Here is a 144,179-nt window from a genome sequence, read left to right as displayed (position 1 = left end):
GCCGGAAGTTGCGTCATTTTTGACGTTCTTTTGCGCCAAAAGTGTCGGCGTTCCGGATGTGGCGTCATTTTTGGCGCCAAAAGCATTTAGGCGCCAAATAATGTGGGCGTCATTATTGTCTCCACATTATTTAAGTCTCATTTATTGCTTCTGGTTGCTAGAAGCTTGTTCACTGGCATTTTTTCCCATTCCTGAAACTGTCATTTAAGGAATTTGATCAATTTTTGCTTTATATGTTGTTTTTTCTATTACATATTGCAAGATGTCCCACGTTGAAACTGAGTCAGAAGATACTTCTGGAAAATCGCTGCCTGGTGCTGGAGCTACCAAAGCTAAGTGTATCTGCTGTAAACTTATGGTATCTGTTCCTCCAGCTGTTGTTTGTACTGATTGTCATGACAAACTTGTTAATGCAGATAATATTTCCTTTAGTACTGTTCCATTACCTGTTGCTGTTCCGTCAACATCTAATACTCAGAGTGTTCCTGATAACATAAGAGATTTTGTTTCTAAATCCATTAAGAAGGCTATGTCTGTTATTCCTCCTTCTAGTAAACTTAAAAAGTCTTTTAAAACTTCTCATTTTTCAGATGAATTTTTAAATGAACATCATCATTCTGATTCTGATAATGGTTCTTCTGGTTCAGAGGATTCTGTCTCAGAGGTTGATGCTGATAAATCTTCATATTTATTTAAAATGGAATTTATTCGTTCTTTACTTAAAGAAGTCCTAATTGCATTAGAAATAGAGGATTCTAGTCCTCTTGATACTAAATCTAAACGTTTAGATAAGGTTTTTAAATCTCCTGTAGTTATTCCAGAAGTTTTTCCTGTCCCTGATGCTATTTCTGAAGTAATTTCCAGGGAATGGAATAATTTGGGTAATTCATTTTCTCCTTCTAAACGTTTTAAGCAATTATATCCTGTGCCATCTGACAGATTAGAGTTTTGGGACAAAATCCCTAAGGTTGATGGGGCTGTCTCTACTCTTGCTAAGCGTACTACTATTCCTACGGCAGATGGTACTTCCTTTAAGGATCCTTTAGATAGGAAAATTGAATCCTTTCTAAGAAAAGCTTACTTGTGTTCAGGTAATCTTCTTAGACCTGCTATATCTTTAGCGGATGTTGCTGCAGCTTCAACTTTTTGGTTAGAAGCTTTAGCGCAACAAGTAACAGATCATAATTCTCATAGCATTATTAATCTTCTTCAACATGCTAATAATTTTATTTGTGATGCCATTTTTGATATCATTAGAGTTGATGTCAGGTATATGTCTCTAGCTATTTTAGCTAGAAGAGCTTTATGGCTTAAAACTTGGAATGCTGATATGTCTTCCAAGTCTACTCTGCTTTCCCTTTCTTTCCAGGGTAATAAATTATTTGGTTCTCAGTTGGATTCTATTATCTCAACTGTTACTGGAGGGAAAGGAACTTTTTTACCACAGGATTAAAGATCTAAAGGTAAATTTAGATCTAATAATCATTTTCGTTCCTTTCGTCACAACAAGGAACAAAAGCCTGATCCTTCATCCTCAGGAGCAGTATCAGTTTGGAAACCATCTCCAGTCTGGAATAAATCCAAGCCTTTTAGAAAACCTAAGCCAGCTCCTAAGTCCACATGAAGGTGCGGCCCTCATTCCAGCTCAGCTGGTAGGGGGCAGATTACGTTTTTTCAAAGAAATTTGGATCAATTCCGTTCACAATCTTTGGATTCAGAACATTGTTTCAGAAGGGTACAGAATTGGCTTCAAGATAAGGCCTCCTGCAAAGAGATTTTTTCTTTCCCGTGTCCCAGTAAACCCAGCGAAGGCTCAAGCATTTCTGAAATGTGTTTCAGATCTAGAGTTGGCTGGAGTAATTATGCCAGTTCCAGTTCTGGAACAGGGGCTGGGGTTTTATTCAAATCTCTTCATTGTACCAAAGAAGGAGAATTCCTTCAGACCAGTTCTGGATCTAAAAATATTGAATCGTTATGTAAGGATACCAACATTCAAAATGGTAACTGTAAGGACTATTCTGCCTTTTGTTCAGCAAGGGCATTATATGTCTACAATAGATTTACAGGATGCATATCTGCATATTCCGATTCATCCAGATCACTATCAGTTTCTGAGATTCTCTTTCCTAGACAAGCATTACCAGTTTGTGGCTCTACCGTTTGGCCTAGCAACAGCTCCAAGAATTTTTACAAAGGTTCTCAGTGCCCTTCTGTCTGTAATCAGAGAACAGGGTATTGTGGTATTTCCTTATTTGGACGATATCTTGGTACTTGCTCAGTCTTCACATTTAGCAGAATCTCATACGAATCGACTTGTGTTGTTTCTTCAAGATCATGGTTGGAGGATCAATTTACCAAAAAGTTCATTGATTCCTCAGACAAGGGTAACCTTTTTAGGTTTCCAGATAGATTCAGTGTCCATGACTCTGTCTTTGACAGACAAGAGACGTCTAAAATTGATATCAGCTTGTCGAAACCTTCAGTCACAATCATTCCCTTCGGTAGCCTTATGCATGGAAATTCTAGGTCTTATGACTGCTGCATCGGACGCGATCCCCTTTGCTCGTTTTCACATGCGACCTCTTCAGCTCTGTATGCTGAACCAATGGTGCAGGGATTACACAAAGATATCTCAATATCTTTAAAACCGATTGTACGACACTCTCTGTCATGGTGGACAGATCACCATCGTTTAGTTCAGGGGGCTTCTTTTGTTCTTCCGACCTGGACTGTAATTTCAACAGATGCAAGTCTTACAGGTTGGGGAGCTGTGTGGGGGTCTCTGACAGCACAAGGGGTTTGGGAATCTCAGGAGGTGAGATTACCGATCAATATTTTGGAACTCCGTGCAATTTTCAGAGCTCTTCAGTCATGGCCTCTTCTAAAGAGAGAATCGTTCATTTGTTTTCAGACAGACAATGTCACATCTGTGGCATACATCAATCATCAAGGAGGGACTCACAGTCCTCTGGCTATGAAAGAAGTATCTCGAATTCTGGTTTGGGCGGAATCCAGCTCCTGTCTAGTTTCTGCGGTTCATATCCCAGGTATAGACAATTGGGAAGCGGATTATCTCAGTCGCCAAACGTTACATCCGGGCGAATGGTCTCTTCACCCAGAGGTATTTCTTCAGATTGTTCAAATGTGGGGACTTCCAGAAATAGATCTGATGGCCTCTCATCTAAACAAGAAACTTCCCAGGTATCTGTCCAGATCCAGGGATCCTCAAGCGGAAGCAGTGGATGCATTGTCACTTCCTTGGAAGTATCATCCTGCCTATATCTTTCCGCCTCTAGTTCTTCTTCCAAGAGTAATCTCCAAGATTCTGAAGGAATGCTCGTTTGTTCTGCTGGTGGCTCCAGCATGGCCTCACAGGTTTTGGTATGCGGATCTTGTCCGGATGGCCTCTTGCCAACCGTGGACTTCCGTTAAGACCAGACCTTCTGTCGCAAGGTCCTTTTTTCCATCAGGATCTCAAATCCTTAAATTTAAAGGTATGGAGATTGAACGCTTGATTCTTAGTCAAAGAGGTTTCTCTGACTCTGTGATTACTACTATGTTACAGGCTCGTAAATCCGTATCTAGGGAGATATGTTATAGAGTCTGGAAGACTTATATTTCTTGGTGTCTTTCTCATCATTTTTCCTGGCATTCTTTTAGAATTCCGAGAATTTTACAGTTTCTTCAGGATGGTTTGGATAAAGGTTTGTCTGCAAGTTCCTTGAAAGGACAAATCTCTGCTCTTTCTGTTCTTTTTCACAGAAAGATTGCTAATCTTCCTGATATTCATTGTTTTGTACAAGCTTTGGTTCGTATAAAACCTGTCATTAAGTCAATTTCTCCTCCTTGGAGTTTGAATTTGGTTCTGGGGGCTCTTCAAGCTCCTCCATTTGAACCTATGCATTCATTGGACATTAAATTACTTTCTTGGAAAGTTTTGTTCCTTTTGGCCATCTCTTCTGCCAGAAGAGTTTCTGAATTATCTGCTCTTTCTTGTGAGTCTCCTTTTCTGATTTTTCATCAGGATAAGGCGGTGTTGCGAACTTCTTTTAAATTTTTACCTAAGGTTGTGAATTCTAACATTAGTAGAGAAATTGTGGTTCCTTCATTATGTCCTAATCCTAAGAATTCTAAGGAGAAATCATTGCATTCTTTGGATGTAGTTAGAGCTTTGAAATATTATGTTGAAGCTACTAAAAATTTCCGAAAGACTTCTAGTCTATTTGTTATCTTTTCCGGTTCTAGGAAAGGTCAGAAGGCCTCTGCCATTTCTTTGGCATCTTGGTTGAAATCTTTAATTCATCATGCTTATGTCGAGTCGGGTAAAACTCCGCCTCAAAGGATTACAGCTCATTCTACTAGGTCAGTTTCTACTTCCTGGGCGTTTAGGAATAAAGCTTCGGTTGATCAGATTTGCAAAGCAGCAACTTGGTCTTCTTTGCATACTTTTACTAAATTCTACCATTTTGATGTGTTTTCTTCTTCTGAAGCAGTTTTTGGTAGAAAAGTACTTCAGGCAGCTATTTCAGTTTGAATCTTCTGCTTAGATTTTCAGTTTTTTTCTTTATAAGATTTAAACTTTATTTTTGGGTGTGGATTTTTTTCAGCGGAATTGGCTGTCTTTATTTTATCCCTCCCTCTCTAGTGACTCTTGCGTGGAAGATCCACATCTTGGGTAGTCATTATCCCATACGTCACTAGCTCATGGACTCTTGCTAATTACATGAAAGAAAACATAATTTATGTAAGAACTTACCTGATAAATTAATTTCTTTCATATTAGCAAGAGTCCATGAGGCCCACCCTTTTTTGTGGTGGTTATGATTTTTTTGTATAAAGCACAATTATTCCAATTCCTTATATTTATGCTTCGCACTTTTTTTCTTATCACCCCACTTCTTGGCTATTCGTTAAACTGATTTGTGGGTGTGGTGAGGGGTGTATTTGTAGGCATTTTGAGGTTTGGGAAACTTTGCCCCTCCTGGTAGGAATGTATATCCCATACGTCACTAGCTCATTGACTCTTGCTAATATGAAAGAAATGAATTTATCAGGTAAGTTCTTACATAAATTATGTTTTTTCCCTAAGGGCTGTTAGGCTCGCGGGGGCTGAAAATGCTTAATTTTATTGCGTCATTCTTGGCGCTGACTTTTTTGGCGCAAAAAAAAAATTTTCTGTTTCCGGCGTCATACGTGTCGCCAGAAGTTGCGTCATTTTTTACGTTCTTTTGCGCCAAAAGTGTCGGCGTTCCGGATGTGGCGTCATTTTTGGCGCCAAAAGCATTTAGGAGCCAAATAATGTGGGCGTCATTTTTGGCGCTAAAAAAATATGGGCGTTACTATTGTCTCCACATTATTTAAGTCTCATTTTTTATTGCTTCTGGTTGCTAGAAGCTTGTTCACTGGCATTTTTTCCCATTCCTGAAACTGTCATTTAAGGAATTTGATCAATTTTGCTTTATATGTTGTTTTTTCTATTACATATTGCAAGATGTCCCACGTTGAAACTGAGTCAGAAGATACTTCTGGAAATCGCTGCCTGGGGCTGGAGCTACCAAAGCTAAGTGTATCTACTGTAAACTTATGGTATCTGTTCCTCCAGCTGTTGTTTGTACTGTTTTGTCATGACAAACTGTTAAATGCAGATATTATTTCCTTTAGTACTGTTACATTACCTGTTGCTGTTCTGTCAACATCTAATACTCAGAGTGTTCCTGATAACATAAGAGATTTTGTTTCTAATCCATTAAGAAGGCTATGTCTGTTATTCCTCCTTCTAGTAAACGTAAAAAGTCTTTTAAAACTTCTCATTTTTCAGATGAATTTTTAAATGAACATCATCATTCTGATTCTGATAATGGTTCTTATGATTCAGAGGATTCTGTCTCAGAGGTTGATGCTGATAAATCTTCATATTTATTTAAAATGAAATTTATTCGTTCTTTACTTAAAGAAGTCCTAATTGCATTAGAAATAGAGGATTCTACTCCTCTTGTTACTAAATCTAAACGTTTAAATAAGGTTTTTAAATCTCCTATAGTTATTCCAGAAGTTTTTTCCTGTCCCTAGTGCTATTTCTGAAGTAATTTCCAGGGAATGGAATAATTTGGGTAATTCATTTACTCCTTCTAAACGTTTTAAGCAATTATATCCTGTGCCATCTGACAGATTAGAGTTTTGGGACAAAATCCCTAAGGTTGATGGGGCTGTCTCTACTCTTGCTAAGCGTACTACTATTCCTACGGCAGATGGTACTTTCTTAAGGATCCTTTAGATAGGAAAATTGAATCCTTTCTAAGAAAAGCTTACTTGTGTTCAGATAATCTTCTTAGACCTGCTATATCTTTAGCGGATGTTGCTGCAGCTTCATCTTTTGGTTAGAAGCTTTAGCGCAACAAGTAACAGATCATAATTCTCATAGCATTTTTTCTTCAACATGCTAATAATTTTATTTGTAATGCCATCTTTGATATCATTAGAGTTGATGTCAGGTATATGTCTCTAGCTATTTTAGCTAGAAGAGCTTTATGGCTTAAGTCTTGGAAAGCTGATATGTCTTCTAAATCTACGCTGCTTTCCCTTTCTTTCCAGGGTAATAATCGTTTTTCGTTCCTTTCGTCACAACAATTAACAAAAACCTGATCCTTCATCCTCAGGAGCGGTATCAGTTTGGAAACCATCTCCAGTCTGGAATAAATCCAAGCCTTTTAGAAAATCAAAGCCAGCTCCTAAATCCACATGAAGGTGCGGCCCTCATTCCAGCTCAGCTGGTAGGGGGCAGATTACGTTTTTTCTAAGAAATTTAGATCAATTCCGTTCACAATCTTTGGATTTAGAACATTGTTTCAGAAGGGTACAGAATTGGCTTCAAGATAAGGCCTCCTGCTAAGAGATTTTTTCTTTCCCGTGTCCCAGTAAACCCAGCGAAGGCTCAAGCATTTCTGAAATGTGTTTCAGATCTAGAGTTGACTGGAGTAATTTTGCCAGTTCCAGTTCTGGAACAGGGACTAGGGTTTTATTCAAATCTCTTCATTGTACCAAAGAAGGAAAATTCCTTCAGATCAGTTCTGGATCTAAAAATATTGAATCGTTATGTAAGGATTCCAACATTCAAAATGGTAACTGTAAGGACTATCCTGCCTTTTGTTCAACAAGGGCATTATATGTCTACTATAGATTTACAGGATGCATATCTGCATATTCCGATTCATCCAGATCACTATCAGTTTCTGAGATTCTCTTTCCTAGACAATCATTACCAGTTTGTGGCTCTGCTGTTTGGCCTAGCTACAGCTCCAAGAATTTTTACGAAGGTTCTCGGTGCCCTTCTGTCTGTAATCAGAGAACAGGGTATTGTGGTATTCCTTATTTGGACGATATCTTGGTACTTGCTCAGTCTTCACATTTAGCAGAATCTCATTCGAATCGACTTGTGTTGTTTCTTCAACTTCATGGTTGGAGGATCAATTTACCAAAAAGTTCATTGATTCCTCAGACTTAGGTAACCTTTTTAGGTTTTCAGATAGATTCAGTATCCATAACTCTATCTTTGATAGACATGAGATGTCTAAAGTTGATATCAGCTTGTCGAAACCTTCAGTCACAATTTTTCCCTTCGGTAGCCTTATGCATAGAAATTCTAGGTCTTATGACTGCGGCATCGGACGCGATCCCCTTTGCTCGTTTTCACATGCGGCCTCTTCAGCTCTGTATGCTGAACCAGTGGTGCAGGGATTACACAAAGATATCTCAATTATTATCTTTAAAACCGATTGTACGACACTCTCTGACGTGGTGGACAGATCACCATCGTTTAGTTCAGGGGGCTTCTTTTGTTCTTCCGACCTGGACTGTAATTTCAACAGATGCAAGTGCTACAGGTTAGGGAGCTGTGTGGGGGTCTCTGACAGCACAAGGGGTTTGGGAATCTCAGGTGAGATTACCGATCAATATTTTGGAACTCCGTGCAATTTTCAGAGCTCTTCAGTCTTGGCCTCTTCTAAAGAGAGAATCATTCATTTGTTTTCAGACAGACAATGTCACAACTGTGGCATACATCAATCATCAAGGAGGGACTCACAGTCCTCTGGCTATGAAAGAAGTATCTCGAATTCCGGTATGGGCGGAATCCAGCTCCTGTCTAGTTTCTGCGGTTCATATCCCAGGTATAGACAATTGGGAAGCGGATTATCTCAGTCGCCACACGTTTCATCTGGGCGAATGGTCTCTTCTCCCAGAGGTATTTCTTCAGATTGTTCAAATATGGGGTCTTCCAGAAATAGATCTGATGGCTTCTCATCTAAACAAGAAACTTCCCAGGTATCTGTCCAGATCCAGGGATCCTCAAGCGGAAGCAGTGGATGCATTGTCACTTCCTTGGAAGTATCATCCTGCCTATATCTTTCCGCCTCTAGTTCTTCTTCCAAGAGTGATCTCCAAGATTCTGAAGGAATGCTCATTTGTTCTGCTGGTGGCTCCAGCATGGCCTCACAGGTTTTTGGTATGCGGATCCTGTCCGGATGGCCTCTTGCCAACCGTGGACTCTTCCGTTAAGACCAGACCTTCTGTCACAAGGTCCTTTTTTTCCATCAGGATCTCAAATCCTTAAATTTAAAGGTATGGAGATTGAACGCTTGATTCTTGGTCAAAGAGGTTTCTCTGACTCTGTGATTTTTACTATGTTACAGGCTCGTAAATCCGTATCTAGGGAGATATATTATAGTCTGGAAGACTTATATTTCTTGGTGTCTTTCTCATCTTTTTTCCTGGCATTCTTTTAGAATTCCGAGAATTTTACAGTTTCTTCAGGATGGTTTGGATAAAGGTTTGTCTGCAAGTTCCTTGAAAAGACAAATCTCTGCTCTTTCTGTTCTTTTTCACAGAAAGATTGTTAATCTTCCTGATATTCATTGTTTTGTACAAGCTTTGGTTCGTATAAAACCTGTCATTAAGTCAATTTCTCCTCCTTGGAGTTTGAATTTGGTTCTGGGGGCTCTTCAAGCTCCTCTGTTTGAACCTATGCATTCTTTGGTCATTTAATTACTTTCTTGAAAAGTTTTGTTCCTTTTGGCCATCTCTTCTGCCAGAAGAGTTTCTGAATTATCTGCTCTTTCTTGTGAGTCTCCTTTTCTGATTTTTCATCAGGATAAGGCGGTGTTGCGAACTTCTTTTAAATTTTTTACCTAAGGTTGTGAATTCTAACAACATTAGTAGAGAAATTGTGGTTCCTTCATTATGTCCTAATCCTAAGAATTCTTAGGAGAAATCATTGCTTTCTTTGGATGTAGTTAGAGCTTTGAAATATTATGTTGAAGCTACTAAGAATTTTCAAAAGACTTCTAGTCTATTTGTTATCTTTTCCGGTTCTAGGAAAGGTCAGAAGGCTTCTGCCATTTCTTTGGCATCTTGGTTGAAATCTTTATTTCATCATGCTTATGTCGAGTTGGGTAAAACTCCGCCTCAAAGGATTACAGCTCATTCTACTAGGTCAGTTTCTACTTCCTGGGCGTTTTGGAATGAAGCTTTGGTTGTTCAGATTTGCAAAGCAGCAACTTGGTCTTCTTTGCATACTTTTACTAAATTCTACCATTTTGATGTGTTTTCTTCTTCTGAAGCAGTTTTTGGTAGAAAAGTACTTCAGGCAGCTGTTTCAGTTTGATTCTTCTGCTTATAATTTCAGTTTTTTTCATTATAAGTTTTAAACTTTGTTTGGGTGTGGATTATTTTCAGCGGAATTGGCTGTCTTTATTTTATCCCTCCCTCTCTAGTGACTCTTGCGTGGAAGATCCACATCTTGGGTAGTCATTATCCCATACGTCACTAGCTCATGGACTCTTGCTAATTACATGAAAGAAAACATAATTTATGTAAGAACTTACCTGATAAATTCATTTCTTTCATATTAGCAAGAGTCCATGAGGCCCACCTTTTTTTGTGGTGGTTATGATTTTTTTGTATAAAGCACAATTATTCCAATTCCTTATATTTATGCTTCACACTTTTTTCTTATCACCCCACTTCTTGGCTATTCGTTAAACTGATTTGTGGGTGTGGTGAGGGGTGTATTTATAGGCATTTTGAGGTTTGGGAAACTTTGCCCCTCCTGGTAGGAATGTATATCCCATACGTCACTAGCTCATGGACTCTTGCTAATATGAAAGAAATGAATTTATCAGTTAAGTTCTTACATAAATTATGTTATTTGAACCGGGCATCAGAATAGGGAGGAAAAGGGATTTAAGTGACGTTGAACGTGGCATGGTTGTTGGTGCCAGACAACCTGGTCTGAGTATTTCAAAAACTGTTGATCTACTGTGATTTTCATGCACAACCATCTCTAGGGTTTACAGAGAATGGTCCGAAAAAGAGAAAATATCCAGTAAGAGGCAATTGTGTGGACAACTATTTTTTTGTTGATGTCAGAGGAGAATGGGCAGACTGGTTCAAGATGATAGAATGGCAACAGTAACTCAAACGTTACAAAAAAGGTATGCAGACTACCATCTCTGAACGCACACAACACCTCGAACCTTGAAGCAGATGGGCTACAGAAGACCACAACTGGTGCCACTCCTGTCAAATAAGAACAGGAAACTGAGGCTACAATTCGCACAGGCTCACCAAAATTGGACAATAGTATATTGGAAAAGCGTTGCCTGGTCTGATGAGTCTCTCTATTTCAGCTGCGACATTCAAATGGTAGGGTCAGAATTTGGTGTAAACATGAAAGCATGGATCCATCCTGCCTTGTATCAACGGTTCAGGCTGGTGGCGTAATGGTGTGGGGGATATTTTCTTGGCACACTTTGGGCCCCTTAGTACCAATTGAGCATTGTTTAAATGCCACGGTCTACCTGAGTATTGTTGCTGACCATGTCCATCCCTTTATGACTATTGTTTACCCATCTGCTGATGGCTACTTCCAGCAGGATAATGCACCATGTCACAAAGCTCAAATCATCTCAAACTGGTTTCTTGAACATAAGTTCTCTGTACTCCAATGGCCTCCACAGTCACTAGATCATAATCCAATAGAGTACCTTTGGGATGTTGTGGAACAGGAGATTTGCATCATGGATGTGCGGCCGACAAATCTGCAGCAACTGTGCAATGCTATCATTTCAATATGGACCAAAATGTTTAAGGAATGTTTACAACACCTTGTTGAATCTATGCCACAAAGAATTAAGGCAGTTCTGAAGGCAAAAGGGGGTCCAACCCGGTACTTGCAAGGTGTACCTAATAAAGTGGCCGGTGAGTGTATATCTCATCCTATCTGCATTCAAGTAAATGAAGTCACTCTTGATATACATTGCGCTCTTATGCTCAAGTAGAGAAATGTTTTTTTATATTTGATTTGCCAATAACTAGCTATCGTACATGACCCTAGCGTGCTTAACAACAAACTTGTTTAACTTTAGAGGGAATTGACAGAGACCTAAGCCCATTATTTTTTTCCTTTTCTTGCCTTCTAGATAGGGTGCTCTGCTGTGTACATTGCAGCAGGATAATATACATTGTTGTATGCGAGATGGTCACAGTGCCATTGTCTGTTTAATGCACCAGATCATTTGATGTTCTGTCCAGAGTAGGATGTTGTTATTATTTTGCCAGTATTACTGGTTTATACCTCCCATTTAGCATTTTCACCTTCCTTTTATTATGTCAGAGGTTGATCAGCTGTACAGGAGCAAAATGATGATTACTTTAATAGTAACAATTTAGTTTTATTTAACTAAAGAAAAATAACCATTATCATATACAATTAAATAGTTTTATTTAATTAAAGGGACATAATATTCATATGCTAAATCACTTGAAACTGATGCAGTATAGCTGTAAAAAGCTGAATGAAAAATATCACCTGAGCATCTCTATGTAAAAAAAAGATATTTTATCTCACAATTTCCTCAGCTCAGCAGAGTAAGTTCTGTGTAAAAAGTTATACTTCAGCTGTTGCTCAGCTGCAGGTAAAATAAAAATGAAGAAATGAACAGCAGCCAATTAGCATCAGCAGTGCTGAGGTCATTAACTCTTTTTTTACTCTGATATCATGAGATTTCACTTAAAGGGACACTGAACCCAAATTTTTTCTTTCATGATTCAAATAGAGCATGCAATTTTAAGCAACTTTCTAATTTACTCCTATTATCAAATGTTCTTCATTCTCTTGGTATCTTTATTTGAAATGCAAGACTATACGTTTAGATGCCGGCCCATTTTTGGTAAACAACCAGGGTTGTTCTTGCTGATTGGTGGATAAATTAATCCACCAATAACAAAGTGCTGTCCATGGGACTGAACTAATAAAAAAGCTTAGATGCCTTCTTTTTAAAATAAAGATAGTAAGAGAATGAATAAAAATTTATAATAGGAGTAAATTAAAAAGTTGCTTAAAATTGCATGCTCTATCTGAATCGCGAAAGAAAAAAATTGGGTTCAGTGTCCCTTTAACTCTCATGAGATTTCATAGTAAACTTCCCTAAACTGAATAGGGAAATAAGATGAGTGCACAAGGCTCATCCCTTCGGCTGTCCCGGGACAGACATACTAATTTGCTGCTTAGAAGTCCTTTACAATGGGATGTGGCTACTGAGGATTTTTTGAGGTAAAATATCTTTCTTTTTTTATATAGAGATGTTCAGGTGATATTTTCTAGTCCGCTTTTTACAGCTATGCTGCATCACTTTCAAGTGTTTCAACATTTGGGTATCATGGCCCTTTAAAACAAAGATATTTAATTTTTACTGTTGGACCTAAGTGTGAGGAGGGAAGGGCAATGTGCAGATTTATTCCACTCCAAACCATCTTCTATTCAGTGAGCTTCTTGAAACTTACTATGGGTTAATTCTGTATACATAGATTTGCAGGGGAGCAATGACATTAAAGAGACAGTAAAGTCAAAATTAAACTTTCAGGATACATAAAAAATATGGGATTTTTAACAATTTTCCAATTTAATTCTTATCTAATTTGCTTCGTTCTCTTGGTATCCATAGTTGCAAAGCATACATAGGTAGTCTCAGAAGCAATGCACTGCTGTGAGCTAGCTGCTTGTCAGTCTCGCCCAATATGTTCAGCGATGCCCCAGTAGAGCATTGCTCTCCTTCAACAAAGGTTACCAAGAAAATGAATCAAATTTGTTAATACAATTTTCAGTTTTACAGGTGAGCAAAACTTGTAAGACCTAATTTTAAGAAAGCTGGACTTTCTCCTTTTTATTATTTTTTGATCTCCAACTATGGCACATATTTAGTCCAGTCTTAAATAGTTAATGCCTCTCTGAGATTTACCTTTGTGTTTGAAGCTGTAATGGCCTTTTCCTTTGAAACTTTGCAGGTGGCATTCCTAATATTGACTTCTTTTTTTTCTGTTTACTATTTGCCTTAGGTGAGCTATAAATCCCCCTTGCACTTGCAGATGCCTAATTTGGTGTCAGGGTTCTGAAGGCTTTTCAGTTAATTTTCCTTAGTTTAATTGTTTTTTAATTTTGCCTGCGTTTGCTTCTTCATTTGTGAGTGCCACTGAGCAAAGATAAATGGAAATTAAATCCTGAAGTAGCACTCGCCCGTCCCTTACCATTTGTATGAAAAATAAATGTATCCGGCAGAAAAAGAGAACTGAAAAGTAACCGCTTAGTAGGGACCATAATTTCTATATCTTGTCTATTGATTTTTCACCTTAAATAAGGGAATTATCCTATGTCCTACTATGGCTAATATTTTCCTCCAGGGAATTTTCTGAGCCTGTGTAAATACATTTACTATGGGACAATGCATGATCTGGTGTTTCTGCATGACTTTATTCTGTATTATCTGGATAAGGACTCTAGTCTGCTATTGCTTTTACTTATAGCTTTCACGAACATTGTAAAAATGAACATTATCTTACTTTAAAGACATATTGAAGTATTGTTGTGCCATTGTTTAGTCTTTACACTTTCTGACATTATTTATCTCTCATCAGCTTAAAGGATGCTTGTGATCAACCAATCCAGTGTGAAATATCTCCTCTCATTTCCTATGCTGGTGAGGTAATAACATGTAATCTCTTCTAAATATAGCTAACCAACCCTAAACCCTACAGTTTACCATTCCCTTCTATACTCCCCAGTTATATGAATGTATATGTTGTTGTCCTTGCATTGATTTATATATTGATTCTCTCTCCACTCTTGCCTCAGGGGTTGGAGCCATTTGTCCAGAATGAGGCATTCCAAACACCACTAACCATCGATGAGAATGGCGTTCACCAGCAGCTAATCAATGGCTTCTGACTACAGAATTTGCTCTATAATTGAAGGATAAAAGCACTTTTAATCAGAGGTTTTAGGAGGTGTGGGAATAAAAGGTACTAAGGTGATCAATCCAAATAATTTCTTTGGTCAGTATCAGCATGTATAGATGTAACTTGTTAATTGAATATTTAACTTGATGGCTCTTTTATGGAAACTCTATTTTATGTGATGAAAAACTCAGATTCTGGTTTTATTTTTAATACTGTGTATAAAAACGGTTGTACAATAAAAAATGCATTTTATTTAGAATACAGTCTGAATTTTTTCTGCACATATGACATTTTCATCACTATTTTTAAGGTGATATAAATTATTCTACATAGTAGATGAGGTTAAAAGAAGATATGTCGATCAAATTATACAGATCCTACTCCATTTTCAATAAAGAAGCTCCAATTGCGCTTAAAGTAATACAATTTAAAAGCTGATCCATTTAAAACACAAGCAATCGTATCCCTGAATTCTGTTTCTAGCCAGAAATGTATCTAAGCGCTTTTTAAATGTATCTAAGGTATAGGCATTTACTACCTCCTTAGGTAATGACTTTCACAATTTGATTGCTCTTACAATGAAAACAATTGTACGTTCCTAGAGATTAAAGCTACTTTCCTCAAAATTCCTTAAATTGTGACAAAAGTGCTTGTTTCCATTGAGCCGTTATAAATGGAGCCGTAAGCTACCAAAGCGGCCGACAGCGAAAAGTAATTTATGGCTCCATTCTAGTACCAGGTTTCCATTAAAATAGTTTGCGGATTGCATGCAGTCGCCCTTTTCGTGTATGTATAACTTAGCGTTGTGTTAACGCTTCCACCCAATACCAAATTTCTTGAAAATGAATCTGATAAAGCCTAGATACAAGGCGAAACGCGTCGACAACTGTTTGAGGTACCTGGTCAACTATAGAACATTACAGGACAAATACTTGTTGAAGATTGGCAGTGCCAAATATTGCAACACAGAGACGTAAGTTTACGACCAATCAAAAAGCTGCAAGAGGGTCAAGTGATATACATGGAAGTTGACAGCCAAACGCACATGCCGAGGAACAGTACACTGAAGATTTGGGAGGAGATAATTGCAGTGATGAACGGTAAAAAGAGCCTTCTCTGTATCAGGTGATACTCCCGGTGGTAAGTCAATTCAACCAATTACCCGAAGGTATTGTGTCATTGACAGCTCTGTTGTTTTTTCAAAGCACATCATTTCTCAAAGCACATCATTTTATATGATACCGTTTCCTAACATTCTGGACACAAATGACTTTTAAAGGAGTTTTAAGGAACTTTTTAACCATTATCAAGCATAAGGTGGTATTTTGAAAACTGATATTTATGGTGCATGCATATTAACGTTTTGAAGGGAGACGCCCCTGAAATATTAGATTTTTAAGGTAATATATATGTTTTAACATATTTGCATATTAGCTCTTTGGCTTATCTCTATATTAAATATGTTCATCTTTGTATTTTGATCTTCTCTTTGTTATTTTAGAGGTTTTAAGTCCGATATAGGAGTTATTTAGCGAGTTGCAGTATTCATCTAAAGGTATTAACCTGAATTTTACACAGCATTTGTTATTTCTTGCTAGATGAGGTTATCCTAATACTTGGTGTTTAAAGGGACACTGAACCCAAATTTTTTCTTTCGTGATTCAGATAGCACATGCAATTTTAAGAAACTTTTTAATTTACTCCTATTATCAAATTTTCTTCATTCTATTGGTATCTTTATTTGAAAAGCAAGAATGTAAGTTTAGATGCCGGCCCATTTTTTGTGAACAACCTGGGTTGTTCTTGCTGATTGGTGGATAAATTCAACAACCAATAAACAAGTGCTGTCCAGAGTACTAAACCAAAAAAATTTGCTTAGATGCCTTTTTCAAATAAAGATAGCTTATTAGTGCCCTCTCACACACATCCTTTTATTTAATAATTTTGTAGCAATTTTTTGAGGAAGTTTCCTAGAGAGGCCTACAACTCATCCACTTCCAACCCCTTATATACTATGGTAACCCGACCTTACACTACACTTACTCGATCACATATATGTATATTTTGCCCGTTGCTCACTGTTATAATAAAAACAAACACAACACATCTATCAACCGCCATCCCCCCACCGCAATAACTAAGAAATGTATTAACCCCTAATCTGCCTACCCCCATTTCGCAAAAGTAACTATTAAAATTATTAACCCCTAGCTGCCATCCCCCCACAATGCAAAGTACCTATTTAAACTATTAACCCCTAATCCCCCATCCCCCTCACAACGCAAAGTATTCATCTAATTACTAAGCCCCCTAACCTAACACCCCCTAAGTTAACCCCCATTACATAAAATAAAAGACTATTAAACTAATAAATTAAACTACCAAAATTAAAAATCATAATCTAAAATTTAAATTAAAAATCCTAACATTACATAAAAAATAAAACCTACAATTTAATTTAAATACAAAAGCTAAGATTACATAAAATAAAAAAAAATCTAAGATTACATAAAAAAATAAACAAAATAATAAAATGTAAACCTAATCTAATACACCTATAAAATATAAAAAAAGCCTCCCCAAAATAAAAACACTCCCTAATCTAATACTAAATTACCAATAGCCCTTAAAAGGGCCTTTAATAGGGCATTGCCCTAAAGCGATCAGCTCTTTTACCTAAAAAATAAATTACAAAGTACCCCCTAACAGTAACCCCCCCACCCAACCAACCTCCCAAAATAAAAAACCTAAGCTACCCATTGCCCCTAAAGGGGCATTTGTATCAGCATTCCCCTTAAAAGGACAATCCGCTCTTTTGCTGCCCATTAAAAAAAACAAAACAAATCTCATCCTATTGGCTGGTTTGAAAATTTCAGTCAATAGGAATGCAAGATACCCCAATATAAAACGTGTACCTTGCATTCAAGCTTCAGTGTGAGGCGGATGATCGCATGAAGAGAAGGATCTATGTCGGATGAATGTTCTGGGTTATCCCTGGCTCCAAAAGCACAATCCCAGTCTCGACTGGCGCAGGTCCGAAATTTTGTCATGGTCTCCGCAATGTATTTCCACTTGTCTTCGGAAACCAGTTAAAGTCTTGTGCACTTCTTCGGTATCTCAATTACCAGAGGATTACCGAGAGTTCCTAGACGTTTTTGACGAGGTGCGTGCCGGTACGTTGCCTCCTCACTGGTCTTACGATTGTGCCATAGACCTGCAACCGAGAGCCATTCCTCCTTGGGGCCAGGTTTACCCTCTGTCTGTTGCAGAGAATTGTGCTATGGAGGAGTATGTTGCCGATGCTCTGTCGCGGGGGCTCATCTGCAAATCCTGCTCTCCTGCAGGGGCTGGCTTCTTTGTGAAGAAAAAGGGTGGCGAGTTAAGACCATGCATCGATTATAGGGGTCTTAATCGTCTTACCATTAAGAATGCTTACCCTATTCCACTCATTACGGAACTCTTTGACCGCCTCAATGGAGCTACGGTCTTTACTAAACCTGATTTGAGAGGAGTGTACAATCTCGTTAGGATCAAGGAGGGCCACGAATGGAAAACAGCATTTAACACCAGCGGCAGGCATTATGAGTATCTTGTAATGCCCTTTGGCCTATGTAATGCTCCTGCTGTTTTCCAGGAATTTATTAATGATGTCCTACAAGATATGTTGCAACAGTGTGTTGTGGTGTACTTAGACGACATCCTCATACACTCACCCACACTTGAGGCTCATCGTTCTTATGTTACATGGGTTCTTCAGAGACTACGTGAGAATGGCCTGTTTTGTAAACTCGAGAAATGTGAGTTCCATCAGACTCAAGTAACCTCCCTAGGTTATGTTATCTCCGTTGCAGGGTTCTCCATGGATCCTGACAAGTTATCTGCAGTTCTGCAGTGGCCTCACCCAGTTGCTCTTCGGTCTATTCAATGTTTTTTTGGGGTTCGCCAATTACTATAGAAAGTTTATTAAAAACTTTTCTTCCTTGGTCAAACCTATGATAGACATGAACCCGTAAAGAGAATGATCCACTCAATTGGTCACCTACTGCTATTAAGGCCTTTGATAGTCTTAAGACTGCCTTTGCTGCCACTCCAGTTCTGGCTCATCCTAACCCTGTCCTGCCTTTCGTTCTTGAGGTCGATGCGTTTGAGACTGGAATAGGTGCCCTCTTGTCTCAACGCCCTACGCCTGACAATTCCTTGCATCCGTGTGGTTTCTTCTCTAAGAAATTGTCTCCAGTGGAGTGCAATTATGAAGTTGGCGACAGGGAATTACTGGCCATAATTTTGGCACTCAAGGAATGGAGGTATCTACTCGAGGGTGCTAGCGTGCCAGTGCTCATTCTTACTGACCGCAAGAATTTAACTTCTCTATCTGAAGCAAAACGTTTGTCGCCCCAACAGGCCAGATGGGCGTTATTTTTGTCTCGGTTTAATTATTTGGTCTCCTACCTGCCTGGTAGTAAGAATGTTAGGGCTGATGCCCTCTCTCGACAATTTTCCCCTCTGTCCAAGGAGGAGTCTGTACCTACTCCAGTTATACCTCCTGACCATATTTTGGCTACCATACTAATTTGACTTCTCCCTTGGGGGAGGAGATCCTGGCTGCACAAACCAATGCACCTCCTGAGAAACCTAGTGGTAAGTGTTTTGTTCCTGAAAATCTTCGAACTAAACTTTTGCACACTTACCACTATCCTAAAGCCGCAGGTCACCAAGGCAAGAACCAGAAATGATTTGGTCTGTCGCTTGACAATTCTGGTGGCCAGGTCTTCGTTCTGATGTTGCCTCCTGCTCAGTTTGTGCACAGAATGAGTCCTCGACGTCTTCCTGTGGGTCTTCTTCAACCTATTGCTAATGGTGAGTGTCCTTGGACACATCTTTCCATGGACTTCATTGTGGAGCTCCCTGTTTCCAATGGCAATACTGTTATCCTTATGGTGGTTGACTGTTTTTCTAAAAGTTGCCTACCGCTCAGGAGCTTGCTTCAATTTTTGCCCGGGAGGTCTTCCGTTTACATGGGTTACCCAAGGAGATAGTGTCTGACCGGGGTAGCCAGTTTGTCTCCAGATTTTGGCATTCCTTTTGTGCTCAAATGGGGATCCAGCTTTCCTTCTCCTCGGCATATCACCCTCAATTCAATGGGGCTGCGTAATGGTCTAATCAAGCTCTGGAACAGTTCCTCCGTTGCTATGTATCAGATCACCACAATAATTGGTCTGAACGGTTACCTTGGGCAGAGTTTGCTCGTAATAGTGCTATTAATGCTTCCTCCCAAGTTATCCCCGTTCATGGCGAATTATGGGTTTCAACCATCCTTGTTGCCCGATTCATTCATGTCTCAGGGTATTCCGGCTTTGGAGGAGCATCTCTGGCAACTCCGTTCCACGTGGGTGCAGATTCAGGATTGCCTTCATCGTTCTATGCAGCGCCAAAAGTTCCAGGCTAATCGTAGGCGCATGCCCGCACCTTCCTACCAGGTTGGTGAGAGTTTGGCTGTCCTCCCGCAACTTGAACCTTTGTGTGTCTTCCAATAAAGTGGCTCCCCATTATGTTGGTCCTTTTCGAATACTCTGACGGGTCAATCCTGTGGCCTATGCTCTTGACCTTCCTCCTTCAATGCACATCTCCAATGTTTTTAATGTCTCCCTCTTGAATCCATTGGTTTGCAATCGGTCTACCACTGTGTTGCCTCGTTCCCATCCTATCTTTTTTTGACAATCATGAGGAGTATGAGGTCAGCAGCATTATTGACTCTTGTATTTCCAGGGGCCGCGTACAGTATTTGGTTCACTGGAGGGGCCACAGTCCGGAGGAGCGTTTATGGGTTCCCTCCTCTTATGTTCATGCTCCCACCCTCCGTGCCTTCCATGCCCATTTCCCCAATAAGCCTTTTGTCCTCCCGCGGGGGAGGGGTCGTTGAGGGGAGGGTACTGTCAGGGTTTTTTCTCTGCTTTGTTTGCCATGTGCTGCTGGCAGCCATTTTACTCGCCTCTCTTGCTGACTCTGGTGCATACTGTGTGATGCTGCTCATTTCCTGCACTTCCTTTTATGGCCAGACTGGTGTACATCATCCGTGAGACAGGATGCAGTCTCAGAATTGTGATGTCATCACTTATTATTTAAAGGGCCTCTGTTCAGTATGCTTTGCCCTTGCGTTGTCTCAGACCTATTTGTGAGAGCTCCTGTGTATTACCTGGCTGTCTGATGTCCCTCCTGGTTCCTGATCCCTGGCTTGTTCCTGACTCTGCTGTTCTCCTTGTTCCTGATTCCGGCTTGTCTGACTACTCGCTTTGGCTCCTGACTCGACTCGTCTGACTACCAGTTCTGGTTTTGATTCCTGGCTTATTTGACTTGTGGACTTTTTATTATTTTTTGCTATTAATAAAGGTGTGATTATTTTTGCACTTCTCGTCTGTCTGATTTCTTCTGGTTTCTATGATACTGTAGGCTGGAGTGTGTTACCTGGTTTAATCTCTCTGCAGGATAGTCTTGTTAGTAAATTGTTTTCTATGATACAGTAGGCTGGAGCATATTACGGGATTTCATCTCTCTGCAGGATGGTCTTGTTAGTAAACTGTTTTCTATTATACGGTAGGCTGCAGTGTGTTACCAGGTTTCATCTCTCTGCAGGATGGTCTTGTTAGTAAATTGTTTTCTATGATACGGTAGGCTGCAGCTTGTTAATTGGTTTCATCTCTCTGCAGAAGGATGATCCTGTTGGTAAACTGTGTTCTATAATACGGTAGGCTGGAGTGTATTACCTGGTTTCATCTATCTGCAGAAGGATGGTCTTGTCAGTGAATTGCTTTCTATGATGCAGTAGGCTGGAGTGCGTTACTTGGTTTTATCTCTCTGTAGAAGGATGGTCTTGTCAGTGATTTTTTTCTATGATATGGTAGACTGGAGTGTGTTACCGGGTGGTTTCAGCTCTTTGCAGAAGGATGATCTTGTTAGTAAACTGTTTTCTATGATACAGTGTGCTGGAGCGTGTTACCTGGTTTCTTTGCAGAAGGATGGTTTTGTCAGTGAATTATTTGCTATAATACGGTAGGCTGGAGCGTGTTACCTGATTTCATTTCTCTGCAGAAGGATGGTGTTGTTAGATGAAACCAGGTAACACACTCCAGCCTACCGTATCATAGAAACCAGTTCACTCTTTGCAGAAGGATGGTCTTAGTTAACTGGTTTCTAGGATGCAGTGGACTGGAGCGGGTGTTACATGGTTTTATCTCCCTGCAGAAGGATGGTCTTGTTAGTGAACTGGTTTGTATGATGTGATGGGCTGGAGCGAGTATTACCTGGTTTAATCTTTTTGTAGAAGGATGGTCTTGTTAGTGAACTGGTTTATTTGATGCAGTGTGCTGCAGCAGGTGTTACATGGTTTCATCTATCTGCAGAAGGATGGTCTTGTTAGTTAACTGGTTTCTAGGATGCAGTGGGCTGGAGAGTGTTATCTAGTTTCATCTTTTTGCAGTAGGATGGTCTTGTTAGTGAACTGGTTTATTTGATGCAGTGTGCTGCAGCAGATGTTACATGGTTTCATCTTTCTGCAAGGGGATGGTCTTGTTAGTAAACTGTTTTCTATAATGCGGTAGGCTGGAGTGTGTTAATTGGTTTCATCTCTCTGCAGAAGGATGGTCTTGTCAGTGAATTGTTTTCTATGATGCGGTAGGCTGGAGTGAGTGTTACCTGGTTTCATCTCTCTGCAGGATGGTCTTGTCAGTGAAATGTTTTCTATTATACGGTAGGCTGGAGCATGCTACCTGGTTTCATCTCTTTGCAGAAGGATGGTCTTGTTAGTAAACTGTTTTCTATGATACGGTAGGCTGGAGTGTGTTACCTGGTTTCAGCTCTTTGCAGAAGGATGATCTTGTTAGTAAATTGTTTTCTATGATACAGTGTGCTGGAGCGTGTTACCTGGTTTCTTTGCAGAAGGATGGTGTTGTCAGTGAATTATTTGCTATAATAAGGTAGGCTGGAGCGTGTTACCTGATTTCATTTCTCTGCAGAAGGATGGTCTTGTTTTTAAAATGTTTTCTATGATACGGTAGGCTGGAGTGTGTTACCTGGTTTCATCTCTCTGCAGAAGGATGGTCTTGTCAGTGAATTGTCTTCTATGATACGGTATGCTGCAGCGTGTTAATTGGTTTAATCTTTCTGCAGAAGGATGGTCTTGTTAGTAAATTGTTTTTTATTATACGGTAGGCTGCAGCGTGTTAATTGGTTTCATCTCTATGCAGAAGGATGGTCTTGTCAATGAACTGTTTTCTATGAAATGGTAGGCTGGAGTGTGTTACCTGGTTTCGTCTCTCTGCAGAAGGATGGTCTTTTCAGTGAATTGTTTGCTATAATATGTTAGGCTGCAGCATGTTAATTGATTTCATCTCTATGCAGAAGTATAATCTTGTCAGTGAATTATTTTCTATGATATGGTAGGCTGGAGTGTTTAAATTGGTTTCATCTCTAAGCAGAAGGATGGTCTTGTCAGTGAATTGTTTTTTATGATATGGTAGGCCAGAGTGTGTTACCTGGTTTCATCTCTCTGTAGGATGGTCTTGTTAAGTAAACTGTTTTCTATGATGCAGTAGGCTGCAGCGTGTTAATTGGTTTAATCTCTCTGCAGAAGGATGGTCTTGTTAGTGAATTGTTTGCTATAATACGGTAGGCTGGAGTGTTTTAATTGGTTTCATTTCTTTGCAGAAGGGATTGTCTTCTGAGTAAACTGTTTTCTATGATACGGTAGGCTGCAACGTGTTAGTTGGTTTCATCTCTATGCAGAAGGATGGTCTTGTTAGTGAATTGTATTTCTTCTGTTAAGTGTGATCAGTCCACGGGTCATCATTACTTCTGGGATATTACTCCTCCCCAACAGGAAGTGCAAGAGGATTCACCCAGCAGAGCTGCATATAGCTCCTCCCCTCTACGTCACTCCCAGTCATTCTCTTGCACCCAACGACTAGATAGGATGTGTGAGAGGACTATGGTGATTATACTTAGTTTTATATCTTCAATCAAAAGTTTGTTATTTTAAAATAGCACCGGAGTGTGTTATTATCTCTCTGGCAGAGTTTGAAGAAGAATCTACCAGAGTTTTTGTTATGATTTTAGCCGGAGTAGTTAAGATCATATTGCTGTTTCTCGGCCATCTGAGGAGAGGTAAACTTCAGATCAGGGGACAGCGGGCAGATGAATCTGCATAGAGGTATGTAGCAGTTTTTATTTTCTGACAATGGAATTGATGAGAAAATCCTGCCATACCGATATAATGTCATGTATGTATACTTTACACTTCAGTATTCTGGGGAATGGTACTTCACTAGAATTACACTGTATGAAATACATAAAGCTGTTTAATAACTAGAGATTATGTTTAACGTTTTTGCTGGAATGTAAAATCGTTTTCATTTGCTGAGGTACTGAGTGAATAAATGTTTGGGCACTATTTTTCCACTTGGCAGTTGCTTAATCTGTTTTCTGACAGTTTCTGTTCTCCCTCACTGCTGTGTGTGAGGGGGAGGGGCCGTTTTTTGGCGCTTTTACTAAGCATCAAATATTTCAGTCAGCAACTCATTGTATTCCCTGCATGATCCGGTTCATCTCTACAGAGCTCAGGGGTCTTCAAAACTTATTTTGAGGGAGGTAATTTCTCTCAGCAGAGCTGTGAGAATTATAGTTTGACTGAGATAAAAAACGTTTATTCTGTAATTTGTTTCCTGCTTTCAGAATTTGTTATCTTTGCTAATGGGATTAAACCTTTGCTAAAGTTGTGTTGTTTACAAGGATTGAGGCTATAACTGTTTCAATTTATTAATTTTCAACTGTCATAAATCTTCTGTGCTTCTTAAAGGCACAGTACGTTTTAATATTATTCTAATTGAATTGTATTTCCAAGTTGCAAGTTTATTTGCTAGTGTGTTAAACATGTCTGATTCAGAGGATGATACCTGTGTCATTTGTTGCAATGCCAAAGTGGAGCCCAATAGAAATTTATGTACTAACTGTATTGATGCTACTTTAAATAAAAGTCAATCTGTACAAATTGAACAAATTTCACCAAACAACGAGGGGAGAGTTATGCCGACTAACTCGCCTCACGTGTCAGTACCTACATCTCCCGCTCAGAGGGAGGTGCGTGATATTGTAGCGCCGAGTACATCTGGGCGGCCATTACAAATCACATTACAGGATATGGCTACTGTTATGACTGAGGTTTTGGCTAAATTACCAGAACTAAGAGGTAAGCGTGATCACTCTGGGGTGAGAACAGAGTGCGCTGATAATATTAGGGCCATGTCAGACACTGCGTCACAGGTGGCAGAACATGAGGACGGAGAACTTCATTCTGTGGGTGACGGTTCTGATCCAAACAGACTGGATTCAGATATTTCAAATTTTAAATTTAAACTGGAAAACCTCCGTGTATTACTAGGGGAGGTGTTAGCGGCTCTGAATGATTGTAACACAGTTGCAATACCAGAGAAAATGTGTAGGTTGGATAAATATTTTGCGGTACCGACGAGTACTGAGGTTTTTCCTATACCTAAGAGACTTACTGAAATTGTTACTAAGGAGTGGGATAGACCCGGTGTGCCGTTCTCACCCCCTCCGATATTTAGAAAAATGTTTCCAATAGACGCCACCACAAGGGACTTATGGCAAACGGTCCCTAAGGTGGAGGGAGCAGTTTCTACCTTAGCTAAGCGTACCACTATCCCGGTGGAGGATAGCTGTGCTTTTTCAGATCCAATGGATAAAAAGTTAGAGGGTTACCTTAAGAAAATGTTTGTTCAACAAGGTTTTATATTGCAACCCCTTGCATGCATTGCGCCGATCACGGCTGCAGCGGCATTCTGGATTGAGTCTCTGGAAGAGAACATTGGTTCAGCTACTCTGGACGACCTTACCGACAGGCTTAGAGTCCTTAAACTAGCTAATTCTTTCATTTCGGAGGCTGTAGTACATCTTACTAAACTTACGGCGAAAAATTCAGGATTCGCCATTCAGGCACGCAGGGCGCTGTGGCTAAAATCCTGGTCAGCTGATGTTACTTCTAAGTCTAAATTGCTTAATATACCTTTCAAAGGGCAGACCTTATTCGGGCCCGGGTTGAAAGAGATTATCGCTGACATTACAGGAGGTAAAGGCCATGCCCTGCCTCAGGACAAAGCCAAAGCCAAGACTAGACAGTCTAATTTTCGTTCCTTTCGTAATTTCAAAGCAGGAGCAGCATCAACTTCCTCTGCACCAAAACAGGAAGGAGCTGTTGCTCGCTACAGACAAGGCTGGAAACCTAACCAGTCCTGGAACAAGGGCAAGCAGACTAGGAAACCTGCTGCTGCCCCTAAAACAGCATGAATTGAGGGCCCCCGATCCGGGATCGGATCTAGTGGGGGGCAGACTTTCTCTCTTCGCCCAGGCTTGGGCAAGAGATGTTCAGGATCCCTGGGCGCTAGAGATAATATCTCAGGGATACCTACTGGACTTCAAATACTCTCCTCCAAGAGAGAGATTTCATCTGTCAAGATTGTCAACAATCCAGACAAAGAAAGAGGCGTTTCTATGCTGCGTACAAGAGCTCTTGTTAATGGGAGTAATCCATCCAGTTCCACGATCGGAACAGGGACAGGGGTTTTACTCAAATCTGTTTGTGGTTCCCAAAAAAGAGGGAACTTTCAGACCAATCCTGGACTTAAAGATCCTAAACAAGTTCCTAAGAGTTCCATCGTTTAAGATGGAGACTATTCGGACAATTTTACCTATGATCCAAGAGGGTCAGTACATGACCACTGTAGATTTAAAAGATGCTTACCTTCACATACCGATTCACAAAGATCATTATCGGTACCTAAGGTTTGCCTTCCTAGACAGGCATTACCAGTTTGTGGCTCTTCCATTCGGATTGGCTACAGCTCCAAGAATCTTCACAAAGGTTCTGGGTGCTCTTCTGGCGGTACTAAGACCGCTGGGAATCTCGGTAGCTCCTTACCTAGACGACATTCTGATACAAGCTTCAAGCTTTCAAACTGCCAAGTCTCATACAGAGTTAGTGCTGGCATTTCTAAGGTCACATGGATGGAAGGTGAACGAAAAGAAAAGTTCACTCGTTCCACTCACAAGAGTTCCCTTCCTGGGGACTCTTATAGATTCTGTAGAAATGAAGATTTACCTGACAGAGGACAGGCTAACAAGACTTCAAAGTGCTTGCCGCACCCTTCATTCCTTTCAACACCCGTCAGTGGCTCAATGCATGGAGGTAATCGGCTTAATGGTAGCGGCAATGGACATAGTACCCTTTGCACGCTTACACCTCAGACCACTGCAACTGTGCATGCTAAGTCAGTGGAATGGGGATTACTCAGACTTATCCCCTTCTCTGAATCTGGATCAAGAGACCAGAAATTCTCTTCTATGGTGGCTTTCTCGGCCACATCTGTCCAGGGGGATGCCATTCAGCAGACCAGACTGGACAATTGTAACAACAGACGCCAGCCTTCTAGGTTGGGGTGCCGTCTGGAATTCTCTGAAGGCTCAGGGACAATGGAGTCAGGAGGAGAGTCTCCTGCCAATAAACATTCTGGAATTGAGAGCAGTTCTCAATGCCCTCCTGGCTTGGCCCCAGTTGACAACTCGGGGGTTCATCAGGTTTCAGTCGGACAACATCACGACTGTAGCTTACATCAACCATCAGGGAGGGACAAGAAGCTCCCTAGCTATGATGGAAGTATCAAAGATAATTCGCTGGGCAGAGTCTCACTCTTGCCACCTGTCAGCAATCCACATCCCGGGAGTGGAGAACTGGGAGGCGGATTTCTTAAGTCGTCAGACTTTTCATCCGGGGGAGTGGGAACTTCATCCGGAGGTCTTTGCCCAAATACTTCGACGTTGGGGCAAACCAGAGATAGATCTCATGGCGTCTCGACAGAACGCCAAGCTTCCTCGTTACGGGTCCAGATCCAGGGATCCAGGAGCAGTCCTGATAGATGCTCTGACAGCACCTTGGGACTTCAGGATGGCTTACGTGTTTCCACCCTTCCCGTTGCTTCCTCGATTGATTGCCAGAATCAAACAAGAGAGAGCATCAGTGATTCTAATAGCACCTGCGTGGCCACGCAGGACTTGGTATGCAGACCTGGTGGACATGTCATTCTGTCCACCTTGGTCTCTACCTCTGAAACAGGACCTTCTGATACAGGGTCCCTTCAAACATCAAAATCTAACTTCTCTGAAGCTGACTGCTTGGAAATTGAACGCTTGATTTTATCAAGACGTGGGTTTTCTGAGTCAGTTATTAATACCTTAATACAGGCTAGGAAACCTGTTACCAGAAAGATTTACCATAAGATATGGCGTAAATACCTATATTGGTGTGAATCCAAAGGTTACTCTTGGAGTAAGGTTAGGATTCCTAGGATATTGTCTTTTCTACAAGAAGGTTTAGAAAAGGGTTTATCTGCTAGTTCATTAAAGGGACAGATCTCAGCTCTGTCCATTCTGTTACACAAACGTCTGTCAGAAGTTCCTGACGTCCAGGCTTTTTGTCAGGCTTTGGCCAGGATTAAGCCTGTGTTTAAAACTGTTGCTCCACCATGGAGTTTAAACCTTGTTCTTAATGTTTTACAGGGCGTTCCGTTTGAACCCCTTCATTCCATTGATATAAAGTTGTTATCTTGGAAAGTTCTATTTTTAATGGCTATTTCCTCGGCTCGAAGAGTCTCTGAATTATCAGCCTTACATTGTGATTCTCCTTATTTGATTTTTCATTCGGATAAGGTTGTCCTGCGTACTAAACCTGGGTTCTTACCTAAGGTAGTTACTAACAGGAATATCAATCAAGAGATTGTTGTTCCTTCTTTATGCCCAAATCCTTCTTCAAAGAAGGAACGTCTACTGCACAACCTGGATGTAGTCCGTGCTCTAAAATTTTACTTACAGGCAACTAAGGAATTTCGACAAACGTCTTCTCTGTTTGTCATTTACTCTGGGCAGAGGAGAGGTCAAAAAGCTTCCGCTACCTCTCTTTCTTTTTGGCTTCGTAGCATAATTCGTTTAGCTTATGAGACTGCTGGACAGCAGCCTCCTGAAAGAATTACAGCTCATTCTACTAGAGCTGTGGCTTCCACTTGGGCCTTCAAGAATGAGGCCTCTGTTGAACAGATTTGCAAGGCTGCAACTTGGTCTTCGCTTCATACTTTTTCCAAATTTTACAAATTTGACACTTTTGCTTCATCGGAGGCTATTTTTGGGAGAAAGGTTCTTCAGGCAGTGGTTCCTTCTGTATAAAGAGCCTGCCTATCCCTCCCGTCATCCGTGTACTTTTGCTTTGGTATTGGTATCCCAGAAGTAATGATGACCCGTGGACTGATCACACTTAACAGAAGAAAACATAATTTATGCTTACCTGATAAATTCCTTTCTTCTGTAGTGTGATCAGTCCACGGCCCGCCCTGTTTTTAAGGCAGGTAAATATTTTTTAATTTATACTCCAGTCACCACTTCACCCTTGGCTTTTCCTTTCTCGTTGGTCCTTGGTCGAATGACTGGGAGTGACGTAGAGGGGAGGAGCTATATGCAGCTCTGCTGGGTGAATCCTCTTGCACTTCCTGTTGGGGAGGAGTAATATCCCAGAAGTAATGATGACCCGTGGACTGATCACACTACAGAAGAAAGGAATTTATCAGGTAAGCATAAATTATGTTTTTATGATACGGTAGGCTGCAGCGTGTTAATTAGTTTCGTCTCTAGGCAGAAGCATGGTCTTGTCAGTGAATTGTTTTCTATGATACAGTAGGCCAGAGTGTGTTACCTGGTTTCATCTCTCTGCAGGATGGTCTTGTTAGTAAACTGTTTTCTATGATACGGTAGGCTGGAGTGTGTTAATTGGTTTCATCTCTCTGCAGAAGGATGGTCTTGTAAGTGAACTGTTTTCTATGATACGGTAGGCTGGAGTGTGTTAATTGGTTTAATGTCTTTGCAGAAGGATGGTCTTATCAGTGAACTGTTTTCTATGATACAGTGTGCTGGAGTGTGTTACCTAGTTTCATCTCTCTGCAGAAGGATGGTCATGTCAGTGATTTATTTCTATGATACAGTGTGCTGGAGCGTGTTACCGGGTTTCATCTCTCTGCTGGATGGTCTTGTTAGTGAACTGATTTCTATGATACGGTAGACTGGAGTGTGTTATCTGGTTTCATCTCTTTGCAGAAGGATGGTCTTGTCAGTGAACTGTTTTCTATGATGTGATGGGCTGGAGTGGGTGTTACCTTGTTTCATCTCTCTGCAGAAGGATGGTGTTGTTAGATGAAACCAGGTAACACACTCCAGCCTACCGTATCATAGAAACCAGTTCACTAACAAGACCATCCTTCTGCAAAGAGATGAAACCAGGTAACACACTCCAGTTTACCGTATAATAGAAACCAGTTCACTCTTTGCAGAAGGATGGTCTTGTTAGTTAACTGGTTTCTAGGATGCAGTGGGCTGGAGCGGGTGTTATATGGTTTCATCTCCCTGCAGAAGGATGGTCTTGTTAGTGAACTGGTTTGTATGATGTGATGGGCTGGAGCGAGTGTTACCTGGTTTTATCTCTTTGCAGAAGGATGGTCTTGTTAGTCAACTGGTTTCTATGATGTGATGGGCTGGAGCGAGTATTACCTGGTTTAATCTTTTTGTAGAAGGATGGTCTTGTTAGTGAACTGGTTTATTTGATGCAGTGTGCTGCAGCAGGTGTAACATGGTTTCATCTATCTGCAGAAGGATGGTCTTGTTAGTTAACTGGTTTCTAGGATGCAGTGGGCTGGAGAGTGTTATCTGGTTTCATCTTTTTGCAGAAGGATGGTCTTGTTAGTGAACTAGTTTATTTGATGCAGTGTGCTGCAGCAGGTGTTACATGGTTTCATGTATCTGCAGAAGGATGGTCTTGTTAGTTAACTGGTTTCTAGGATGCAGTGGGCTGGAGAGTGTTATCTGGTTTCATCTTTTTGCAGACGGATGGTCTTGTTAGTGCATTGGTTTATATTTGCGGTCGGCTATAGTGGGTGTTTCTTGCTTTCTCACCATCTGTCTGCAGGAGGGTGATCTTGTTAGTGAACTGGCTTCTATCATGTAGAGGGCTCTATCAGAAATTACCTGGTTTCATCTCTCTGCAGGAGGATGGTCTTGTCAGTGAACTGGTTTCTATGATGTGGAGGGCACTATCAGAAATTACCTGGTTTCATCTCTTTGCAGGAGGATGGTCTTGTTAGTGAACTGGTTTATATTTGCGGTGGGCTGTAGCGGATGTTTCTTGGTTTCTCACCACCTCTCTTCAGGAGGATGATCTTGTCAGTTAACTGGTTTATATGATGCGATGGGCTGGATGCAAGTTAGGTAGGGTGCCCTGTGTGCCTAACTTATGGGGTATATGGGTTAAGTAGTGTGCCTAACCTGTGAAGTACATGTGGGCCAGGTAGTGTGCCCTGCGTGCCTAACCTGCGGGGTATATGCGGGCCAGGTAGTGTGCCCTGATTGCCTAACCTGCGGGATACATGCGGGCTAGGTTGTGTGCCCTGTGTGCCTAACCTATGGGGTACATTCCAGGCAGGTAGTGTTCCCTGCTCGCCTTTCCTGCAGGGTACATGCAGGTCAGATAGTGTATGTCTATGATTAAGGCATTAATAGCCAAAACACATAAGACAGATTGTGCAACAGCTAGACGTGTATTTCTTCTACAAGATACGACGAGTCCACGGATTTCATCCTTACTTGTGGGATATTATCCTCCTGCTAACAGGAAGTGGCAAAGAGCACCACAGCCGAGCTGTATATATAGCTCCTCCCTTCCCCTCCACCTCCAGTCATTCGCTTTGCCTGTGTTATACTACGAAGAGGTAAAGTGAGGTGCTAGTTTTAGTTTCTTCAATCAAGAAATTTATTTTAAATGGTACCGGTGAGTACTATTTCTCTTGTAAGGTGTATCCAGTCCACGGATCATCCATTACTTGTGGGATATTCTCATTCCCAACAGGAAGTTGCAAGAGGATCACCCACAGCAGAGCTGTCTATATAGCTCCTCCCCTAACTGCCACCCCCAGTCATTCTCTTGCAACTCTCGACAAGCATGGAAGCAGTAAGAGAGATGTGGTGAAATGTAGTTGTTTTTTCTTCAATTCAAAAGTTTATTTTTAAATGGTACCGGAGTTGTACTATTTTGGTCCCAGGCAGAAAATAGAAGATGAATCTGCCTGTGGTGTCTAATGATCTTAGCAGGTTGTAACTAAGATCCATTGCTGTTCTAACACATAACTGAAGAGAGAGGTAACTTCAGCTGGGGAATGGCGTGCAGGTTATCCTGCTATGAGGTATGTGCAGTTTAAATTTTTTCTAGAAGACTGTAAATGCTAGAAAATGCTGCTGATACCAGATTTATTTAAGGTAAGCCTGATTACAGTGATTTAATAGCGACTAGTATCATGCTTACTGTTAGAGGTAATACTCTTATTATTTTTCAATTCCTGTCATATAAAACGTTTGCTTGGAGTGCTTAAACGTTTTTATATATTTTTTGGTGATAAAACTTTATTGGGGCCTAGTTTTTTCCACATGTCTGGCTTAAAATTGCCTAGAAATAGTTCCCTTAGGCCTCTCACTGTGTAGACATGAGTGGGAGGGGCCTAATTTCGCGCCTAAGTGCGCAGTAACTTTTGCAGACTGAGACATCCAGTTTCCCTGAAGGAGTCCCCTGAATGCTATAGGACCTCTCTAAAGGGTTTTTAGGCTTTCCAAAGTCGTTTGTATGGCAAGGTAGGGCCACAGCAGAGCTGTGGCAGTTTGTTGTGACTGTTAAAAAAACGTCTATCGTTTTTTTGATCCGTTTTTTAAACTAAGGGGTTAATCATCCATTTGCAAGTGGGTGCAATACTCTGTTAGCTTATTATACACACTGTAAACATTTCGTTTGATTTACTGCTTTTTTTCACTGTTTTTCAAATTCTGACCTTTTTTATTTTTCTTAAAGGCACAGTACCGTTTTTATTTTTTGCTTGTTAACTTGCTTTAAAGTGTTTTCCAAGCTTGCTGGTCTCATTGCTAGTCTGTTTAAACATGTCTGACATAGAGGAAACTCCTTGTTCATTATGTTTAGAAGCCATGGTGGAACCCCCTCTTAGAATGTGTACCAAATGTACTGATTTTACTTTAAGTAATAAAGACCATATTCTGTCTTTAAAAAATTTATCACCAGAGGAATCTGACGAGGGGGAAGTTATGCCGACTAACTCGCTCCACGTGTCAGAACCTTTAAATCCCGCTCAAGGGACTCACGCTCAAGAGGCGCCAAGTACATCTAGCGCGCCCATGGCGTTTACTTTACAAGACATGGCGGCAGTCATGGATAATACACTGTCAGCGGTATTATCCAGACTACCTGGGTTACGAGGAAAGCGAGACAGCTCTGGAGTTAGAAGAAAACAGAATTTATGTTTACCTGATAAATTTCTTTCTCCAACGGTGTGTCCGGTCCACGGCGTCATCCTTACTTGTGGGACATTCCCCTCCCCAACAGGAAATGGCAAAGAGCCCAGCAAAGCCGGTCACATGATCCCTCCTAGGCTCCGCCCACCCCAGTCATTCGACCGACGTTAAGGAGGAATATTAGCATAGGAGAAACCATATGGTACCGTGGTGACTGTAGTTAAAGAAAATAAATTATCAGACCTGATTAAAAAAACCAGGGCGGGCCGTGGACCGGACACACCGTTGGAGAAAGAAATTTATCAGGTAAACATAAATTCTGTTTTCTCCAACATAGGTGTGTCCGGTCCACGGCGTCATCCTTACTTGTGGGAACCAATACCAAAGCTTTAGGACACGGATGAAGGGAGGGAGCAAATCAGGTCACCTAAATGGAAGGCACCACGGCTTGCAAAACCTTTCTCCCAAAAATAGCCTCAGAAGAAGCAAAAGTATCAAACTTGTAAAATTTGGTAAAAGTGTGCAGTGAAGACCAAGTCGCTGCCCTACATATCTGATCAACAGAAGCCTCGTTCTTGAAGGCCCATGTGGAAGCCACAGCCCTAGTGGAATGAGCTGTGATTCTTTCGGGAGGCTGCCGTCCGGCAGTCTCGTAAGCCAATCTGATGATGCTTTTAATCCAAAAAGAGAGAGAGGTAGAAGTTGCTTTTTGACCTCTCCTTTTACCTGAATAAACAACAAACAAGGAAGATGTTTGTCTAAAATCCTTTGTAGCATCTAAATAGAATTTTAGAGCGCGAACAACATCCAAATTGTGCAACAAACGTTCCTTCTTTGAAACTGGTTTCGGACACAGAGAAGGCACGATAATCTCCTGGTTAATGTTTTTGTTAGAAACAACTTTCGGAAGAAAACCAGGTTTAGTACGTAAAACCACCTTATCTGCATGGAACACCAGATAAGGAGGGGAACACTGCAGAGCAGATAATTCTGAAACTCTTCTAGCAGAAGAAATTGCAACTAAAAACAAAACTTTCCAAGATAATAACTTAATATCAACGGAATGTAAGGGTTCAAACGGAACCCCCTGAAGAACTGAAAGAACTAAATTGAGACTCCAAGGAGGAGTCAAAGGTTTGTAAACAGGCTTAATTCTAACCAAAGCCTGAACAAAGGCTTGAACATCTGGCACAGCTGCCAGCTTTTTGTGAAGTAACACCGACAAGGCAGAAATCTGTCCCTTCAGGGAACTTGCCGATAATCCTTTTTCCAATCCTTCTTGAAGGAAGGATAGAATCCTAGGAATCTTAACCTTGTCCCAAGGGAATCCTTTAGATTCACACCAACAGATATATTTTTTCCAAATTTTGTGGTAAATCTTTCTAGTTACAGGCTTTCTGGCCTGAACAAGAGTATCGATAACAGAATCTGAGAAACCTCGCTTCGATAAAATCAAGCGTTCAATCTCCAGGCAGTCAGCTGGAGTGAAACCAGATTCGGATGCTCGAACGGACCCTGAACAAGAAGGTCTCGTCTCAAAGGTAGCTTCCAAGGTGGAGCCGATGACATATTCACCAGATCTGCATACCAAGTCCTGCGTGGCCACGCAGGAGCTATCAAGATCACCGACGCCCTCTCCTGATTGATCCTGGCTACCAGCCTGGGAATGAGAGGAAACGGCGGAAACACATAAGCTAGTTTGAAGGTCCAAGGTGCTACTAGTGCATCCACTAGAGCCGCCTTGGGATCCCTGGATCTGGACCCGTAACAGGGAACTTTGAAGTTCTGACGAGAGGCCATTAGATCCATGTCTGGAATGCCCCACAGCTGAGTGACTAGGGCAAAGATTTCCGGATGGAGTTCCCACTCCCCCGGATGCAATGTCTGACGACTCAGAAAATCCGCTTCCCAATTTTCCACTCCCGGGATGTGGATAGCAGACAGGTGGCAGGAGTGAGACTCCGCCCATAGAATAATCTTGGTCACTTCCTCCATCGCTAGGGAACTCCTTGTTCCCCCCTGATGGTTGATGTACGCAACAGTCGTCATGTTGTCTGATTGAAACCGTATGAACCTGGTCCTCGCTAGCTGAGGCCAAGCCTTGAGAGCATTGAATATCGCTCTCAGTTCCAGAATATTTATCGGTAGAAGAGATTCTTCCCGAGACCAAAGACCCTGAGCTTTCAGGGATCCCCAGACCGCGCCCCAGCCCGTCAGACTGGCGTCGGTCGTGACAATGACCCACTCTGGTCTGCGGAATGTCATCCCTTGTGACAGGTTGTCCAGGGACAGCCACCAACGGAGTGAGTCTCTGGTCCTCTGATTTACTTGTATCTTTGGAGACAAGTCTGTATAGTCCCCATTCCACTGACTGAGCATGCACAGTTGTAATGGTCTTAGATGAATGCGCGCAAAAGGAACTATGTCCATTGCCGCTACCATCAACCCGATCACTTCCATGCACTGAGCTACGGAAGGAAGAGGAACGGAATGAAGTATCCGACAAGAGTCCAGAAGCTTTGTTATTCTGGCCTCTGTTAGAAAAATCCTCATTTCTGAGGAATCTATAATTGTTCCCAAGAAGGGAACCCTTGTTGACGGGGATAGAGAACTCTTTTCCACGTTCACTTTCCAGCCGTGAGATCTGAGAAAGGCCAGGACGATGTCCGTGTGAGCCTTTGCTCGAGGGAGGGACGACGCTTGAATCAGAATGTCGTCCAGGTAGGGTACTACTGCAATGCCCCTTGGTCTTAGCACCGCTAGAAGGGACCCTAGTACCTTTGTGAAAATCCTTGGAGCAGTGGCTAATCCGAAAGGAAGCGCCACGAACTGGTAATGTTTGTCCAGGAATGCAAACCTTAGGAACCGATGATGTTCCTTGTGGATAGGAATATGTAGATACGCATCCTTTAAATCCACCGTGGTCATGAATTGACCTTCCTGGATGGAAGGAAGGATAGTTCGAATGGTTTCCATCTTGAACGATGGGACCTTGAGAAATTTGTTTAAGATCTTGAGATCTAGGATTGGTCTGAACGTTCCCTCTTTTTTGGGAACTATGAACAGATTGGAGTAGAACCCCATCCCTTGTTCTCTTAATGGAACAGGATGAATCACTCCCATTTTTAACAGGTCTTCTACACAATGTAAGAACGCCTGTCTTTTTATGTGGTCTGAAGACAACTGAGACCTGTGGAACCTCCCCCTTGGGGGAAGTCCCTTGAATTCCAGAAGATAACCCTGGGAGACTATTTCTAGTGCCCAAGGATCCAGAACATCTCTTGCCCAAGCCTGAGCGAAGAGAGAGAGTCTGCCCCCCACCAGATCCGGTCCCGGATCGGGGGCCAATATTTCATGCTGTCTTGGTAGCAGTGGCAGGTTTCTTGGCCTGCTTTCCCTTGTTCCAGCCTTGCATTGGTCTCCAAGCTGGCTTGGCCTGAGAAGTATTACCCTCTTGCTTAGAGGACGTAGCACCTTGGGCTGGTCCGTTTTTACGAAAGGGACGAAAATTAGGTCTATTTTTTGCCTTGAAAGGCCGATCCTGAGGAAGGGCGTGGCCCTTACCCCCAGTGATATCAGAGATAATCTCTTTCAAGTCAGGACCAAACAGCGTTTTCCCCTTGAAAGGAATGTTTAGTAGCTTGTTCTTGGAAGACGCATCAGCCGACCAAGATTTCAACCAAAGCGCTCTGCGCGCCACAATAGCAAACCCAGAATTCTTAGCCGCTAACTTAGCCAATTGCAAAGAGGCGTCTAGAGTGAAAGAATTAGCCAATTTGAGAGCATTGATTCTGTCCATAATCTCCTCATAAGGAGGAGAGTCACTATCGAGCACCTTAATCAGTTCATCAAACCAGAAATATGCGGCTGTAGTGACAGGGACAATGCATGAAATGGGTTGTAGAAGGTAACCCTGCTGAACAAACATCTTTTTAAGCAAACCTTCTAATTTTTTATCCATAGGATCTTTGAAAGCACAACTATCCTCTATGGGAATAGTGGTGCGTTTGTTTAAAGTAGAAACCGCTCCCTCGACCTTGGGGACTGACTGCCATAAGTCCTTTCTGGGGTCGACCATAGGAAACAATTTTTTAAATATGGGGGGAGGGACGAAAGGAATACCGGGCCTTTCCCATTCTTTATTAACAATGTCCGCCACCCGCTTGGGTATAGGAAAAGCTTCTGGGAGCCCCGGCACCTCTAGGAACTTGTCCATTTTACATAGTTTCTCTGGGATGACCAAATTTTCACAATCATCCAGAGTGGATAATACCTCCTTAAGCAAAATGCGGAGATGTTCCAATTTAAATTTAAATGTAATCACATCAGATTCAGCCTGCTGAGAAATGTTCCCTAAATCAGTAATTTCTCCCTCAGACAAAACCTCCCTGGCCCCCTCAGATTGGGTTAGGGGCCCTTCAGAGATATTAATATCAGCGTCGTCATGCTCTTCAGTAACTAAAACAGAGCATCCACGCTTACGCTGACAAGGGTTCATTTTGGCTAAAATGTTTTTGACAGAATTATCCATTACAGCCGTTAATTGTTGCATAGTAAGGAGTATTGGCGCGCTAGATGTACTAGGGGCCTCCTGAGTGGGCAAGACTCGTGTAGACGAAGGAGGGAATGATGCAGTACCATGCTTACTCCCCTCACTTGAGGAATCATCTTGGGCATCATTGTCATTATCACATAAATCACATTTATTTAAATGAGTAGGAATTCTGGCTTCCCCACATTCAGAACACAGTCTATCTGGTAGTTCAGACATGTTAAACAGGCATAAACTTGATAAGAAAGTACAAAAAACGTTTTAAAATAAAACCGTTACTGTCACTTTAAATTTTAAACTGAACACACTTTATTACTGCAATTGCGAAAAAATATGAAGGAATTGTTCAAAATTCACCAAACTTTCACCACAGTGTCTTAAAGCCTTGAAAATATTGCACACCAATTTTGGAAGCTTTAACCCTTAAAATAACGGAACCGGAGCCGTTTTAAGCTTTAACCCCTTTACAGTCCCTGGTATCTGCTTTGCTGAGACCCAACCAAACCCAAAGGGGAATACGATACCAAATGACGCCTTCAGAAGTCCTTTATAAGTATCAGAGCTCCTCTCACATGCGACTGCATGCCATGCCTCTCAAAAACAAGTGCGCAACACCGGCGCGAAAATGAGACTCTGCCTATGCTTTGGGAAAGCCCCTAAAGAATAAGGTGTCTAAAACAGTGCCTGCCGATATTATTATATCAAAATACCCAGAATAAATGATTCCTCAAGGCTAAATAAGTGTTAATATCAATCGATTTAGCCCAAAAAAAGTCTACAGTCTAAATAAGCCCTTGTGAAGCCCTTATTTACAATCGTAATAAACATGGCTTACCGGATCCCATAGGGAAAATGACAGCTTCCAGCATTACATCGTCTTGTTAGAATGTGTCATACCTCAAGCAGCAAAGGACTGCAAACTGTTCCCCCAACTGAAGTTAATTGCTCTCAACAGTCCTGTGTGGAACAGCCATGGATTTTAGTTACGGTTGCTAAAATCATTTTCCTCATACAAACAGAATTCTTCATCTCTTTTCTGTTTCTGAGTAAATAGTACGTACCAGCACTATTTGAAAATAACAAACTCTTGATTGAATAATGAAAAACTACAGTTAAACACTAAAAAACTCTAAGCCATCTCCGTGGAGATGTTGCCTGTACAACGGCAAAGAGAATGACTGGGGTGGGCGGAGCCTAGGAGGGATCATGTGACCGGCTTTGCTGGGCTCTTTGCCATTTCCTGTTGGGGAGGGGAATGTCCCACAAGTAAGGATGACGCCGTGGACCGGACACACCTATGTTGGAGAAATACAGAGCATACTGACGCTTTAGTAGCTATGTCTGATACCCCCTCACAATATGCAGAAGCTGAGGAAGGAGAGCTTCTTTCTGTGGGTGATTTTTCTGACTCAGGGAAGAGGATTCAACCTGATTCTGATATGTCAACATTTAAATTTAAGCTTGAACACCTCCGCGTGTTGCTCAGGGAGGTTTTAGCTGCTCTGAATGTCTGTGATACAATTGCAGTGCCAGAGAAATTGTGCAGATTGGATAAATACTATGCAGTGCCTGTTTACACTGATGTTTTTCCAATACCTAAAAGGTTTACAGAAATTATTTCTAAGGAATGGGATAGACCAGGTGTGCCGTTCTCTCCCCCTCCTATTTTTAAGAAAATGTTTCCAATAGATGCCGCCACACGGGACATATGGCAAACGGTCCCTAAGGTGGAGGGAGCAGTTTCTACCCTAGCTAAGCGTACTACTATCCCTGTCGAGGACAGTTGTGCTTTCTTAGATCCAATGGATAAAAAGTTAGAGGGTTACCTTAAGAAAATGTTTATTCAACAAGGTTTTATTCTACAGCCCCTTGCATGCATTGCCCAGTCACTGCTGCTGCGGCCTTCTGGTTTGAGTCTCTGGAAGAGGCTTTACAGGTAGAGACCCCATTGGATGATATACTTGACAAGCTTAGAGCACTTAAGCTAGCCAATTCTTTTGTTTCTGATGCCATTGTTCATTTGACTAAACTAACGGCTAAGAATTCTGGTTTTGCTATTCAGGCGCGTAGGGCGCTATGGTAAGCTGACGTTACTTCAAAGTCTAAGCTGCTTAATATTCCCTTCAAGGGGCAGACCCTATTCGGGCCTGGTTTGAAGGAGATCATTTCTGATATCACTGGAGGAAAAGGTCATGCCCTTCCTCAGGATAGGTCCAAATCAAGGGCCAAACAGACTAATTTTCGTGCCTTTCGAAACTTCAAGGCGAGTGCGGCATCAACTTCTTCTAATACAAAACAAGAGGGAACTTTTGCCCAGTCCAAGTCAGTCTGGAGACCCAATTAGACTTGGAACAAAGGTAAGCAGGCCAAAAAGCCTGCTGCTGCCTCTAAGACAGCATGAAGGATTGGCCCCCGATCCGGTAACGGATCTAGTAGGGGGCAGACTTTCACTCTTTGCCCAGGCTTGGGCAAGAGATGTCCAGGATCCCTGGGCGTTGGAAATTGTATCCCAGGGATATCTTCTGGACTTCAGAGCTTCTCCTCCAAAAGGGAGATTTCACCTTTCACAATTATCTGCAAACCAGATAAAGAGAGAGGCATTTTACACTGTGTTCAAGACCTCCTAGTTATGGGAGTGATCCACCCAGTTCCAAAGGAGGAACAGGGACAAGGATTCTATTCAAATCTGTTTGTGATTCCCAAAAAAAGAGGGAACCTTCAGACCAATCTTAGATCTCAAGATCTTAAACAAATTTCTCAGGGTCCCATCATTCAAGATGGAGACTATTCGAACCATCCTACTTAAAGGATGCTTATCTTCACATTCCGATACACAAAGATCATCATCAGTTTCTCAAGTTTGCCTTCCTAGACAGGCATTACCAGTTTGTAGCTCTTCCCTTTGGGTTAGCTACAGCCCCAAGAATCTTTACGAAGGTTCTGGGGTCACTTCTGGCGGTCCTAAGGCCGCAGGGCATAGCAGTGGCCCGTTATTTAGACGACATTCTGATACAGGCGTCAAATTTCCAAATTGCCAAGTCTCATACGGACATAGTTCTGGCATTTCTGAGGTCGCATTGGTGGAAAGTGAACGAAGAAAAGAGTTCTCTATCCCCTCTCACAAGAGTTTCCTTTCTGGGAAGTCTAATAGATTCTGTAGAAATGAGGATTTACCTGACAGAGACCAGGTTATCAAAACTTCTAAATTCCTGCCGTGTTCTTTATTCCACTTCTCGCCCTTCGGTGGCTGTGTATGGAAGTAATCGGCTTAATGGTAGCAGCAATGGACATAGTACCGTTTGCCCGTCTACATCTCAGACTGCTGCAACTCTGCATGCTCAGTCAGTGGAATGGGGATTACACAGATTTGTCCCCTCTACTAAATCTGGATCAAGAGACCAGGGATTCTCTTCTCTGGTGGCTATCTCTGGTCCATCTGTCCAAAGGTATGACCTTTCGCAGGCCAGATTGGACAATTGTAACGACAGATGCCAGCCTTTTAGGCTGGGGGGCAGTCTGGAACTCCCTGAAGGCTCTGGGATCGTGGACTCAGGGGGAGACACTCCTTCCGATAAACATTTTGGAACTAAGAGCAATATTCAATGCTCTTCAGGCTTGGCCTCAGCTAGAGACAATGAGGTTTATCAGATTTCAGTCGGACAACATCACGACTGTGGCTTACATCAACCATCAAGGGGGAACAAGGAGTTCCCTAGCGATGTTGGAAGTTTCAAAGATAATTCATTGGGCAGAGATTCACTCTTGCCACCTATCAGCTATCCATATCCCAGGAGTAGAGAACTGGGAGGCGGATTGTCTAAGTCGACAGACTTTCCATCCGGAGGTGTTTGCACAATTGATTCATCATTGGGGCAAACCAGAACTGGATCTCATGGCGTCTCGCCAGAACGCCAAACTTCCTTGTTACGGATCCAGGTCCAGGGATCCCAAGGCGACACTGATAGATGCTCTAGCAGCGCCTTGGTCCTTCAACCTGGCTTATGTGTTTCCACCGTTTCCTCTGCTCCCTCGTCTGATTGCCAAAATCAAGCAGGAGAGAGCTTCGGTGATCTTGATAGCGCCTGCGTGGCCACGCAGGACTTGGTATGCAGATCTGGTGGACATGTCATCCTTTCCACCATGGACTCTGCCTCTGAGACAGGACCTTCTACTTCAGGGTCCTTTCAACCATCCAAATCTAATTTCTCTGAGACTGACTGCCTGGCTTCTCCGAGTCAGTCATTGATACCTTAATTCAGGCAAGAAAGCCTGTCACCAGGAAGATCTATCATAATATATGGCGTAAATATCTTTATTGGTGTGAATCCAAGGGTTACTCATGGAGTAAAGTCAGGATTCCCAGGATATTATCTTTTCTCCAAGGATTGGAAAAAGGATTGTCAGCTAGTTCCTTAAAGGGACAGATTTCTGCTCTGTCTATTCTTTTGCACAAGTGTTTGGCGGATGTTCCAGACGTTCAGGCATTTTGTCAGGCTTTAGTTAGAATCAAGCCTGTGTTTAAACCTGTTGCTCCTCTTCATTCCATAGATATCAAGCTTTTATCTTGGAAAGTTCTTTTTTTTTGGTAGCTATTTCCTCGGCTCGTAGAGCTTGAGTTATCTGCCTTACAATGTGATTCCCCTTATCTGATCTTCCATGCAGATAAGGTAGTTTTGCGTACCAAACCTGGGTTTTTACCTAAGGTGGTATCTAATAAGAATATCAATCAGGAGATTGTTGTTCCGTCATTGTGCCCTAATCCTTCTTCAAAGAAGGAACATCTATAACACAATCTTGACGTGGTTCGTGCTTCAAAGTATTATTTACAAGCTACTAAAGATTTTCGTCAAGCATCTGCTTTGTTTGTTGTCTACTCTGGACAGAGGAAAGGCCAAAAGGCCTCGGCAACTTCTCTTTCGCTTTGGCTAAGAAGTATAATACGCTTAGCTTATGAGACTGCTGGCCAGCAGCCTCCTGAAAGGATTACAGCTCATTCTACTAGAGCTGTGGCTTCCACATGGGCCTTTAAAAATGAGGCTTCTGTTGAACAGATTTGCAAGGCGGCGACTTGGTCTTCGCTTTATACTTTTTCAAAATTCTATAAATTTGATACTTTTGCTTCTTCGGAGGCTATTTTTGGGAGAAAGGTTTTACAGGCAGTGGTACCTTCCGTTTAAGTACCTGTCTTGTCCCTCCCTTCATCCCTGTAATTTAGCTTTGGTATTGGTATCCCACAAGTAATGGATGATCCGTGGACTGGATACACCTTACAAGAGAAAACATAATTTATGCTTACCTGATAAATTTATTTCTCTTGTGGTGTATCCAGTCCACGGCCCGCCCTGTCATTTTAAGGCAGGTGTTTTTTTAACTTTAAACTACAGTCACCACTGCACCCTATAGTTTCTCCTTTCTCTTGCTTGTCTTCGGTCGAATGACTGGAGGTGGCAGTTAGGGGAGGAGCTATATAGACAGCTCTGCTGTGGGTGATCCTTTTGCAACTTCCTGTTGGGAATGAGAATATCCCACAAGTAATGGATGATCCGTGGACTGGATACACCACAAGAGAAATAAATTTATCAGGTAAGCATAAATTATGTTTTTCCTCAAGGGGTTATAGAAGAAGATTTCTGCCCTGAGGTTAATGATCTTAGCAGTTGTAACTAAGATCCACTCTGGTTCCCACAAGACTTCTGAAGGTAACCATGAGACATCTTCAGTGTGGAGACCGGTTTCATGCTACAAGCAGCATTAAGCTATGTGTAGCCTTTTATTTCTGAGGAGACTTGATATATCAGAACTAGCTGGCATTTATTTCCCTGTATGGGAATGGGGTAAGCACTAATCCTATTTTACAGAAGGGTGTTACTGGAGTCCCTGGATTTTATTTATAAATAGTTGACATTAGGGCATTATGTGACACTATGGGAGAGACAAAGAAAAAACGGTGCATAACGTTTTTATTTTTTGGCAATAACCTGTTTGATTACTGGTGTGTTTGAGGGGTTATACTGTGTCGTGATAACTTAGGTGTAAAACCGCTTCCTCATGCGGTTGTGTTTGGGCCTACTCCGGCATCGACCTTAAGGGGCGGGGCTTATTTTTAGGCGCTCATATGCGCACTTCCTTCAGACTAGGCAGCAGCAAGCAGTAACTCCGGTGGCTCCTGGACTGTGCAATCTGGTCTGAAGTGTTGGAAAGTTGTGTCGAAGTACCCTGGGGGCAGGTAGGCACCACAGCAGAGCTGTAGCGAGGTGCAGAGGGTATTTTTGACTGTAAATTGACAAGTTGTTGATCTAAGTATTTTAGAGCCTTATTTCTCCCCTTACTACTGGGGTGCAGTAATTTTTGGATAAACCAACGATTTTAAGTTAAAATTGGAGATAATTTAACGTTATTTAAGCAGTTTGGAAAAATTGTTCACTTTTTCTTTTCTTAAAGGCGCAGTACACGTTTTTTCAAAAGTTTATTTTAAGTAATAAATAAGTGTTTAAATGACTTTTGTGGTTACTAGTTTGTTCAAACATGTCTGACATTGAGGAATCTGAATCTCATTGTTCTATGTGTTTTTAGAAGCTATTGTGCAACCCCTCTCTAACATTGTGTAACTCTGAAAAGCCTTACATTGTAAAGACCATATATTAGGTCAAGAAAGTGTGCCTAAGGATAATACTCTGCAGGAGATGGCTGCAGTTATGTCAACTACCCTTACTGAGGTATTATCTAAATTACTAGTGTTGCAGGGTAAACGCAGTAGGTCAGGTATTAATGCAAATACTGAATCCTCTGATGCTTTATTGCTATTTCCGATATACCCTCACAGTGTTCTGAGTTGGGGGTCAGGGAATTACTGTCTGAGGGTGAAATTTCAGATTCATGGAATGTTTTACCTCAGACAGATTTGGACGCTATGTCCTTTAAATTTAAGCTTGAACACCTCAGCCTGTTACTTCGGGAGGTTTTAGCGACTCTGGATGATTGTGACCCTATTGTAATTCCACCAGAGAAATTGTGTAAGATGGATAAATATCTAGAAGTACATACTTACACTGATGTTTTTCCGGTTCCTAAGAGAATTTCGGAAATTATAAGAAAGGAATGGGATAGACCAGGTATACTGTTTTCTCCCCCTCTCATGGCAAACGGTCCCTAAGGTAGAGGGAGCTATATCTACCCTAGCTAAGCGTACAACTATACCCATTGAGGACAGTTGTGCTTTCAAATACCCTATGGATAAGAAATTAGAGGGTCTACTAAAGAAATTATTTATTAATCAGGGGATTCTTTTACAACCTATGGCTTGCATTGTTCCAGTAACTACTGCAGCAGCTTTTTGGTTTGAGGCTCTAGAAGAGTCTCTTAAGGTTGAGACTCCATTAGATGACATCTTAGATAGAATTAAGGCTCTCAAGCTAGCTAATTCTTTTATTACTGATGCCGCTTTTCAAATTGCTAAATTAGCGGTAAAGAATGCAGGCTTTGCTATTCTAGCACGTAGAGTGTTGTGGCTCAAATCTTGGTCTGCTGATGTCTCATCAAAAACTAAGCTTTTAGCTATTCCTTTTAAAGGTAAGACCCTTTTTGGGCCTGAATTGAAGGAAATAATTTCTGACATTACAGGAGGTAAAGGCCATGCCCTACCTCAGGATAAGTCTGTTAAGATGAGGGGTAAACAAAATAATTTTCGTTCCTTTCGGAACTTTAAAGGAGGACCCTCAGCTTCCTCTTCTTCTACAAAGCAGGAAGGGAATTTTACCCAATCTAAGTCTGGAGACCCAACCAGAACTGGAATAAAGGTAAACAATCCAAAAAGCCCGCTGCTGCTACTAAGACAGCATGAAGGGGCGGCCCCCAATCCGGGACCGGATCTAGTAGGGGGCATACTCTCTTTCTTTGCCCTGGCTTGGGCAAGAGATGTTCAGGACCCCTGGGCACTAGAAATAGTGACCCACGGTTATCAATTGGAATTCAAGGACTTTCTCCCAAGAGAGAGATTTCATCTTTCAAAATTATCTGCAAACCAGATAAAAAGAGAGGTGTTCTTACGCTGTGTAAAAGACCTTTTTACCATGGGAGTAATTTGTCCCGTTCCAAAATTGGAACAGGGACAGGGGTTTTACTCAAACCTATTTGTGGTTCCCAAAAAAGAGAGAACATTCAGACCCATCTTAGACCTGAAGTGTCTAAACAAGTTTCTCAGAGTTCCATCATTCAAGATGGAGACAATACGAACAATTTTACCAATGATCCAGGAGGGTCAATATATGACTACCGTGGACTTGAAGGATGCTTACCTTCATATTCCTATCCACAAGGATCATTATCAGTTTCTAAGGTCTGCCTTCTTGGACAAACATTATCAGTTTGTGGCTCTTCCCTTCGGGTTGGCCACAGCACCCAGATTCTTCACAAAGGTTCTAGGGTCTCTTTTGGCGGTTCTCAGACCGCGAGGCATAGCAGTGGCGCCTTATCTGGATGATATTCTGATCCAGGCGTCAACATATCATCTGACAAAATCTCACATGGACACAGTGCTGTCTTTTCTGAGAACTCACGGCTGGAAGGTGAACATAGAGAAAAGTTCACTTGTCCCACAGACAAGGGTTCCTTTCTTGGGAACTCTGATAGACTCGGTAGCCATGAAAATATTTTTGGCGGCGGTCAGAAAATCAAAGATTCTAAATACTTGCAAGCACTTCAGTCCATTCCTCAGCCATCAGTGGCTCAGTGTATGGAGGTAATTGGATTAATGGTAGCGGCAATGGACATCATTCCATTTGCTCGCTTTCATCTCAGACCACTGCAGCTGTGCATGCTCGGACAGTGGAATGGGGATTATGCGGATTTATCTCCTCAGATAAATCTAGATCAAGAAACCAGAGACTCTCTTCTTTGGTGGTTGTCGCTGGATCATCTGTCCCAGGGGACTTGCTTCTGCAGACCCTCGTGGGTGATAGTGACAACGGACGCCAGCCTTCTGGCTCAGGGTGTTTGGAAGTAGAGACTCCACCTGAGTCCAATCAATATTCTGGAACTGAGAGCAATATTCAATACGCTTCAGGCATGGCCTCAGTTGGCTTCGGACAAATTCATCAGATTCCAGTCGGACAACATCACGACTGTGGTCTATATCAATCATCAGGGGGGAACAAGGAGTTCCTTAGCGATGAGAGAGGTATCCAAGATAATCAGTTGGGTGGAGGCCCACTCTTGTCATCTGTCAGCAATCCACATCCCAGGAGTAGAGAACTGGGAAGCGGATTTTCTAAGCCGACAGACTTTTCATCCGGGGGAGTGGGAACTCCACCCGGAGGTATTTGCCTCATTGATTCTCCGATGGGGCAAACCGGAATTGGATCTGATGGCATCTCGACAGAATGCCAAGCTTCCAAGATACGGATCCAGGTTGAGGGATCCCCAGGCCGAACTGATAGATGCCTTGGTCGTTCAGCCTAGCTTATGTGTTTCCACCGTTTCCTCTCCTTCCACGCGTGATTGCTCGAATCAAACAGAAGAGAGCTTCAGTGATCCTGATAGCGCCTGCGTGGCCACGCAGGACTTGGTATGCGGATCTAGTGGACATGGCTTCGCTACCACCGTGGAAACTTCCTTTCAGACAGGACCTTCTCATTCAAGGTCCTTTCCAACATCCAAATCTAACTTCTCTGCAGCTGACTGCGTGGAGATTGAAATCCTTGATTTTATCAAAGAGAGGATTCTCTGATTCTGTTATCAGTACTTTGATCCAGGCTAGAAAGCCTATCACTAGAAAAATCTATCATAAGATATGGCGTAAATATCTTTATTGGTGTGAATCCAAGGGCTACTCATGGAGTAAAGTTAGGATTCCTAGGATTCTGTCTTTTCTCCAAGAAGGATTGGAGAAAGGCTTATCAGCTAGTTCCTTAAAGGGACAAATTTCTGCGTTGTCAATTTTGTTTCACAAACGTTTGGCAGATGTGCTAGATGTTCAGTCTTTTTCTCAGGCTCTAACCAGAATCAAGCCTGTGTTTAGACCAATTACTCCTCCCTGGAGTTTTAATTTAGGTCTTCGAGTTCTTCAAGGGGTTCTGTTTGAACCTTTGCATTCCATAGATATAAAATGATTATCTTGGAAAGTTATGTGTTTGGTTGCTATTTCTTCTGCTCAAAGAGTTTCTGAGCTTTCAGCGTTACAGTGTGATTCGCCTTATCTCATATTTCATTCTGATAAGGTGGTTTTACGTACCAAACCTGGTTTTCTTCCTAAGGTTGTTTCGAATAAGAATATTAATCAGGAAATTATTGTTCCTTCATTGTGTCCTAATCCTTCTTCCAAGAAGGAGCGTCTGTTACATAACTTGGGACGTGGGTCCGTGCCTTAAAGTTTTACTTACAGGCAACTAAGGATTTCCGTCAATCATCTTCATTGTTTATTCTGGAAAGTGTAGGGGTCAGAAAGCTATGGCTACCTCTTTCTGGCTGAGAAGTATCATACGCCTGGCATATGAGACTGCTGGACAGCAGCCTCCTGAAAGAATTACAGCTCATTCTACTAGGGCTGTGGCTTCCACATGGGCTTTTAAAAACGATGCATCTGTTGTACAGATTTGTAAGGCTGCGACTTGGTCGTCCCTTCATACTTTTTCCAAATTTGATACTTTTGCTTCTTCTGAGGCTGTTTTGGGGAGAAAAGTTCTTCAAGCAGTGGTGCCTTCCGTTTAGGTTCCTGTCTTGTCCCTCCCTTTCATCCGTGTCCTGTTGCTTTGGTATTGTATCCCACAAGTAAGGATGAAATCTGTGGACTCGTATCTTGTAGAAGAAAAGGAAATTTATGCTTACCTGATAAATTGATTTCTTCTACGATACGACGAGTCCACGGCCCTCCCTGTCAATTTAAGACAGAGTATGTTTTTTATTATTTACAACTTCAGTCACCTCTGCACCTTTTAGCTTTTCCTTTCTCTTCCTATAACCTTCGGTCGAATGACTGGAGGGGAAGGGAGGAGCTATATATACAGCTCTGCTGTGGTGCTCTTTGCCACTTCCTGTTAGCAGGAGGATAATATCCCATAAGTAAGGATGAAATTTGTGGACTCGTCGTATCGTAGAAGAAATCAATTTATCAGGTAAGCATAAATTTCCTTTTTTCCTGTTTTTTCAATACTAAATAAATGAGCATTTATTTCTAGAAGTTTGCTGGTGTATCTGTTCATTCAAGGTTTATCTACTAACCAGCTTGAGCTTCAGCGCTACAACTTTTAAAAGCCGGCATATCACCTGATGAACAGCCTGCATCTGGTTGGATGAAGCAGGGGGCGTTTGAAGTTCGCAGCACGCTCTGAGTGGGAGAGTGATCAGAGCGAAAGGAGCTAGCCATTTGTTTAACACGGCAACACACAGTGCTTAGAGAGAAAGAAAGGGACACATAGCAGAGTGATTACAGACCGTTAAAAAGGATGCTTGTGAGTAGCTATCTCCACGGATAAGAGGCTATAAAACTGGTCCACACCTTTATACAGGTTTATTGTTTGTTTCCCTAACCTCATGAACTGCATATGCTTTTGTGTGTTAATATCCAGAGCACTATTCTCAGTGTGTCTGCCCTCGGGCATTAGTAACTGCCATATTTTGGCTCAAGAGCCTAAAGTGGGTCCATAGTCAGATAGTGTACCCTGATATCACACTGTGTATAATTACACCTGTATCTAAGGTACTGTTATTCACTACCTCCTTAAACAATGAGTTCCAGAATTGGATTGCTCTTACAGTGAAGAAACATTTACGTTGCTAGAGATTACATCGCCTTTCCAAACAATTGCCTTAGAATAAAAATAGAGACCTGCCAAATCTGTGTATAAGACTTGAATATATTTACATAACGTAATCATATCACCTCTCAAGTGCCATTTTTCTAGAGAGAAAAGACAGTTTGGCCATCCTCTCCTCATACTCTAAATTCTCCATTCCACATGTTAAATTTGTGACCCTTCTCTGAACTTTTCTGCGCTAGGCCTGCTCAACCATGGGACCAAGGCATCACTTGACAATGGGCAGCACTTCAGCTACTGAGTCAGTCACTCGACATTCAAGGTGGGACAAGTGTATCTCTTCCCTAACTACTTATTGCACAACTGTGCATAAGCATTGGTTGCATGCAGATAGGCAGGCTTAGTAAGGTCAGTGGCCAGGCTAGTACTTTCATCCTTCCTCCAAGTCATTAATAAAAAAATATTAAAACAAACAGGATCCAGTACTGATCCCTGGGGGACTCCACTAATTACCTTTGTCCAATCTGAGTATGCTCCATTTACTACTACACGTTTCTTCCTGTTTTTTATCCAGTTATTTATCCTTAAGTTAATATTTTCAGCTATTCCCAGTCCCTTCATTTTGTACAATAATCTCTGATGTGGCACTGTATATCACATCAACTGATTCACCTTTCTCCTACATTGGTGTGTCCGGTCCACGGCTTCATCCTTACTTGTGGGATATTCTCATTCCCTACAGGAAGTGGCAAAGAGAGCACAACAGCAGAGCTGTCCATATAGCTCCCCCTCTAGCTCCGCCCCCAGTCATTCTCTTTGCCGCTCTGAACAAGTAGCATCTACACGGGGGTGGTAAAGAGTATGTGGTGTTAGTTGTAGTTTTTTATTTCTTCTATCAAGAGTTTGTTATTTTAAAATAGTGCCGGTTTGTACTATTTACTCTGCAGCAGAAAGTGAAGAAGATTTCTGTTGAGAGGAGTATGATTTTAGCACCAGTAACTAAAATCCATTGCTGTTCCCACGCAGGACTGTTGAAACCAGAGAACATCAGTTGGGGGGAACAGTTTGCAGGCTTAACTGCTTCAGGTATGATCAGTCATTTTTCTAACAAGACCATGTAATGCTAGAAGACTGTCAGAAATTCCCTCTGGGATAGGTAAGCCATTTTTTCTTAGACTCTGTATAAAATGATGGCTTATATTTAGGGCTCTATGCTGGTTGACACTATTGTGGGCTTTAAAATCGACTGCTTTTTAGCATGTTTTTCACTATAAATAAGGTGTTTTTGCAGACTTTAAAACACTTTTGGGGTTTAATTTCGGCCTGGCACTTATTTGGACACCTAAATCTAGTCAGAAAGGCCCCTCCACTCTGGAATGAAGAGGGAGGAGGCCTCATTTTCAGGCCTCAATTGCGCAGTTGATTTTGCCTAGGCAGTCCATGCAGCTTCATGTGGGGCATCAGAAAGGACTCCAGGGAGGCTTATTTCCTACTAAAATAATCCCTAACAAAGGTAAAGGCTCCAGGGGAAGCTGGGGCTAGTACTGTAGTGTGTTAACCGGTTAATAACTGTTATTAGCTCCGGTTTGGGCATTAAGGGGTTAATTGGTCTGAAAATTTGTGTGCAATATTTTCAAAGCATTAAGGCTCTGTGGTGAAAATTTCATTAAAATCAGATGTTTATTTCATGGTTTTTTGATGTTTCAGTAATAATGTGTGCTCTTTTATTATTTAAAGAGACAGTAACGTTTTTGTCAAAAATAATTTTTATTGCATTGTAGTTCTGTTTAAGCCTGTCAAACATGTCTGAATCTTCAGATAGACTATGTTCTGTATGTCCAAAGGCCAAGGTGGTTCCCCCATTAAATTTATGTGTGCAGTGTGCCATAGCGTCCAACTAGCTTAAGGACAGTACAATCACACTTAAAAATATAGCCCAAGATGATTCTTTAGCTGAAGGTAGTGAAGATAGCTTGCTTTTCTCTCCTGTGTCAACACCAGCTATGCCCGCGCAGGCGATGCCCAGTACATCTAGTGCACCAATTGCGATTACTATGCAACAATTAGCATTTTTTATCCAAACTGCCAGCCTTTCCTAGGAAGCGTGATTGCTCAGTTTTAAACACAGACAATGAGCAAGCAGACGCAGAGGATAATTTATCTGTAGTGCCCTCACATCAAGCTGAATTGGCGGTGAGGGAGGGCCTGTCTGAGGGAGAAATTTCTGACAGGAAAAGTTTCTCAGCAGGCAGAGCCTGATACCATAACATTTAAATTTAAGCTAGAACACCTCCGCGCCCTACTTAAGGAGGTCCTAGCTGCACTTGATGATTGTGATCCTTTGGTGATCCCAGAAAAATTGTGTAAAATGGACAATTTCCTAGAGGTCCCAGTACACACTGATGCGTTTGCGATACCTAAGATGGCGGATATAGTGACTAAGGAGTGGGAGAAGCCAGGTGTTCCTTTTATTCCCCCTCCTATATTTAAGAAAATGTTCCCCATTGTTGACCCCAGAAGGGACGCATGGCAGACGGTCCCTAAGGTAGAGGGGGGCAGTTTCAACGTTAGCTAAGCGCACAACTATTCCAATAGTGGACAGTTGCGCTTTTAAAGATCCTATGGATAAAAAATTAGAAGGATTGCTTAATAAAATTTTTGTTCAGCAAGGTTTCCTTCTTCAACCAATTTCGTGCATTATTCCTGTCACCACGGTGGCGTCTTTTTGGTTCGATGAACTAGAAAATTCGCTCCAGAAGGAGACTCCATATGATGAAGTCATGGACAGAATTCACGCACTGAAGTTGGCTAATTCCTTTATTTTAGATGTCGCTTTTCATTAGCTAAATTAGCGGCGAAAAATTCAGGTTTTGCAATAGTGGCGCGCAGGGCGCTTTGGCTAAAATCTTGGTCGGCGGATGTGTCGTCCAAAACAAAATTGCTTACTATTCCTTTCAAGGGTAAGACCCTATTCGGGCCAGAATTGAAAGAGATTATTTCAGACATCACTGGGGGAAAGGGCCATGCCCTTCCACAGGATAGACCTTTCAAAGCAAAAAATAAGTCTAATTTTCGTTCGCAATTTCAGGAACGGACCGGCTCCTAGCTCTACAGCCCCTAGACAAGAGGGTAACCCTTCCCAGCCCAAACCAGCATGGAAACCATTGCAAGGCTGGAACAAGGGGAAACAGGCCAAGAAGCCTGCTGCTGCTACCAAATCAGCATGAAAGGATAGCCCCCGATCCAGGACCGGATCTGGTAGGGGGCAGACTCTCTCTCTTTGCTCAGGCTTGGGCAAGAGATGTCCTAGACCCCTGGGCTTTAGAGATTGTCTCTCAGGGGTATCTCCTAGAATTCAAGGACCTTCCTCCAAAGGGAAGGTTTCACGTGTCTCGCTTGTCTTTAGACCAGACAAAGAGACAGGCATTCTTACATTGCGTAGAAGACCTTTTAAAAATGGGAGTGATACACCAAGTTCCGAAAGCAGAACAAGGACTGGGTTTTTACTCAAACCTGTTTGTAGTTCCCAAAAAGGATGGAACGTTCAGGCCAATTCTGGACTTAAAGATCCTAAACAAATTCCTCAGAGTTCCATCATTCAAAATGGAAACAATTCGAACAATTTTACCAATGATCCAGGAGGGTCAATACATGACTACCGTGGACCTAAATGATGCATACCTGCATATTCCGATCCACAAAGTTCACCATCAGTTCCTAAGGTTCGCCTTCCTGGACAAGCATTATCAGTTTGTGGCTCTTCCCTTCGGATTGGCCACTGCTCCAAGAATTTTTACAAAGGTGTTAGGATCCCTTCTAGCAGTGCTAAGGCCAAGGGGCATTGCGGTAGCACCTTACCTAGACGACATCTTAATTCAGGCGTCGTCCTTCCACAAAGCGAAGGCTCATACGGATATTGTTCTAGCCTTTCTAAGGTCTCACGGGTGGAAGGTGAACGTAGAAAAAAGTTCTCTGTCCCCGGTCACAAGGGTTCCCTTCCTGGGAACAATAATAGTCTGGGTAGAAATGAAAATATTTCTGACAGAAGTCAGGAAGTCAAAACTTTCAAATGCTTGTCGAGTTCTTCATGCCATTCCTCAGCCTTCTGTGGCTCAGTGCATGGAGGTAATCGGTCTAATGGTTGCGGCAATGGACATAGTCCCTTTTGCCAGAATTCATCTAAGACCATTGCAACTGTGCATGCTCAAGCAGTGGAATGGGGATTATGCAGATTTGTCTCCCCAGATACAAATGGACCAGAAAACCAGAGACTCGCTCCTCTGGTGGTTGTCTCAGGATCACCTGTCCCAGGGAATGAGTTTCCGCAGACCAGAGTGGATCATTGTCACGACCGACGCCAGTCTCTTAGGATGGGGCACGGTCTGGGACTCCCTGAAAGCTCAGGGTCTATGGTCTCGGGAAGAATCTATTCTCCCGATAAACATTTTGGAATTGAGAGCGATATTCAATGCGCTCCTGGCTTGGCCTCAACTAGCGGAGGCCAAATTCATAAGATTTCAGTCGGACATCATGACGACTGTAGCGTACATCAATCATCAGGGAGGAACAAAGAGTTCCCTGGCGATGAGAGAAGTATCCAAGATCATCAAATGGGCGGAGGATCACTCCTGCCATCTATCTGCAATTCACATCCCAGGAGTAGACAACTGGGAGGTGGATTATTTGAGTCGTCAGACTTTCCATCCGGGGGAGTGGGAACTTCACCCGGAGGTCTTTGCCCAGTTAACCAACTATGGGGCATTCCAGATCTGGATCTGATGGCGTCTCGTCAGAACTCCAAGGTTCCACGCTACGGGTCCAGGTCCAGGGATCCCAAGGCGACATTGGTAGATGCATTAGTGGCGTCTTGGTCATTCAATCTAGCGTATGTCTTTCCGACGTTTCCTCTACTCCCCAGGCTAGTAGCCAGGATCAAACAGGAGAAGGCTTCGGTGATTCTAATAGCTCCTGCGTGGCCACGCAGGACTTGGTATGCAGACCTGGTGAATATGTTATCGGCTCCACCATGGAAGCTACCATTGAGACAGGACCTTCTAGTGCAAGGTCCATTCGAACATCCAAACCTAGTTTCTCTGCAGCTGACTGCTTGGAGATTGAACGCTTGATTCTATCTAAGCGTGGGTTTTCGGAATCAGTTATACATACTCTGGTTCAGGCTAGAAAGCCTGTAACCAGGAGAATTTACCATAAGATATGGCAGAAACATCTCTATTGGTGCGAATCCAAGGGTTACTCATGGAGTAAAGTTAGAATTCCAAGGATTCTTTCCTTTTCTCCAAGAAGGTTTGGAGAAAGGTCCGTCAGCTAGTTCCTTAAAGGGACAGATATCTGCTCTGTCTGTCTTGTTACACAAACGTCTGGCAGCCGTGCCAGATGTTCAGGCGTTCGTACAGGCGTTGGTCAGAATTAAGACTGTCTACAGACCTGTGACTCATCCATGGAGTCTAAATTTAGTTCTTTCAGTTCTTCAAGGGGTTCCGTTTGAACCTTTACATTCCATAGATATTAAGTTACTATCTTGGAAAGTTTTGTTTTTGGTTGCTATTTCTTCTGCTAGAAGAGTTTCTGAATTGTCTGCTTTGCAGTGTAATTCACCCTATCTGGTGTTCCATACAGATAAGATCGTTTTACGTACCAAACCTGGTTTTTCTTCCAAAGGTGGTTTCCAATAGGAATATTAACCAGGAAATAGTTGTTCCTTCTCTGTGTCCTAATCCAGTTTCTAAAAAACAGAATTTATGTTTACCTGATAAATTACTTTCTCCAACGGTGTGTCCGGTCCACGGCGTCATCCTTACTTGTGGGATATTCTCTTCCCCAACAGGAAATGGCAAAGAGCCCAGCAAAGCTGGTCACATGATCCCTCCTAGGCTCCGCCTACCCCAGTCATTCGACCGACGTTAAGGAGGAATATTTGCATAGGAGAAACCATATGGTACCGTGGTGACTGTAGTTAAAGAAAATAAAATATCAGACCTGATTAAAAAAACCAGGGCGGGCCGTGGACCGGACCACACCGTTGGAGAAAGTAATTTATCAGGTAAACATAAATTCTGTTTTCCTCCAACATAGGTGTGTCCGGTCCACGGCGTCATCCTTACTTGTGGGAACCAATACCAAAGCTTTAGGACACGGATGAAGGGAGGGAGCAAATCAGGTCACCTAAATGGAAGGCACCACGGCTTGCAAAACCTTTCTCCCAAAAATAGCCTCAGAAGAAGCAAAAGTATCAAACTTGTAAAATTTGGTAAAAGTGTGCAGTGAAGACCAAGTCGCTGCCCTACATATCTGATCAACAGAAGCCTCGTTCTTGAAGGCCCATGTGGAAGCCACAGCCCTAGTGGAATGAGCTGTGATTCTTTCGGGAGGCTGCCGTCCGGCAGTCTCGTAAGCCAATCTGATGATGCTTTTAATCCAAAAAGAGAGAGAGGTAGAAGTTGCTTTTTGACCTCTCCTTTTACCGGAATAAACAACAAACAAGGAAGATGTTTGTCTAAAATTCTTTGTAGCATCTAAATAGAATTTTAGAGCGCGAACAACATCCAAATTGTGCAACAAACGTTCCTTCTTTGAAACTGGTTTCGGACACAGAGAAGGTACGATAATCTCCTGGTTAATGTTTTTGTTAGAAACAACTTTTGGAAGAAAACCAGGTTTAGTACGTAAAACCACCTTATCTGCGTGGAACACCAGATAAGGAGGAGAACACTGCAGAGCAGATAATTCTGAAACTCTTCTAGCAGAAGAAATTGCAACTAAAAAACAAAACTTTCCCAAGATAATAACTTAATATCAACGGAATGTAAGGGTTCAAACGGAACCCCCTGAAGAACTGAAAGCACTAAATTGAGACTCCAAGGAGGAGTCAAAGGTTTGTAAACAGGCTTAATTCTAACCAGAGCCTGAACAAAGGCTTGAACATCTGGCACAGCAGCCAGCTTTTTGTGAAGTAACACCGACAAGGCAGAAATCTGTCCCTTCAGGGAACTTGCAGATAATCCTTTTTCCAATCCTTCTTGAAGGAAGGATAGAGTCCTAGGAATCTTAACCTTGTCCCAAGGGAATCCTTTAGATTCACACCAACAGATATATTTTTTCCAAATTTTGTGGTAAATCTTTCTAGTTACAGGCTTTCTGGCCTGAACAAGAGTATCGATAACAGAATCTGAGAACCCTCGCTTCGATAAAATCAAGCGTTCAATCTCCAAGCAGTCAGCTGGAGTGAAACCAGATTCGGATGTTCGAACGGACCCTGAACAAGAAGGTCTCGTCTCAAAGGTAGCTTCCAAGGTGGAGCCGATGACATATTCACCAGATCTGCATACCAAGTCCTGCGTGGCCACGCAGGAGCTATCAAGATCACCGACGCCCTCTCCTGATTGATCCTGGCTACCAGCCTGGGGATGAGAGGAAACGGCGGGAACACATAAGCTAGTTTGAAGGTCCAAGGTGCTACTAGTGCATCCACTAGAGCCGCCTTGGGATCCCTGGATCTGGACCCGTAGCAAGGAACTTTGAAGTTCTGACGAGAGGCCATCAGATCCATGTCTGGAATGCCCCACAGCTGAGTGACTTGGGCAAAGATTTCCGGATGGAGTTCCCACTCCCCCGGATGCAATGTCTGACGACTCAGAAAATCCGCTTCCCAATTTTCCACTCCTGGGATGTAGATAGCAGACAGGTGGCAGGAGTGAGACTCCGCCCATAGAATGATTTTGGTCACTTCTTCCATCGCTAGGGAACTCCTTGTTCCCCCCTGATGGTTGATGTACGCAACAGTTGTCATGTTGTCTGATTGAAACCGTATGAACTTGGCTCTCGCCAGCTGAGGCCAAGCCTTGAGAGCATTGAAAATCGCTCTCAGTTCCAGAATATTTATCGGTAGAAGAGATTCTTCCCGAGACCAAGACCCTGAGCTTTCAGGGATCCCCAGACCGCGCCCCAGCCCATCAGACTGGCGTCGGTCGTGACAATGACCCACTCTGGTCTGCGGAATGTCATCCCTCGTGACAGGTTGTCCAGGGACAGCCACCAACGGAGTGAGTCTCTGGTCCTCTGATTTACTTGTATCTTCGGAGACATGTCTGTATAGTCCCCATTCCACTGACTGAGCATGCACAGTTGTAATGGTCTTAGATGAATGCGCGCAAAAGGAACTATGTCCATTGCCGCTACCATCAACCCGATCACTTCCATGCACTGAGCTATGGAAGGGAGAGGAACGGAATGAAGTATCCGACAAGAGTCTAGAAGTTTTGTTTTTCTGGCCTCTGTCAGAAAAATCCTCATTTCTAAGGAGTCTATTATTGTTCCCAAGAAGGGAACCCTTGTTGACGGAGATAGCGAACTCTTTTCCACGTTCACTTTCCATCCGTGAGATCTGAGAAAGGCCAGGACGATGTCCGTGTGAGCCTTTGCTTGAGGAAGGGACGACGCTTGAATCAGAATGTCGTCCAAGTAAGGTACTACAGCAATGCCCCTTGGTCTTAGCACAGCTAGAAGGGACCCTAGTACCTTTGTGAAAATCCTTGGAGCAGTGGCTAATCCGAAAGGAAGCGCCACGAACTGGTAGTGTTTGTCCAGGAATGCGAACCTTAGGAACCGATGATGTTCCTTGTGAATAGGAATATGTAGATACGCATCCTTTAAATCCACCGTGGTCATGAATTGACCTTCCTGGATGGAAGGAAGAATAGTTCGAATGGTTTCCATCTTGAACGATGGAACCTTGAGAAACTTGTTTAAGATCTTGAGATCTAAGATTGGTCTGAACGTTCCCTCTTTTTTGGGAACTATGAACAGATTGGAGTAGAACCCCATCCCTTGTTCTCTTAATGGAACAGGATGAATCACTCCCATTTTTAACAGGTCTTCTACACAATGTAAGAATGCCTGTCTTTTTATGTGGTCTGAAGACAACTGAGACCTGTGGAACCTCCCCCTTGGGGGAAGTCCCTTGAATTCCAGAAGATAACCTTGGGAGACTATTTCTAGCGCCCAAGGATCCAGAACATCTCTTGCCCAAGCCTGAGCGAAGAGAGAGAGTCTGCCCCCCACCAGATCCGGTCCCGGATCGGGGGCCAACATTTCATGCTGTCTTGGTAGCAGTGGCAGGTTTCTTGGCCTGCTTTCCCTTGTTCCAGCCTTGCATTGGTCTCCAAGCTGGTTTGGCTTGAGAAGTATTACCCTCTTGCTTAGAGGACGTAGCACCTTGGGCTGGTCCGTTTCTACGAAAGGGACGAAAATTAGGTTTATTTTTTGCCTTGAAAGGCCGATCCTGAGGAAGGGCGTGGCCCTTACCCCCAGTGATATCAGAGATAATCTCTTTCAAGTCAGGGCCAAACAGCGTTTTCCCCTTGAAAGGAATGTTAAGTAGCTTGTTCTTGGAAGACGCATCAGCCGACCAAGATTTCAACCAAAGCGCTCTGCGCGCCACAATAGCAAACCCAGAATTCTTAGCCGCTAACCTAGCCAATTGCAAAGTGGCGTCTAGGGTGAAAGAATTAGCCAATTTGAGAGCATTGATTCTGTCCATAATCTCCTCAAAAGGAGGAGAATCACTATCGACCGCCTTTATCAGCTCATCGAACCAGAAACATGCGGCTGTAGCGACAGGGACAATGCATGAAATTGGTTGTAGAAGGTAACCTTGCTGAACAAACATCTTTTTAAGCAAACCTTCTAATTTTTTATCCATAGGATCTTTGAAAGCACAACTATCCTCTATGGGTATAGTGGTGCGTTTGTTTAAAGTGGAAACCGCTCCCTCGACCTTGGGGACTGTCTGCCATAAGTCCTTTCTGGGGTCGACCATAGGAAACAATTTTTTAAATATGGGGGGGGGACGAAAGGAATACCGGGCCTTTCCCATTCTTTATTAACAATGTCCGCCACCCGCTTGGGTATAGGAAAAGCTTCTGGGAGCCCCGGCACCTCTAGGAACTTGTCCATTTTACATAGTTTCTCTGGGATGACCAACTTGTCACAATCATCCAGAGTGGATAATACCTCCTTAAGCAGAATGCGGAGATGTTCCAACTTAAATTTAAATGCAATCACATCAGGTTCAGCTTGTTGAGAAATGTTCCCTGAATCAGTCATTTCTCCCTCAGACAAAACCTCCCTGGCCCCATCAGACTGGGTTAGGGGCCCTTCAGAAATATTATTATCGGCGTCGTCATGCTCTTCAGTATCTAAAACAGAGCAGTCGCGCTTACGCTGATAAGTGTTCATTTTGGCTAAAATGTTTTTGACAGAATTATCCATTACAGCCGTTAATTGTTGCATAGTAAGGAGTATTGGCGCGCTAGATGTACTAGGGGCCTCCTGAGTGGGCAAGACTCGTGTAGACGAAGGAGGGAATGATGCAGTACCATGCTTACTCCCCTCACTTGAGGAATCATCTTGGGCATCATTATCATTGTCACATAAATCACATTTATTTAAATGAATAGGAATTCTGGCTTCCCCACAATCAGAACACAGTCTATCTGGTAGTTCAGACATGTTAAACAGGCATAAACTTGATAACAAAGTACAAAAAAACGTTTTAAAATAAAACCGTTACTGTCACTTTAAATTTTAAACTGAACACACTTTATTACTGCAATTGCGAAAAAATATGAAGGAATTGTTCAAAATTCACCAAATTTTCACCACAGTGTCTTAAAGCCTTAAAAGTATTGCACACCAAATTTGGAAGCTTTAACCCTTAAAATAACGGAACCGGAGCCGTTTTGAACTTTAACCACTTTACAGTCCCTGGTATCTGCTTTGCTGAGACCCAACCAAGCCCAAAGGGGAATACGATACCAAATGACGCCTTCAGAAAGTCTTTTCTAAGTATCAGAGCTCCTCTCACATGCGACTGCATGCCATGCCTCTCAAAAACAAGTGCGCAACACCGGCGCGAAAATGAGGCTCTGCCTATGCTTGGGGAAAGCCCCTAAAGAATAAGGTGTCTAAAACAGTGCCTGCCGATATTATTATATCAAAATACCCAGATAAAATGATTCCTCAAGGCTAAATATGTGTTAATAATGAATCGATTTAGCCCAGAAAAAGTCTACAGTCTTAATAAGCCCTTGTGAAGCCCTTATTTATGATCGTAATAAACATGGCTTACCGGATCCCATAGGGAAAATGACAGCTTCCAGCATTACATCGTCTTGTTAGAATGTGTCATACCTCAAGCAGCAAGAGACTGCTCACTGTTCCCCCAACTGAAGTTAATTGCTCTCAACAGTCCTGTGTGGAACAGCCATGGATTTTAGTGACGGTTGCTAAAATCATTTTCCTCATACAAACAGAAATCTTCATCTCTTTTCTGTTTCTGAGTAAATAGTACATACCAGCACTATTTCAAAATAACAAACTCTTGATTGAATAATAAAACTACAGTTAAACACTAAAAAACTCTAAGCCATCTCCGTGGAGATGTTGCCTGTACAACGGCAAAGAGAATGACTGGGGTAGGCGGAGCCTAGGAGGGATCATGTGACCAGCTTTGCTGGGCTCTTTGCCATTTCCTGTTGGGGAAGAGAATATCCCACAAGTAAGGATGACGCCGTGGACCGGACACACCTATGTTGGAGAAAGGAACGTTTGTTACACAATCTAGATGTGGTTCGTGATTTAAAATTCTTTCTAGACGCAACAAAGGATTTCAGACAGACATCTTCATTGTTTGTCGTCTATTCTGGTAAGAGGAGAGGTCAGAAAGCTACTGCTACCTCTCTTTCCTTCTGGTTAAAAAGCATCATCCGATTGGCTTATGAGACTGCAGGACGGCAGCCTCCTGAACGAATTACTACTCATTCTACTAGAGCTGTGGCTTCCACATGGGCCTTCAAGAATGAGGCTTCTGTTGAACAGATCTGTAAGGCAGCGACGTGGTCTTCTCTGCATACTTTTGCCAAATTTTACAAATTCGATACTTATGCTTCTTCGGAGGCTATTTTTGGGAGAAAGGTTTTACAAGCAGTTGTGCCTTCCGTTTAGGTTACCTGACTTGCTCCCTCCCTTCATCCATGTCCTAAAGCTTTGGTATTGGTTCCCACAAGTAAGGATGAAGCCGTAGACCGGACACACCAATGTAGGAGAAAACAGAATTTATGTTTACCTGATAAATTTCTTTCTCCTACGGTGTGTCCGGTCCACGGCCCGCCCTGGCTTTTAGTCAGGTTTAAAATTTTTGTTTTTGTACACTACAGTCACCACTGCACCCTATGGTTCTCCTTTTTCTCCTGACCGTCGGTCGAATGACTGGGGGGGGGGGAGCTATATGGACAGCTCTGCTGTTGTGCTCTCTTTGCCACTTCCTGTAGGGAATGAGAATATCCCACAAGTAAGGATGAAGCCGTGGACCGGACACACCGTAGGAGAAAGAAATTTATCAGGTAAACATAAATTCTGTTTTTTCTATATTCTTTCTTACTTCCTCATATAATCTAACTAGATTAGATTTTCATGATCTATTTCTAAAAAAAAAATGCTGATTTAAACTTCATAATCTTGTTTACATGAATATACAGCTTTATAATCCCTTCCAATATCTTCCCCACTACTAGTGTAAGACTTACTGGTCTATAGAATCCTGGATCAGTCCTGCTTCCGTTTTTAAAAAGTGGCACCACCAGTCCTGAGGTACTATGCCTGAGGATAACAAGTCTTGAACTATTAAGAGCAGAGGTCTGGCTATAACAGTGCTGAATTCCCTTAAAACCTTTGGGTGTATGCCATCTGGACCTGGTGTTTAATTTACCTTGAAATAACACTGTGGCTTGTCAGCTTATATCTGCATATTGTCTGTCCTTTAATATATACTTGCATACTGCACCCTTTGTGTTTTTTCCTTGTGTCTTTCTTTTATCTGCTATCTATTATTTGGGGTTTTGTTGCTTAATTGAGACTGGGCCCAAAAGTCTAGGGGCCACTTCTGTTCCTCCAGTCAATTGAGGCATTCCTAAAAGGGGAGATTCTGTGGTGCCTGGGCTCCATCTGCATCATGTCTGGATCCTCTATTTGCCCTTGACCTGCAAAACAGGGCTCACAGTATATGGGAAGTGTATTCATTTGCCTTTATGGAGGGATGGTTTCTAATATGTCTGCCACAGTGTTGTCAACATATTTGTACAGGAAGGCTGCACAAGTGCATGTTCTGGTGTGGGCAAAGCAAGGGGGAAGGGTGACCCTAACGAAGAACCTCCTCTTCATGGATACTGATCTTCTATGATTGTGGATGTCTGGGATGTACTTGTGGGTGCTTGTGGGTTCATGTGGGTACTTGTGTGTGCATGTGGGTGCCTGTCGATGTATGTATTATTTGTCTCTAATTTACAAAATACAGTGACAGAAGGGTGTTACAAACTTTAAATGTTTTTGTAAATCAAACTGGTACATAATACTTTTCCCTGCCATGAGAGATATGCCCTCTACCCACCTAGGTATCTCTTCATGAAAAAATACCCTGAGAATGAAGCACATTTTAACATTTATAAAATTGTATGCTCTCTCTGAATCATAAACAAAAAATAATTGGGTTTCATGTCCCTTTAAAATGCCCAGTGCTATTTTTTTTATCCCAGTCCGGCCCTGCTGCTGTATATCTTTACACCTGGCCATCCTGATTTCACACAGTGGGGTCTATTTATATATGTGCGGACAGACATGATCCGCTATATCGAACCATGTCTGCCGCACATCGATAAATGCCCACAGCATACGCTGTCGGCATTTATCATTACACCAGCAATTCTTGTGAACTGCTTTTGTAATACCACCGCCTGCAGGGGGTGTCAATCAGCCCGATCGTACATGACCGGGCGGATTGCTATATGCCGCCTCAGAGGCGGTCTATGAGTTTAGGAGCAGCGGTCTTAAGACCGCTGCTTCTTAACTCCTGTTCCCGGCGAGCCTGAAACAAGGGGAACAGGGGCCATTTAACCCTTGTTAAATAGACCCCAGTGTGTAAATAAATACAACCACCCCAATGTCACACTGTATATAAATACATATGATCACACTGATTTCACACTGTATATAAATACATATGACCACCATGATATCACACACTGTGTAAATACAAACCACCCCAATGTCACACTGTATATAAATACATATGCTCACACTGATTTCACACTGTATATAAATACATATGATCACACTGATTTCACACTGTATATAAATACATATAAATACTCTGATATAACACTGTATATAAATACATATGACCACCCTGACTTCAAACAGTACTGTATATCACACTGTATATAAATACATATAAGTACCTTGATATCACATCTTATACACTGTATAAATGCATGCCACTATTCTAAAAATGACACAGACAAATTAGAAAATAAAGCATTTATCCTCTCCAATCAGACAGCAATCTCATCTTCCAGACTGTCCCCCAGCATGTCCCGATGTAGAACGTGTGCAAGTCGCCCACCATCTTCCTGAAACACGGAATCTCTCTCTTCACTTTCATTTGTATTGGATTCATATTCCGACACTATACCAGACTCTTGGAACCTGTATAGTTCTAGGCTTCCCAGCAGTTCCCCTGCCTCCTGCCCCTGGCTTGGTAGAAAACGGTAACACTGTATCTTTACTAGACAGTCTTTCCTACCTAAGGGGCTGCCAAGCCGATAGGATGAATCTGGTATATTCAGCAGGACCCCGTCTTCTGGCTGCAGAGTGCAAGAGTCATAAAGACTTGGAAGGCCAGTGGAGCGGAAGATCATTTTCAAAAGACTGTCCTGAGATCCAGCTGCAAATGACAGAGTGTCAATACTACCACCAAGGACATTGACTTCTTTCATTGAGAAAATAATTGGTACTGTCTAAAAATGCAATAATTGCTATATAGCCACACTGGCACTGTACTTGTATTACATCTACCTGAATACACATTTTAGGTGACGTAAACCCCTTTGTCACCGAAAATTTCAGAGAAAAACGTACCCAAATAATTTCTTCTACAAGATACGACGAGTCCACAGATTTCATCCTTACTTGTGGGATATTAACCTCCTGCTAACAGGAAGTGGCAAAGAGCACCACAGCAGAGCTGTATATATATAGCTCCTCCCTTCCCTCCACCCCCAGTCATTCTTTTTGCCTGTGTTAGTAATAGGAAGAGGTAAAGTGAGGTGTTAGTTTTAGTTTCTTCAATCAAGAAGTTTTTTATTTTCTTCTATAAAGGTAAGACGAGTCCACGGATTCATCCTTTACTTGTGGGATATTATCCTCCTGCTAACAGGAAGTGGCAAAGAGCACCACAGCAGAGCTGTCTATATAGCTCCTCCCTTAGCTCCACCTCCCAGTCATTCTCTTTGCCTACTCTAAGTACTAGGAAGAGTAAAGCGAAAGAGGTGATAAAATATTAGTTTTTAATTTCAAGCAAGAGTTTGTTATTTTAAATGGTACCGGTGTGTACTATTTACTCTCAGGCAGCAGATGGATGAAGACTGATGCCTGGAGGATGATGATCTTAGCATTTGTAACTAAGATCCATTGCTGTTCCCACAGAGGCTGAGGAGTACAGGAAACTTCAGTGTGAGGAACGGTTTCATGCTATGCAGCAATGAGGTATGTTCAGTCATATTTTTCTGGAGAGACTGTGTATTTCAGAAAGGCTGACATTATACCCAGGAGGGTAAGCAGTAATCCTAGAGCTAAAAGAAGGGCATTACTTAGCTTGCATATGGGGCCAATTACAAATATGGTTGACACTGAATTACAAATGTTTGGGAGCAAACGTTTTTTGACTTGGGAGTGCTTAACGTTTTTGTGGGCAATAATGTTTTGGGCAGCTTTATTAAGGGCACACATGGCTTAACTTTGGGTCTCAGAACCCACATGGCTAGTTATAACCGCTCTGGTGCGGTTCTGTAAGGCTATGGAGACATTGAGTGAGGTGGGCGGGGCCTATTTTCGCGCCTCAGATGCGCAGTTAGTTTGATCAGCAAACAGCAAGCTCTAACTCCTGAGGGCCCTGGTGTATGTTTTGGGCCAAATCGAAGCTTTTACCCCACATTTTCGATCCCTGAGGGCAGGTAGGGCCACAGCAGGGCTGTGGCAAGGCGCTGAGAGTTTTTTTTTTTTCCAGATCTGGGCCTATTTTCAATCCGGTTTTTGAAAAATTTGGTGCATGTTTAGGCTGTTTTGCAGAACGTGTATGCTTTTTTTCTCTCTTAAAGGCGCAGTACCGTTTTTTTAAGATTATTTTTTTTCACTAAATAAAGTGTTTTCATGCTTGTTTGTAGTCATTACTAGCCTGTTCAACATGTCTGACATTGAGGAAAGTCAATGTTCAATATGTTTAGAAGCCATTGTGGAACCTCCACTTAGAATGTGTCCCTCATGCACTGAAAGGTCAATAAATTGTAAAGAACATATTTTAGCTACTAAAAGTATGTCGCAGGATGATTCTCAGTCAGAAGAGAATCAGGTTTTGCCATCTAATTCTCCCCAAGTGTCACAACCATTAACGCCCCGCACAAGTGACGCCAAGGTACTTCTAGTGCGTCTAATTCTTTCACCCTGCAAGATATGGCCGCAGTTATGAATACTACCCTCACAGAGGTTTTATCTAAGCTGCCTGGGTTGCAGGGGAAGCGCAGTAGGTCTGGTGTGAGAACAAACGCTGATCCCTCTGACGCTTTATTAGCCATATCCGATGTACCCTCACAATGTTCTGAAGTGAGGGATTTGCTGTCTGAGGGAGAGATTTCTGATTCAGGAAATATGTTCCCTCAGACAGATTCAGATATGACGGCTTTTAAATTTAAACTAGAACACCTCCGCTTATTGCTCAGGGAGGTTTTAGCAACTCTGGATGATTGTGACCCTATTGTAGTTCCAGAGAAATTGTGTAAAATGGACAGATTCCTAGAGGTTCCTACCTACACTGATGTTTTTCCGGTCCCTAAGAGGATTTCGGAAATTGTTACTAAGGAGTGGGATAGACCAGGTATTCCGTTCGCTCCCCCTCCTACTTTTAAGAAAATGTTTCCCATATCAGACGCCGTGCGGGACTCGTGGCAGACGGTCCCTAAGGTGGAGGGAGCTATTTCTACCCTGGCTAAGCGTACAACTATACCTATCGAGGACAGTTGTGCTTTCAAAGATCCTATGGATAAAAAATTAGAGGGTCTTCTGAAGAAAATATTTGTTCACCAAGGTTTTCTTCTCCAACCTATAGCGTGCATTGTTCCTGTAACTACTGCAGCGTCCTTTTGGTTCGAGGCTCTGGAAGAGGCTCTTCAGGTTGAGACCCCATTAGATGATATTCTGGATAGAATTAGGGCTCTCAAGCTAGCTAATTCTTTCATTACAGATGCCGCTTTTCAATTGGCTAAATTAGCGGTGAAGAATTCAGGTTTTGCCATTTTAGCGCGTAGAGCGTTATGGCTTAAGTCCTGGTCTGCTGATGTGTCATCAAAAGCTAAGCTTTTAGCCATCCCTTTCAAGGGTAAGACCCTATTCGGGCCTGAATTGAAAGAGATCATTTCAGACATCACTGGAGGGAAAGGCCATGCCCTTCCTCAGGATAAGGCGAATTAGATGAGGACCAAACACAATAATTTTCGTTCCGTTCGGAACTTCAAAGGTGGTCCCTCTACCTCTTCCCCTGCCGCAAAGCAAGAGGGGAATTTTGCTCAGTCCAAGTCAGTATGGAGACCGAACCAGACTTGGAACAAGGGTAAACAGGCCAAGAAGCCTGCTGCTGCCACCAAGACAGCATGAAGGGGTAGCCCCCGATCCGGGACCGGATCTAGTAGGGGGCAGACTTTCTCTCTTCGCTCAGGCAAGATAAGTTCAGGACTCCTGGGCTTTAGAAATTGTAACCCAGGGGTATCTTCTGGATTTCAAAGATTCTCCCCCAAGGGGGAGATTCCATCTTTCTCAATTGTCTGTAAACCAGACAAAAAGAGAGGCATTCTTACGCTGTGTAGAAGACCTATATACCATGGGTGTAATCTGCCCAGTTCCAAAAACAGAATAGGGGCAAGGGTTCTACTCCAATCTGTTTGTGGTTCCCAAAAAAGAGGGAACCTTCAGACCAATTTTGGATCTCAAGATCCTAAACAAATTCCTCAGGGTCCCATCCTTCAAGATGGAGACCATTCGGACTATTTTGCCAATGATCCAGGAGGGTCAATATATGTCCACCGTGGACTTAAAGGATGCGTATCTACACATTCCTATCCACAAAGATCATCACCAGTTCCTCAGGTTCGCCTTTCTGGACAAGCATTACCAGTTTGTGGCTCTTCCCTTCGGGTTGGCCACAGCTCCCAGAATTTTCACAAAGGTGCTAGGGTCCCTTCTGGCGGTTCTAAGGCCGCGGGGCATAGCTGTGGCGCCTTATCTGGACAATATCTTAATCCAGGCGTCAACTTTCCAACTAGCCAAGTCTCACACGGACATCGTGGTGGCTTTTCTAAGATCTCACGGGTGGAAGGTGAACGTACAAAAGAGTTCACTTATCCCTCTCACAAGAGTTCCTTTCCTGGGAACTCTGATAGATTCGGTGGACAGGGGTTATTTTTTAAAATCAAACATATTTTTTGCTATAAATATCTTTTAGAGGTTAATTTCACCCCTTAGGGTGCAATCATTTTTGGCACTATTGATTATGTGTAGCTAATTATAAAGCATTAATTAACGTTTTTAGGCAGTTTGGGAAACATTGTGCGCTTTTTTTTTATCTCTTAAAGGCGCAGTACATGTTTTTTTAAAAATTGTTTAAATCAGTAAATAAAGTGTTTAACTACTATTGTGGTTATTGCTAGTCTGTTCAACATGTCTGACATTGAGGATACTAATTGCTCTATGTGTTTAGAAGTCATTGTGGAACCCCCTCTTATGTTGTGTACCTCTTGTACTGAAAGGGCCTTACAATGTAAAAAGCATATTTTAAATAAAGAAAGTGTGCCTAAGGATGATTCTCAGTCGGGGAGAATTGGATGGCAGATCCTGATTCTCTTCAAAGTGTCACAACCTTTAACGCCCACACAAGCGACTCCAAGTACCTCTAGTGCGTCTAATTCTTTTACTCTGCAGGAGATGGCTGCAGTTATGTCAGCTACCCTTAAAGAGGTATTAATCTAAATTACCAGTGTTACAGGAGGGTAAACGCAGTAGGTCAGGTATTAATGTGAATACTGAATCCTCTGATGCTTTATTGGCTATTTCCGACGTACCCTGACAGTGCTCTGAGTTGGGGGTCAGGGAATTGCTGTCTGAGGGAGAACTTTCAGATTCAGGAAAGATATTATCTCAGACAGATTCGGACGTCATGTCCTTTAAATTTAAGCTGGAACACCTCTGCCTGCTACTTCGGGAGGATTTAGCGACTCTGGATGATTGCGACCATATTGTGATACCACCAGAGAAATTGTGTAAGATGGACAAATATCTAGAGGTGCCTACTTACACTGATGTTTTTCCGGTTCCTAAAAGAATTTCGGAAATTGTAAAAAAAAGGAATGGGATAGACCAGGTATACCGTTCTCTCCTCCTCTTAATTTTAAGAAAATGTTTCCCATATCAGACACCATTCGGGACTCTTGGCAGTCCGTTCCTAAGGTGGAAGGAGCTATATCTACCCTGGCTAAACGTACAACTATACCTATTGAGGACAGTTGTGCTTTCAAGGACCCTATGTATAAGAAGTTAGAGGGTCTTCTAAAGAAATTTATTCATCAGGGTTTTCTTTTACAACCTACAGCCTGCATTGTTCCAGTGACTACTGCAGCAGCTTTTTGGTTTGATGCTCTAGAAGAGTCTCTGAAGGTTGAGACCCCATTAGAGGATATTTTGGATAGGATTAAAGCTATCAAGCTAGCTAATTCTTTTATTGAGATGCCGCTTTTCAAATTGCTAAATTAGCGGGGAAAAATGCAGGATTTGCCATTTTAGCGCGTAGAGCGTTATGGCTCAAATCGTGGTCTGCTGATGTGTCAAAGTCTAAGCTCTTAGCTATCCCCTTCAAGGGTAAGACCCTATTCGGGCCTGAACTGAAGGAAATTATTTCTGACATTACTGGAGGTAAAGGCCACGCCCTACCTCAGGATAAATTTGCTCAATCCAAGTCTGTCTGGAGACCCAACCAGGCTTGGAATAAAGGTAAACAATCAAAAAAGCCGGACGGCCCCCGATCCGGGACTGGATCTGGTAGGGGCAGACTTTCTTTCTTTGCCCAGGCTTGGGCAAGAGATGTTCAGGATCCATGGGCATTGGAAATCGTGACCCACGGGTATCAACTGGAATTCAAAGATTTTCTCCCAAGAGGGAGATTTCATCTTTCTCGATTGTCTGTAGACCAGATAAAAAGAGAGGCGTTCTTACGCTGTGTAGAAGACCTCTCTACCATGGGAGTAATTTGTCCCGTTCCAAAACTGGGACAGGGGATTTACTCAAATCTTTTCGTGGTTCCCAAAAAGAGGGAACTTTCAGACCCATCTTAGATCTCAAGTGTCTAAACAAGTTTCTCAGAGTCCCATCGTTCAAGATGGAGACTATACGAACAATCTTACCAACGATCCAGGAGGGTAAATATATGACTACCGTGGACCTGAAGGATGCATACCTTCATATCCCTATTCACAAGGATCATCATCAGTTCCTAAGGTTTGCCTTCCTGGACAAACATTATCAGTTTGTGGCTCTTCCCTTCGGGTTGGCCACAGCACCCAGAATCTTCACAAAGGTTCTAGGGTCTCTTGTAGCAGTTCTCAGACCGCGGGGCATAGCAGTGGTGCCTTATCTGGATGATATTCTGATTCAGGCGTCAACTTATCTGACAAAATCTCACACAGACACAGTGTTGTCTTTCCTGAGAACTCACGGTTGGAAGGTGAAAAGAGTTCACTAGTTCCACGGACAAGGGTTCCCTCCTTGGGAACTCTGATAGACTCGGTAGACATGAAAATATTTCTGACGGAAGTCAGAAAATCAAAAATTCTAAATACTTGCCGAGCACTTCAGTCCATTCCTCGTCCATCAGTGGCTCAGTGTATGGAGGTCATTGGATTAATGGTAGCGGCAATGGACATCATTCCGTTTGCTCGCTTTCATCTCAGACCACTGCAGCTATGCATGCTCGGACAGTGGAATGGGGACTATGTGAATTTATCTTCTCAGATAAATCTGTATCAAGAGACCAGAGACTCTCTTCTTTGGTGGTTGTCGCCGGATCATCTGTCCCAGGGGACATGTTTCCGCAGACCCTCGTGGGTGATAGTGACAACGGATGCCAGTCTTCTGGTCTGGGGTGCAGTCTGGAATTCCCTGAAGGCTCAGGGTGTTTGGACTCAGGTGGAGTCTCTACTTCCAATCAATATTCTGGAACTGAGAGCAATATTCAATGCGCTTCAGGTGTAGCCTCAGTTGGCTTCGGCCAAATTCATCAGATTCCAGTCGGACAATATAACGACTGTGTCGTACATCAATCATCAGGGGGGAACAAGGAGTTCCTTAGCGATGATAGAAGTATCAAAGATAATCCGATGGGCGGAGGTCCACTCTTGCTATCTATCGGCAATCTACATCCAAGGAGTAGAGAACTGGGAAGCGGATTTTCTAAGTCGTCAGACTTTTCATCCGGGGGAATGGGAACTCCATCCGGAGGTGTCTGCCTCATTGATTCGCCAATGGGGCAGACCGGAATTGGATCTGATGGCATCTCGTCAGAATGCCAAGCTTCCACGTTACGGATCCAGGTTGAGGGATCCTCAGGCCGAACTGATAGATGCCTTGGCAGTGCCTTGGTCGTTCAGCCTAACTTATGTGTTTCCACCGTTTCCTCTCCTTCCACACGTGATTGCTCGGATCAAACAGGAGAGAGCTTCAGTAATCCTGATAGCGCCTGCGTGGCCACGCAGGACCTGGTATGCGGATCTAGTGGACATGTCCTCTCTGCCACCGTGGAAACTTCCTTTGAGACAGGACCTTCTCATTCAAGGACCTTTCCAACATCCAAATCCTCTGCAGCTGACTGCTTGGAGATTGAACGCTTGATTTTATCTAAGCGGGGATTCTCTGATTCGGTCATCGATACTTTGATACAGGCTCGTAAGCCTGTCACTAGAAAGATCTAACATAAGATATGGTGTAAATATCTTTATTGGTGTGAATCCAAGGGTTACTCATGGAGTAAAGTTAGGATTCCCAGGATTTTGTCTTTTCTCCAAGAGGTATTGGAGAAAGGGTTATCAACAAGTTCCTTAAAGGGACAGATTTCTGCTTTGTCAATTTTGCTTCACAAACGTTTGGCAGATGTGCTAGATGTTCAGTCTTTTTGTCAGGCTCTAACCAGAATTAAGCCTGTATTTAGACCAATTACTCCTCCCTGGAGTTTGAATTTAGTTCTTCAAGTTCTTCAAGGGGTTCCGTTTGAACCAATGCATTCCATAGATATTAAGTTGTTATCTTGGAAAGTTCTGTTTTTGGTTGCTATTTCTTCTGCTCAAAAAGTTTCTGAGCTTTCAGCGTTACAATGTGACTCGCCTTATCTTATATTTCATTCTGATAAGGTGGTTTTACGTACCAAACCTGGATTTCTTCCTAAGGTTGTTTCAAATAAGAATATTAATCAGGAAATTGTTGTTCCTTGTGTCCTAATCCTTCTTCTAAGAAGGAGCGTCTGTTACATAACCTGGACGTGGTCCGTGCCTTGAAGTTTTACCTACAGGCAACTAAGGATTTCCGTCAATCATCTTCATTATTCATTGTTTATTCTGGAAAGCGTAGGGGTCAGAAAGCTTCGGCTACCTCTCTTTCTTTTTGGCTAAGGAGTATCATCCGCCTGGCATATGAGACTGCTGGACAGCAGCCTCCTGAAAGAATTACGGCTCATTCTACTAGGGCTGTGGCTTCCACATGGGCCTTTAAAAATGATGCTTCTGTTGAACAGATTTGTAAGGCTGCGACTTGGTCGTCCCTTCATACTTTTTCCAAATTTGATACTTTTGCTTCTTCTGAGGCTGTTTTTGGGAGAAAGGTTCTTCAAGCAGTGGTGCCTTCCGTTTAGGTCTCTGTCTTGTCCCTCCCGTTTCATCTGTGTCCTGTAGCTTTGGTATTGTATCCCACAAGTAAGGATGAAATCCGTGGACTCGTCGTATCTTGTAGAAGAAAAGGAAATTTATGCTTACCTGATAAATTGATTTCTTCTATGATACGACGAGTCCACGGCCCTCCCTGTCATTTTAAGACAGATTATATTTTATTTCTCTTGTAAGGTGTATCCAGTCCACGGATCATCCATTACTTGTGGGATATTCTCCTTCCCAACAGGAAGTTGAAAGAGTTTACCCACAGCAGAGCTGCTATATAGCTCCTCCCCCAACTGCCATATCCAGTCATTCTGTTGCAACTCTCAACACGTATGGAGGTAGTAAGAGAGAGTGGTGTATATAGTTAGTTTTTTTTTTTATCTTCAATCAAAAGTTTGTTGTTTTTAAATGGTACCGGAGTTGTACTATTTTATCTCAGGCAGTATTTAGAAGAAGAATCTGCCTGCGTTTTTCTATGATCTTAGCAGCTTGAAAGATCCAATGCTGTTCTCACATATGTCTGAGGAGTGAGGTAACTTCAGAGGGAGAATGGCGTGCAGGTTATCCTGCTATAAGGTATGTGCAGTTATAAGTTTTTCTAGGGATGGAATTGCTAGAAAATGCTGCTGATACCGGATTAATGTAAGTTAAGCCTAAATACAGTGATTTAATAGCGACTACTATCAGGCTTACTATCAGAGATATATACTCTTATACATTTGCAATATAAAACGTTTGCTGGCATGTTTAATCGTTTTTATATATGCTTTGGTGATAAAACTTTATTGGGGCCTAGTTTTTTCCACATGGCTGGCTTAAATTTTGCCTAGAAACAGTTTCCTGAGGCTTTCCACTGTTGTAATATGAATGGGAGGGGCCTATTTTAGCGCTCTTTTGCGCAGTTAAAATTACAAAATGAGACATCCAACTTCCCTCAGCAGTCCCATGAATACTATAGGACATCTCTAAGGGGCTAAAAAGGCTTCCAAAATCGTTTATGGGGAAGGTAAGGCCACAGCTCAGCTGTGGCAGTTTGTTGTGATTGTTTAAAAAACGTCTATTTTGTTTTTTTGATCCGTTTTTTGCATTAAGGGGTTAATCATCCATTTGCAAGTGGGTGCAATGCTCTGTTAACTTATTACATATACTGTAAAAATTTCGTTTGATTTACTGCATTTTTTCACTGTTTTTCAAATTTTGACAAAATTTGTTTCTCTTAAACGCACAGTAACGTTTTTTATATTTGCTTGTTAACTTCATTTAAAGTGTTTTCCAAGCTTGCTAGTCTCATTGCTAGTCTGTACAAACATGTCTGACATAGAGGAAACTCCTTGTTCATTATGTTTATAAGCCATGGTGGAACCCCATCTTAGAATGTGTAGCAAATGTACTGATTTCAATTTAAGCAATAAAGATCATTTTTTGTCTTTAAATTTTTTTTTATCACCAGAGGATTCTGACAAGGGGGAAGTTATGCCGACTAACTCTCCCCACGTGTCAGACCCTTTGATTCCCGCTTCAGGGACTCACGCTCAAAATGGCGCCAAGTACATCAAGGGCGCCCATAGCGTTTACTTTACAAGACATGGCGGCAGTTATGGATAATACACTGTCAGCGGTATTAGCCAGACTACCTGAAATTAAACAGAGCATACAGACGCTTTAAAAAGAACCATGTCTGATACTGCCTCACAATATGCAGAAGCTGAGGGGAGCTTCAGTCTGTGGGTGATATTTTTGACTCAGGGAAGATGATTTAACCTGATTCTGATATTTCTACATTTAAAATTTATGCTTGATAACCTCTGCGTGTGGCTCAGGGAGGTTTTAGCTGCTCTGAATGACTGTGTTACAATTGCAGTGCCAGAGAAATTGTGTAGACTGGATAAATACTATGCAGTGCCGGAGTGTACTGATGTTTTTCCAACACCTAAAAGGGTTTACAGAAATTATTAATAAGGAATGGGATAGACCAGGTGTGCCGTTCTCTTCCCCTCCTATTTTTAGAAAAATGTTTCCAATAGACGCCACCACACGGGACTTATGGCAGACAGTTCCTAAGGTGGAGTGCAGAGTTCCTGCTCTAGCAAAGCGTAATTCTATCCCTGTCGAGGACAGTTGTGTTTTTTTTTTTTTTTAGATCCAATGGTTAAGAAAATGTTTATTCAACAAGGTTTTATCCTGCAGCCCCTTGCATGCATTGCTCCTGTCATTGCTGCTGCGGCGTTCTGGTTTGAGTCTCTGGAAGAGGCTATACAGATAGCGACTCCATTGGATGAACATACTTGACAAGCTTAGAGCACTTAAGCTAGCCATTTACTTTGTTTCTGATGCCATTGTTCATTTGACTAAACTAATGGCTAAGAATTCTGGTTTTACCATACAGGCGTGCAGAGCGCTATGGCTTATATCATGGTCAGCTGACGTGACTTCAAAAATAAGCTACATAACATTCCCTTCAAGGGGCAGACCCTATTCGGGCCTGGTTTGAGGGAGATTATTGCTAATATCACTGGAGGAAAAGGTCATGCCCTTCCTCAGGACAGGTCCAAATCAAGGGCCAAACAGTCTAATTTTCGTGCCTTTCGAAACTTAAAGGCAGGTGCGGCATCAACTTCTTCTAATGCAAAACAAGAGGGAGCTTTTGCTCAGTCCAAGACGGTCTGGAGACAACCAGACCTGGAACAAAGATAAGCAGGCCAAAAAGCTTGCTGCTGCCTCTAAGACAGCATGAAGGAACGGCCCCCTATCCGGTAACGGATCTTGTAGGGGGCAGACTGTCATTCTTCGCCAAGGCGTGGGCAAGAGATGCCCAGGATCCCTGGGCGTTGGAAATTATATCCCAGAAATATCTTCTGGACTTCAAAGCTTTCCCCCCAAGAAAGGGGAGATTTCACCTTTCACAATTATCTGCAAACCAGATAAAAAGAGAGGCATTCTTACACTGTGTACGAGACCTCCTAGTTATGCGAGTGATCCATCCAGTTCCAAAGGAGGAACAGGGACAGAGTTTTTACTCAGATCTGTTCGTGGTTCCCAAAAAAGAGGGAACCTTCAGACCAATTTTGGATCTAAGGATCTTAAACAAATTCCTCAGAATTCCATCATTCAAGATGGAAACTATTCGTCCCATCTTACCTATGATCCAGGAGGGTCAATATAGGACTACAGTGGATTTGAAGGATGCGTATCCTTACATTCCGATACACAAAGTTCATTATCGGTTTTTCAGGTTTGCCTTTCTAGACAGGCATTACCAGTTTGTAGCTCTTCCCTTTGGATTAGCTACAGCCCCAAGAATCTTTATGAAGGTCCTGGGGTCGCTTGGTGGTCCTTAGGCCGCGGGGCATAGAAGTGGCCCCTTATTTAGACGACATCCTGATTCAGGCGTCAAATTTCCAAATTGCCAAGTCTCATACGGATGTAGTACTGGCATTTCTGAGATCGCATGGGTGGAAAGTGAACAAGGAAAGAGTTCTCTATCCCCAATCACAAGAGTTCCTTCCTAGGAACTCTGATAGATTCTGTAGACATGAAAATTTACCTGACAGAGTCCAGGTTATCAAAGCTTCTAAATTCCTGCCGTGTTCTTCATTCTATTCCGCGCCCTTCGAGTGGCTCTGTACATGAATGTAATCGGCTCAATGGTAGCGGCAATGGACATAGTGCTGTTTGCACGCCTACATTTCAGACCGCTGCAACTATGCATGCTCAGTCAGTGCAACGGGGATTACATTTGTCCCCCCTGCTAAATCTGGATCAAGAGACCAGAGATTCTCTTCTCTGGTGGCTATCGGTTCTATCTGTCCAAGGGTATGACCTTTCGCAGGCCAGATTGGACAATTGTTACAACAGATGCCAGCCTTCTAGGGTGGGGTACAGTCTGGAACTCCCTGAAGGCTCAGGGATGGTGGACTCAGGAGGAGACCCTCCGAATAAATATTCTGGAACTGAGAGCGATATTCAATGCTTTTCCAGCTTGGCCTCAGTTAGCAACTCTGAGGTACATCAAATTTCAGTTGGACAACATCACGACTGTGACTTACATCAACCATCAAGGGGGAACAGAAGTTCCCTAGCAATGTTAGAAGTCTCAATATAATTCGCTGGACAGAGACTCACCCTTGTCTCCTATCAGCTATCCATATCCCAGGTGTAGAGAGCTGGGAGGCGGATTTTCTAAGTCGACTTTTCATCCGGGGGAGTGGGAACTCCCTCCGGAGGCGTTTGCACAATTGATCATCATTGGGACAAACAAGAACTGGATCTCATGGCGTCTTGCCAGAACGCCAAGCTCCCACCGTTTCCTCTGCTCCCTCGGCTGATTGCCAAGATCAAGCAGGAGAGTGTTTTCAGTGTTTTTGATAGAGCCTGCGTGACCACGCAGGACCTGGTATACAGATCTGGTGGACATGTCATCCTTTCCACCATGGACTCTGCTTCTGAGACAGGACCCTCTACCTCAGGGTCCTTTCAACCATCTAAATCTAACTTCTCTGAGACGGACTGCCTGGAGATTGAACGCTTGATTTTATCAAAACATGGCTTCTCCGAGTGAGTCATTGATACCTTAATACAGGCACGAAAACCTGTCACTAGGAAAATTTAACTTAAGATATGGTGAAAATATCTTTATTGGTATGAATCCAAGGGTTACTCATGGAGTAAAGTCAGGATTCCCAGGATATTATCTTTTCTCCAAGATGGTTTTGGGAAAAGGATTGTCAGCTAGTTCTTTAAAAGGACAGATTTCTTCTCTGTCTATTCTTTTGCACAAGCGTCTGGCAGATATTCCAGACGTTCAGGCATTTTGTCAGGCTTTGGTTAGAACCAATCCTGTGTTTAAACCTGTTGCTCCGCTATGGAGCTTAAATTTGGTTCTTAAGGTTCTTCAAGGAGTTCCGTTGGAACCTCTTCATTTCATAGTTATCAAACTTTTATCTTGGAAAGTTCTTTTTTGGTAGCTATTTCCTCGGCTCGTAGAGTCTCCGAGTTATCTGCTTTACAATGTGATTCTCCTTATCTGATCTTCTGTACGGATAAGGTAGTCCTGCGTACCAAACCTGGGTTTTTACCTAAGGTGGTATCTAAAAAGAATATAATCCTTCTTCAAAGAAGGAACGTCTATTACTCAATCTGGACGTGGTTCGTGCTTTAAAGTTTTACTTACAAGCTACTACTGTTTTTCATCAAACATCTACCTTGTTTGTTGTCTACTCTGGACAGAGGAGAGGTCAAAAGACTTAGGCAACCTCTCTTTCTTTTTGGTTAAGAAGCATAATCCGCTTAGCTTATGAGACTGCTGGACAGCAGCCTCCTGAAAGGATTACAGCTCATTCTACTAGAGCTGTGGTTTTCACTTGGGCCTTTAAAAATGAGGCTTCTGTTGAACAGATTTACAAGGTGGCGACTTGGTCTGCGCTTCATACTTTTCAAAATTTTACAAATTTGATACTTTGCTTTTTCGAAGGCTATTTTTGGGAGAAAGGTTTTTACAGGCAGTGGTACCTGCCTTGTCCCTCCCTTCATCCGTGTACTTTATCTTTGGTATTGGTATCCCACAAGTAATGGATGATCCGTGGACTGGATACACCTTACAAGAGAAAACACAATTTATGCTTACCTGATAAATTTATTTCTCTTGTGGTGTATCCAGTCCACGGCCCGCCCACCCTGTCATTTTAAGGCAGGTAATTTTTTCATTTAAACTACAGTCACCACTGCACCCTATGGTTTCTCCTTTCTCTGCGTGTTTTCGGTCGAATGACTGGATATGGCAGTTGGGGGAGGAGCTATATAGCAGCTCTGCTGTGGGTAAACTCTTGCAACTTCCTGTTGGGAAGGAGAATATCCCACAAGTAATGGATGATCCGTGGACTGGATACACCAAAAGAGAAATAAATTTATCAGGTAAGCATAAATTGTGTTTTTTTACAACTTCAGTCACCTATGCACCTTTATCTTTTCCTTTCTCTTCCTAAACCTTCGGTCGAATGACTGGGGGTGGAGGGAAGGGAGGAGCTATATATATACAGCTCTGCTGTGGTGCTCTTTGCCACTTCCTGTTAGCAGGAGGTTAATATCCCATAAGGATGAAATCCGTGGACTCGTCGTATCGTAGAAGAAATCAATTTATCAGGTAAGCATAAATTTCCTTTTTTAGCATTTTTAATATCACTCCATTTTTATTTATTTATCTATAAAAAAACTATATTTTTGAAGTACACAACCCGTAGTGTAGGGAAACCCGCCACTGACTCCCCCCCTCTGCTGTTGGTCTGCACACCTGCCTCTATCCCTCCAATAGCTCCCACTCGGCACCAACAGATGATCGTTACAATCTCACACTGTAATGATCAGGGATCTGGGTTCATATTGTAAGGGAACACGATCATTTGAAGATGATTTCTGCACCTGGCTTCAGTTTTCACTATCTAGGATTACATAGTACCTACTGTATGTCCAACTGGTGCAAGGGGTTAATACACATTAATAGGCTGTAAGTGCATACATTTTAGAATCACAGTAAAAGACTAGCCACAGGAACTAGAGCAATATGCTACCACTGCCGCTGTTGTCACACTGCTAATGCATGGCTACAAATGCTAACGATTTGAAAGTATTTCACTGTTGCTTTCAGATGTTTAGATTCAGAAGTTCCTCTACCTATGTCTGAGGAAGCAAGGCTTTTTTTATGCTGACACACACTATGGATTAGATTAGAAGTGGAGCGCAATCAATAGCGCAGGGTGCATTTCCTTTTGCGCAACCTCATGAAAGGAATAAGACATCTGGTATTACAAGTGGATAGTTAAAAATATTAACCAAACATCTTAATGTTGGCACTACTTTTTTAAGTGTAGCAAAAAGGCAGCACCACAGTGAACAATCACGTTTTGGTCTATTAAACCTTAAAGGGACAGTCAACACCAGAATTTTTGTTGTTTAAAAAGAAAGATAATCCCTTTATTACCCATTCCCCAGTTTTGCATAACCAAAACAGTTATAATAATACATGTTTTACCTCTGTAATTATCTTGTATCTAAGCTTCTGCTGACTGCCCCCTTATTTCAGTTCTTTTGACAGACATGCAGTTTAGCCAATCAGTGCTCACTCCTAGGTCACTTTACGTGCATGAGCTCAATGTTATCTATATGTAACATGTGAACTAATGCCCTCTTGTGGTCAAAATGTATTCAGATTAGAGGCAGTCTTCAAGGTCTAAGAAATTAGCATATGAACCTCCTAGGTTTAGCTTTCAACTAAGAATACCAAGAGAACAAAGCAAAATTGGTGATAAAAGTAAATTGGGAAGTTGTTTAAAATTGCATGCCCTATTTAAATCATGAAAAAAAAATTTGGACTTGACTGTCCCTTTAACCCCTTAATGACAACTGACGTACCAGGTACGTCCTGCAAAAACTAGCAGTTAGTGACAATGGACGTACCTGGTACGTCAGTTGTTTAAGAGAGTGCTGGAAGCGATCGCAATTGCTTCCAGCAGCTCTCAGGGTATTGCAGTGATGCCTCGATATGGAGGCATCCTGCAATACCTTTTAACAAGCCTCCGATGCAGAGAGAGCCACTCTGTGGCCCTCTCTGCACCGGTATCAATGGTGCAGAGTGTTCCGGGGGGGAAGCAAAGAGCCGGCAGCGTGCGGGCATATTAGCCACTGACACCAAAGAAAAAAAAAAAGTTCAAAACATAAAAAAAAAATATATATATATATATAAAAGGATCTGGGGGGGGGGGTTGGGGGTATTGAGGGGGGGGCTGCTACACTACAGAAAAGTTTATAAATATTTTTGGGGGCAAAATTTATAAATATTTTTGGGGGCAAATTGGGTACTGGCAGACAGCTGCCAGTACCCAAGATGGCGGCAATTAAGTAGCAGGGAGGGTTATAGATCTGTTTGGTGGGGGATCAGGGAGGTTGGGGGCTAAGGCAGGGCTCCATTACAGCAGAATACATTTTTTTTAAAAATAAAATAAAAAAAACTCCTTTTATTTAGTACTGGCAGACTTTCTGCCAGTACTTAAGATGGCGGGGACAATTGTGGGGTGGGGGAGGGAAGAGAGCTGTTTGGGAGGGATCAGGGGGTGGGATGTGTCAGGTGGGAGGCTGATCTCTACACTAAAGCTAAAATTAACCCTGCCAGCGCCCTACAAGCTACCTAATTAACTCCTTCACTGCTGGGCATAATTCACGTGTTGTGCGCAGCAGCATTTAGCGGCCTTCTAATTAATAAAAAGCAACGCCAAAGCCATATATGTCTGCTATTTCTGAACAAAGGGGATCCCAGAGAAGCTTTTACAACCATTTGTGCCATAATTGCACAAACTGTTTGTAAATAATTTCAGTGAGAAACCTAAAATTGTGAAAAATTTAAAGGTTTTTTTTATTTGCTCGCATTTGGCGGTGAAATGGTGGCATGAAATATACCAAAATTGGCCTAGATCAATACTTGGAGTTGTCTACTACACTAAACTAAAGCTAAAATTAACCCTACAAGCTCCCTACATGCTCCCTAATTAACCCCTTCACTGCTGGGCATAAAACACGTGTGGTGCGCAGCGGCATTTAGCGGCCTTCTAATTACCAAAAAGCAACCCCAAAGCCATATAAGTCTGCTATTTCTGAACAAAGGCGATCCCAGAGAAGCATTTACAACCATTTGTGCCATAATTGCAGAAGCTGTTTGTAAATAATTTCAGTGGGAAACCTAAAGTTTGTGACAAAATGTGTGAAAAAGTGAACGATTTTTTTTAATTTGATCGCATTTGGCGGTGAAACGGTGGCATGAAATATACCAAAATGGGCCTAGATCAATACTTTGGGATGTCTTCTAAAAAAAAATATACACATGTCAATGGATATTCAGGTATTCCTGACAGATATCAGGGTTCCAATGTAACTAGCGCTAATTTTGAAAAAAAGTGGTTTGGAAATAGCAAAGTGCTACTTGTATTTATGGCCCTATAACTTACAAAAAAAGCAAAGAACATGTAAACATTGGGTATTTCTAAACTCAGGACAAAATTTAGAAACTATTTAGCACGGGTGTTTTTTAGTGGTTGTAGATGTGTAACAGATTTTGGGGGTCAAAGTTAGAAAAAGTGTGTTTTTTCCATTTTTTCCTCATATTTTATAAATTTTTTTATAGTAAATTATAAGATGTGATGAAAAAAATGGTATCTTTAGAAAGTCCATTTAATGGCGAGAAAAACGGTATATAATATGTGCGGGTACAGTAATGAGTATATAAACGGTATATAATATGTGTGGGTACAGTAATGAGTATATAAACGGTATATAATATGTGTGTGTACAGTAAATGAGTATATAAACTGTATATAATATGTGTGAGTACAGTAATGAGTATATAAACAGTATATAATATGTGTGGGTACAGTAATGAGTATATAAACGGTATATAATATGTGTGTGTACAGTAAATGAGTATATAAACGGTATATAATATGTGTGAGTACAGTAATGAGTATATAAACAGTATATAATATGTGTGGGTACAGTAATGAGTATATAAACGGTATATAATATGTGTGTGTACAGTAAATGAGTATATAAACGGTATATAATATGTGTGTGTACAGTAAATGAGTATATAAACGGTATATAATGTGTGGGTACAGTAAATGAGTATATAAACGGTATATAATATGTGCGGGTACAGTAAATGAGTATATAAACGGTATATAATATGTGTGTGTACAGTAAATGAGTATATAAACGGTATATAATATGTGTGAGTACAGTAAATGAGTATATAAACGGTATATAATATGTGTGGGTACAGTAATGAGTATATAAACGGTATATAATGTGTGTGTGTACAGTAAATGAGTATATAAACGGTATATAATGTGTGTGTGTACAGTAAATGAGTATATAAACGGTATATAATGTGTGGGTACAGTAAATGAGTATATAAACGGTATATAATATGTGTGGGTACAGTAAATGAGTATATAAACGGTATATAATATGTGTGTGTACAGTAAATGAGTATATAAACGGTATATAATATGTGTGAGTACAGTAATGAGTATATAAACAGTATATAATATGTGTGGGTACAGTAAATGAGTATATAAACGGTATATAATATGTGTGGGTACAGTAAATGAGTATATAAACGGTATATAATATGTGTGGGTACAGTAAATGAGTATATAAACGGTATATAATATGTGTGTGTACAGTAATGAGTATATAAACGGTATATAATATGTGTGTGTACAGTAAATGAGTATATAAACGGTATATAATATGTGTGTGTACAGTAAATGAGTATATAAACGGTATATAATATGTGTGTGTACAGTAATGAGTATATAAACGGTATATAATATGTGTGTGTACAGTAATGAGTATATAAACGGTATATAATATGTGTGTGTACAGTAAATGAGTATATAAACGGTATATAATATGTGTGGGTACAGTAATGAGTATATAAACGGTATATAATATGTGTGAGTACAGTAATGAGTATATAAACAGTATATAATATGTGTGGGTACAGTAATGAGTATATAAACGGTATATAATGTGTGGGTACAGTAATGAGTATATAAACGGTATATAATATGTGTGAGTACAGTAATGAGTATATAAACGGTATATAATATGTGTGGGTACAGTAAATGAGTATATAAACGGTATATAATGTGTGGGTACAGTAATGAGTATATAAACGGTATATAATATGTGTGAGTACAGTAATGAGTATATAAACGGTATATAATATGTGTGGGTACAGTAATGAGTATATAAACGGTATATAATATGTGTGTGTACAGTAAATGAGTATATAAACGGTATATAATATGTGTGGGTACAGTAAATGAGTATATAAACGGTATATAATATGTGTGGGTACAGTAAATGAGTATATAAACGGTATATAATATGTGTGGGTATAGTAAATGAGTATATAAACGGTATATAATATGTGTGGGTACAGTAAATGAGTATATAAACGGTATATAATATGTGTGTGTACAGTAATGAGTATATAAACGGTATATAATATGTGTGTGTACAGTAAATGAGTATATAAACGGTATATAATATGTGTGTGTACAGTAATGAGTATATAAACGGTATATAATATGTGTGTGTACAGTAATGAGTATATAAACGGTATATAATATGTGTGGGTACAGTAATGAGTATATAAACGGTATATAATATGTGTGGGTACAGTAATGAGTATATAAACGGTATATAATATGTGTGGGTACAGTAATGAGTATATAAACAGTATATAATATGTGTGGGTACAGTAATGAGTATATAAACAGTATATAATATGTGTGGGTACAGTAATGAGTATATAAACGGTATATAATGTGTGGGTACAGTAATGAGTATATAAACGGTATATAATATGTGTGAGTACAGTAATGAGTATATAAACGGTATATAATATGTGTGGGTACAGTAAATGAGTATATAAACGGTATATAATGTGTGGGTACAGTAATGAGTATATAAACGGTATATAATATGTGTGAGTACAGTAATGAGTATATAAACGGTATATAATATGTGTGGGTACAGTAATGAGTATATAAACGGTATATAATATGTGTGTGTACAGTAAATGAGTATATAAACGGTATATAATGTGTGGGTACAGTAAATGAGTATATAAACGGCATATAATATGTGTGTGTACAGTAAATGAGTATATAAACGGTATATAATGTGTGGGTACAGTAAATGAGTATATAAACGGTATATAATATGTGTGGGTACAGTAAATGAGTATATAAACAGTATATAATATGTGTGTGTACAGTAAATGAGTATATAAACGGTATATAATATGTGTGAGTACAGTAAATGAGTATATAAACGGTATATAATATGTGTGTGTACAGTAAATGAGTATATAAACGGTATATAATATGTGTGTGTACAGTAAATGAGTATATAAACGGTATATAATATGTGTGAGTACAGTAAATGAGTATATAAACGGTATATAATATGTGTGTGTACAGTAAATAAGTATATAAACGGTATATAATGTGTGTGTGTACAGTAAATGAGTATATAAACGGTATATAATATGTGTGGGTACAGTAAATGAGTATATAAACGGTATATAATATGTGTGGGTACAGTAAATGAGTATATAAACGGTATATAATATGTGTGAGTACAGTAAATGAGTATATAAACGGTATATAATATGTGTGAGTACAGTAATGAGTATATAAACGGTATATAATATGTGTGTGTACAGTAAATGAGTATATAAACGGTATATAATGTGTGGGTACAGTAAATGAGTATATAAACGGTATATAATATGTGTGAGTACAGTAAATGAGTATATAAACGGTATATAATATGTGCGAGTACAGTAAATGAGTATATAAACGGTATATAATATGTGCGGGTACAGTAAATGAGTATATAAACGGTATATAATATGTGTGAGTACAGTAATGAGTATATAAACGGTATATAATATGTGTGGGTACAGTAAATGAGTATATAAACGGTATATAATATGTGTGGGTAAAGTAATGAGTATATAAACGGTATATAATATGTGTGGGTAAAGTAATGAGTATATAAACGGTATATAATATGTGTGTGTACAGTAAATGAGTATATAAACGGTATATAATATGTGTGTGTACAGTAAATGAGTATATAAACGGTATATAATATGTGTGGGTACAGTAAATGAGTATATAAACGGTATATAATATGCGTGTGTACAGTAAATGAGTATATAAACGGTATATAATATGTGTGGGTACAGTAAATGAGTATATAAACGGTATATAATATGCGTGTGTACAGTAAATGAGTATATAAACGGTATATAATATGTGTGGGTACAGTAAATGAGTATATAAACGGTATATAATATGTGTGAGTACAGTAAATGAGTATATAAACGGTATATAATATGTGTGGGTACAGTAAATGAGTATATAAACGGTATATAATATGTGTGGGTACAGTAAATGAGTATATAAACGGTATATAATATGTGTGGGTACAGTAATGAGTATACAAACGGTATATAATATGTGGGTACAGTAAATGAGTATATAAACGGTATATAATATGTGTGGGTACAGTAATGAGTATATAAACGGTATATAATATGTATGGGTACAGTAAATGAGTATATAAACGGTATATAATATGTGTGAGTACAGTAAATGAGTATATAAACGGTATATAATATGTGTGGGTACAGTAAATGAGTATATAAACGGTATATAATATGTGTGTGTACAGTAAATGAGTATATAAACGGTATATAATATGTGTGCGTACAGTAAATGAGTATATAAACGGTATATAATATGTGTGAGTACAGTAAATGAGTATATAAACAGTATATAATATGTGTGTGTACAGTAAATGAGTATATAAACGGTATATAATATGTGTGTGTACAGTAAATGAGTATATAAACGGTATATAATATGTGTGTGTACAGTAAATGAGTATATAAACGGTATATAATATGTGTGGGTACAGTAAATGAGCATATAAACGGTATATAATATGTGTGAGTACAGTAAATGAGTATATAAACGGTATATAATATGTGTGGGTACAGTAAATGAGTATATAAACGGTATATAATATGTGTGGGTACAGTAATGAGTATATAAACGGTATATAATATGTGTGTGTACAGTAATGAGTATATAAACGGTATATAATATGTGTGTGTACAGTAAATGAGTATATAAACGGTATATAATATGTGTGGGTACAGTAAATGAGTATATAAACGGTATATAATATGTGTGTGTACAGTAAATGAGTATATAAACGGTATATAATATGTGTGTGTACAGTAAATGAGTATATAAACGGTATATAATATGTGTGTGTACAGTAAATGAGTATATAAACGGTATATAATATGTGTGTGTACAGTAAATAAGTATAAAAACGGTATATAATATGTGTGTGTACAGTAAATGAGTATATAAACGGTATATAATATGTGTGTGTACAGTAAATGAGTATATAAACGGTATATAATATGTGTGAGTACAGTAATGAGTATATAAACGGTATATAATATGTGTGGGTACAGTAAATGAGTATATAAACGGTATATAATATGTGTGGGTACAGTAATGAGTATATAAACGGTATATAATATGTGTGAGTACAGTAAATGAGTATATAAACGGTATATAATATGTGTGAGTACAGTAAATGAGTATATAAACGGTATATAATATGTGTGTGTACAGTAAATGAGTATATAAACGGTATATAATATGTGTGGGTACAGTAAATGAGTATATAAACGGTATATAATATGTGTGGGTACAGTAAATGAGTATATAAACAGTATATAATATGTGTGGGTACAGTAATGAGTATATAAACGGTATATAATATGTGTGTGTACAGTAAATGAGTATATAAACGGTATATAATATGTGTGTGTACAGTAAATGAGTATATAAACGGTATATAATATGTGTGTGTACAGTAAATGAGTATATAAACGGTATATAATATGTGTGGGTACAGTAAATGAGTATATAAACGGTATATAATATGTGTGTGTACAGTAAATAAGTATAAAAACGGTATATAATATGTGTGTGTACAGTAAATGAGTATATAAACGGTATATAATATGTGTGGGTACAGTAAATGAGTATATAAACGGTATATAATATGTGTGTGTACAGTAAATGAGTATATAAACGGTATATAATATGTGTGGGTACAGTAAATGAGTATATAAACGGTATATAATATGTGTGGGTACAGTAAATGAGTATATAAACGGTATATAATATGTGTGGGTACAGTAAATGAGTATATAAACGGTATATAATATGTGTGTGTACAGTAAATGAGTATATAAACGTTATATAATGTGTGTGGGTACAGTAAATGAGTATATAAACGGTATATAGTATGTGTGTGTACAGTAAATAAGTATAAAAACGGTATATAATATGTGTGAGTACAGTAAATGAGTATATAAACGGTATATAATATGTGTGAGTACAGTAATGAGTATATAAACGGTATATAATATGTGTGTGTACAGTAATGAGTATATAAACGGTATATAATATGTGTGGGTACAGTAATGAGTATATAAACGGTATATAATATGTGTGGGTACAGTAAATGAGTATATAAACGGTATATAATATGTGTGTGTACAGTAATGAGTATATAAACGGTATATAGTATGTGTGTGTACAGTAAATAAGTATAAAAACGGTATATAATATGTGTGTGTACAGTAAATGAGTATATAAACGTTATATAATGTGTGTGGGTACAGTAAATGAGTATATAAACGGTATATAGTATGTGTGTGTACAGTAAATAAGTATAAAAACGGTATATAATATGTGTGAGTACAGTAAATGAGTATATAAACGGTATATAATATGTGTGAGTACAGTAATGAGTATATAAACGGTATATAATATGTGTGTGTACAGTAATGAGTATATAAACGGTATATAATATGTGTGGGTACAGTAATGAGTATATAAACGGTATATAATATGTGTGGGTACAGTAATGAGTATATAAACGGTATATAATATGTGTGTGTACAGTAATGAGTATATAAACGGTATATAGTATGTGTGTGTACAGTAAATAAGTATAAAAACGGTATATAATATGTGTGAGTACAGTAAATGAGTATATAAACGGTATATAATATGTGTGAGTACAGTAATGAGTATATAAACGGTATATAATATGTGTGTGTACAGTAATGAGTATATAAACGGTATATAATATGTGTGGGTACAGTAATGAGTATATAAACGGTATATAATATGTGTGGGTACAGTAAATGAGTATATAAACGGTATATAATATGTGTGTGTACAGTAAATGAGTATATAAACGGTATATAATATGTGTGTGTACAGTAAATGAGTATATAAACGGTATATAATATGTGTGAGTACAGTAAATGAGTATATAAACAGTATATAATATGTGTGTGTACAGTAAATGAGTATATAAACGGTATATAATATGTGTGTGTACAGTAAATGAGTATATAAACGGTATATAATATGTGTGGGTACAGTAATGAGTATATAAACTATATATAATATGTGTGGGTACAGTAATGAGTATATAAACGGTATATAATATGTGTGAGTACAGTAAATGAGTATATAAACGGTATATAATATGTGTGGGTACAGTAATGAGTATATAAACGGTATATAATATGTGTGTGTACAGTAAATGAGTATATAAACGGTATATAATATGTGTGTGTACAGTAAATAAGTATATAAACGGTATATAATATGTGAGTACAGTAAATAAGTATATAAACGGTATATAATATGTGTGTGTACAGTAAATGAGTATATAAACGGTATATAATATGTGTGTGTACAGTAATGAGTATATAAACGGTATATAATATGTGTGTGTACAGTAAATGAGTATATAAACGGTATATAATATGTGTGTGTACAGTAAATGAGTATATAAACGGTATATAATATGTGTGGGTACAGTAAATGAGTATATAAACGGTATATAATATGTGTGTGTACAGTAAATAAGTATAAAAACGGTATATAATATGTGTGTGTACAGTAAATGAGTATATAAACGGTATATAATATGTGTGGGTACAGTAAATGAGTATATAAACGGTATATAATATGTGTGTGTACAGTAAATGAGTATATAAACGGTATATAATATGTGTGGGTACAGTAAATGAGTATATAAACGGTATATAATATGTGTGGGTACAGTAAATGAGTATATAAACGGTATATAATATGTGTGGGTACAGTAAATGAGTATATAAACGGTATATAATATGTGTGTGTACAGTAAATGAGTATATAAACGTTATATAATGTGTGTGGGTACAGTAAATGAGTATATAAACGGTATATAATGTGTGTGTACAGTAAATAAGTATAAAAACGGTATATAATATGTGTGTGTACAGTAAATGAGTATATAAAAGGTATATAATATGTGTGTGTACAGTAAATGAGTATATAAACGTTATATAATGTGTGTGGGTACAGTAAATGAGTATATAAACGGTATATATTATGTGTGTGTACAGTAAATAAGTATAAAAACGGTATATAATATGTGTGTGTACAGTAAATGAGTATATAAACGGTATATAATATGTGTGGGTACAGTAATGAGTATATAAACGGTATATAATATGTGTGGGTAAAGTAATGAGTATATAAACGGTATATAATATGTGTGTGTACAGTAAATGAGTATATAAACGGTATATAATATGTGTGAGTACAGTAAATGAGTATATAAACGGTATATAATATGTGTGGGTACAGTAATGAGTATATAAACGGTATATAATATGTGTGGGTACAGTAAATGAGTATATAAACGGTATATAATATGTGTGTGTACAGTAAATAAGTATAAAAACGGTATATAATATGTGTGTGTACAGTAAATGAGTATATAAACGTTATATAACGTGTGTGGGTACAGTAAATGAGTATATAAACGGTATATAATATGTGTGAGTACAGTAATGAGTATATAAACGGTATATAATATGTGTGAGTACAGTAAATGAGTATACCAACGGTATATAATATGTGTGAGTACAGTAAATGAGTATATAAACGGTATATAATATGTGTGAGTACAGTAAATGAGTATATAAACGGTATATAATATGTGTGTGTACAGTAAATAAGTATAAAAACGGTATATAATATGTGTGTGTACAGTAAATGAGTATATAAACGGTATATAATATGTGTGTGTACAGTAAATAAGTATAAAAACGGTATATAATATGTGTGTGTACAGTAAATGAGTATATAAACGGTATATAATATGTGTGTGTACAGTAAATGAGTATATAAACTGTATATAATATGTGTGAGTACAGTAAATGAGTATGTAAACGGTATATAATATGTGTGGGTACAGTAAATGAGTATATAAACAGTATATAATATGTGTGAGTACAGTAAATGAGTATATAAACGGTATATAATATGTGTGTGTACAGTAAATGAGTATATAAACGGTATATAATATGTGTGTGTACAGTAAATGAGTATATAAACGGTATATAATATGTGTGTGTACAGTAAATGAGTATATAAACGGTATATAATATGTGTGGGTACAGTAAATGAGTATATAAACGGTATATAATATGTGTGGGTACAGTAAATGAGTATATAAACGGTATATAATAAGTGTGGGTACAGTAAATGAGTATATAAACGGTATATAATATGTGTGAGTACAGTAAATGAGTATATAAACGGTATATAATATGTGTGGGTACAGTAATGAGTATAAAAACGGTATATAATATGTGTGTGTACAGTAAATGAGTATATAAACGGTATATAATATGTGTGGGTACAGTAAATGAGTATATAAACGGTATATAATATGTGTGGGTACAGTAAATGAGTATATAAACGGTATATAATATGTGTGAGTACAGTAATGAGTATATAAACGGTATATAATATGTGTGTGTACAGTAAATGAGTATATAAACGGTATATAATATGTGTGTGTACAGTAAATGAGTATATAAACGGTATATAATATGTGTGGGTACAGTAATGAGTATATAAACGGTATATAATGTGTGTGTACAGTAAATGAGTATATAAACGGTATATAATATGTGTGAGTACAGTAATGAGTATATAAACGGTATATAATATGTGTGTGTACAGTAAATGAGTATATAAACGGTATATAATATGTGTGGGTACAGTAAATGAGTATATAAACGGTATATAATATGTGTGGGTACAGTGATGAGTATATAAACGGTATATAATGTGTGTGTACAGTAAATGAGTATATAAACGGTATATAATATGTGTGGGTACAGTAAATGAGTATATAAACGGTATATAATATGTGTGTGTACAGTAAATGAGTATATAAACGGTATATAATATGTGTGTGTACAGTAAATGAGTATATAAACGGTATATAATATGTGTGAGTACAGTAATGAGTATATAAACGGTATATAATGTGTGGGTACAGTAAATGAGTATATAAACGGTATATAATATGTGTGGGTACAGTAAATGAGTATATAAACGGTATATAATATGTGTGTGTACAGTAAATGAGTATATAAACGGTATATAATATGTGTGTGTACAGTAAATGAGTATATAAACGGTATATAATATGTGTGTGTACAGTAATGAGTATATAAACGGTATATAATATGTGTGAGTACAGTAATGAGTATATAAACGGTATATAATATGTGTGTGTACAGTAAATGAGTAAGAGGAAAATTACAGCTGAACACAACCACAGAAATGTAAAAATAGCCATTGTCATTAAGGGTAAGAAAATTGAAAAATGGTCCGATCATTAAGGGGTTAATCATGTCATAAAAACAATGTTTAACACAATTCTCTTATAGGGTCATCTTGTTAATTATATTAACCATTTTAATTCTGTTTCCAATTTGACAATTATATATGACAATTATATAGCTCCATCTAGTGGACAACAAAAGAACTTGGAAACTGCAATGAATACATTTTTATATTTTTTTTATTTTTACTCTATCATCCTCTTACATCTGCAAAATCTTATAAAATTTACGTTTATATTCATACCATTCAGAATCAAATCAATGTTTGTAAATCTGTATATCCAAAGGGTTTCCCTGCCTTTCAATAGTTTAACCCTATCCCAGCCCCTTCTTGGTCTTTGTACCTAAGCTGGGCTATTGTATGACCTGCCTCTACAAAATGGTTAGACACTGGGGCCTGTCTATTTTTTTTGTCTAATATTTGACTTGTGTTCAATGATCCTATCCCGGACCCTTTGACTAGACTCCCCTATGTAGATTTTAGAGCAAGGACATTTGATTAGATCACAAAATCTGTATTGCCGAGAATAAACCCAATTTTGGGGTAGATAAAAAAAATGATTCTGTATCTTTTATGGACCTATGTCTGCTCTCACTATTTCATCTCTTATATTTTTACATCTTCAGAATGCAGGCATAGGTCTTTAATTGAACTCTTTAATATGTGGATTTAAATCTTTTCATGCCAATGTTTATTGATTATTTTTAATATTTGACCACTCAAAGAGTTAAATTCTGAGACAAAGGTTAGCCTATCTTTATGACCTTCCTTCTTGTGTTTAACCTTCAGTAATGAGTCTTGTGTTATCCCATTAATTACTTCTAGTTGTTGCTCTATCAGGGCTGCAGGATAATCCTTTGCCAGAAATAAATCCCCCATTTCTTTCAGTCTGATTTTCAATGTTTCCTCATCGGAAACAATTTTCTTTTTTGGTAAACTTTTAATAAGATTTGCTGGATGTGCAACAGACTATTTCTATCACTTTTTTTCCTAAAGAGATCTGCTTTAAGATTAGAATCCTCCTTCCTTATTGTAGTTTCTTAGAAAGTCAATAGATTCCTCACTAGATGTTAACTTAAATGTAATATGTAATTGGCTGTATTGAGATCTTGTACAAAAGTCATTAGGGAGTCAATGTTGCCCCCCCATATGCCAAAAATATCATCTATGTACCGAAACCAGCACATACCATGTGCTAAGAATAATTTATGGGGGTATAGAAACTTCTCTTCGTACATACTCATGAATATGTTGGGGCGACATTTGACCTCATAGCAGTACCATGACATTGCAGATAAAATTAGTCTTGAAATAATTACAATGTAATTTTATATGTAACAATTCTAGGATAAATGTACTCTCAGCTTCTGAAAAATTTACAATAGTTTTTAAAATGTTTGATACTGCTCCCATCCCACTAGTGTGTGTGATGGATGTAGAGGCTAGTTACATCCAAAGAGAACAGGATAAACTTATCTACATGTAAAGGTAGATTCTTTCATTTTAATAGGAAATCCCATGTGTCTCTCAAATAAGATGCTGACTGTGTGGCAAAGTCTATTAAAATGTTATCCAAATAAATTGATACATTTGTCAAATTGAATCAGTACTTGCCACAATTGGGAGGCCTGGAGAAGATTTTTTATCCTTGTGATTTTTGGGCAAAGTATAAAAAAAACAGGTATTGTAAAAGTTTCAGGGACCAAAAAAATCTATTTCTTTCAGTGTAATCAGACCATTTCTAAATGCATTGTTAACACTCTTTAACAATTCTTTCTTGATCTCATGTGAAGGATCTCTAGATAGAGGTACATATATTTCCCTATATTGTAATTGGGTTAGGATTTCAGATATGTTATATGATTTATCCAAGATCACTGTGGCTCCACCCTTATCAGCAGGCTTACATATTATGTTATTGTTTGTTTTTAAGTTTCTTAGAGCTTGCCATTCATTTGCTGAAAAATTTGTAGATCTTGGATATTTATTACCACCTATTTTTTATCTTTAAAATCCTTTTGTACTTACTGAATAAAGTCATCTACACTTGTATTAGATACCACAGGAGTACAGGGACTCTTATTCCTAAGATTTACGTTAGAAAATCTATTCCCACACAATAAAAGGTTCAATGACAGTGTTTTCTATATTCTGCTGTGCAAAAAAATGTTTTTAATTTGTGCAAAAAAAAGGAATGTAAATCTTTCTGTATGATTAAAGGGACACTCAATCAAAACTAAACTATCATTATTCAGATAGAGCAGCCATTTTAAACAACTTTCCAATTTACTTCCATTAACAAAATGTGCACTGTCTTTTTATATTTAAACTTTTTAAGTCACCAGCTCCTACTGAGCATGTGCAAGAATAAGTGTGTATGCATTTGTGATTGGCTGATGGCTGTCACATGGTACGTGTATGCATTTGTGATTGGCTGATGGCTGTCACATGGTACGTGTATGCATTTGTGAATGGCTGATGGCTGTCACATGGTACGTGTATGCATTTGTGAATGGCTGATGGCTGTCACATGGTGCGTGTATGCATTTGTGATTGGCTGATGGCTGTCACATGGTACGTGTATGCATTTGTGAATGGCTGATGGCTGTCACATGGTGCGTGTATGCATTTGTGAATGGCTGATAGCTGTCACATGGTACAGTAGGAGTGGAAATAGACATAACTTTTAAAATTGTCAGAAAAAAAATACTACTCATTTAAAGTTCAAACTAAGTGCTATTGCATTGTCTTGTTATCTTGCATCTGTTGATTATGCAAATCTACTGTGTTGACTGGTCCTTTAAGAAATCACATTTGGTATGAGGACAAAAAGAGAGACCCTTATTTAGTTTGTCCATTTCACATTGTGTCAGTTTATAATTTGAAATGTTAGCCGCTATTTCTTGCACAGTGTCCTGTCCTGCGCAATCTTCGGTTTGTTGATCTGTTGTCTCTGGTAGTGTTTGCTGCTTCCTTGTTTGTATCTTTTGCCAAGTCCCCTGATGAGATGTCGGATGATGTCCCGGATCCAGTGCTCTCTCCCGCATCATGTGGTCGATGTTCCAATAAAACTTTAAGTGGATACATTGGAAAAAAGGTGCTGCCTTTTTGTTACATTTACTTTGTATAGGGGAGTGCAATACCCTATGGTGTGCACCTAATTCCTGTGGAGGTGCTGGACATTTGTATAAAACTTTTTTAAGCACAGCTTATACTATTAATGGACAGCACAGGGAATTTGCTCATTGCGCTCATATTAAGTGGTAAACTAAGAGCTTAACATTACAAAATACCAGTATAAAATGTAGCACTTTTATGACCTGAAGTAAACTATTACTATTAATAGTATAACACAGAACTACAATAAAAGCTCCCCCCATCTGCTGAGCGCCAGTGATATCTTACACTATTACCATAACGGAGAAGAAACATTTTCCAGAATATCTTTAGTAGCTGCCTACAAGGAAGGATTGGACAACTGCCCAGCCAGACAATGAAACCCCCCAGCCCAGCCGCCAAGGAACCCTGTCTCAACCTCGTGGGGGTCTCCTCAAGCCCGCATCTATCAGGCCGCTGCCCATTGTGCCCATACAGCGAGCTCAGACCCCTTTGCTGAGTGGACAGGAGAAATAGTGGGTGTCTTGCACCATGTCAGCTCAATGGACCAAGACAACCGACAACAACACCGGCAAGTTATCTGGGTCAACGGGCAGGCGGCTCAAGGAATGAGAGATACAGGGGCCACCGTTTCTTTGATCCAACCTCACCTCGTTCCCCCCTCAGGCTGCACTGGGCACACCCTTGCTGTGGGGGTAGCGGGAGGTGAGGTCCTCAGGATTCCTACAGCCTGCGTCCATTTGGACTGGAAAACCGACTCCCGCAATGTAGAAGTGGGGGTTATGCACCACATCCCTGCCGAGGTCCTGTTGGGAAACGACCTTGGCCACCTTGTGTCCACCTATGTGGCAAATGCCTCTCCGGATACCTGCCCAGTGACTACCCGCCAGAAGGCCAGATGCCCAGCCACCTCACCAACTCTGGGGACCCAGGTAAGACCTACCACCCCCGACTCCTACCTTTCCCCAACTGCCTGTCCCGACTAATCCCAAACTTTCTGACACCCCCTCCTGGGCGACCCCCCTCTGACTTCGCCAAAGAAACCTTGAGCGACCGACCCTAGCCCCTTACTGAGACCGAGTAGGTGCTGACGCCCAGAGCCCCAGAGACGAACGGTTCCAGTGGGAGGGAGAGCTCCTGTACTGGATCTCCAAGAGGAGAAAATGGCCAGTGCCCAAACACCAGCTGGTCGTACCGAAGAAGTTTCGGTCCAACCTACTGAACATAGGGCATGACATCCCCTTAGCCGGCCACTTAGGAAAGCAAAAGGACCCACCACCGCTTGACTCAAACCTTCTTCTGGCCAGGCATTACAGACGATATTTAGGAGTACTGTAAATCCTGTGAGGTTTGCCAGAAGGTAGGAAAGACGGGTGACCATACGAAAGCCCCCTCCATTCCCTGCCCGTTATTGAGGAACCCTTTAGCCGAGTGGCAGTAGACATTGCCCTCAGGGAAGAAATACATCCTTACATTTGTGGACTATGCCCCCCCGATACCCCGAGGCAATCCCCTTGGCCAATATCAAGGCGGATACCATAGCAGATGCGATGCTCCGGATATTAACCAGGGTAGGCTTCCCTCGGGAAGTGGTTTCCGATCAGGGAACGCAGTTCACTGTGGAAATCACTCAACAACTCTGGGAGTTGTGCGGGATTAAACCCCTGCACAGTGCCCCTTACCATCCCCAGACAAATGGGCTGTGTGAGAGGTTTAACGGGACCCTAAAGCAACTGCTTCGGACGTTCTCGGCCACTCACAAGGACTGGGAGAGTTTCCTGCCGCACCTCCTCTTTGCATATCGAAAGGTGCCTCAGGAATCCACCGTTTTTTCCCCCTTTGAACTTCTATATGGTCGAAAGGTTAGGGGCCTGCTAGATTTGGTAAGAGCCCACTGGGAGGGAGCCACCGGGGGGGGGGGAGAGCACTCTGTTGTGGAGTACGTACTCCAGCTCAGAGACCGGCTGAAGGACCTGGCTGCCCAAGTACGCGAGAACCTTCAAGCCTCTCAGCACAGGCAGAAGCGATGGTACGATCGCAATGCCGTACCCGAACCCTGATCGTGGGACAGAAGGTCCTCGCTCTGAAGCCTGTTAAAACTGACAAGCTACAGGCCCCTTGGCAAGGACCTTACCGGGTTGTGGAACAACTGAACAACACCACATACCTGGTAGCGAAGTGTTCAGATGAAAGGATCCGTCTAACCTTTTATGTGAACATGTTAAAGGCATACATAGAGAGACCCAGAGATGTGGCCGCTATCTGTGCGCCGGCAGTGGAGGACTCTGAAAGTCTTCCAATGCCAGAGCTTCCTGGACCTACTGACACCCCCCAAGGGGTAGATTACATATCCCTAGACGATAGGTTAGAGCCTGGACAGAAAAGGCAGGTCCGGCGACTCTTGGAACAAAGAAGTGACATGTTCTCTACTGTCCCTGGGTTTACCACCACAGCCATCCACCAGGTGGAGACCCCGGGACAGACCCCCCTGCGGCAAGCTGCCTACAGGGTCCCAGAGGCCGTCAGGGACAGTATGCACCGGGAGCTCCGGGGAATGTTGGACCTCGGTGTCATTGAACCATCCAACAGTCCCTGGGCCTCCCCGGTAGTGTTAGCACCCAAGAAGGACGGAACTACCCGGTTCTGCATTGACTACCGTAGACTCAACGACAGAACCACCACTGACGCCTATCCCATGCCCCGAGTACATGACCTGTTAGATCGAATTGCCCGGGGCCACTTCCTGACCACCCTCGACCTATGCAAGGGTTACTGGCAAATCCCCCTCGACCCTCAGTCCGTCCCCAAGTCTGCCTTCATCACTCCCTTCGGCTTATACCAGTTTAAGGTCATGCCGTTTGGAATGAAGAACGCCCCAGCTACTTTCCAAAGAATGGTAGACCGTCTGTTGGATGACCTCCAGGACTATGCCTGTGCATACCTGGATGACATCGCCATCTACAGCGAGACCTGGGAGGACCATCTGGTCCACCTAGGCGTTGTCTTAGATCGTCTTCGAGCCGCCAGCCTAACCTTGAAGCCAGATAAGTGTACTATTGGGCACTCGGAAGTTCAGTACTTAGGCCACCGAGTCGGCTGCGGTAAGCAGCGACCCGAGCCGGCCAAAGTCGAGGTAGTGGCTAACTGGCCCACCCCCAGGACCAAAACCCAAGTCCTTGCCTTTCTGGGTACTGCAGGCTACTACCGGAGGTTCGTCCCTAATTACAGCACCCTCGCCAAACCCCTGACTGACCTGACCCGTAAACGACTTCCCTGACAGGTCTTGTGGTCCCCCGAGTGTGAAAAAGCCTTCCAGAGTCTTAAGTCTGCCTTAATCTCTGCCCCAGTACTGGCCGCTCCTAACCCAGCCAAACGTTTTTCTGTCCACACAGATGCCTCCATGTTCGGGCTGGGGGCCATACTAAGCCAGGCGGACGAGAAAGGACAGGACCACCCCGTTGCCTACATCAGTAGCAAATTGCTACCCCGAGAAGTAGGCTATGCGGCGGTTGAGAAAGAGTGTCTGGCGCTGGTATGGGCTTTGAAGAAGTTGCAGCCCTATCTATATGGGAGACCCTTCACCATCCTTACTGACCACAACCCCCTAGTATGGCTCAACGGGTTTCCGGGGACAACGGGAGACTGTTGAGGTTGAGCCTAGCCCTGCAGCCATTTAACTTTGACATCCAGTACCGACCGGGAAAGAGCAATGGGAATGCTGACGGACTTTCCCAGTGGACTGAAGTGGCATAAACATCCCCAGGCCGACCCATGTGTGGATCTACCCGGGTCTTCCGAACTGGAGGGGGGGAGTTGTCACGGATACTGGGCTGCAGGGACTGAACCCTTGCCCCCCTATAGACTTCACCCCAGTTGTTTCTCAGTGGTTTTGGGCTCCTCAGAGCAACCACAATCCCTGGAAGTTTTGGTTTGCTTGTCTTGTGAAAAGCTGGTGTATGACCAGGAAAACCCTCCTAGGCTGGCCGGGCCCCTGGAACTCCCGGTCGGCCACCTCACCACGGACACCCGCCTAACCCCTCTCAGGCTGTCCTGGCTCCTGGAACTCCCAGTCAGCCACAGGACAGCAGGACACCCGCTAACTTTACCCCTGGTCGCTCCAGCAACCATGTGCCCCAGAGCTCCGCTCTTTTGGGGATTAGTAGCCCCTAGGGAGGACAAGAGGTGGGGGAATTACCGGAGGAGAGCTGCTTTGGAAACTGGGGGGTTTTGGACACCCCTACCCCCATAACTTCAACGGGCTGTATCTCCTGTCCCCAATAACGAATCACGCTGCTTTTTGGACTGCGGCATCTGGGGACCGAGAGCTTTCAAATGACACCCTGTGCCGCCGCTCCCCCGGGATCACCCCAAAACCGTCACCACTGTGTCCTGGGATTCTGTGGACTATGGTTGCTATGGAGGCGCCAGTCAGTCTGGAGGGGCGGGAAAACTGTGGCATTGTCTCTCTGTCTTATCAAGATGAGCTGTCTGTATAAAAGAAGTGTGTGTTTTCAATAAAATCAGTTCCATTTTCACCTGAATGCTAGTCTGTCTAGTTATTTGGGTGGGCTCCTGCTAGAATCACTTTCCTAAGCCACACAGCCACTTGTTCCAGGCAGAGGAAGGACCCGGTCGACGGCGCTACCCAGTCGGGGTAGCGGGGAGTCCGTCACAGAGACGTTATCAAGAAGTTATGAAGCAGCAGTCTAAAGAACACTGCTCCATAACTTGTCCGCCTGCTCTGAGGCGGCGGACAGAAATCACCCCGACCGAATACGATCGGGTTGATCGACACCCCCTGCTAGCGGCCGATAGGAATGCAAGGGACGCCATTATGATACGACACCCTTGCATTGAAGATTCACTGTAAGGCGGCGACATTATGAAGAGGATGCTCCACGCCGGATGTCTTGAAGGACGGACCCGCTCCGCACCGCCGTGATGAAGATAGAAGATGCCATCTGGATGAATATAGAAGACGCTGCCTGGATGGATGAAGACCTTGCTGCCTGGATGTCCGGACTTCAAAAACTGTAAGTGGATAGTCGGGGGTTAGTGTTAGTTTTTTTTTTTTTTTTTTTGGGTGGGTTTTTAGTTTAGGGTTTGGGCTATTCGTAAAAGAGCTAAATGCCCTTTTAAGGGCAATGAAAAAGAGCTGAATGCCCTTTTAAGGGCAATGCCCATACAAATTCCCTTTTCAGGGCAATGGGTAGCTTAGGTTTTTGTTAGAGTTAGTTTTTTTTATTTTGGGGGGGGTGGGTTTTACTGTTGGGGGGGTCTTTGTATTTTTTTTACAGGGAAAAGAGCTGATTTCTTTTAGGGCAATGCCCTACAAAATGCCCTTTTAAGGGCTATTGGTAGTTTTATTGTAGGCTATGAGTTTTTTATTATAGGGCTATTAGATTAGGTGTAGTTTTTATTTTGAATAATTTCGTTTGTTATTTTCTGTAATTTAGTATTGGTTATTTTCTGTAATTTAGTATTTTTTATTTTTTTAACTGTAGATTTAATTTTTTTTTAGTAGTGTTAGGTTTTTTTAATGTGTAATTTAGTTTATTTAATTTGTAGTTATTTTAATTTTAGTATAATAGTAATGTTAGTTTAATGTATGGTTTAAACAGGGTTTTTTAATTTCACAGGTACGTTTTTATTTATTTTAAGATAGGGATATTGTAAGTTTAATTTAAAGTTAGGGGGTTGTTAGGTATAGGGGTTAATAGTTAAAAAAATTTGCGATGTGGGGTGCTGGGAGTTTAGGGGTTAATAACTTTATTTAGTGGCGACGATGTCGGGGAGTGGTGGAATAGGGGTTAATATCTTTTGTATAGTGTGGGGGATGTTGGGGTGTCGAGGAATAAGGGTTAATAACTTTATTATAGCAGAGGCGATGTCGGGAGCGGCAGATTAGTGGTTAATAAGTTTAATTTAGTGTTTGCGATGCGGGAGGGCCTCGGTTTAGGGGTTAATAGGTAGTTTATGGGTGTTAGTGTACTTTGTAACACTTTAGTTATGAGTTTTGTATAACAGTTTTGTTGCACAAAACTCATAACTACTGGTCTCAGTTTGCGGAACGGATCGTGTCGGTATAGGCTGGAACACAAGCATTTTAGCCTCACCGCACAACTTGTAATATCGGCACTATGGAAATCCCACGCAAAACAAAATATATGCTTACCTGATAAATTTCTTTCGGGATATGGTGAGTCCACGGCATTATCAATTATTGTTGGGAATATCACTCCTGGCCAGCAGGAGGAGGCCAAGGGCACCACAGTTAAACTGTTAAGTATCACTCCCTTATCCACAACCCCCAATCATTCGACCGAAGGGATATAAAGAAAAAAGGAGCAACACAAGGTGTACAGGTGCCTGAGGTTTAGTCAAAAATAACTCTTAATATAAAGGGAGGGGCCCTGGACTCACCATATCCGGAAATAAAGAAATTTATTAGGTTAGCATAAATTTTGTTTTCTTTCCTAAGATATGGTGAGTCCACGGCATCATCAATACCCAAGCTAGAGGACACAGATGATTAGGGAGGGACAAGACAGGTAGACCTAAATAGAAGGCACCACTGCTTGAAGAACCTTTCTCCCAAAAGAAGCCTCAGCCAAGGCAAAAGTATAACATTTAGAAAAAGTGTGCAGATATGACCAAGTTGCCGCCTTGCAAATCTGTTCTACAGAAGCTTCATTCTTGAAAACCCAAGAACAAGAGACAGCCCTAGTGGAATGAGCAGTACTTCTCTCAGGAGGCTGCTGTCCAGGCCAAACGAATAATAATTCTCAACCAGACAGAAAGAGAAGTAGCTGTAGCTTTCTGACCTTTACGTTTCCCAGAGAAACAAACAAACAGAGCAGAAGACTGACGAAAATCGTTAGTCGTCTGTAGGTAGAATTTCAGAGCACACACAACATCCAGGTTGTGTAACAAACGTTCCTTATGAGAAGAAGGATTAGGACACAAGGAAGGAACAACAACTTCCTGATTAATATTTCTATCCGAAACAACTTTAGGAAGGAAACCAAACTTAGTATGAAGTACCACTTTATTGGTATGAAAGATAAGATGAATCATACTGCAAAGCTGAGAGTTCAGAGACTCTCCAAGCAGAGGAGATAGCAACAAGAAACAAAACCTTCCAAGATAATAACTTAATATCTTTGGAATGCAGTGGCTCAAACGGAGCCTGATGTAAAACCTTAAGAACCAGGTTAAGACTCCAAGGAGGAGAAACTGACTTAAATACAGGCCTGATTCTGATCAAGGCCTGACAAAAAGATTGCACGTCTGGCACATCAGCCAGACGCTTATGAAGCAAAATATACAAGGCAGATATCTGACCTTCAGAGTACTTGCTGACCAACCTTTCTCCAGACCATCCTGGAAAATAGATTAAATTCCTAGGAATCCTGACCCTACTTCAAAAGTAGCCCTTGGAATCGCACCAATAAAGATATTTACGCCATACATTATGGTAAATCTTCCTAGTAATAGGCTGGTGAGCCTGAATCATGGTCTCAATGACAGACTCAGAAAACCCACGCTTAGACAGGACTAAGCATTCAAACTCCAAGCAGTCATCTTCAGAGAAAAGAGATTTGGATGAAGGAAGGGACCCTGAAGTAGAAGGTCCTTCCTCAGAGGAAGTCTCCAAGGTGGAAGAGACGAAATTTCCACTAGGTCTGCATACCATATACTGCAAGGCCACGGAGGAGCTTTGAGAATCACCAACCCTCTCTTATGCTTGATACGAGCAATGACTCGTGGAAGGAGAGCAAATGGAGGAAACAGGTATGCCAACCTGAAAACCCAAGGGAACGCCAGAGCATCTATCAGAGCGGCCTGCGGATCCCTTGACCTCTAACCATACCTTGGGAGTTAGGCATTCTGCTGAGACGCCATCAGATCCAGCTCTGGTACCCCCCATTTGAGGGTCAGGCTGGATCTCACACTCCCTGGGATGAAAAGTCTGTCTGCTCAAAAAAACATAATTTATGTAAGAACTTACCTGATAAATTCATTTCTTTCATATTAGCAAGAGTCCATGAGCTAGTGACGTATGGGATATACATTCCTACCAGGAGGGGCAAAGTTTCCCAAACCTCAAAATGCCTATAATACATCCCTCACCACACCCCACAAATCAGTTTAACGAATAGCCAAGAAGTGGGGTGATAAGAAAAAAGTGCGAAAGCATAAAAAACAAGGAATTGGAATAATTGTGCTTTATACAAAAAAATCATAACCACCACAAAAAAAGGGTGGGCCTCATGGACTCTTGCTAATATGAAAGAAATGAATTTATCAGGTAAGTTCTTACATAAATTATGTTTTCTTTCATGTAATTAGCAAGAGTCCATGAGCTAGTGACGTATGGGATAATGACTACCCAAGATGTGGATCTTCCACGCAAGAGTCACTAGAGAGGGAGGGATAAAATAAAGACAGCCAATTCCGCTGAAAAATAATCCACACCCAAAATAAGTTTAAATCTTATAATGAAGAAAACTGAAATTATAAGCAGAAGAATCAAACTGAAACAGCTGCCTGAAGTATTTTTCTACCAAAAAACTGCTTCAGAAGAAGAATACACATCAAAATGGTAGAATTTAGTAAAAGTATGCAAAGAAGACCAAGTTGCTGCTTTGCAAATCTGATCAATCGAAGCTTCATTCCTAAACGCCCAGGAAGTAGAAACTGACCTAGTAGAATGAGCTGTAATCCTTTGAGGCGGAGATTTACCCGACTCGACATAAGCATGATGAATTAAAGATTTCAACCAAGATGCCAAAGAAATGGCAGAGGCCTTCTGACCTTTCCTAGAACCGGAAAAGATAACAAATAGACTAGAAGTCTTTCGGAAATTCTTAGTAGCTTCAACATAATATTTCAAAGCTCTAACTACATCCAAAGAATGCAATGATCTCTCCTTAGAATTCTTAGGATTAGGACATAATGAAGAAACCACAATTTCTCTATTAATGTTGTTAGAATTCATAACCTTAGGAAGAAGTTCGCAACACTGCCTTATCCTGATGAAAAATCAGAAAAGGAGACTCACAAGAAAAGAGCAGATAATTCAGAAACTCTTCTAGCAGAAGAGATGGCCAAAAGAAACAAAACTTTCCAAGAAAGTAATTTAATGTCCAGTGAATGCATAGGTTCAAACGGAGGAGATTGAAGAGCCCCCAGAACCAAATTCAAACTCCAAGGAGGAGAATTGACTTAATAACAGGTTTTATACGAACCAAAGCTTGTATAAAACAATGAATATCAGGAAGAATAGCAAACCTTCTGTGAAAAAGAACAGAAAGAGCAGAGATTTGTCCTTTCAAGGAAATTGCAGACAAACCATTATCCAAACCATCCTGAAGAAACTGTAAAATTCTCGGAATTCTAAAAGAATGCCAGGAAAAATGATGAGAAAGACACCAAGAAATGTAAGTCTTCCAGACTCGATAATATATCATCCTAGATACAGATCTACGAGCCTGTAACATAGTATTAATCACAGAGTCAGAGAAACCTCTTTGACTAAGAATCAAGCGTTCAATCTCCATACCTTTAAATTTAAGGATTTGAGATCCTGATGGTAAAAAAGGACCTATGACAGAAGGTCTGGTCTTAACGGAAGAGTCCACAGTTGACAAGAAGCCATGTGGACAAGATCCGCATACCAAAACCTGTGAGGCCATGCTGGAGCCACCAGCAGAAAAAACGAGCATTCCTTCAGAATCTTGGAGATTACTCTTGGAAGAAGAACTAGAGGCGGAAAGATATAGGCAGGATGATACTTCCAAGGAAGTGACAATGCATCCACTGCTTCCGCCTGAGGATCCCTGGATCTGGACAAATACCTGGGAAGTTTCTTGTGTAGATGAGAAGCCATCAGATCTATTTCTGGAAGTCCCCACATTTGAAGAAACACCTCTGGGTGAAGAGACCACTCGCCCGGATGTAACGTTCGGCGACTGAGATAATCCGCTTCCCAATTGTCTATACCTGGGATATGAACCGCAGAGATTAGACAGGAGCTGGATTCCGCCCATACCAGTATTCAAGATACTTCTTTCATAGCCAGAGGACTGTGAGTCCCTCCTTGATGATTGACATATGCCACAGTTGTGACATTGTCTGTCTGAAAACAAATGAACGATTCTCTTTTTAGAAGAGGCCATGACTGAAGAGCTCTGAAAAGTGCACAGAGTTCCAAAATATTGATTGGTAATCTCACCTCCTGAGATTTCCCAAACCCCTTGTGCTGTCAGAAACCCTCATACAGCTCCCCAACCTGTCAGACTTGCATCTGTTGAGATCACAGTCCAGGTTGGAAGAAAAAAAAGAAGCCCCCTGAACTAAACGATGGTGGTCTGTACCACGTCAGAGGGTGTCGAACAATCGGTTTTAAAGATATTAAATGAGATATCTTTGTATAATCCCGGCACCACTGGTTCAGCATACAGAGCTGAAGAGGTTGCATGTGAAAATGAGCAAAGGGGAACACGTCCAATGCAGCAGTCATAAGAACCTAGAATTTCCATGCATAAGGCTACCGAAGGGAATGATTGAGACTGAAGGTTTCGATAAGCTGAAACCAATTTCAGACGTCTCTAATCCAACAGAAACAGAGTCATGGACACTGAATCTATCTGGAAATCTAAAAAAAGGTTACTCTTGTCTGAGGAATCAACAAACTTTTTGGTTAATTGATCCTCCAACCATGTTCTTGAAGAAACAACACTCATAAAAAGCTGGAAAGGATCTTTCCATTGAAAATGAGCAAAGGGAATTGAATCCAATGCTGTTAAAACTTGTATGCATATATAGCAACTGAAGGAAATAATAGAGACTAAAGGTACCGACAGACGGAACCCAATACAAATTGTCCCTTGTCTGATAGAGACAAAGATAGTGACATAAACCATCTGGAAACCTAAAAAAGGTGACCCTTGCGTGAGGAATCAAGAGCTTTTGAAAAAAAGATCCTCTAACTATGTCCTGAAGAGCAAGTGAAACATATGAGATTCCGCATCCACAGGAAATAATCTGAATGAAAACAGAAAAATGAAGAATATGCATTTATTGTATCAAATGAAAACAAATAATGCTATCAATGACCATAAAAAAGGCAGAATAGTTTGAATAAAACTCCAAAACCCAGTTCCTAGAAAAAAAGAACTGGAAGAAATACCCCAGAAGATTCCAGGTCTGAGCAGCGCTTGAACCCCATGGGTACCCAGCCATGCTTCAACAGTATCCAAAATATATAGGACAGAAACACACTGAAAGAAAGTGTTAGCCTTACTGGAATAAAATCAAAGAAATTTGGACAAAATAGAACCAAATAAATTTCAAAGAAGTCTTAACCTGCCCCTTACCAGCCAAGCTGGAATACGGCACGTACATCGCAATATTAGGGAGCTGAAACCCCAATTATAAACATGTTACTTGGGAAAGAACTCAGGAATTCGTTCCTTAATAAGAACAACCAAACTAGAATAAGCTTAAAGTTTAGTCTTAGAACTCAATCTTGAAGCCCATAGTAACAGTTAAGAATTGAATCCAATTATAATTGATTATCTTAGAACAAAAGAAATATGGATTTTCTTTTTTGTTTTTTGTTTTGTTTTTTAAAAATCACAAAATTCTTCTAGCTAAAATAGCTAAAGACATAGATTAACCCTCATTTGCGAATATATTCAATAAAATGAAGACACAAATGAAATCATTAGCATGATAGTCCAGTTTAAAGGACCAGTCAAAACAGAGGACTTGCAAAATGCAAAACAACAAGACAAATGCAACAGCACCTAGTCTAGTAAATGTTGTCCCTTTAACAATGCTAAAATAAATCATAATCTGATACTTGATCTTAAAGTAAACAGAAAAAATGAAGCAATTGCAATAACACAGGACCAAGAAAAGTACCTGAAACTAAATAATTTTCCAAAAATAAGATATAACTATATAAAGGAAAATAAATACTATTTTGCTATAAAAACAATAGCATAATTAGTAGGAGTAGAGATAGCTCCAATAAATTGGAGAACCCTCCAAATTAAATTTAACTGCTGACAAAGAATATAGTTTAAAAATAAAAGAAAATTCTCAGCCTATTCCATTCCCTAGTATGGGGAATTGGAAAGAAAACCTCTGAAAACACAGAAGAATAAAAAGGCAGAAATAGTGTCAGCTAGTTTTAAAGAACTAGTTACCTTAATATCCAAAATAATCAACACCTCTTCAACAAAGAACAAATGTACTTTAATAATAAAAAAATTATATAAAAAAGTAGATTTGTTAGTGTCAATATCTGATGAAGAGAATTTCTGAAAGAGAAAAAAACATCATCAGAGAAGGATAAATCAGTATGTTGTTGGTCATTTGAAACTTCAATAATTAAAAAAGAAGTGAAAAAGACCTAAAAATTGTATTAGAAGGCACGAAGTCAGACAAAGCCTTAATCAGAAAAAATATTTCTTATAAATCTTCTAAACATTTCTTGTACTTAAGAATGGAAATGTATAAAGCATAAATACTAATGAAATATGCATGTAAAAGTATATCATAATAACTTATTACAAACCATAGCTAAAGATAAACATTTATAACATTTAAAATAAATGAACTTAGCTTTGGTAGAACTGAAACTCAGTTAAGCATTTTTCCAGAAGTGGCTTCTGACTCAGGGTCAATCGGAGAAATCTTGCAATATGTAATAGAAAAAACAACATATAAAGCAAAATTGATCAAATTCCTTAAATGACAGTTTCAGGAATGGGAAAAAATGCCAGTGAACAAGCTTCTAGCAACCAGAAGCAATAAATAATGAGACTTAAATAATGTGGAGACAATAGTGACGCCCATATTTTTTAGCGCCAAGAAAGACGCCCACATTATTTGGCGCCTAAATGCTTTTGGCGCAAAAAATGACGCCACATCCGGAACGCTGACACTTTTGGCGCAAAAAATGTCAAAAAAATGACGCAACTTCCGGCGACACGTATGACGCCGGAAACAGAAAAAAAAAATTTGCGCCAAAAAAGTCCGCGCCAAGAATGACGCAATAAAATGAAGCATTTTCAGCCCCCGCGAACCTAATAGCCCACAGGAAAAAAGTCAAATTTTAAGGTAAGAAAAAAATTGATTAATTCATATGCATTATCCCAAATATGAAACTGACTGTCTGAAATAAGGAACGTTGAACATCCTGAGTCAAGGCAAATAAATGTTTGAACACATATATTTAGAACTTTATATAAAAGTGCCCAACCATAGCTTAGAGTGTCACAGAAAATAAGACTTACTTACCCCAGGACACTCATCTACAAGTAGTAGAAAGCCAAAACAGTAGTGAAACGAGAATCAGTAGAGGTAATGGTATATATAAGAGTATATCGTCGATCTGAAAAGGGAGGTAAGAGATGAATCTCTACGACCGATAACAGAGAACCTATGAAATAGACCCCGTAGAAGGAGATCATTGAATTCAAATAGGCAATACTCTCCTCACATCCCTCTGACATTCACTGCACGCTGAGAGGAAAACCGGGCTCCAACCTGCTGCGGAGCGCATATCAACGTAGAATCTAGCACAAACTTACTTCACCACCTCCATAGGAGGCAAAGTTTGTAAAACTGATTTGTGGGTGTGGTGAGGGGTGTATTTATAGGCATTTTGAGGTTTGGGAAACTTTGCCCCTCCTGGTAGGAATGTATATCCCATACGTCACTAGCTCATGGACTCTTGCTAATTACATGAAAGAAATCCGCTTCCCAGTTGTCCACTTCTGGAATGTGGCAGGCAGATAGATAGCAATTGTGAACTTCTGCCCACTGGATAATTCGGGTCACCTCCTTCATGGCTAAGGAACTCTGGGTTCCTCCCTGGTGGTTGATGTAAGCCACTGAGGTTATGTTGTCTGACTGGAACCTGATAAACCGGGCTGAGGACAACTGAGGCCAAGCCATCAGAGCATTGAAAATCGCTCTCAACTCCAAGATGTTTATGGGGAGAGTAGACTCCTCCCGAGTCCACAGGGTCTGCGCCTTTAATGAGTCCCAGACTGCTCCCTTGCCCAGCAGGCTGGCGTCCGTGGTGACAATCACCCAGGAAGGTCTCTGAAAGCATGTGCCCTGAGACAGATTTCCCTGGGAAAGTCACCATGGGAGAGAGTCTCTTGTCGATTGATCCAGATCTATCCTCCGAGATAGATCCGCATGATCCCCATTCCATTGTCTGAGCATGCATAGCTGCAGAGCTCTCAAATGGAATTGCGCAAAAGGAATGATATCCATGCAAGCGACCATTAGTCCAATTACCTCCATACATTGAGCCAATGATGGCCGAACAGAAGACTGTAGAGAGAGGCAAGAGGAAAGAATCTTGGATTGTCTGACTTCTGTCAGAAATATTTTCATCAATAGCGAGTCTATTATTGTCCCTAAGAAAACTACTCTTGTGGCTGGAACAAGGAAACTCTTTTCCAAAGTCACTTTCCAACCGTGGGAGCGAAGAAAAGACAACAAGATCTCTGTGTGAGATTTTGCTTGTTGAAAAGATTGCGCCTGGACCAGTATGTCGTCCAGATAGGGAGCCACAGCAATACCCCGAGACCTGACCACTGCTAAGAGTGCTCCCAGAACCTTTGAAAAAAATCTGGGAGCTGTAGCAAGGCCAAACGGAAGAGCCACAAACTGAAAGTGCTTGTCCAGAAAGGCAAACCTCAGATATTTGTAATGATCCCTGTGAATGGGAACATGAAGGTATGCATCCTTTAAATCTATGGTCGTCATGAACTGACCTTCTTGTATTAAAGGAAGAATGGAACGTATCGTCTCCATCTTGAAGGACGGTACTCTGAGAAATGTGTTTAGACACTTTAGGTCTAGACCTAAATGGCTAGATTTAGAGCCGCGTAGCTAACGCTGCTTTTTTTTGCCAACGCACCGTTCCAACAACGCTGGTATTTAGAGTTGTCTGAAGGGCTGCGTTAGGCTCAAAAAAGGGAGCGTTGAGCCTAACTTAGCTCCACTTCAACCCTCAATACCAGCGTTGCTTACGGTAGCAGTAAGCTGGCAAAACGTGCTCGTGCACGATATCCCCTTAGGAAACAATGGGGCATTTTGGGCTGAAGAAAAACCTAATACCTATAAAAAAAAGCAGCGTTCAGCTCCTAACGCAGCCCCATTGTTTCCTATGGGGAAACACTTTCTAAGTCTGCACCTACCACCCTAACATGTACCCCGAGTCTAAACACCCCTAACCTTACACTTATTAACCCCTAAACTGCCGCCCCCGCTATCGCTGACACCTGCATTATACTATTAACCCCTAATCTGCCGCTCCGTACACCGCCGCAACCTACATTATACATAGGAACCCCTAATCTGCTGCCCCTAACACTGCCAACCCCTATATTATATTTATTAACCCCTAATCTGACCCCCCAACGTCGCTGCTACCTACCTACACTTATTAACCCCTAATCTGCCGACCGGACCTCGCCGCCACTATAATAAATGTATTAACCCCTAAACCGCCGCACTCCCGCCACGCAAACCCTAGAATAAATAGTATTAACTCCTAATCTGCCCTCCCTAACATCGCCGCCACCTACCTACAATTATTAACCCCTAATCTCCCGCCCGCATCGTCGCCGATACTATAATAAAGTTATTAACCCCTAAACCTAACTCTAACCCTAACACCCCCTAACATAAATATAATTTTTATTAAACAAAATAATATTCCTAAAATTAACTAAATTATTCCTATTTAAAACTAAATACTTACCTATAAAATAAACCCTAATATAGCTACAATGTAATTAATTATTACATTGTAGCTATTTTAGGATTTATATTTATTTTACAGGCAACTTTGTATTTATTTTAACTAGGTACAATAGCTATTAAATAGTTAATAACTATTTAATAGCTACCTAGTTAAAATAAATACAAAATTACCTGTAAAATAAATCCTAACCTAAGTTACAATTAAACCTAACACTACACTATCATTAAATAAATTACCTACAATTACCTAAAATAAAAACAAAATTTATGCTTACCTGATAAATTTCTTTCTCTTGTGGTGTATCCAGTCCACGGGTTCATCCATTACTTGTGGGATATTCTCCTTCCCAACAGGAAGCTGCAAGAGGACACCCACAGCACAGCTGTCTATATAGCTCCTCCCCTAACCCCCACCTCCAGTCATTCGACCGAAGACAAGTAAGAAAAAGGAGAAACTATAGGGTGCAGTGGTGACTAATTTTAAAAATAAAAACACCTGCCTTAAAGTGACAGGGCGGGCCGTGGACTGGATACACCACAAGAGAAAGAAATTTATCAGGTAAGCATAAATTTTGTTTTCTCTTGTAAGGTGTATCCAGTCCACGGGTTCATCCATTACTTGTGGGATACCAATACTAAAGCTTTAGGACACGGATGAAGGGAGGGACAAGGCAGGAACTTAAATGGAAGGCACCACTGCCTGTAAGACCTTTCTCCCAAAAATAGCCTCAGAGGAAGCAAAAGTATCAAATTTGTAGAATTTAGAAAAAGTATGAAGCGAAGACCAAGTCGCCGCCTTACAAATCTGTTCAGAGGCCTCATGTTTAAAAGCCCATGTGGAAGCCACCGCTCTAGTGGAATGAGCTGTAATCCTTTCAGGAGGCTGTTGGCCAGCAGTCTCATAAGCTAAACGGATTATGCTTCTCAGCCAAAAAGAAAGAGAAGTTGCCGAAGCCTTTTGGCCTCTCCTCTTTCCAGAATAGACAACAAACAATGCAGATGTTTGACAAAAATCCTTAATAGCTTGCAAATAAAACTTTAAAGCACGAACCACGTCAAGATTGTGTAACAGACGTTCCTTCTTTGAAAAAGGATTAGGACACAGAGACGGAACAACAACCTGATTGATATTCTTATTAGATACCACCTTAGGAAGAAACCCAGGTTTGGTACGCAAAACTACCTTATCTGCATGGAAGATCAGATAAGGGGAATCACACTGTAACTCTGAAAAAACAGTTACCGGTATCGGCGCTTAGGTCCTGGTAGTTGGTCAGAAAAACTCATAGATGGTAAGGGGTAAGTAATGAGGAATGAGAAGCCGGTTTTGCTGTTCTTAGTTGATGTTCATTTTAATTTTTATTATACTCTTTAAAAAATCTGAGCGAACTCAGACGAAAACGTACGTAGAGTTATTTGTACTATACCACCAGGAGTAATTTTAGTTCCAGCACCTCTCACCCAGACTTGGTATTTTCTGACTGAGATGTTCGTGCCTGGGCTGTGAAATCTATTACCAAACTGGAGGGATCATTTTAAATCTATATTGCTGTTTTATCTTCTAAACGTTTGTGAGTATGTATTGTGTACTTGCACTTATGTCCTAATAAATTATCCTGTACTTGAATTGGGCTGTGCCTGTCTTCTATTCTGTCCTAGATAGCTCTGAAACTCTTTGAGCCGAAGAGATAGCTACTAGGACAGAACTTTCCAAGATAAAAGCTTGATAGCTATGGAATGCAAAGGTTCAAACGGAACCCCTTGAAGAACTTTAAGAACTAAATTTAAACTCCATGGCGGAGCAACAGGTTTAAACACAGGCCTGATTCTAACCAAAGCCTGACAAAACGCCTGAACGTCTGGAACATCAGCCAGACGCTTGTGCAAAAGAATAGACAGAGCAGAAATCTGTCCTTTTAAGGAACTAGCCGATAATCCCTTTTCCAATCCTTCTTGGAGAAAAGATAATATCCTAGGAATCCTCACCTTACTCCACGAGTAACCCTTGGATTCACACCAATGAAGATATTTACACCATATCTTATGATAGATTTTCCTGGTGACAGGCTTTCGAGCCTGAATTAAGGTATCAATGACTGACTCGGAGAAACCACGTTTTGATAAAATCAAGCGTTCAATCTCCAAGCAGTCAGACGCAGAGAAATTAGATTTGGATGTTTGAATGTACCTTGGAGTAGAAGGTCCTGCCTCAGCGGCAGAGTCCATGGTGGAAAGGATGACATGTCCACCAGATCTGCATACCAAGTCCTGCGTGGCCACGCAGGTGCTATCAAAATCACTGAAGCTCTCTCCTGCTTGATCTTGGCAATCAGACGAGGGAGGAGAGGAAATGGTGGAAAAACATAAGCCAGGCTGAAGGACCAGGGCACTGCTAGAGCATCTATCAGCGTTGCCTGGGGATCCCTTGACCTGGACCCGTAACGAGGAAGCTGGGCGTTCTGACGAGACGCCATCAGATCCAGTTCTGGTTTGCCCCATAGTTGAATCAGCTGGGCAAATACCTCTGGATGGAGCTCCCACTCCCCCGGATGAAAAGTCTGCCGACTTAGAAAGTCCGCCTGGGATATGGATAGCTGGGAGATGGCAAGAGTGAACCTCTGCCCATAGAATTATCTTGGAAACCTCCATCATAGCCAGGGGACTCCTTGTTCCCCCCTGATGGTTGATATAGGCTACAGTCGTGATATTGTCCGACTGAAATCTGATGAATCTGACCGCAGCTAGTTGAGGCCAAGCCTGAAGAGCATTGAATATCGCTCTTAGCTCCAGAATGTTTATCGGAAGGAGGGCCTACTCCTGAGTCCACGAACCCTGAGCCTTCAGGGAATTCCAGACTGCGCCCCAGCCCAGAAGGCTGGCATCTGTCGTCACTATAGTCCACTCTGGCCTGCGGAAACTCATTCCCCTGGACAGATGGACCCTAGATAACCACCAGAGAAGAGAATCCATGGTCTCTTGATCCAGATTTAACAGAGGAGACAAATCTGTGTAGTCCCCATCCCACTGATTGAGCATGCAAAGTTGCAGTGGTCTGAGATGTAGGCGGGCAAACGGAACTATGTCCATTGCCGCTACCATCAGTCCGATCATTTCCATACACTGAGCCACTGACGGCCGATAAGTGGAATGAAGAGCACGGCAAGATGTTAGAAGCTTTGATATCCTGACCTCTGTCAGAAAAATTTTCATTTCTACTGAATCTATCAGAGTTCCTAGGAAGGAAACTCTTGTGAGAGGGGAGAGTGAACTCTTTTCTCTGTTCACCTTCCACCCGTGAGACCTTAGAAAGGCCAGAACAATGTCCGTATGGGACTTGGCGATTTGAAAAGTCGACGCCTGGATCAGGATGTCGTCTAGGTAAGGAGCCACCGCTATGCCCCACGGCCTTAGAACCGCCAGTAGAGACCCTAGAACCTTCGTAAAGATTATTGGCGCCGTGGCTAATCCGAAGGGAAGAGCCACAAACTGGTAATGCCTGTCTAGGAAGGCGAACCTGAGGAACTGATGATGATCTCTGTGAATCGGAATGTGGAGATAAGCATCCTTTAAGGCCACGGTAGTCATATATTGACCCTCCTGGATCATAGGGAGGATGGTTTGGATTGTCTCCATCTTGAAAGATGGGACCCTGAGAAATTTGTTTAGGATCTTGAGATCCAAGATTGGTCTGAACGTTCCCTCTTTTTTGGGAACTATAAACAGGTTTGAATAGAAACCCTGCCCCTGTTCCTCCCTTGGAACTGGGTGGATCACTCCCATAACCAGTAGGTCTTGAACGCAACGTAAGAATGCCTCTCTCTATCTGGTTTGCAGATAGTTGTGAGAGGTGAAATCTCCCCTTTGGAGATGATCCTTTGAATTCCAGAAGATATCCCTGGGAAACAATCTCTAGTGCCCAGGGATCCTGGACGTCTCTTGCCCAAACCTGAGCGAAGAGAGAAAGTCTGCCCCCTACTAGATCCGGTCCCGGATCGGGGGCTACTCCTTCATGCTGTCTTAGAGGCAGCAGCATTTTTTTTGGCCTGCTTCCCCTTGTTCGAAGCCTGGTTAGGTCTCCAGACTGGTTTGGACTGGGCGAAATTTCCCTCTTGTTTTGCATTAGAGGAAGCTGAAGCTGCACCACTCTTGAAGTTTCGAAAGGAACGAAAATTATTCTGTTTGGTCCTTAACTTATTGGATTTATCCTGAGGAAGGGCGTGACCTTTTCCTCCAGTAATATCAGAAATGATCTCCTTCAGACCAGGCCCGAATAGGGTCTGTCCCTTGAAGGGGATGTTAAGAAGCTTAGACTTTGAAGTAACGTCTGCTGACCAGGACTTAAGCCATAGCGCCCTATGCGCCAGAATGGCAAAACCTGAATTCTTAGCCGTTAGCTTGGTTAAATGAAAAACGGCTTCAGATATAAAGGAATTAGCTAACTTATTAGCTTTAATCCTGTCTAAAATCTCATCTAACGGGGTCTCCACCTGTAGAGCCTCCTCAAGAGACTCAAACCAAAAAGCCGCTGCAGCAGTGACTGGGGCAATGCATGCAAGAGGCTGGAGAATAAAACCTTGATGTATAAAGATTTTCTTAAGGAGACCCTCCAATTTTTTATCCATAGGATCTAGGAAAGCACAACTGTCCTCGACGGGGATAGTTGTACGCTTAGCTAGGGTAGAGACTGCTCCCTCCACCTTAGGGACCGTCTGCCATGAGTCCTGTATGGCGGCATCTATGGGAAACATCTTTTTAAAAGCAGGAGGGGGAGAGAACGACACACCTGGTCTATCCCATTCCTTAGTAATAATTTCCGAAAACCTCTTAGGGACTGGAAAAACATCAGTGTAAACAGGCACTGCAAAGTATTTGTCCATCTTACACAATTTCTCTGGAACTACAACGGGTTCACAGTCATCCAGAGTCGCTAAAACCTCCCTAAGCAATAAGAGGAGGTGTTCAAGCTTAAATTTAAACGCTGTCATTTCAGAGTCAGACTGAAGCAACGCCTTCCCTGAATCTGAAATGTCACCCACAGATAGAAGCTCTCCTGCCTCGGCTTCTGAGTATTGTGAGGGTATATCGGACACAGGTATTAAAGCGTCAGAAAGCTCTGTATTTGTTCTAGCCCCAGAGCTGTCTCGCTTTCCTTGTAACCCTGGCAGTTTGGACAATACCTCTGAGAGGGTAGCATTCATAACTGCCGCCATGTCCTGTAAGGTAAAAGAATTAGACGGGCTAGATGTACTTGGCGTCACTTGAGCGGGAGTTATAGGTTCTGACACATGGGGAGAGCTAGATGGCATAATCTCCCTTTTTTCAGTCAGAGAATCCTCTGGAGATAAATCTTTAAGCGCCATAATATGGTCTTTATAGTTTATAGAAATTTCAGTACATTTGGTACACATTCTAAGAGGGGGTTCCACAATGGCTTCCAAAAATATTGAACAAGGAGTTTCCTCTATGTCAGACATGTTTAACAGACTAGTAATGAGACAAGCAAGCTTGGAAAACACTTTAATAAATGTGAAACAGCAATTAAATAAAAACGTTACTGTGCCTTTAAGAGAAAAAAACTAGCACTTAAACTGCAAAACAGTGTAAAAATATAGTGAAGTCTTTGAAATTTTTACAGTGTGTGTAAGGGACTAAAGCAACATTGCACCCACTTGCAAATGGATGATTAACCCTTTAGGCTCCAAAACGGATTAAAAAAAACGTTAACCACCGTTAAAATACAGTTAAACACCTTGCCACAGCTCTGCTGAGGCTCCTACCTGCCCTCAAATACGATTTAGGGAAGAAATAAACCCTCTATAGTGGTCCTCAGATGCCAGAGGACTCCTCTAGGGAAGCTGGATGTCTCAGTCTGAAGGAAACTGCGCATCTAGAGCGTGAAAATAGGCCCCTCCCACCATGTACTGGATGCCAGAGGGGCCTTAAGAAAATACTCCTAGGAGTATCTGACTAGCCATGTGGAAAACTAGGCCCCAAATAAAGACTTATCTCCCTCAGAGAAAAAACGTCCTTTTTATGCAACAAGTAGACGTTTTGTCACTAAGTAATATGAGTATTAACATGAGTATTACCCTGTTTTGTAAGCATGATCCCAGTCGTTGTTAAATCACTGCATCAGGCTTACCTCAATTACACAAGGCTGTGTCAGCATTTTCTAGAACTTATCTCTCTAGAAATAAAAATACTGAACATACCTCAAAGCAGGTAATCTGCAGACCGTTCCCCCAACTGAAGTTTTCCCATACTCTTCAGTTATGTGTGAAAACAGCAATGGACCTTAGTTACAAACCGCTAAGATCATCAACCTCCAGGCAGAATTCTTCTTCTAATTTCTGCCTGAGAGAAAAACAGTACAACGCCGGTACCGTTTAAAAATAAACTTTTGATTGAAGGTAAAACTACACTAAGTCACCACATATCTCTTGATACTTCCTATCGTGTCGAGAGCTGCAAGAGAATGACTGGAGGTGGGGGTTAGGGGAGGAGCTATCTAGACAGCTCTGCTGTGGGTGTCCTCTTGCAGCTTCCTGTTGGGAAGGAGAATATCCCACAAGTAATGGATGAACCCGTGGACTGGATACACCTTACAAGAGAAATACAATAAAATAAACTATTCTATAATACAAAAAAAAACAAACACTAAATTACAAAAAATAAAAAAGAATTACAAGCAGTTTAAACTAATTACACCTAATCTAAGCCCCCTAATAAAATAAAAAAGCCCCCCAAAATAAAAAATTCCCTACCCTATTCTAAAATACAAAAGTAATCAGCTCTTTTACCAGCCCTTAAAAGGTCTTTTTGCGGGGCCATGCCCCAAAGTAATCAGCTCTTTTATCTGAAAATAAAATACAATACCCCCCCAACATACCCCTACTCTAACCCACCCAAACCCCCTTAAATAAACCTATCGCTAACCCCCTGAAGATCTCCCTACCTTGAGTCATCTTCACTCAGCCGAGCCGAATTCTTCATCCAAGGTGCGCAGAGGAGGTCCATCATCCGGTAGAAATCTTCATCCAAGCGGGGCAAGAAGAGGTCCTCCATCCGGTAGAAGTGTTCATCCAGGCGGCATCTTCAATCTTCATCCATCTGGGGCGGAGCCATCTTCAAAGGAGCCGACGCGGAGCCATCCTCTTCTACCGACGGACTAACGACGAATGAAGGTTCCTTTAAGGGACGTAATCCAAGATGGCGTCCCTTCAATTCCGGTTGGCTGATAGAATTCTATCAGCCAATCGGAATTAAGGTAGAAAAAAATATGATTGGCTGATGCAATTAGCCAATCAGATTGAAGTTCAATCCGATTGGCTGATCCAATCAGCCAATCGTATTGAACTCGCATTCTATTGGCTGTTCCGATCAGCCAATAGAATGTGAGTTCAAAACGGGGTTTAGGGGTTAATAACTTTATTATAGTAGCGACAACGGTGCGGGAGGGAGATTAGGGGTTAATAATTGTAGGTAGGTGGTGGCGATGTTAGGGAGGGCAGATTAGGGTTAATACTATTTATTGTAGGGTTTGCGAGGCGGGAGTGCGGCGGTTTAGGGGTTAATACATTTATTATAGTGGCGGCGAGGTCCGGTCGGCAGATTAGGGGTTAATAAGTGTAGTTAGGTAGCGGCGACATGGGGGGGGGGGGGCAGATTAGGGGTTAATAAATATAATATAGGGGTCGGCGATGTTGGGGGCAGCAGATTAGGGGTTCATAGGGATAATGTAGGTGGCGGCGGTGTCCGGTCGGCAGATTAGGGGTTAAAAAAAATTATTAGAGTGGCGGCGATGTGGGGGGGCCTCGGTTTAGGGGTACATAGGTAGTTTATGGGTGTTAGTGTACTTTAGAGCACAGTAGTTAAGAGCTTTATAGTCCGGCGTTAGCCCATAAAGCTCTTAACTACTGACTTTTTTTGGTGTTAGGAGTGTTGTCGGTAGAGGGTCTACCGCTCACTTCTTCCAAGACTCCAAATACCAAAGATAGGATACGCAATTGGCGTAAGGGGATCTGCGGTAGCCTGGAATCGCAGTAGGGAAGTGAGCGGTAGACCCTTTCCTGCCTGACTCTAAATACCAGCGGGCGGTAAAAGCAGCGTTAGGACCCCTTAACGCTGCTATTGACGGCTAACGCCAAACTCTAAATCTAGGCGTAAGTGTCTAAACAAATTTCTCAGAGTACCAAAAGTTCTTTCCTTTTTGGGAACAACAAACAGATTGGAATAAAACCTCAGATCCTGTTCCTGATCTGGAACAGGTACTATAAATCCCAGGGAGGAGAGATCTTGTACACATTTCAAGAATGCCTCTCTCTTTGTCTGGTCTGTAGATAACCTTGAGAGGTGAAACCTGCCCCTGGGAGGAAAAATCTTGAATTCTAATTTGCAACCCTGGGATACTATGTCCACAGCCCAAGGATCTGGGACGTCTCGTATCCAAGCTTTAAGAGAACTGAGAAAATCTGCCCCCCACTTGATACGATCCTGGATTGGGGGCGAACCCTTCACGCTGATTTAGAGTCAGCTGTGGGTTTCTTCAATTGCTTCCCCTTGTTCCAAGACTGACTGGGCTTCCAAGCGGGTTTGAATTGATCCTGCATGGTAGACGCAGGGGAAGAATTACTTCTTAAGTTGAGAAAGGAATGAAAATTACTCTGACGACCTTTCAATCTATTCTTCCTATCCTGAGGTAGAAAGGACCCTTTTCCACCCGTAATATCAGAAATAATTTCTGTTAGACCTTGGCCAAACAATGTATTTCCCCTATAAGGGAGAGTCAAAAGCTTGACTTTAGAGGAGACATCTGCAGACCAAGATTTCAGCCACAAGGCTCTGCGGCCTAGCATGGCAAAACCAGATGACTTGGCACCCCGCCTAATCACCTGCAATATAGCATCAGAAATAAAGGAATTAGTCAGCTTAAGAGCTTTAATAATGTTAATAATTGAATCTGATCTAAAGGAGTTTCTACCTGAAGAGAATCGGACAATGCATCAAACTTGTAAGATGCAGTGCTTGTCACAGTGGCAATACATACTCAGGCTGCCATAGAAGACCTAGATGAACGTAGATTCTCTTTAAATAAACCTCCATATTTTTGTCCATAAGATCTTTAAAGGAACAGCTATCCTGAATAGGAATAGTTGTCCTCTTGGCTAGAGTAGAAATAGCCCCTTCTACTTTAGGAACCGTGTGCCATGGTTTCGTAATAGAATCAGCTACTGGAAACATCTTCTTAAAAAAAGGAGACGGGAAAAAGGATACCCCCAGTTTCTCCCACTCCTGCGTAATAATATCCCTATCCGGTCTGGAACCGGGAAAAACTCCTTAGCAGGAGGAGTCTCCAAGTAATTAATAAGTTTACTAGATTTCTTAGTATTGACAATGACAGGAGTGTCAGAGTTGTCCAAAGTATCCAAAACCTCCTTTAACAAAACACGAAGGTGTTCAAGCTTAAATCTGAAAGAACTTCCATCAGTTTTAGATGAAGGAATTACACTATCCAAATCTTAAATTTCTCCTTCAGAAAGCTCTGACGCATCTTCTACATCCGATTTAAGGGGAAGAGTCATTTGAGATAAACTACTGGAATCAGAAACCTTGCCATCTGAATTCATTTCCTTTTTCCCTTTAACATAGGAAAAGCAGCTAGCGCTGCAGATACCACTGCGGATACTTGTGCGGCAATTTCTGCCTTCAAATATGCTCCACTAGGAGCCATAGAGGAACCACAGGGCATTGCATGTGATGCCATTGAGACTTGGGATGTTACAGGAGAGGGCTGTGGCATAGGGGCTCCATATGGAGCTTGAGACCCCTCGTTTCAAGCAACCCTTCAGGCTGGCCGGAAACAGAAGTTTTCAAGAAGTTAACTTATCTGCCTGCTCTGAGGCGGCGGACAGTAATCAATCCGATCGAATACGATCAGGTTGATTGACACCCTCTGACCCCATGCTAGGGGCCGATTGGCCGCGAATCTGCAAAGGACGGCATTGCACCAGCAGTTCACAAGAACTGCTGGTGCAATGCTAAATACGCTACTTTATACACTAAGTCTTTTTCAGACATGATCGCAGAAAAAATTCACTGTACACTGAGGTGTGACACACTGCAATCCTTTTTTATTTTCAAGGGTCTTAAACTTTACTCCCAGAGAAAAAGATCGTACAATTAATGAGTAACTATGTACTCTAAAACCTCAGGGACCCTACACCTCAGTCTTAACTGAAGGCTCCTACTTGTCGCCAACTTCGGAGAGAGAACCGCAATTAATAAGCTCACACACTGATCGCCAACACCACTCTGAAGCCAAAAGAACGTCACGTGATCGGCATCAATTCAACTGCGCCACAGAGAGGCGCGAAACAAGAATCAAGCTTCTTCCTGGTTACGTCATACAGTGTAACTGACTAAGCTGATTGTAATTAACTGCCAAGTACAAATGTATAACGGCACTGGATCGGAATCCTAATTCCTTAACCCCTCTACTAACTTTATTATAGTGGCGGCAACGTTGGCGGCGGCAGATTAGGGGTTAATACATTTAATAGGCTATGTGGGCTATGTCGGTTTAGGGGTTAATACTAGAATAGGTTTATTGCGGTGTGGGCTATGGCAGTTTAGGGGTTAATAATTTAGTTATTACTTGCAGTGTGGGCTATGGCGGTTTAGAAGTTAATAATTAGGCTTATTGCCTTGTGGGGGGTTCTCGGTCTAGGGGTTAATATATGTATTAGTAGTGAGAGGGGGGATTGTGGATATAGGGGTTTTACGTGTCGGGCTTATTTTTGGGAGGCGTGTTAGACTTTTACGGGAGATTTGATATTTTCTTTACTTTTCTTAGGCGCCGGCAGTTTCTAAAGTGCCGTAAGTCACCAACGACTCCAGAAATTTGTATTTACGCTCATTTCTGGACATCACTAGTTTATCCCACTTACGGCACTTTATGAACTGCCGGTGCCGTATATGTAATACTCCGATGTGCGAGGTGAAATTACGGGCGGCGCAGGTTCCCACGCTTGCGACGAAACCTGCGCCGTATATGTGATCGCGCCCAATGTAAGTAAATACACAGTAGTACTACACGGTGACTATAATGTAAGTAAATACACAGTAGTACTACACAGTGACTATAATGTAAGTAAATACACAGTAGTACTACACGGTGACTATAATGTAAGTAAATACACAGTAGTACTACACAGTGACTATAATGTAAGTAAATACACAGTAGTACTACACAGTGACTATAATGTAAGTAAATACACAGTAGTACTACACGGTGACTATAATGTAAGTAAATACACAGTAGTACTACACGGTGACTATAATGTAAGTAAATACACAGTAGTACTACACGGTGACTATAATGTAAGTAAATACACGGTGACTATAATGTAAGTAAATACACGGTGACTATAATGTAAGTAAATACACAGTAGTACTACAGAGTGACTATAATGTAAGTAAATACACAGTAGTACTACACGGTGACTATAATGTAAGTAAATACACAGTAGTACTACACGGTGACTATAATGTAAGTAAATACACAGTAGTACTACACAGTGACTATAATGTAAGTAAATACACAGTAGTACTACACGGTGACTATAATGTAAGAAAATACACAGTAGTAGTACACAGTGACTATATTGTAAGTAAATACACAGTAGTAGTACACAGTGACTATATTGTAAGTAAATACACAGTAGTACTACACGGTGACTATAATGTAAGCAAATACACAGCAGCAAACACACTGGCAGTAGGTTTCTGTACCTGGTTATGAGGAACAACAGACAAATATACCCCTTCTTACTTGCATTGTGGCCAGATAGCCTGATCTCCAGATCCTGGACTTGTCTAACCAGCCTGGCAATGTGTTGTAGAAGTTCCTTATTCTGCATAAGTAGCTGATAGACCCGTGCCTGAGATTCCTTTCTTGCCGCAGCCTCGGCAGACAGCTGCTCTTTCAATAAATGGATCTGGTTAGAGGGGAAATTAGAGGTTAAATAAAGGAGCTAATATCTAATATTGATGTCCAGATGAATAAACTTACTAATAAATACATTTATTCACTCATTGTTGTGACAAAATATAAAGGTGCATGTGGCGTTATATGATCATGAAAACAGTTCTATAATAGGCCTGAGAGTTACCATGTGACATGCACTCTAGTCACAACTAGAAGACATAGTGGATGAGTGACCGTGCATGCCTAAGAAGTACACAGGTTTGGCTGAGATACGTGAGAAATAGCTTAATGGTGTGTGCATCGAAGAAGTGTGTGAGTAAAGCAGAGAAATCCACAAAACAGGTGCAATTTAAGAACCATTGAAGTAAAATGACAGGAGGTCTTGGGAAGATTGTTTAGACTGGTAAGAGGTTAATGAGGGCTTTAAATCTTAAGTACAAGAATTATAGTTTTAGTCTTGAGGTGATCCAAGGAGCCAGTGAAGAAAAGGAAAATAGGATGGCAGCTACAGGAAAAGGCTGTGCCAATTGAAGGTTGGACTGGTGTGACTAGTGCATGTTTAAGGGGTTTAAAGTAAGAGACTGAGGAACCTGATCAAGGTGACAGTCAGTAAGATGGGGGCGGTATCTAAAAAAGGTGGATGGGGGTGGAGTGGCTGTGGTGAGAGTACATGTTAAGGAAATGAGGAGTCTGACAAGGTTTTGAATATCAGGGCACAGACTGGTGAGAAATGGGCTGTTTGAGTTCGGCCAGGCTTGCGGTCTGTCAGTATATTCTAAAAAGGTGGTCTGAACCTCATTGTGCTGATGAGTGGCGATGTGTCTCCCGTAAGATACCATGGGGATCGTAACTTCAGTTGTTGCGTTTTTTTACATATCATTATATTGCGATTGTGCGATCGTGTTTTACTTATAATATTGCAATTGCACTATACCAAACGTGTTCTATATTAACTTATTCACTACCAGGACTTCCAGGCAAAAATTTGCCCAAAATCCCAGAGTATTTTTAGCCTTTTTGCTATCACTCTATTTAAACAGAAATAGAGCCTTGTTTTTTTATTTACCTATCAAATCTTTATATATATTTTTAAGTAGACAACCCAAGGTATTGATCTAGGCCCATTTTGGTATATTTCATGCCACCATTTCACTGCCAAATGCCATCAAATAAAAAAAATTCTTACTTTTTTTCACAAACTTTGGGTTTCTCACATAAATTATTTACATATGCAATCATGGCACAAATGTTTGTAAAAGTTTCTCTGAGATGCCCTATGTTCAGAAATAGCAGACATATAATGCTTTGTCATTGCTTTTTGGTAATAATAACAAATTATGCTTACCTGATAATTTCATTTCCATCATGGGGAGGAGAGTCCACGGCTTCATTCATTACTATTGGGAATAAAGAACCTGGCCACCAGGAGGAGGCAAAGACACCCCAGCCAAAGACTTAAATACCTCCCCCACTCGCCTCATCCCCCAGTCATTCTGCCGAGGGAACAAGGAATAGTAGGAGAAATATCAGGGTATAAATGGTGCCAGAAGATAAATTAAATTTAGGTCCGCCTGATGGAGATACGGACGGGAGCCGTGGACTCTCCTCCCCACGATGGAAATGAAATTATCAGGTAAGCATAATTTATGTTTTCCATCTAAAGGGGAGGAGAGTCCACAGCTTCATTCATTACTAATGGGAACATATACCCAAACTCTAGAGGACACTAAATGAAACCGGGAGGGTAAAAGGCGGACCTTAATCTGAGGGCACCACCACATCTAGAACCTTTCATCCAAAAGCCGTTTCCGCAGAAGCAAAAACGTAAAATTTGTAAAACTTTGTAAAAGTATGTAAGGAAGACCAAGTAGCCGCCTTACAAATCTGCTCCATAGAAGCCTCATTTTTGAAGGCCCAAGACGAAGCCACCGATCTAGTGGAATGAGCCGTGATCCTCTGAGGAGGCTTATGTCCCGCTGTCTCGTAAGCAAACGAATCAAGGTCCTCAACCAAAAAGACAAAGTAGCAGCAGAAGCCCTCTGACCCCTGCGCTTCCCTGAATACACAACAAAAAGAGATGTAGATTGCCTGAAGTCCTTTGTAGCCTGAAGATAAAATTTCAAGGCACAGACCAAATCTAGATTATGAAGTAACCGGTCCTTCGAAGAAGAAGGGTTATGAGTCAGACTCAGAGAAGGAACAACTATTTCCTGATTGATGTTACAATTGGATACCATCTTGGGAAGAAACCCCAAGGCAGTGCGAAGAACCGCCTTATCCGTATGAAAAACCAGATAAGGGGGCCCATATTGCAAGGCCGCCAGTTCAGATACTCTGCGAGCCGATGCAATGGCCAACAGGAAGAGAACCTTCCAGGACAGAACCTTAATGTCCAGAGAATGCATAGGCTCAAACAGAACCTGCTGCAAAACCCTAAGGACCAAATTTAAGCTCCACGGGGGAGCAGACTGTCTAAAGACAGGCCTGATTCGAGACAGAGCCTGAACAAAGGATTGAATGTCAGGGAGCTCAGCGAGTCTCCTATGCAACAAAACAGATAATGCTGAAATCTGTCCCTTTAAAGAACTAGCGGCAAGTCCCTTCTCTAAACCCTCTTGAAGAAAGGACAGAATTCTGGAAACCCTCACCTTGTGCCAAGGGTATCCATGTTTCTCACACCAGGCCAAGTAAGTCCTCCACACCTTATGGTACATGCGCCGAGTGACTGGCTTTATTGCCCGAACTAGAGTGTCAATCACACTTTCAGAAAAACCTCTCTTAGCTAAGACTAAGCGTTCTATCTCCACGCAGTCAGCCTCAGAGAATCGAGATTTTGATGTTGGGAAAGACCCTGTTCCAGCAGATCTCTGCGACAGGGTAACCTCCACGACGGAGAGGATGACATCCCCACTAGATCCGCAAACCACGTCCTCCGCGGCCACGAAGGAGCAATCAGAATGATTGACGCTCTATCCTGCTTTATGCGTGCCACTATACGAGGTAGAAGTGGTAAGGGAGGAAAAATGTACATTAGATCGAACCCCCAAGGCACCGATAATGCATCTATCAGTTCTGCCTGGGGGTCCCTCGACCCGTATTGGGGAAGTTTGTAATTGAGTCTGGACGCCATGAGATCTATCTCTGGCGTCCCCCATCTGAGACAAATCTCCGCAAACACCTCGGGGTGAAGAGACCATTCCCCCGGATGAAATGTTTGCCTGCTGAGGAAGTCCGCTTCCCAGTTGTCCACACCCGGAATGTGGATCGCCAAAAGTGAGCAGTTGTGCGACACCGCCCATTCCAGGATCCGAGACACCTCCCTCACTGCGAGGGAGCTCCTCGTACCCCCCTGATGGTTGATATAAGCCACCCAGGTAATGTTGTCCGTCTGAAACCTTATGAAGTAGAATGCCCCCAGGCAGGGCCACGCCTTTAGAGCATTGAAGATCGCTCGAAGTTCCAGGATATTTATCGGTAAAAGGGACTGCAGCCGAGACTAATTTTCCCTGTGCCATCTTGGCACCCCAGACAGCTCCCCATCCCACCAGACTCGCGTCCGTGGTCATAACCTCCCAGGACGGTCTCAAGAAGGATGTCCCCATGGACAGTTGTTCCGGTCCGATCCACCAAGAGAGGGAGGTCCGAGCCCTCACATCCATGGATATCAACTATGACAGATCTGAATGATCGCCGTTCCACTGCCTCAACATGCATAATTGAAGAGGCCTGAGATGTAACCTGGCAAATGGAATGACGTCTGTGCTGGAGACCATGAGCCCGACCACCTTCATACATTGAGCCACCGAGGGCCTCTCTGAGGATCGAAGGGCCAGACAGGTGGACGCAAGCTTCCTGCGTCTTTGATCCGTGAGGAAAATCTTCATGGACACAGAGTCTATGATCGTGCCCAGAAACTCCACCCTGGTGCTGGGTACCAGGGAGCTCTTTCTGAAGTTTACCTTCCAACCGTGAGATTGAAGCAATAGGAACAGAGACCTTGAATGGTCCACTGTCAGACTGAAGGACGGCGCCTGAACCAGGATGTCGTCCAGATAGGGCGCCACCGCAATGCCCTGGATCTGGCCACTGCATGCAGAGCCCTGAGAACCTTTGTGAAAACTCTCGGGCCGTCGCCAGGCCAAAAGGAAGGCCCACAAACTGGAAGTGCTGGTCCAGAAAAGCAAATCTCAGGAACTTGAAGTGGTCCATGTGAATTGGAACATGAAGGTAGGCACCATTCAGGTCTATTGTGGTCATGAACTGCCCCTCCTGAACTAGGGGCAAAATGGACCTGATCGTTTTCATTTTGAATGATGGAACGGACAAAAATTTGGTTAAACACTTCAGATCCAAAATCGGGTGGAACGTGCCCTCCTTTTTTGGAACTATGAACAGATTTGAATAATACCCTAGACCCCTTTCTGCAAGGGGCACTGGTATGATAACACCTAGAGAGGAAATATCCCTCACATATCCTAGAAAGGCCTCTTTCTTTTCCGGCCTCAATGACAGATTTGACACGAGGAATCTGCCCCTGGGTGGAAAGGACTTGAACCCTATCCTGTACCCCTGGGAGACAACCTCCAGAAGCCAGGGGTCCTGAAAATCCTGAAACCAGGCTTCGGAGAATAGAGATAACCTGCCCCCTACTCAGTCCGTAGACCTGTCGGGGGCCGCCCCTTCATGCCAACTTGGTCTCGGTGGGCTTCTTGTTCTGTTTGGACTTGTTCCAAGACTGAGCAGGCTTTCAAGTTCCCTTGGATTGGTCCGCTTTTGCGGCGGGCTGCTGGCACTGGGCCCTTTCGGCATGAAAGGGACGAAAAATAGGTCCTTTAGGCTTAGCCTTCTTATCCTGGGGTAGGAAGGCACCCTTGCCTCCTGTAACCGTGGATATGATCGAGACCAGGCCTGGACCGAACAGAATCTTTACTTGAAAAGGCAGGGACAGCAACCTCAATTTGGAGGTCATGTCCACCACAAGGCTCTGCGTGCTAAAACCGAATACCCTGACACCTTAGCATTCAGGCGAATAATTTGCATAGTGGCATCGCAAATGAAAGAATTGGCTACCGTCAAAGCCTTAATCTTTTCCTGTACCTCTTCGAAAGAGGGTTCACCCTCAATCATTCCACACAGGGAATCACACCAATATGACGCAGCTCCAGCAACCGCGGCTACGGCTACGGCCGGCTGAAAAACAAACCCCATGTGCTGAAACATCTTTTTCAGCATGTTCTCCAACTTTTTATCCATGGGCTCCTTGAACGACGAACTATCCTCTAGGGGAATAGTCGTTCGCTTAGCGAGCATGGAGATGGCCCCATCCACTCTAGAAATGGTCCCCCACAGCTCCAACTGAGCCTCCGGAACAGGGAAAAGTTTCTTAAAGGACGAGGAAGGAGAAAAGGAAGAACCTAATCGAGTCCATTCGTTCTTGATAATGTTAGCCATCTTTATAGGGGCAGGGAAGGTCTGGGGTACCACCCTGTCCTCATAAACCTTATCTAGCTTAGGGATGAAGGTTCCTCTGGAAGCTTCTGCTCCGGAACCTCCACAGTAGCAAGCACTTGCTTTAGTACAAAAACGCAAATTATCCATCTTAAACCTATAGCCAGGCTTCTCTGCAGGAGCTTGAGATGATGCGGATTCCGACCCAGAAGGGGCTCCCTCTGAAGCATCGGAGTGGGCCTAGTCCTCGAACTGCTTCATAGGAGCTTAGCAGAACGTGGTAAGGCATGGATCACTTTGGAAACTGCCGTTTGCAGTTGATCCGCAAAATCTAGCGGCCAACAAATCTCTCCCAAAGGAGCAACAGTCGGATCCCCGGGGTACTGCATGTGCAATAGGGGACTCAGAGGAGAACCCACAGAGGTGGACGGCTCGTGGTACTAGACATTCTTTTAGTCTTAGATGTCTCGACCCTCTCAAGGCATGTGGAACATAATTGGGCAGGCTGGTCTATCGGAACCTCACAATAAACACAGGTATGAGACTTAAAGAGGGAGTACCCTCTAACGTGCCTCCATAGCTTGCACTTTTATAGGAATAAAAGAGAAACTAACACGCACCCTTATAACCGCCGATGGCCGGGGCACTCACCACCTCCTATGAACCGGACTACAGAAACCGATTTGTCTCCTCCGTCGCAGATCAGACCGGAAGTGAAGAAGCCCCACCCGGTCACATGGGTGCTTCGCAGGACCGCCCCTGCCTAAAGGAGAAAACGCGCCAAAAAAGGCTGCGCAAAAACTCCTGAGAGTTCCACGCATTGCCAGAGTCTCATCCCGCACAATTGCAGCAATGACACAATAAACAATAACATGTATAAATGTTCAATAATCCCCCTACCAGGAATATTATCCCATGATTCTGTAAAGATAAAAGGCGCCACACTGTGACCCTGTCTGCTATGTTAACATTGTGTATAAAATAAAACGATCTTACCAGAATCCACGCCGTGGAACAGAAACACGGCTCTTCAAGTGTGACAGGTCATAGCAGCGCTCCTGACATGGACTTGAGAGAAGAAAGCAGTCTGCGAAACTCGTCAACGCCGATTGCTGTAGTAGTTGTTAATATGCGTCAGGATGATTTCATAAAAGAGACTCTCTCCCTGCAGCCCCGGACTTTAACTTTCACCCAAGCCCTCACTGAGAAGCCTTATAGGGCTACTTAAACTCCTGTCCCATCACAAAGAGTAGTACCCTCCATAAGAGACCTCAGAATCTTCGGCACCTCTCTGCCACCTCCTGTGACGAAAGGCAAAGAATGACTGGGGGATGAGGGGAGTGGGAGAGGCATTTAAGCATTTGGCTGGGGTGCCTTTGCCTCCTCCTGGTGGCCAGGTCCTTAATTCCCAATAGTAATGAATGAAGCCATGGACTCTCCTCCCCTTTAAATGTAAAAGGCCGCTAATTGCAGCTGCGCACCACACTTCAATTATTCCCGGCAGTGAAGGGGTTAATTAGGTAGCTTAAAAGGTTAATGTTAGCTTTAGTGTAGAGATTAGCCTTCCACCTGACACTCCCCACCTTCTGATCCCTCCCAAACACCTCCTCCCCCCCACTGGTCACCTCCATCTTAAGTACGGGCAGACAGTCTGCCAATAAAAAAAACAAAACAACTTTATTTTAAAAAAAAAAAAATCTGCAGTGTAGGATTGCTCTTACCCTCAAACCTCCATGATCCCCCCTAAAAAACTAAACCTCCCCTGCCCTAACTATTGTCGCCATCTTAGGTACTGGCAGCTGCCAGTACCTGAAAAACGTTTTACTTTTTTAGAAAAAAATATATATTTTTTTTATTTATTATAAATTTTATTTTAAAAGCAACGCAGCGTAGTGTCCCCCCACCCGCATTCTTTATTCTAGGGCCCCCTCACCGCCTTTTCCGTAGAGTAGCTGCCCCATCCCTCCCTGTCCCTTTTAAAAAAAAATCTCCAGTGTAGGGCCCCTCCCACTTCCTCCCGATCCCTCCCGCCTTCCTTGCTGGGCCACCCGTCCGTCTCCCGCCTACACCTCCCGTCCGCTCCAATAGAAGATCGTTACAGACGGTGACACACACAGTGTCACCGTCTGTAACGATCAGGCATCTGCCCTCATATGGAGGCAGATCACCAATCGCTCTCCGGCTCCATATGCGGGAAATGCCTGAAGCTTCAGAAGCTCCAGATCTCGTCTGTAACTTAACAACCCAGATTGCTGGAGCATCCTGAAGCGACAACTTATATATACGTGGTGCGGTACGATAGCCAAAGTACAGCACGACGTATATATATATATATATATACACGTCGTTTTGGGTGAAGGGGTTAATATATATCTATAGATAAATATTAACCTTTGCTACAAATCGATCGCAATATTATAAGTAAAACACAATTGCAAAATCACAATTGCAATTTTGTGATATCACGATCAAGATATTGTGAAATATGAAAATTGTGATTGTACGTTCTTAATAGAATGTACATATGAATATTAAGAACGCACAATAAGTAAGAAATGACACGCCTAAGGGTACAATCACGCTTACAGTTAGTTTACACATTAAACAATGTACATACAGCTATCATATTCCTACAATTCCCTATTGTATTGTACAAACAGGGATTGAGCTTCTGTGGACACAGGGATCATTTACAGTACATCCTCCATGTAGTTGGCAATGCTGCTTTGAATATATCGCCAGTACCAAAGCAGCATTGCCACCCACTGAAATGTATGATAAACAGTACTGCCGGCCCTTTTCAATATTTTGCTGGCTTTCTCGACATCGTGACAAATTCCTTCTGAATATCTCACCACCTTGTGGCCCTTTAAATCATTGGAGCCTGTATGAGAGAGAAGCAGTGGACAAGCCTATGGGGCATATTTATCACGCTCCGTATGGAGCTTGATGCCCTGTGTTTCTGGTGAGCCTTCTAAAGACCGCTGCTCCATAACCTGTCCGCCTGCTCTGAGGCCGCGAATCTGCAGAACTGCTGGTGCAACGATAAATGCAGAGAGCGTATGCTGTCAGCATTTATCAATGTGCAGCGGACATGATCCGCAATATCGGATCATGTCTGCTTGCACGTTCTTTCCTAGTGTAGAGAAGAGATGTTCCAGCAGCTTTCAATATCCCCTTCCATTTGCTGTCATCTTACTGTTTGTCACATAAAGCCATTAAGACCTATCTGAACCCTTGACACATCCCTAGAAATATCTCTCAGGTCAAAAAAAGCTAAGACACAAAAAACACCATTTCAAACCTGAAGATATTGATTTACTGATAAAACATAATTTATGTAAGAACTTACCTGATAAATTCATTTCTTTCATATTGGCAAGAGTCCATGAGTGACGTATGGGATATACAATCCTACCAGGAGGGGCAAAGTTTCTCAAACCTCAAAATGCCTATAAATACACCCCTCACCACATCCACAATTAAGTTTAACGAATAGCCAAGTAGTGGGGTGATAAAGAAAGGAGTAAAAAGCATCAACAAAAGAAATTTGGAAATAATTGTGCTTTATACAAAAAAATCATAACCACCATAAAAAGGGTGGGCCTCATGGACTCTTGCCAATATGAAAGAAATGAATTTATCAGGTAAGTTCTTACATAAATTATGTTTTCTTTCAAGTAATTGGCAAGAGTCCATGAGCTAGTGACGTATGGGATAGCAATACCCAAGATGTGGAACTCCAAGCAAGAGTCACTAGAGAGGGAGGGATAAAAATAAAAACAGCCAATTTCCTCTGAAAAAATTAATCCACAACCCAAAAAAGAAATAAGTTTATTCTCATAAATGAAAGAAAAAAAACAAAAATCAAAAGCAGAAGAATCAAACTGAAACAGCTGCCTGAAGAACTTTTCTACCAAAAACTGCTTCTGAAGAAGCAAATACATCAAAACGGTAGAATTTAGTAAATGTATGCAAAGAGGACCAAGTTGCCGCTTTGCAAATCTGATCAACTGAAGCTTCATTCTTAAAAGCTCACGCAGTGGAGACTGATCTAGTAGAATGAGCTGTAATTCTCTGAGGCGGGGCCTGACCCGACTCCAATAAGCTTGATGAATCAAAAGTTTCAACCAAGAAGCCAAAGAAATAGCAGAAGCCTTCTGACCTTTCCTAGGACCAGAAAATAAAACAAATAGACTGGAAGTATTCCGGAAATCTTTAGTAGCTTCCACATAATATTTCAAAGCTCTTACCACATCCAAAGAATGTAAGGATCTTTCCAAAGAATTCTTAGGATTAGGACACAAGGAAGGGACAACAATTTCTCTATTAATGTTGTTAGAATTCACAACCTTAGGCAAAAATTGAAAAGAAGTCCGCAAAACTGCCTTATCCTGATGAAAAATCAGAAAAGGAGACTCACAAGAAAGAGCAGATAGCTCAGAAACTCTTCTAGCAGAAGAGATAGCCAAAAGGAACAACACTTTCCAAGAAAGTAGTTTAATGTCCAAATAATGCATAGGCTCAAATGGAGGAGCCTGTAAAGCCTTCAGAACCAAATTAAGACTCCAAGGAGGAGAAATTGATTTAATGACAGGCTTAATACGAACTAAAGCCTGTACAAAACAGTGAATATCAGGAAGTATAGCAATCTTTCTGTGAAATAAAACAGAAAGAGCAGAGATTTGTCCCTTCAAGGAACTTGCAGACAAACCTTTATCCAAACCATCCTGAAGAAACTGTAAAATTCTAGGAATTCTAAAAGAATGCCAAGAGAATTTATGAGAAGAGCACCATGAAATGTAAGTCTTCCAAACTCTATAATAAATCTTTCTAGAGACAGATTTACGAGCTTGTAACATAGTATTAATCACTGAGTCAGAGAAACCTCTATGACTTAGAACTAAGTGTTCAATTTCCATACCTTCAAATTTAATGATTTGAGATCCTGATGGAAAAACGGACCTTGAGACAGTAGGTCTGGCCTTAACGGAAGTGGCCAAGGCTGGCAACTGGACATCCGAACCAGATCTGCATACAAAAACCTGTGTGGCCATGCTGGAGCCACCAGCAACACACAATATTGTTCCATGATGATTTTGGAGATCACTCTTGGAAGGAGAACTAGAGGCGGGAAAATGTAAGCAGGATGATAACACCAAGGAAGTGTCAGCGCATCCACTTCTTCCGCCTGAACATCCCTGGACAGGTATCTGGGAAGTTTCTTGTTTAGATGAGAGGCCATAAGATCTATCTCTGGAAGACCCCACATCTGAACAATCTGAGAAAACACATCTGGATGGAGAGACCACTCCCCTGGATGTAAAGACTGACGGCTGAGATAATCCGCCTCCCAATTGTCTACACCTGGGATATGCACCGCAGAGATTAGACAGGAGCTGGATTCCGCCCAAGCAAGTATCTGAGATACTTCTTTCATAGCTTGGGGACTGTGAGTCCCACCCTGATGATTGACATATGCCACTGTTGTGATATTGTCTGTCTGAAAACAAATGAACGGTTCTCTCTTTAACAGAAGCCAAAACTGAAGAGCTCGGAGAATTGCATGGAGTTCTAAAATATTTATTGGTAATCTCGCCTCTTGAGATTTCCAAACCCCTTGTGCTGTCAGAGATCCCCAAACAGCTCCCCAACCTGAAAGACTTGCGTCTGTAGTGATCACAGTCCAGGTTGGCCAAACAAAAGAAGCCCCTTGAACTAAACGATGGTGATCTATCCACCACGTCAGAGTGTTGTACATTGGGATTTAAGGATATTAATTGTGATATCTTTGTATAATCCCTGCACCATTGGTTCAGCATACAAAGCTGTAGAGGTCTCATGTGAAAACGAGCAAAGGGGATCGCGTCTGATGCTGCAGTCATGAGACCTAAAACTTCCATGCACATAACCACTGAAGGGAATGACTGAGACTGAAGGTGCCGGCAGGCTGCAACCAATTTTAAAACGTCTCTTGTCTGTTAGAGACAGAGTCATGGACACTGAATCTATCTGGAAGCCTAAAAAGGTGACACTTGTCTATGGAATCAAGAAACTTTTTGGTAAATTGATCCTCCAACCATGTTTCCGAAGAAGCAACACTAGTTGATTTGTGTGAGATTCTGCAGAACGTAAAGACTGAGCTAGTACCAAGATATCGTCCAAATAAGGAAACACTGCAATACCCTGTTCTCTGATTACAGGGAGTAGGGCACCTAGAACCTTTGAAAAGATTCTTGGAGCTGTTGCTAGGCCAAATGGAAGAGTAACAAATTGGTAATGCTTGTCTAGAAAAGAGAATCTCAGAAACTGATAATGTTCTGGATGAATCGGAATATGAAGGTATGCATCCTGCAAGTCTATTGTGGACATATAATGTCCTTGCTGAACAAAAGGCAGAATAGTCCTTATAGTCACCATCTTGAAAGTTGGTACTCTTACATAACGATTCAAAATTTTCAGATCCAGAACTGGTCTGAATAAATTTTCCTTCTTTGGGACAATGAATAGATTTGAATAAAACCCCAAACCTTGTTCCTGAAAAGGAACTGGCATGATTACCCCTGAAGACTCCAGGTCTGAAACACACTTCAGGAAAGCCTGAGCTTTTACTGGATTTGCTGGGATACGTGAGAGAAAAAAATCTTCTCACAGGAGGTCTTACTCTGAATCCTATTCGATACCCTTGAGAGACAATGCTCTGAATCCATTGATTTTGGACAGAATTTATCCAAATATCCTTGAAAAACCTTAATCTGTCCCCTACCAGCTGAGCTGGAATGAGGGCCACACCTTCATGCAGGCTTAAGGGCTGAGTTTGGTTTCCTAAATGGTTTGGATTTATTCCAATTTGAGGAAGGCTTCCAATTGGAAACAGATTCCTTGGGGGAAGGATTAAGTTTTTGCTCCTTATTTTGACGAAAGGAACGAAAACGGTTAGAAGCCTTAGATTTACCCTTAGGTTTTTATCCTGAGGCAGAAAAACTCCCTTTCCCCCAGTGACAGTTGAAATAATAGAATCCAACTGAGAACCAAATAAATTATTAACTTGGAAAGAAAGAGATAGTAATCTAGATTTAGATGTCATATCAGCATTCCAAGATTTAAGCCACAAAGCTCTTCTAGCTAATATAGCTAAAGACATGGATCTAACATCAATTTTGATAATATAAAAAATGGCATCACAAATAAAATGATTAGCATATTGCAGTAAGCAAATAATGCTAGATATGTCAGAATCCAATTCTTGTTGCCCTAAATTCTCCAACCAGAAAGTTGATGCAGCCGCAACATCAGCCAAAGAAATAGCAGGTCTGAGAAGATGACCTGAATATAAATAGGCCTTCCTTAGATAAGATTCAAGCTTCCTATCTAAAGGATCCTTAAAGGAAGTACTATCTTCCATAGGAATAGTGGTACGTTTAGCAAGAGTAGAAATAGCCCCATCAACTTTGGGGATTTTTTCCCAAAACTCTATAGAATTTGCTGGTAAAGGATACAATTTTTTAAACCTTGAAGAAGGAATAAAAGAAGTACCTGGCTTATTCCATGCCTTAGAAATCATATCAGAAATAGCCTCAGGAATAGGAAAAACCCCTGCAGAATCCACAGGAGGTTTAAAAACAGCATTTAAACATTTATTACACTGAACGTCAAGAGGACTGGTTACCTCAATATCCAAAGTAATTAACACTTCTTTTAATAAAGAACACATATACTCTATTTTAAATAAATAAGTAGATTTGTCAGTGTCAATGTCTGAGGAAGGATCTTCTGTATCAGATAGATCCTCATCAGAGGAGGATAAATTATTATGTTGTTGGTCATTTGAAATTTCATCAACTGAATGAGAAGTTTTAAAAGACCTTTTACGTTTTTTAGAAGGTGGAAATGCAGACAAAGCCTTCAAAATAGAATCAGAAACAAATTCTTTAAAATTCATAGGTATATCATGTACATTAGAAGTTGAAGGAACTGTAACTGGCAATGTACTATTACTGATGGACACACTATCTGCATGTAAAAGTTTATCATGACAACTATTACAAATGACATTCGGCGAAATAATTTCCATAATTTTACAACAAATGCACTTAGCTTTGGTAGAACCGATGTCAGGCAGCAATGTTCCTACAGAAACTTCTGAGGCAGGATCAGATTGAGACATCTTGCAAAATGTAACAAAAAAAACAAAAAACAACAATATATAAAGCAAAATTATCTATTTCCTTATATGACAGTTTCAGGAATGGGAAAAAATGCAAATAGCATAGCCCTCTTATAGAGAAAAAAGGCAAGAGGCAAACATCAATGGGGTATTGAAATAATGAAAATGTTTGGCGCCAAGTATGATGCACAACGTAACTGAAAACTTTTTTGGCGCCAATAATAACCGGAAATGACACACTCGCGTCACTAATGACGCAACCGTGTGTAAGGCTTCGGCGTCAACTATGACGCCGGAAATGACGAAGTTGCGTCATAGACGTATTTTTCGCGCCAAAAAAAAATCTTGCTCCAAGAATGAAGCAATAAAGTTTAGCATTTGGCGCACCCACGGGCCTAATACCGCCCGCAATTTGCAAGAAGTAGTCAATTGAAAAAAAGACTAAACCCCAGGTAAGAAAAAATTTTCTTAAAAAAAGTTTATATTCCCCAAATATGAAACTGACAGTCTGCAGAAGGAAATACATGAACCTGACTCAAGGCAAATATAAGTACAATACATATATTTAGAACTTTCTATAAATGCATAAAGTGCCAAACCATAGCTGAGGTGTCTTAAGTAATAAAAAACATACTTACCAATAGACACCCATCCACATATAGCAGATAGCCAAACCAGTACTGAAACAGTTATTAGTAGAGGTAATGGTAAATTGAGAGTATATCGACGATCTGAAAAGGGAGGTAGGAGATGAATCTCTACAACCGATAACAGAGAACCTATGAAATAGACCCCATCGTATTCAATAAGTGATACTCCCTTCACGTCCCTCTGACATTCGCTGTACTCTGAGAGGAATCGGGCTTCAACAATGCTGAGAAGCGCATATCAACGTAGAAATCTTAGCACAAACTTACTTCACCACCTCCATAGGAGGCAAAGTTTGTAAAACTGAATTGTGTGTGTGGTGAGGGGTGTATTTATAGGCATTTTGAGGTTTGGGAAACTTTGCCCCTCCTGGTAGGATTGTATATCCCATACGTCACTAGCTCATGGACTCTTGCCAATTACATGGAAGAAATATATATAGATCTTCTCTCACACACTTGTGTCCTACAGACAGAGCTACTTTTATGAAGGATAGGGAAGAAAATAAGAAACCAGCAAAATATCACCATCTCCCATTGGAAAAAACATTAGAAGCCAGTAAAGTAAACAACTTAGGAAATAAAGAGAGGTAACCAGGTTTGGTGCATTCTCTGAAAATTATTTTAACCCCTTAATGACAACTGACGTACCAGGTACGTCCTGCAAAAACTTGCAGTTAGTGACAATGGACGTACCTGGTACGTCAGTTGTCTTAGAGAGTGCTGGAAGCGATCGCAATCGCTTCCAGCAGCTCTCAGGGTATTGCAGTGATGCCTCGATATTGAGGCATCCTGCAATACCCTTTAGAAAGCATCCGATGCAGAGAGAGCCACTCTGTGGCCCTCTCTGCACCGGTAGCGATGCGGCCGTTCGTTGGTGGGTGGGAGCTTACAGGGAGGAGGGTGGGCGGCCCATCGCTACCCGGCATCCGGTTCCTTCAAGTGCATTGTGCACGCCGGATGCCGGGAGCGTGCGGGGGCTGCGTGCGTGTGTGTGCGCGCGCAGCAATCACTGGCACTGCCACCAATGAATTTAGGTAAGAGGGAGGGGGCAGAATTTTTTAAAAAAATTATCAGGATCAGGATCTGGATCTGGGGGGGGGGGGGGGTTGGGGGATGGGGGGGGGTGGTTGGGGCAGCTACACTACAGAAGAAATAAAAATACACATGTAACAAAACACTTTATTTTTTGGGGAAAACTGGGTACTGGCAGACAGCTGCCAGTACCCAAGATGGTGGCAATTAGGTAGGTGGGGAGGGTTAGAGAGGTGTTTGGGGGGGATCAGGGAGGTTGGGGGTTAAGACAGGGGTCCATCACAGCTGAATAATTAAAAAAAACAAAAAACAAAAAAAAAACACCTTTTATTTTAGTACTGGCAGACTTTCTGCCAGTACTTAAGATGGCGGGGACAATTGTGGGGTGGGGGAGGGAAGAGAGCTGTCTGGGAGGGATCAGGGGGTGGGATGTGTCAGGTGGGAGGCTAATCTCTACACTAAAGCTAAAATTAACCCTGCAAGCTCTCTACAAGCTACCTAATTAACCCCTTCACTGCTGGGCTTAATAAAAGTGTGGTGCGCAGCAGCATTTAGCGGCCTCCTAATTGCCAAAAAGCAACGCCAAAGCCATATATGTCTGCTATTTATGAACAAAGGAGATCCCAGAGAAGCATTTACAACCATTTGTGCCATAATTGCACAAGCTGTTTGTAAATAATTTAAGTGAGAAACCTAAAATTGTGAAAAATTTCACTTTTTTTTTTATTTGCTCGCATTTGGCGGTGAAATGGTGGCATGAAATATACCAAAATGGGCCTAGATCAATACTTTGGGTTGTCTACTACACTACACTAAAGCTAAAATTAACCCTTCAAGGTCCCTACAAGATCCCTAATTAACCCCTTCACTGCTGGGCATAATACACGTGTGGTGCACAGCTGCATTTAGCGGCCTTCTAATTACCAAAAAGCAACGCCAAAGCCATATATGTCTGCTATTTCTGAACAAAGGGGATCCCAGAGAAGCATTTACAACCATTTGTGCCATAATTGCACAAACTGTTTGTAAATAATTTCAGTGAGAAACCTAAAGTTTGTGACAAAATTTGTGAAAAAGTGAATAATTTTTTTTATTTGCTCGCATTTGGCAGTGAAATGGTGGCATGAAATATACCAAAATGGGCATAAATCAATACTTTGGGTTGTCTTCTAAAAAAAAATATATACATGTCAAGGGATATTCAGGGATTCCGGACAGATATCAGTGTTCCAATGTAACTAGCGCTAATTTTGAAAAAAAGTGGTTTGGAAATAGCAAAGTTCTACTTGTACTTATTGCCCTATAACTTGCAAAAAAAGCAAACAACATGTAACCATTGGGTATTTCTAAACTCAGGACAAAATTTAGAAACTATTTAGCATGGGTGTTTTTTGGTGGTTGTAGATGTGTAACAGATTTTGGAGGTCAAAGTTAGAAAAAGTGTGTTTTTTTTCCATTTTTTCCTCATATTTTATATATTTTTTATATTAAATTATAAGATGTGATGAAAAAAATGGTATCTTTAGAAAGTCCATTTAATGGCGAGAAAAACGGTATATAATATGTGTGGGTACAGTAAATGAGTAAGAGGAAAATTACAGCTAAACACAAACACTGCAGAAATGTAAAAATAGCCATTGTCATTAAGGGTAAGAAAACTGAAAAATGGTCCGGTCATTAAGGGGTTAATAAAAGCTGCAGAAAAAAATATAATTTATGCTTACCTGCTAAATTAATTTATTTCATGGTGGTGAGAGTCCACGAGCCATTACTCCTGGGAATTCCACTCCTTGCCACCAGTAGGAGGAAAAGATTCCCAAAACTCCAAGAACCCTCCCACCTCATTGGTAAACTAATAAATTATTTTATTTCCTGGCATGGAGAGTCCACGATTCCAATTTATTACTGTTGGGTATTCAACTCCTGGCCACCAGGATGAGGCAAAGACACCTAAGCAAAGCTTAAAGGTACATGAAACCCAAAATTTCCTTTCATGATTCAGACAGAGAATACAATTTTAAACAACTTTTTAATTTACTTCTATTATCTAATCTGTTTCATTCTCTTGGTATCATTTGTTGAAGGAGCAGCAATGCACTACTAGTTTCTAACTGAACACATGGGTGAGCCAATCACATTCAATATATACATGCAGCCACCAATCAACAGCTAGAACCTAGGTTCTCTGCTGCTCATGAACTTGCCTAGATAAACCTTTCAACAAATGATAAGAAAAGGAAGCAAATTACAATAGAAGTAAATTTGAAAGTTGTTTAAAATTGTATTCTGTATCTGAATCATGAAAGAAACATTTTGGGTTTCATGTCCCTTTAAGTATCCCTCCCACTTCTCATACTCCCCAGTCATTCAGCCGAGGGAATAAGGAAAGAGAAAGAGGAACACCAGGGGTATAGAGTTGCCTGAAGGTTAGAAACATAAATGCTGCCTTAGACAAGGGCAGGGGGTGGACTCTCCATGCCAGGAAAAAAAATAATTTATCAGGTAAGCATACATTTTATTTTATTTCCAATGGCATGGAGAGTCCACAATTCCATTCCATTACTGTTGGGAAACCAATACCCAAGCCAGAGAGGACACAGAATGGACAGGGAGGGAGAAACTAAAGGCAGGCGGACCTAAACTGAAGGCACCACCGTTTGAAGCACCTTTCTCCCCAAAGAAGCCTCAGCGGAGGCAAAAAAAATATCACATTTTGAAAAGGTATGGAAAGAAGACCAAGGAGGTGACAGGGAGAAGAAAAACGGCACAGTAGAATGAGCCATAATCCTCTCAGGAGGCTGTTCTCCAGCTTCCTCATAAGTCAAACGAATGACACTTCTCAACCAAAAAGAAAGAGTAGTTGCAGTGGCCTTTAGACCTGTGCACCTACTAGAGTACACCACAAACAAGGAAGAAGATTGTCTAAAATCCTTGGTAGCCTAGAGATAGAATTTTAGGGCGCAAACCACATCCAGAATGTGTAACAACCATTCCTTCTGAAAAAGAAAGGAACTAAAATCTCCTGAATGATATTGCGGTCCGAGACCACCTTGAGAAGAAAATCCAATTTGGTACGTAGAACAGCATTATCCATATGAAAATGAAGATAAGTGGAATCCCACGGTAAAGCAGATAATTCTGTTTAATAACAACAGAATGCATAGGCTCAAACGGAGCCTGCTGCAGAACACAAATAACTAGATTATGGCTCCAAGGATGAACAACAGGTTTAGATTCTGACCAAGGCCTGAACAAAAGACTGAACGTTTGGCAAATTGCCTAACTTTTTGTGTAACATAAAATAAAGGGCAGAGATCAGTCCCTTCAGAGAAATGGCTGACAAACTTTTCTCCAAACCCTCTTGCAGAAACAACATAATACAAGGAACTTGCGCCAAGGTAAACCTCAAGACTCCCACCAGGAGTCAATCTAGACAAGGGACAATCTAGACCCAATACTTAATTACTTAATGTTACACACCAGACAATCATCTGTTCCACATCTATTAGCTTGTAAGAAGTAATCATTGTTTGTTAACAACCTAAAATGGCCACAAAGCTCCACCCACAGCTTTCTTCTTGTCCAGTTTAGCATTGCTTTTTCATTAGCACATGCACAAATCAGCATGTGCAAATAGGAAAACTTATTTAAGATTCAACCATGATTGGAGAAAATTAACATACCAAAATATACCCGAAATAGGTGGGCGGAGCTTGATGGCCATTTTCGGCTAACAACAAATGATAAATGTTTAACTGTCTTGTGTACTTCTTACAAACTTACAGATGTGGGACTAGTGCAAGATGCTTCTCTGCTATGTAACAATAAGTAATCAAAATGATGTATTAGGTCTAGACTGTCCCTTTAACATACCTAAATATAAATGCAATAGGCGGGCGGAACTTGATTGCCATTTCCGGGATCCTAAAAAACTCTGAATATTTAAATGTTTCATGTACTTCTTACAAACTTACAGATGTGGGACCAGTTTCAGGTAACAATAAGTAATGAAAATGATGTATTGGGTCTAGACTGTCCCTTTAACATACCTAAATATACATGCAATAGGCGGGCGGAACTTGATTGCCATTTCCGGGCTCCTAAAAAACTATGAATATTTAAATGTTTCATGTACTTCTTACAAACTTACAGATGTGGGACCAGTTTCAGGTAACAATAAGTAATGAAAATGATGTATTGGGTCTAGACTGTCCCTTTAACATACCTAAATATACATGCAATAGGCGGGCGGAACTTGATTGCCATTTCCGGGCTCCTAAAAAACTCTGAATATTTAAATGTTTCATGTACTTCTTACAAACTTACAGATGTGGGACCAGTTTCAGGTAACAATAAGTAATGAAAATGATGTATTGGGTCTAGACTGTCCCTTTAACATACCTAAATATACATGCAATAGGCGGGCGGAACTTGATTGCCATTTCCGGGCTCCTAAAAAACTATGAATATTTAAATGTTTCATGTACTTCTTACAAACTTACAGATGTGGGACCAGTTTCAGGTAACAATAAGTAATGAAAATGATGTATTGGGTCTAGACTGTCCCTTTAACATACCTAAATATACATGCAATAGGCGGGCGGAACTTGATTGCCATTTCCGGGCTCCTAAAAAACTATGAATATTTAAATGTTTCATGTACTTCTTACAAACTTACAGATGTGGGACCAGTTTCAGGTAACAATAAGTAATGAAAATGATGTATTGGGTCTAGACTGTCCCTTTAACATACCTAAATATACATGCAATAGGCGGGCGGAACTTGATTGCCATTTCCGGGCTCCTAAAAAACTATGAATATTTAAATGTTTCATGTACTTCTTACAAACTTACAGATGTGGGACCAGTTTCAGGTAACAATAAGTAATGAAAATGATGTATTGGGTCTAGACAAGAGAAAGTACTGACAGTAGCGCCAGCACACACGCACTATCATGGTGTGCAATACATACAAAAAATGTGCGCCATAAAGGTGTGCATTAAAGAAGCCAAAGCCCGATAACAGAGCGCACACTAAAAAAAGGTGACATGACCAGGGGAGGACTGGCAGCCTTAGGCCTGGGGGGCAAGTCCAGCCAACACAGGCGACAGTGAATTTTGCTGCCCCCCCATAAAAAATAATCACACACACACACATATATATACATACAGTGGATATAAAAAGTCTACACACCCCTGTTAAAATGTCAGGTTTCTGTGATGTAAAAAAATTAGACAAAGTTAAATCATTTCAGAACTTTTTCCACCTTTAATGTGACCTATAAACTGTACAACTCAATTGAAAAACAAACTGAAATCTTTAAGGTGGAGGGAAGTAAACAAAAAAACTAAAATAATGTGGTTGCATAAGTGTGGATGTAGCGGTGTTCAGAATTAAGCAATCACATTCAAAACCATGAGCTGCAGGAATATCTGGCAAGTACTTGCTGTGTGGTACATGTGACAACAATCTCCAGTATTTTTCATATGTTTGGGCTATGGGATAGAGTGGCAAGACGGAAGCCTTTTCTTACGAAGAAAAACATCCAAGTCCAGCTAAATTGAGCAAAAACACATCTGAAGTCTCCCAAAAGCATGTGAGAAAAGTTATTCTGGTCTGATGAAACCAAGGTTGACCTTTTTGGCAATAATTCCAAAAGATATGTTTGGCACAAAAACAACACTGCACATCACCAAAAGAACACCATACCCACAGTGAAGCATGGCGGTGTCAGCATCATGCTTTGGGGCTGTTTTTCTTCAGCTGGAACTGGGGCCTTAGTCAAGATAGAGGGAATTATGAACAGTTCCAAATACCAGACAATATTGGCACAAAACCTTCAGGCTTCTGCTAGAAAGCTGAACATGAAGAGGAACTTCATCTTTCAGCATGACAACGCCCCAAAGCAAACATCCAAATCAACAAAGGAATGGCTTCTCCAGAAGAAGATTAAAGTTTTGGGATGGCCCAGCCAGAATCCAATCGAAAATATGGGGTGATCTGAAGAGGGCTGTGCACAGGAGATGCCCTCGCAATCTGACCGATTTGGAGTGTTTTTGCAAAGAAGAGTGGGCAAATCTTGCCAAGTCAAGATGTGCCATGCTGATAGACTCATACCCAAAAAGACTGAGTGCTGTAATCAAATCAAAAGGTGCTCCAACAAAGTATTAGGTTAAGGGTGTGCACACTTATGCAACCATATTATTTTATTTTTTTATTTTTATTTCCCTTTACCTAAAAGATTTCAGTTTGTTTTTCAATTGAGTTGTACAGTTTATAGGTCACATTAAAGGTGGAAAAAGTTCTGAAATGATTTATCTTTGTCTCATTTTTTTACATCACAGAAACCTGACATTTTAACAGGGGTGTGTAGACTTTTTATATCCAGTGTGTGTGTGTGTGTGTGTGTGTGTTTATTTTTTTATGGG

General features: G+C 41.4%; 2 protein-coding genes across 4 annotated transcripts in view; one reads left to right on the top strand and one right to left on the bottom strand.

The window, feature by feature from the left end:
• Positions 1-14,545, top strand: part of UAP1 (UDP-N-acetylglucosamine pyrophosphorylase 1) — a 231,064-nt gene extending 216,519 nt beyond the window's left edge. For 2 of the 3 annotated variants that reach the window (XM_053696348.1, XM_053696350.1), the window contains exons 9-10: positions 13,966-14,032; positions 14,183-14,545. In XM_053696348.1, coding sequence (XP_053552323.1) covers positions 13,966-14,032; positions 14,183-14,275 — 160 coding nt within the window. In that variant the 3' untranslated portion in view covers positions 14,276-14,545. The remainder of the gene's footprint in view (positions 1-13,965; positions 14,033-14,182) is intronic. The other variant, XM_053696349.1, reaches the window with a different exon arrangement.
• A 47,865-nt stretch (positions 14,546-62,410) lies between these two features.
• On the bottom strand, positions 62,411-122,463 carry LOC128643505 (carboxyl-terminal PDZ ligand of neuronal nitric oxide synthase protein-like; the record flags this gene model as incomplete). The annotated part of the gene is made up of 2 exons (XM_053696351.1): positions 62,411-63,829; positions 122,298-122,463. Coding segments are annotated over 2 exons (558 nt in total), but the record flags the coding sequence as incomplete, so codon positions are not given.
• Positions 122,464-144,179: the final 21,716 nt, after the last annotated feature.

This window comes from Bombina bombina, unplaced genomic scaffold (assembly GCF_027579735.1).
Source record: "Bombina bombina isolate aBomBom1 unplaced genomic scaffold, aBomBom1.pri scaffold_452, whole genome shotgun sequence".
NCBI lineage: Eukaryota > Metazoa > Chordata > Amphibia > Anura > Bombinatoridae > Bombina > Bombina bombina.
The sequence above is the reverse complement of the archived record's forward strand: the minus strand, read 5'-3'. Positions and strand labels throughout refer to the sequence as shown.